The sequence below is a fragment of the Tamandua tetradactyla genome, chromosome 8, assembly GCF_023851605.1.
Source record: "Tamandua tetradactyla isolate mTamTet1 chromosome 8, mTamTet1.pri, whole genome shotgun sequence".
In the NCBI taxonomy this organism is placed as follows: Eukaryota; Metazoa; Chordata; class Mammalia; order Pilosa; family Myrmecophagidae; genus Tamandua; species Tamandua tetradactyla.
The window spans coordinates 83,954,776-84,070,022 of record NC_135334.1 but is presented as its reverse complement, the minus strand read 5'-3'; the positions used below and the strand labels follow the sequence as shown (position 1 = coordinate 84,070,022).

The 115,247-nt window shown below is 38.3% G+C and overlaps 1 protein-coding gene and 3 pseudogenes across 3 annotated transcripts; 1 reads left to right on the top strand and 3 right to left on the bottom strand.

Annotated features, from left to right (window-relative positions):
- Positions 1–2,279: 2,279 nt before the first annotated feature.
- Positions 2,280–14,390, bottom strand: LOC143645229 (dynactin subunit 5 pseudogene; annotated as a pseudogene).
- Positions 14,391–19,945: 5,555 nt separating this feature from the next.
- On the bottom strand, positions 19,946–113,210 carry ZNF143 (zinc finger protein 143). Of its 3 annotated transcripts, none has more exons than XM_077113958.1 (16): positions 113,083–113,210; positions 85,743–85,857; positions 85,329–85,421; positions 84,521–84,604; positions 83,914–83,997; positions 83,375–83,571; positions 75,241–75,315; positions 58,634–58,753; positions 57,292–57,367; positions 56,497–56,622; positions 54,296–54,475; positions 30,351–30,578; positions 28,724–28,872; positions 26,484–26,645; positions 21,738–21,884; positions 19,946–20,938 (listed from the first exon to the last, which is right to left on the bottom strand). In XM_077113958.1, the coding sequence occupies exons 1-16, from the start codon at positions 113,203–113,205 to the stop codon at positions 20,855–20,857; spliced, it is 2,043 nt and encodes a 680-aa protein (XP_076970073.1). In that variant the 5' UTR covers positions 113,206–113,210; the 3' UTR covers positions 19,946–20,854. The 3 variants fall into 3 exon arrangements, with proteins under 3 accessions (XP_076970073.1, XP_076970074.1, XP_076970075.1); XM_077113959.1 differs by having other exon boundaries at positions 83,914–83,994; XM_077113960.1 differs by having other exon boundaries at positions 85,743–85,861; positions 113,083–113,177.
- LOC143643924 (large ribosomal subunit protein eL19 pseudogene) lies at positions 21,978–24,305 on the bottom strand (annotated as a pseudogene).
- LOC143644670 (low molecular weight phosphotyrosine protein phosphatase pseudogene) lies at positions 86,768–87,242 on the top strand (annotated as a pseudogene).
- Positions 113,211–115,247: the final 2,037 nt, after the last annotated feature.

The window sequence follows — 115,247 nt, the reverse complement described above, 5'->3', positions numbered from 1 at the left end:
ATTGAAGGGCAGGGCAGCAAAGGGACATTTATCCCACAATTCATGTCCAAGAACATGGGATAGGAGCTATTGACACTGCTGCCTCCAGTCTTGGTTGACACTAGAACCCTGGCCTGAGCTGCCCTTGGAGGTGGGCAAGTGACTTTCACTGTTGGGGTGGAAAAAGTTGACCTATAGACCTTCCCCCGAGACTCCAGAGTGCCAGGAAGTAGGCCAAATACTGTCAGCAACCTGCTTATCCATTAGGACCAGGCTTTGGATTCTTTAGACCTGACCCCTCTGCTCCATACATGCATGTGTGAGAGAGAGAGGTAGTCCTTGGCACCTTCTAATCACGAAGATTGCAACTCTCATCTCATGACTGAATCTAAGATACTCCCCGAAGTATTTTGTTGGGTCAATAATGGTTATAAACCAAAAGTGGTAGACAGATTGGGCAAGGAGGCAGAACTAGTCTCCCAGGTCTAGTGTGGGCATCTACTTGTCAGACCATACCAGTGACCTGAGGAGTTGGTCAGGGTCCTTTTCTTCCCATCACTTACCCTGTTTCCTCCTCACAGGAAACGACCTCCTGCAAGGTCAGAAGAAAGCCTGTTCTGGTCCAGGCACCCCTGGTTGATTTCTCCCAGGAGTGGGTGGCGAAGCAAGCCTTGTGGCTGTGCATTGTTCCCTGATCTGCCACAGTGCCTCCTGTTGGTTACTGATCGCAGGGTCCTCCATAATGCTTTTTATTCATTAACCAGTTCCTTTTTCTTTTGGGAGGGGGGCGGGCGTGGACATTGAAATACACACAAAGTTTTACTATAGTGACGCCCACCTCTGTAGAAAAAAATGGTCCTTAAGCCCCACTTTCGTGTTGTGCTGTGGTAGCCGAAGTGATGCGATCTCTGGTGTGTTAGTGGGCTCATCATGCTTTTTGTGCCGATTCATGGTTATGTGTATGTAAGCTGTGCTGAAAAGTGGCTACAGGTAAGAATTAAATGAAGGTCTTGTATGATTTACCTGCAACCCCAGCCTTATAAACTGTATTTTGGAACCACTGTCCTGTACTGGAGGCCTATTGTTTTCTTTTTAGTTCCTTTGTCTTATAATTTCTCTGCACCCCCCACCTGCAGGCATGACTCTTTAATGTACAAACACAACAAATCAGATAGCAGGTTTTGAACCAGCAGAGATGATTACATTCCGCTGTATTAGCAAACGCCCTAACCCCATATTAAATCAAGATAGCTCTTGTTAGCATCTAACCTTCAAAGCTCAGCTGTTCTACCCTATTTATAGCAGAATCAGAGAATTAAGCGAAGAAAACCTCCTTCTCAATCTTTCTTCATAAGCTAAGAGGTAGAGTGCTATCAGCCAGAAGGAGGTGATAAGACTGGCACTTTGCAACTTTGTGTCATCCTCGGGGTTCTGTGACTGTGAGATGATTCTAAGAGCTCCACTTGTGTCTACATGAGTGGTGATTGGGACCATGGCAGATATTTTGGTCTGAACTGTGGTTTATGGAGTGTATAGGGTAGGCTGAATGGTTCTAGGTTGGAGAACTAATGCTACATCTTCCTTGAAATAACACATATACTGCCGCCAAAAAATACTTTGAGGTAAGGAGTGGTTACCAGACATGGTGACTCAAATCTGGGAATTTGCAAAAATAGAATCTGGGGTGCTAAAGATCCCTCTTTTAGAATGCTAAGAAGTCTCCCATTAAGCACTCTAGAGATAGCTAAAGTCATTTCGAGAAGAAAAGAAACATTAACCACCCTTCTCTTCAAGTTTTAGTATCCAATAGGAATCAGGGCTCTGAAAATTCACTAACACTTCTTTTTCCCCCCAAGATTATGAACAATTGTAGCAACCAGCCAAATGTCTTAGGAGTGGAGAAGCCAAAAGCGATGCATCTGTGTGCCCACTGTGGGCAGCCGTGTTGTTCTGGGCAGCACACCTCCACGTCCCAAGAGAGTGACCCTGCTCTGCCATTCTGATTCAGGCAGGATCCCTCCCTTCTCAGGACCAAGTGGGTGGAGAGTTCAGAACAGATGATTCTGTTTTCCCAAGATAATGGTATGAAGTGACAGTTAATAGATAAGGTATAAACATCGCATTTGGAGACAACGCCTCCAGATAGTCTAAATTCTTAAATACTTAGAGCCTTTAATGATGGAGAAATTCTAAAGCCTTTTTTTTTAAAGGAGGGTGGAAATGATAAAAAACACAAGAGCTCTTTGGGATGCTGACTGTGGCTCACTTTGCCCCAAGTTCATCTAAGAGCTCAAGTGAATTCAAGACATGAAGCAGAGATACCAGACCTGGGACAGGGACCAAACCTTCTGGGAATAGCTCTTGGTGACACTCATCATCAGCTTGTGGGTAGACTCCAGGAGCTCCCCTGAGCTGAGTTCCAGGCAGCCTGAGAAGATATGGAATGCTAAGTCCACAGTTTCTGGGTAGTATTACCATGTTGTGAAGAATTTTGCAACATCCTTTCAACATACACCACACAACAGTTCACACAGCTCTTGCCAATGTGAACATAAGGACCAATCTGAGTGTGTTGGCGCCACAGTCTTCCTATAATGGCAATGTCTCTAACATGTAAAGGAAAGAATGCAATGCCTTTGCTGAGTTTCTTGAACGGTGGCCTTATGACACTATAACTTCTTAAAAAAAATTTTTATTAATTAAAAAAAATTACAAGAAACACAAACATTCCTAACACATACACTCAACAATTCACAATATCATCACATAGTTGTGTATTCATCATCATGATCATTTCCCAGAACATTTGCATCAATTCAGAAAAAGAAATAAAAAGACAACAGAAAAATAAAAACAGAAAAAAAAATTTTACATACCATACCTCTTACCCCTCCCTTTCATTGATCACTAGCATTTCAAACTAAATTTATTTTAACATTTGTTCCCCCTATTATTTATTTTTATTCCATATGTTCTACTCATTTCTTGACAAGGAAGATAAAAGGAGCATCAGACACAAGGTTTTCACAATCACACAGTCACATTGTGAAAGCTATATCATTATTCAGTCATCATCAAGAAACATGGCTACTGGAACACAGCTCTACATTTCAGGCAGTTCCCTCCAGCCTCTCCATTACATCTTGGTTAACAAGGTGATATCTACTTAATGCATAAGAATAACCTCCAGGACAACCTCTCGACTCTGTTTGGAATCTCTCAGCCATTGACACTTTGCCTCATTTCACTCTTCCCCCTTTTGGTCGAGAAGGTTTTCTCAATCCCTTGATTCTGAATCTCAGCTCATTCTAGGATCTCTGTCCCACGTTGCCAGGAAGGTCCACACCCCTGGGAGTCATGTCCCATGTAGACAGGGGGAGGGTGGTGAGTTTGCTTGCTGTGTTGGCTGGAGAGAGAGGCCACATCTGAGCAACAAAAGAGGTTCTCTTGGGGATGACTTTTAGGCCTAATTTTAAGTAGACTTGACCTATCCCCTGTGGGGTTAAGTTTCATATGAACAAACCCCAAGACTGGGGGCTCAGCCTATAGCTGTGGTTGCCCACACTGCTTGTGAGAATATCAATAATTCAACTTGGGGAAGTTGAGTTTTCCCCCATTCTCACCATTCCCCAAAGGGGACTTTGCAAATATTTTTCCACTCACTGATCAAATCACTCTGGGATTCATCAGGGCATCACCTGGACAAACCAACAAAATCTCATGTCCTATACAAAGTTCCGTGTACTTAAGGTGTTCAACCAACTATCTACATAAGTTATATTAGGAGATGCACTAGTCAAAGTATAAATTTGTACCAAGTAAACATTTTTTTGCTTTAGTCTCACACATAAGTTGACATTTAAAAATATTAATTACCTATCATCTCACACCCACCAGAATGGCCATTATCAACAAAACAGAAAATGACAAGTGCTGGAGAGGATGTGGAGAAAGAGGCACACTTATTCACTGTTGGTGGGAATGTCAAATGGTGCAACCACTGTGGAAGGCAGTTTGGCGGTTCCTCAAAAAGATGCATATAGAATTGCCATATGACCCAGCAATACCATTGCTAAGTATCTACTCAGAGGACTTAAGGGCAAAGACACAAACGGACATTTGCACACCAATGTTTATAGCAGCATTATTTACAATTGCAAGGAGATGGAAACAGCCAAAATGTCCATCAACAGACAAGTGGCTAAACAAACTGTGGTATATACATACGATGGAATATTATGCAGCTTTAAGACAAGATAAACTTATGAAGTATGTAACAACATGGATAGACCTTGAGAACATTATGCTGAGTGAGACTAGCCAAAAACTAAAGGACAAATACTGTATGGTCTCGCTGATATGAACTGCCATTAAGTGAATAAACTTGGAATATTTTGTTGGTAACAGAGACCACCAGGAGATAGAAACAGAGTAAGATATTGGGTAATTGGAGCTGAAGGAATAAAGATTGTGCAACAGGACTGAATATAAAAAACTCAGAAATGGACAGCACAATACTACCTAACTGTAATGTAATTATGTTAAAACACTGAATGAAGCTGCATGTGAGAATGATAGAGGGAGGAGGGCTGGGGACATAAATGAAATCAGAAAGAAAGATAGATGTTAAAGATTGAGATGGTATAATCTAGGAATGCCTAGAGTGTATAATAATAGTGAAATGTACAATGTACAAATTTTAAAAATGTTTTTGCATGAGGAAGAACAAAGGAATGTCATTATTGCAGGGTGCTGAAAATAGATGATAATTAATACTTTAAAATGTCACCTTATGTGTGAGACTAAAGCAAAAAATGTTTATTTGTTACAAAATTTAGATTTTGACTTGAGCATTTCCTAATATAACTCATGTAGATAGTTTGATTGAATGTCATAAGTACTTGGAATCTCAGGTAGGAGATGAGATTTTGTTGGTTTGTCCACAGTGATGCCCTGATCAATCCCAGAGTGATTCAATCAGTGAGTGGAAAATTATTTGCTAAGCCCCCTTCGGGGAATGGTGAGAACAGGGAGAAATGCAACTTCCCCAAGTTGAATTCTTGATATTCTCACAAGCAGTGTGGACAACCAAAGCTGTAGGCTGAGCCCCCAGTCTTGGGGTTTGTTCACATGAAACTTAACCCCACAAAGGATAGGTCAAGTCTACTTAAAATTTAGGCCTAAGAGTCACCCCCAAGAGAGCCTCTTTTGTTGCTCAGATGTGGCCTCTCTCTCCAGTCAACATGACGAGCAGTCTCACCACCCTCCCCCTCCCCACGGGACATGACTCCCAGGGGTGTGGACCTTCCTGGCAACGTGGGACGGGGATCCTGGAATGGGCTGAGACTCAGCATCAAGGGACTGAGAAAAACCCTAGAATGAGCTGAAAATTAACATCTGGGATTGAGAGAAACTTCTCGGCCAAAAGGGGGAAGAGTGAAATGAGCCAAAGTGTCAATGGCTAAGAGATTCCAAACAGAGTCGAGAGGTTATCCTGGAGGTTATTCTTAGGCATTAAGTAGATATCACCTTGTTGTTCAAGATGTAGTGGAGAGGCTGGAGGGAATTGCCTGAAAATGTAGTGCTGTGTTCCAGTAGCCATGTTTCTTGATGATGATTGAACAATGATATAGCTTTCACAGTGAGACTCTGTGAATGTGAAAACCTTATGTCTGATGCTCCTTTTATCTACTATATCAACAGAAGAGTAGAACATATGGAATAAAAATAAATAATAGGGGGAACAAATGTTAAAATAAATTCAGTTTGAAATGCTAGTGGTAAATGAAAGTGAGGGGTAAGGGGTATGGTATGTATAGTCTTTTTTTTTCTCTATTATCAATTTATTTCTTTTTCTGTTGTCTTTTTATTTCTTTTTCTAAATTGATGCAAATGTACTAAGAAATGATGAATATGCAACTATGTGATGATATTAAGAATTACTGATTGTATATGTAGAATGGAATGATATCTCAATGTTTTGTTTGTTAATTTTTTTAATTAATAAAAAAGTTTAAAAAATATTAATTACCATCTATTTTCAGCACACTGCAGTAATAAAATTCTTTTGTTCTTCCTCATGCAAAAACATTTTTAAAATTTGTACATTTAGTCACTATCATTATACACTCTAGGCATTCCTAGATTATACCATCTCAGTCTTTATCATCTATCTTTCTTTGTGATTTCATTTATGCCCCAGCCCTCCTCCCTCTATCATTCTCATATGCAGCTTCATTCAGGGTTTTAGCATAATTGTATTACAGTTAGGTAGTATTGTGCTGTCCATTTCTGAGTTTTTATGTTCAGTCCTGTTGCACAATCTGTATCCCTTCAGCTCTAATTACCCAATATCTTATCCTATTTCTATCTCCTGATGGTCTCTGTTACCAAGGAAACATTCCAAGTTTATTCACTAATGTCAGTTCATATCAGTGAGACCATACAATATTTGTCCTATTGTTTTTGACTAATCACACTCGCATAATGTCCTTAAGGTCCATCCATGTTGTTACATACTTCGTAACTTTATTCTGTCTTACAGATGCATAATATTCCATCTTACATAAATGCCACAGTTTGTTTAGCCAACCGTCTGTTGATGGACATTTTGGCTGCTTCCATCTCTTGGTAATTGTAAATAATGCTGCTATAAACATTGGTGTGTAAATGTCCATTTGTGTCCTTGCCCTCATGTTCTTTGAGTAAAGACAGCATATAGATGGGTCCTGTTTTTTAATCCATTCTGCCAGACTATGTCTTTTGATTGGAGAGTTTAAGCCATTAACATTCAGTGTTATTACTGCATGGGTAGTACTTTCTTCTACTATTTTGCCTTCTGGATTTTATATGTCATATCTAATTTTCCTTCTTTTTACCTTTACTCATAGTCTTCCTTTCTACACTCTTCTCCACACCTCTCTCTTCTGTCTTCGTATCTGTCTCTAGTGCCCCCTTTAGTATTTCTTGCACAACTGGTCTGTTGGTCACAAATTCTCTGTTTTTTTTTGTCTGAAAATGTTTTAATTTCTCCTTCATTTTTTGAAGGACAATTTTGCTGGATATATAATTCTTGGTTGGCAGTTTTTCTTTTTTAGTAATTTAAATATATCATCCCACTGTCCTCTCGCCTCCATGGTTTCTGCTGAGAGATTTGTGCATGGTCTTATTGGGCTTCCCTTGTATGTGACGGATTGCTTTTCTCTTGCTGCTTTCAAGATTCTCTCTTTCTCTTTGACCTCTGACATTCTGATTATTAAATATCTTGGAGTATGTCTATTTGGATCTATTCTCTTTGGGGTATGCTGCACTTCTTGGATCTGTAATTTTAAGTCTTTCATAAGAGTTGGGAAATTTTCAGTGATAATTTCCTCCATTAGTTTTTTTTTATTATTATTAATTAACGGGAAAAAAGAAATTAACCCAACATTTAGAAATCATACCATTCTACATATGCAATCAGTAATTCTTAACATCATCACATAGATGCATGACCATTGTTTCTTAGTACATTTGCATCGGTTTAGAAGAACTAGCAACACAACCGAAAAAGATATAGAATGTTAATATAGAGAAAAAAAATAAAAGTAATAATAGTAAGAACAAAACAAAACAAAACAAAACAAAACAAAAACCTATAGCTCGGATGCAGCTTCATTCAGTGTTTTAACATGATTACTTTACAATTAGGTAGTATTGTGCTGTCCATTTTTGAGTTTTTGTATCTAGTCCTGTTGCACAGTCTGTATCCCTTCAGCTCCAATTACCCATTATCTTACCCTGTTTCTAACTCCTGTTGAACTCTGTTACCAATGACATATTCCAAGTTTGTTCTCGAATGTCGATTCACATCATTGGGACCATACAGTATTTGTCTTTTAGTTTTTGGCCAGACTCACTCAGCATAATGTTCTCTAGGTCCATCCATGTTATTACATGCTTCATAATTTTATCCTGTCTTAAAGTTGCATAATATTCCATCGTATGTATATACCACAGTTTGTTTAGCCACTCGTCTGTTGATGGACATTTTGGCTGTTTCCATCTCTTTGCAATTGTAAATAACGCTGATATAAACATTGGTGTGCAAATGTCTGTTTGAGTTTTTGCCCTTAATTCCTTTGAGTAGATTCCCAGCAATGGTATTGCTGGGTCGTATGGCAATTCTATATTCAGCTTTTTGAGGAACTGCCAAACTGCCTTCCACAGTGGTTGCACCATTTGACATTCTCACCAACAGTGGATAAGTGTGCCTCTTTCACTGCATCCTCTCCAGCACTTGTCATTTTCTGTTTTGTTGATAATGGCCATTCTGGTGAGTGTGAGATGATATCTCATTGTGGTTTTGATTTGCATTTCTCTAATGGCCAGGGACATTGAGCATCTCTTCATGTGCCTTTTGGCCATTTGTAGTTCCTCCTCTGAGAGGTGTCTCTTCAAGTCTTTTTCCCATTTTGTAATTGGGTTGGCTGTCTTTTTGTTGTTGAGTTGAACAATCTCTTTATAAATTCTGGATACTAGACCTTTATCTGATATATCGTTTCCAAATATTGTCTCCCATTGTGTAGGCTGTCTTTCTACTTTCTTGATGAAGTTCTTTGATGCACAAAAGTGTTTAATTTTGAGGAGCTCCCATTTATTTATTTCCTTCTTCAGTGCTCTTGCTTTAGGTTTAAGGTCCATAAAACCACCTCCAATTGTAAGATTCATAAGATATCTCCCTACATTTTCCTCTAACTGTTTTTTGGTGGTAGCCCTAATGTTTAGATCTTTGATCCATTTTGAGTTAACTTTTGTATAGGGTGTGAGATATGGGTCTTCTTTCATTCTTTTGCATATGGATATCCAGTTCTCTAGGCATCATTTATTGAAGAGAATGTTCTGTCCCAGGTGAGTTGGCTTGACTGCCTTATCAAAGATCAAATGTCCATAGATGAGAGTGTCTATATCTGAGCACTCTATTTGATTCCATTGGTCGATATATCTATCTTTATGCCAATACCATGCTGTTTTGACCACTGTGGCTTCATAATATGCCTTAAAGTCAGGCAGCACGAGACCTCCAGCTTCGTTTTTTTTCCTCAAGATGTTTTTAGCAATTCGGGGCACCCTGCCCTTCCAGATAAATTTGCTTATTGGTTTTTCTATTTCTGAAAAATAAGTTGTTGGGAAATGATTGGTATTGCATTGAATCCGTAAATCAATTTAGGTAGGATTGACATCTTAACTATATTTAGTCTTCCAGTCCATGAACACGGTATGCCCTTCCATCTATTTAGGTCTTCTGTGATTTCTTTTAGCAGTTTTTTGTAGTTTTCTTTATATAGGTTTTTTGTCTCTTTAGTTAAATTTATTCCTAGGTATTTTATTCTTTTAGTTGCAATTGTAAATGGGATTCGTTTCTTGATTTCCCCCTCAGCTTGTTCATTGCTAGTGTATAGAAATGCTACAGATTTTTGAATGTTGATCTTGTAACCTGCTACTTTGCTGTACTCATTTATTAGCTCTAGTAGTTTTGTTGTGGATTTTTCCAGGTTTTCGAGTATAGTATCATATCGTCTGCAAACAGTGATAGTTTTACTTCTTCCTTTCCAATTTTGATGCCTTGTATTTCTCTTTCTTGTCTAATTGCTCTGGCTAGAACCTCCAACATGATGTTGAATAATAGTGGTGATAGTGGACATCCTTGTCTTGTTCCTGATCTTAGGGGGAAAGTTTTCAATTTTTCCCCATTGAGGATGATATTAGCTGTGGGTTTTTCATATATTCCCTCCATCATTTTAAGGAAGTTCCCCTGTATTCCTATCCTTTGAAGTGTTTTCAACAGGAAAGGATGTTGAATCTTGTCAAATGCCTTCTCTGCATCAATTGAGATGATCATGTGATTTTTCTGCTTTGATTTGTTGATATGGTGTATTACATTAATTGATTTTCTTATGTTGAACCATCCTTGCATACCTGGGATGAATCTTACTTGGTCATGATGTATAATTCTTTTAATGTGTTGTTGGATACGATTTGCTAGAATTTTATTGAGGATTTTTGCATCTATATTCATTAGAGAGATTGGCCTGTAGTTTTCTTTTTTTGTAATATCTTTGCCTGGTTTTGGTATGAGGGTGATGTTGGCTTCATAGAATGAATTAGGTAGTTTTCCCTCCACTTCGATTTTTTTGAAGAGTTTGAGGAGAGTTGGTACTAATTCTTTCTGGAATGTTTGATAGAATTCACATGTGAAGCCATCTGGTCCTGGACTTTTCTTTTTAGGAAGCTTTTGAATGACTAATTCAATTTCTTTACTTGTGATTGGTTTGTTGAGGTCATCTATGTCTTCTTGAGTCAAAGTTGGTTGTTCATGTCTTTCCAGGAACCCGTCCATTTCCTCTAAATTATTGTATTTATTAGCGTAAAGTTGTTCATAGTATCCTGTTATTACCTCCTTTTTTTCTGTGAGGTCAGTAGTTATGTCTCCTCTTCCATTTCTGATCTTATTTAGTTGCATCCTCTCTCTTCTTCTTTTTGTCAATCTTGCTAAGGGCCCATCAATCTTATTGATTTTCTCATAGAACCAACTTCTGGCCTTATTGATTTTCTCTATTGTTTTCATGTTTTCAATTTCATTTATTTCTGCTCTAATCTTTGTTATTTCTTTCCTTTTGCTTGCTTTGGGATTAGTTTGCTGTTCTTTCTCCAGTTCTTCCAAGTGGATAGTTAATTCCTGCATTTTTGCCTTTTCTTCTTTTCTGATATAGGCATTTAGGGCAATAAATTTCCCTCTTAGCACTGCCTTTGCTGCGTCCCATAAGTTTTGATATGTTGTGTTTTCATTTTCATTCGCCTTGAGGTATTTGCTAATTTCTCTAGCAATTTCTTCTTTGACCCAGTCGTTGTTTAGGAGTGTGTTGTTGAGCCTCCACGTATTTGTGAATTTTCTGGCACTCCGCCTATTATTGATTTCCAACATCATTCCTTTATGATCCGAGAAAGTGTTGTGTATGATTTCAGTCTTTTTAAATTTGTTAAGACTTGCTTTGTGACCCAGCATATGGTCTATCTTTGAGAATGATCCATGAGCACTTGAGAAAAAGGTGTATCCTGCTGTTGTGGGATGTAATGTCCTATAAATGTCTGTTAAGTCTAGCTCATTTATAGTAATATTCAGATTCTCTATTTCTTTGTTGATTCTCTGTCTAGATGTTCTGTCCATTGATGAGAGTGGTGAATTGAAGTCTCCAACTATTATGGTATATGAGTCTATTTCCCTTTTCAGTGTTTGCAGTGTATTCCTCACGTATTTTGGGGCATTCTGGTTCGGTGCGTAAATATTTATGATTGTTATGTCTTCTTGTTTAATTGTTCCTTTTATTAGTATATAGTGTCCTTCTTTGTCTCTTTTAACTCTTTTACATTTGAAGTCTAATTTGTTGGCTATTAGGATAGCCACTCCTGCTCTTTTCTGGTTGTTATTTGCATGAAATATCTATTCCCAACCTTTCACTTTCAACCTATGTTTATCTTTGGGTCTAAGATGTGTTTCCTGTAGACAGCATATAGAAGGATCCTGTTTTTTAATCCATTCTGCCAATCTATGTCTTTTGATTGGGGAATTCAGTCCATTAACATTTAGTGTTATTACTGTTTGGATAATACTTTCCTCTACCATGTTGCCTTTTGTATTATATATATCATATCTGATTTTCCTTCTTTCTACACTCTTCTCCATACCTCTCTCTTCTGTCTTTTCGTATCTGACTCTAGTGCTCCCTTTAGTATTTCTTGCAGAGCTGGTCTCTTGGTCACAAATTCTCTCAGTGACTTTTTGTCTGAGAATATTTTAATTTCTCCCTCATTTTTGAAGGATAATTTTGGTGGATATAGGAGTCTTGGTTGGCAGTTTTTCTCTTTTAGTAATTTAAATATATCATCCCACTGTCTTCTAGCTTCCATGGTTTCTGCTGAGAAATCTACACATAGTCTTATTGGGATCCCTTGTATGTGATGGATTGTTTTTCTCTTGCTGCTTTCAAGATCCTCTCTTTCTCTTTGACCTCTGACATTCTAACTAGTAAGTGTCTTGGAGAACGCCTATTTGGGTCTGATCTCTTTGGGGTGCGCTGCACTTCTTGAATCTGTAATTTTAGGTCTTTCATAAGAGTTGGGAAATTTTCAGTGATAATTTCTTCCATTAGCTTTTCTCCTCCTTTTCCCTTCTCGTCTCCTTTTTGGACACCCACAACACGTATATTTGTGCGGTTCATATTGTCCTTGAGTTCCCTGATACCCTGTTCAAATTTTTCCATTCTTTTCCCGATAGTTTCTGTTTCTGTTTGGAATTCAGATATTCCATCCTCCAAATCACTAATTCTATCTTCTGTCTCTTTAAATCTATCATTGTAGGTATCCATTGTTTTTTCCATCTTTTTCTACTTTATCCTTCACTTCCATAAGTTCTGTGATTTGTTTTTTCAGTTTTTCTATTTCTTCTTTATGTTCAGCCCATGTCTTCTTCATGTCCTCCCTCAATTTATCGATTTCATTTTTGAAGAGGTTTTCCATTTCTGTTCATATATTCAGCATTAGTTGTCTCAGCTCTTGTATCTCATTTGAACAATTGGTTTGTTCCTTTGACTGGGCCATATTCTCAAACTTCTGACCGTGGACCGTTATCATCTGCTGCTGGCGTCTGGGCATTTAGTCAGATTTCCCTAGGTGTCAGACCCAACAAGGTTGTAAGATTTTTCTGTGAAATTATGCAGTTTTGATGTGTGTTATGGGACTTGATCACTTCTCCTTCCTGGGAGGACAAAGTATTGAGATGGCTAACCTTGAGTTCTGTGAGCTCTGCCCGGGAGCGCAGGAATAAACTCTCTCACTCTAAGGTTTTTTGGTCTGCCTCTTCTCTCTTTCGCCTTCTAAACCTTACACTTTTATCACCAGGTGACCCTGCAGTCAATTCGCAGCCTCAAACCCCAACCACCGAAACAGTACGAGAAAGACGCCTTCCCACTGAGGGCGCTCGGGCACGCTACTAAATCTCCAATTCTCCGCCGTAAGTCCTCCATTAGTTTTTCTCCTCCTTTTCCCTTCTCTTCTCCTTCTGGGACACCCACAATATGTATATTCATGAGCTTCATATTATCATTCAATTCCCTGAATCCCTGCTCATATTTTTCCATTTTTTCCCCTATATTTTCTTTTTCTTGCCGGGTTTCAGATGTTCCATCCTCCAGTTCACTAATCCTATTTTCTCTCTCTTGAAATCTACCATTGTAGGTTTCCATTGTTTTTTTCATCTTTTCTACCTTGCCTTTCATTCCCATAAGTTCTGTGATTTGTTTTTTCAGACTTTCCATTTCTTCTTTTTGTTCATTCCTTGCCTTCTTTATATCCTCCCTCAATTCATTGATTTGGTTTTTGATGAGGTTTTCCACATCTGTTCATATATTCTGAATTAATTGTTTCAGCTCCTTTATGTCATTTGAATTGTTAGTTTGTTCCTTTGACTGGGCCACATCTTCAATTTTTCTAGTGTGATTTGTTATTTTTTGCTGTTGTTTAGGCATTTAATTACCTTAATTAGTTTATTCTGGAGATTGCTTTCACTTCTTTTACCTAGGGTTTTCTTGCTGGATGAATTTGTTGTCTATCTGTTCTTTGACATTCAGTTCAGCTTTATCTGGACCTCTAGCTTAAGTTTTGTTTAACAGAGGATAATTTTTCAGTTCTTGTTTTCTTGTTTCTTGCCCTGCTTGTATGGTGCCTTCCCCCCCTCTCCTCCCCCGCCACTTAGGAGGGTCTACTTAGGTATTATAGACCCCAGCCGGATTTTCCCAGACCAAACCGGCCTCCTATCTGGAGGAAAGAGTCTCCTGCATCAGTTTTCCCTGAGGGTGAGACCCAGTAGGTTGAAAGACTTTCCTGTGAAGTCTCTGGACTCTGTTTTTCTTATCCTGCCCAGTATGTGGCACTTGTCTGCCTGCAGGTCCCACCAGCATAAGATTTGTGGTGTTTTTAACTTTGTCAGACTCTCCCTGGGTTCTGGGGGGGCTTACAGCCAGTCCATCTGGTCCAGACTGGGGTATGCTGTGTGTCTGGTCACTGACGTGGCCCCAGGAGCTGTTCAGTACTGTTTCTGGTTATATAGTAGTTGTTCTGGAGGACGAACTAAAATGCGCACATTGTTAAGCCGCCATCTTGACCCGGAACCTGACACTATGATTTTTCACAACACAGCAGCATCCAACTCTTACATTTGCCGGATCCCCTCATGTAGTACAGTCATTCACCACAGTGGATTTGCCATTGAGAACAACATTCTGTCTTCCACACAGCACTGAATATTGATCAGCTTTGTTTGCTGATTCTGTCTCTGTGGACTTGAACATTTTGTAGAGCAGCTTATCCAACTCCATCACCACTGCCACCTCTTTTACCAGCTCCGGCTTCTGTCAAAGTCTGTCTGTCCATCTTATAACTTCTTGTAGGCATCGAGACTTGAAGAATGCCCATGGAATATTCTCATTGAAAGTTCAGTCACCTTTGAACATGAGAATTTAGCTATCATAAGATACATCCCAGTATTATGCTATATTCAAATAAAATCTTCATTCATCTATGTGAAAAGGTGAAAGGAAGTAATGGCCATGCATCTAAATAGCCACTGAGCAAGAAAAACTCAGTATCATGTCAACTGGCAAACATGGGGCTCTATCCAGGAGTGTCATTTAGAAATAGTTGTTCCTCCATTGGACCACATGTATTTTATCCCTCCCTCTCAAATTTTGGAATAATGCTATAAATTCTGGACAATGTGGAAAGTTTACCAACCCTGATACTGTGAAGGTCTGACAATTGCAGTGCCTCTTAGATGTTGGTCCTTCTGGGTTTCAGGATTTATCTGATTTAGGAACCCTCTGGGAATGATTGCTTCCAGGAAAGCAAGTGTAGTGCATGAAACCCTTACAGAGTCTCAGTTCGAGCCCTAGGTGTTCTTAAGAGTCAACAGGAGTGATGTCGGTTGGGGTTTAGTAAACCATGGCAATTAGCACTGTCCAATTGAAGCTTGCATGATCAGCCTCCAGAAGAAACTGGTGACTCTATTTGATCTCTCTTGGCCACTGATGCCTTATTTTATTATACTTCTTTTCCCCCTTTTGGTCCAGAAGGTGTTGGGGTCCCACAGTGCCAGGGCCAGACTCATCCCCAGAAATTATCCCTCTTTGCCTTTTCCATACAAATGGAAGAATTTGTGTGGGGGGCACTAAGACTGGGTCTGCAACCTAGATAAGAACTGTTTCCCCCATCCCTTTCTCAGTCTGGGGTCCCCTGGGGTGGATTGGTGGAGGTGCTCCAGCTGTGGGGAGCTTTTGGATATTTTGTTCCATGTATCATAGGGAAACCCTGCAGAGGTGAGGCAAACTAGGGAAAAGTTCAGGGTTGATATTGGAACTGTACTCCTAATTTCTTTTACCTGAATGCAGAAAAGTGAGTGGGAAAAGTATGTGCCAGACAATTTTCATTTTAACTATCAATGCATTTATCCTGAATTTTGAGCACTTGACTCTCAGCATGGCTTTTTTTTCTTTCATTGTAGCTGTGCCGTGGAACATATTAAAACTCCTGCACTGAGAATTGAGACGTCTCTAAAATCTCAAGCCAGGTGAGCTGGAAGGAACCTCTAGAAGTGACCCGCATAGTTGCTGTGGCCTCCAGGAGTTACAGGGAAGTCAACAGAACTTGAGTTCTGTTGTCCAAAGGAGATCCCTAGAATTAAAGGAAAAACAGATAATAAATTCCCCAACACAAACTACCGCTCTACAGAGAAAAGAGAAAGGCTGATAGAAGAACTTTCACAGAGGGCCAGCTATGTAATCTGTAGGGCACAGTGCAAAATGAAAATGCAGATACCCTTTGTCAAAAAAAAGTAGGAAAAAGTACCGTTAAGGGGTTCAAATAAGCTTCTTTCTTTTTTGCGACTTGTCTCTTGACTTGTCATGGTTTTTTTTTTTTGTTTGTTTGTTTGCTGTATGGCGGGGGGGATCACGTTTTATTCTTTTTCCATGTGAGTGTCCCATTATTGCAGCACCATTTGTTGAATTTTTTGTTTGCTTGCTTGTTTGTTTTTTGGGGAAGTGCATGAGCCGGAAGTCGAACCTGGGTCTCCAGCATGGTAGGCGAGAATTCTACCACTGAACTACCCTAGCACCCCCTCATGATTTTTTTTAATTTGCCTTTCAGTGTCATTCTAAGAAAAGAAAAATAAAAATTTTCAAATTAGTAACATGAATTTCATCATTCGTCTTTAACTTACACAATGCCAATTTTAATGCAAATATCAAAGCATTTAACTTGTGTGTGGAATCACCGAAATCATGCAATTAGAATGTCAAGGCTCATCCCGTGAACTGGCCAGAAGGGGCAAAGACATGTCAGACTCAGGAAGGTTGTAAGAAGGAAGAGAGGATTCCCCCTTAGGGACAGGGCCTGTTGGGAGGGTCCTCCAGGATATGGGATTTATTGCAGGTCCTGGGCACAGGTGCTTTCTTGGGCCTCAGGGCTACTGGGGTCCCCCTTCCGCCACCAGTCCATCGAGGTTGAGCCAGTTTCTTCCCTTCCCACAGACTTGCCACCCCAGCCTACAGCATATGGGCCACCCTCGAGTATCTTTAAATTCAGTGCTGGGCACGTGTTGGATTGGTTTCCAATGGCATTGTCTAGAGAGTTAGACTCTAGATAAATAAACACGGAGGATAAAAATTAGGTAAGAAATTGAAAAGAATACACTCACCTTAAGGTTTATGGAAATATGACACTATCTTTCAGGGTTTATGTTCTTTCCTTTGTTTTTCTTTTATTAAAGGAACTTACAATTTATAGAGAAAATACCACAGCATAGTACCAGTGCACACTGGATACAGATGGGAATTCTCAAGTAATTTGGACTGTAACTACAGAAACTTCAGAAACAGACAGTTCACGTCTAAAAATTTAAAGGGAGGGCGGTGCAATGGTGACTCAGTGGCAGAGTTCTTGCCTGCCATGTCCGAGACCCGGGTTCGATCCCTGGAGACTGCCCATGCAAAATAATAATAATAATAATAACAAATAAAGGGAATGTATGAAGTGTTAAAAAATTGGGGTTTGAGATCCTTCCACAGTGAACAAATGGTTACAATGAGCAGACAGAAACAGTCTTGGTGAATGGAGCTGTGGATATTCAAGAAAGCAGCTAAGGGAAGGAAGAAATAGTGAGGAAATGAATAACTTGTTCATGGCAAATGGACATTAAGAAGTTGTAATAAACATTTTATAGTTACAGATGGGGTGAGGGAGGAAATGAGAGCAATCAATATAAATATTTTACTGAGGAACGATTTTAAATGATACAGATTGTATTTGTGGCAGATGAATATGCTCTTAAAGTCACTATCAAGCTATTATTTTACAGATATGTTTGCATTTTGACATCTCTATTAGTAAAATAAATCTATCTTGCTCAACTCCCCCCTCCCCCGAAACAACTCAGTGCCAAGGACATACTCAGCACCGGGACGGGACGGGCAAGAGGTTTGCGCCTGCCGAGATGCAGCTAAGGCAGCTGTCCACCAGGGGCCCTGTGGTGCTATCAGCCGGGATGGGGAGGTCTGCCACCACGCCCTGCCCCAAGACGCCCCAGGGTGCATAAATCCGACACTGACCTTCCCTGCTCTGGCACCCAGGATCTGGCAAAGGTAGAGTGCAGCAGAATTCGCCCGTTGATGACAAGAAGGGATAGGCCAGATGGGACCTGGACTCTAGGGGGCAGACGAGAGGCAGTGAGAACCTGTCCTGGGGAGTAGCTGGTGGTGGAACTATGCCATAAACTGAGGCTCCAAGCCTCCGTTGCACCCTCCTCTGTCCCACTGAACTTCACTTATAGAACATAAATTCAAAGATAAAAGTATTGAAAATTTCAAGACTGCAGCCACAGTGCATTAACCCCACACGCAGGGCCCTCTGCAACTGCATTGGTTGTACCCCCTGTTCCTCAGGCAAGAGAAAAGAGGGTATTTGGCTACAGCGTGCTTTGAAAGATGCCCTCATCTCCAAAGGAAACCTAAGTATATCAAGTACGTAGATGGGAGGGACTGAGGTAGCCTTTCTTCCTTCCAATCTGCTCCCTTCTCCTTGGCAAGAGACTTCAGCTGTGTCTATTTTCCTTTCGCCCTTCTTCTCTCAATTCACTATTGGGATCTGCCCATAGCTGACCAATCTGCAATCTTATCTGAGTCAGGAAACACTGAATCATAAGCTCCTTGGGTTAGTAAAAGGACTCCAGTCAATCTCTGTGCTCAGTGCACGGTTTCCCCTTAACTTATCTAGCCCCAGAGGTGCCATATGGGAAGGCAGCATGTGACCCTGTCAAGTTTGTCCCCGATGACTTGCAGGGGAGTTGGGCCCTATGGGCAGCTGCCACCTGTAGAAGATTAAGGATGCCAAATCCTTCTCCCATTCCAATCCCCACACCCTTGTGAGGAGCAGACTGTAAGCAATGCACCTTTTTTTTTAGTGGCCCCATGTTGTGCCGGGATAGAGTGGGGTGTTTTCCTTGGACTGAAAGGTTTGTCTTGAGCATTGTCTGGATCATATTGCAGAGGGTGATGCGAGTGGCTCCACTTGCTTAAGTGCTTCAAGTGCCTTTCTGGGACTTTCCCACTGGGAGGGCTCCTTCCTGTCCTGTAGTGTGAAGAGATTCTGAATCCACTAGCTTTACCAGCCCAGGGTTATTGTGCCCAGTGTTAGCACATCAGGTGGGATCTTCTCTTAGGGGAAATAATGCCACTTACACTCCTGAGGCCCCATTTCCAGGCAAGTAGGTAGGGAACAGTACTGCTCTGCTCTGGACTCTAGGTACCAGTAGGAAAACATTTTCTTTTGAGCTGAGGGATAAGTAGGCCCACAAGAACGGCCCAGCTCAGCCCGGCCCAACCCAGCCCCCAAGGGGGGTGGGAGGTAGGGATAAATACCTTGGGATCTGAGCAAAGGCAGATGTAAGGGGCCAATAGCTTGGATTTTGGTCCTGTCAAGCAGAGCAGGCCTGGCAGGGCCCAGGGGGAGGACCCGCCTGCGGGAGGAACTCCCTGTCAGCAACCAGGACCAGGGAGCTAGAGCAGATTCTGCCCTTCTCCCCCACCTCGCCAGCCCCTTTCTAACCCGCAGCCGGCCTCAGCTGGGAGTTTTGTGTGTGTTTAAACTGCTGTCAAGATCAAAAACTAGATCTGTGGGTGACCGAGACCTTTTATGACGTTAGCTATCTATGAAGGGCTTTGAAGGGACAGTAGCCAATCCCTTGTTCAACCCTCAGAGGCTTCACATTTCAAATGACTATGTCATGCCTTTTTAGGAAGACTTCAAAGAGCCGGATCAAAGGTAACATTTGTATTAAATAAAAACCACACAGGACTTTTTCCTCTTTACTGTAAATCTTGAGATGAAAAGCAGCCATAGTTCAGTTCTTCAGGTAAACACAGCATGGTGAACAATAGCACAGGGCGGCTACTGCAGGAGAATGCTTCCATCTCCCCCCGCCCCCCTTTTTGGAGCTTGGTGGACCCTATGCTGAATTGATAATCTCAGCCACAAATTATCATTTGAGGAGGCATCTGTGGTGCAGTGAAAAATCACAGTGGACATGGAGTCAGAGTGTTTGGGTCCTCTCAGTCTTTGCCCTGCCTTTTCATAGCTGTTAACACCTGGGTAAGACACTTAACCTCTCTGGACCCTCAGTTTCCCCATGTACCAAACGGGGACAGTAAATCCCATATAGTTCACAGAACTGTTGTGAGGAAAATGTATGTAAAAGTCTTACTGTGTGCCTGATACACAATACACTCTCAACGTATGTGTTTTGGGTTATAATCAATTACATTTGTATTTTCTGCAATACCTGCCCCCCCCCAACGCCAGTTTAATAAAACAAATATAAAGGTAACATTTTAAAAATTGCTGTATTCAAAATTAATAATAAAACTTTGGGGTAAATAAGCTTTAAAACAAAAGTACATCAGCAAAAATAAATAATTTACACCAACCCACTAACTTAATTTAAGAGTAAAGCCATTTCCCATTACAGCACTGTTATCCCGGGCACCAGCCTATGGTCAAACTTGGACAGTTCATTATTTTAAAAAACATTAACAAAAAACTGAACAATAAGTAAAATCTTTAACAAAACCAAAGCACTGGATTTAACTTTTTAATTTTAAGTAACCAAACCTTGCGATTTTATACATAATCCATTGTAATGCTAATATAATTAGCATTTCAGCTTGAAGAGTTGGTTTTAAAAAGGGATGGGAAACTATAAATGAATTGTTTTCAAACCATGAGATACAAATAAAAATGGGCAAGTATACAGTAGAATAAAAACTGCAGATACTCTACTAACTAGGGGAAATGTTTGAAGGCTTTATATCCTTTATTATCCATGATGGCTTCTGGAATTATGATTGTTTGACGTATAGAACCTTTGACATTTTAGACACAGCCTTTATTTTTTTTTCACAGTAAGTTAAAATCCATCCTAACACTCCATAAGACTTCACTGTCCTGCATGTAGACTCCAGGAGTTTGTGATCTGCTAAAAGAGTAACATGAAAATTTACTGTATCACCCTAATTTCATACTTCCTGTACACAATCAATCAGTTGGGAATCTATTCCAAGAGTTACATACACACAAGTGTCAAGAAGAACATGTTCTCCACCCTTGCATAAAAATGTGTAACAGTGTAACAGGGAATGGAAAACTGGTAATTTTCCTGGGCCTGGGCTGAATGGACCTCTGCTGCCAGAAAACGAAAGGCTCCTTCTGTTTTATTGCTGTATTGTTCTGAGAATTAATCATCCAATCCTGGCGTTTCTCCTTGTTGGATCCTGGATGCTATTCTGATGGCTTCTTCCAGAGATGGCTGTTCTCCAAGCTGAAACAGGAACACACATTAAACACTAACAATTCAAAAGCCACAGTCAACATACTGCCAAAGAAATATTATACACTATATGTAGTGAAATCTCTCTTTGTAGTTTGACACTTGGGTTAAGATATTTCTGCTGATCTAATCACCAAGAGCATAAAACCATATTCCTGTAAGGCAGTGGGGAGTGGATAATGCAGTTTCTTTAGGATTTTTTTTTTTTTTACATGGGCAGGCACCGGGAATCGAACCCGGGTCCTTGGGCGTGGCAGGCAAGCACTCTTACCTGCTGAGCCACCGTGGCCCGCCCTTTCTTTAGGATTTTCATAAACTCTTCATATATGTAAGGGACATTACTCAGTTTGACCAATGGATATAGATATTTGGAAAGCTTCCTGAGCCTTTGGCTTCTATATCAGTAAATAAAAACAATAGGTAGCATTTTCCTGAGTACATTCTAACCTTTTATTCAAATAAACATATGAAAAAAAACAACTCTCCCCAAGGAGAGATAATTTTAAATAGGTAATCTTCTGCACTCAGCATCTAGGATTCTAGATTCTCTGCTTGAATTCAGTGACTCTTCCCAGAGACTGACTCCTTCTAGGGGCCTGACATACCTCACTGTAAAATGGGACTATGCAGTGATTCTCAAAGGACTAATTTTAGAGTCTATGTTTACACTAGGTTTGTCTCCAAGGAGATAATTATACATATACACAACATGTAGAAAGCATGATGTACACCCACTGAGAGATATGAGTGGTGCTGCTATTGATTGAGGACAGTCTGCCCTTGCACTCACCTGTACTGCAATCTGGGTGCCATTGGATGTTGCCACTAAGGTCAGAGGTCTTGTTTCTGTGGTTACTAAGTGATGGCTATGCTGCTGGTGTCCCATTTCTGATGAGGCAGTGTGGAACGCTGCCAAGTCCTGAGCCACAATTGCAACCTTAAGCAAAACAAAAAACAAAAACACATGAAGAATTAAGATTACAATTTAAATAGGTTAAAGTCCATTTAATGTAAGGAACTGTCTTCAAATTAAAAAGGAAAAGCACTTTTCTGACTATAGACTTGTAGAAGCCTAAAGCTGGAAGAAACCTTACATTTTATCTATTTCGGAATTCTCTTTCTTATGTGAGGAAACTGAGCTCAGAGAGAAGGGATTTATCTAACTTTATAAAGTGAGCCAATGGCAAAACATGGTTGAGGACACAGAAGTGGTTCTGCTCTACCAGGCTCCCTTAGCCCGGGGAGACTTGGCTGTACTTAGGTTCTAGTACTCCTCGGTGGCTCCTTGGGCAGCTAAACGTGAACTAAAGCACATCTCAAATGTCTGCTTATTCCTCAGTTTAATCAGTGGTAGATAATATACTATTTTCTCCCGTGTAAACCTGTAGCACTTAAGATTAGATTTCCACTTGATTAGCAAAGCTAAAGGAACTAGTGACATCGACAAACAGCAACATCTCTTACAATCTCATTTCCCATTTTCAGATTCCATAGTCTCCCTGATGCATCTAGATAGAGTGGTTTAAAGTGCTTTTGTGGCTATTAAACCACAAATGCTGCTTCTTCAGTGTAGACAATATAAAAAATGATATCAACTATTTGTGTTATATGATATCTATGATTTTATGCGGTGAAACTCAGAGGAAGGACTGGTTAAAACTAAAATTGCTGTTTTACTTCACCATTAATCCACTAAAAACACTAGATTTTCAAAAATAATAGATATTCAATTTGGATCAATCCTAGTCACGTTTCATAATTTACTAAGAAAAAGAGATTTTGCTCCAGCAATGGCAGAGTAGATTATTTTGGACTAATTCTCCTGCAGATAGCAATTATAAACTCTATCCAAAAATATGAAAAACAACTCTTGAAGCGCTGGAGGGGGATCAAGAGCAGGCAGAAAGTGGAGGGGATTCTTGAAAGATGGAACACACACTGGGTTACATTTATGTTTAAATAGTTTTCCACTGAGGGAACTCCCCAGTCTGAGAAGTAAAGGGCAACTAAGATGTCATAATGGAGTTGAGAATTGCTAGAATGACTGTAAACTGAGAGGGATATCCCAGAGAAGAGAGTATCACAGAGTGGGGGATGTCTGGGTATAAACTCTCATCAAATCCTTAGGACCCCTGAACTTCAAATGGGAGAGGGTGGTAGCAGAAAGCAACAGTTCTCATATGGAGTGCAAGGGCTCTCAAACAGAAAAAATCATCTTGAAAAAGAGGAATAAAGTTGGAGGACTCACATTTCCTGATTTCAAAACTTATTACAAAGCCACAGTAATCAAAACAGTGTGGTACTGACACAGGAAGAGATATATAGACTAATAGAATAGAACTTATAGTTCAGAAATAAACTTTCACATCTCTGCCCAATTGATTTTTTTTTAATTTTTGCCAACAGATAAAGGCTTGTTTTATTGAATGACTGACCTACATAATTGCCAAGGCCACTATGTACAGACAAGAGAAGGAGAGTTTTATTTCTTGGTCTGTTCCTTCTTTGACAGAGTCCTGATAATCTTCTCCTTCTTGGCCTAGAGCCATTCCTCACGCACGTGTGTGCCTCCTGGGTCTTGGACCTGTGGGCCTCAGCCCGGTCAGTTAGAAGCTTCTTGCAGGCCTTGTCTACTCCCAGCTTGTGGAAGTTTTCCATGAGAATCCACCTGTTCTTGAATACATTCTCTCTCACTTTCAGGTGCAGGTTGTGATACATTTGGCAGCTGATCTTTTTAGATTCACGTTATTACGATTAGATTCTCATCCCTGCCCGGGTTATCCTCTCAGGCATTGGAGCACTGGCAGTACCCTTTTGCTTCCCTATGGCCAAATGCCGGCTGTTCTGGAGGTTCAAGGTGTTGTTCCAGCATCAAGCCTGGGAACGGACAGCCACAGGCTTGTGGATGATCAGCCCACTTTGATCAGCTTCCAAATCTGCTGATGGAAATTGGCATTGGCAATTTCATTGGTCTCCCCGGAGTCCAACCAAGCCTTCTCCTTGCCACAGTGGAGGATGCGCGAGGTGAGCCTCTTCTAAAGCCTGAGCGTACTCTGCCTGCTTGCAGTAGTGCCAAAGGAAAGACCCAATTGATTTTTCTTTTTAAAATTTTTACTAGAGATATGGTGGATTCACAGAAAAATCATGCATAAAATACAGGGTTCCCATATACCACCCTATTATTAATACCTTGCTTTAGTGTGGTACATTTGTTACAATTCCCAGTTGATTTTGACAAGAATATAATAAGTTAATGGGGATAACTAGTCTTTTCTTTCTTTTTATTTTTTTATTGAGAAGTATCCACATGTAAAGTCTAACCATATTCTACAATCAATGGCTCATAATCTCACCACATAGTTCTATATATTCTTCACCTTGATCATTTTTAGAATATTTACATCACTCTAGAAAGAAATAAAAAAAAACACCTCATAATTCCCAAACCCCTTATCTCTCCCCCTCATTGACCCACAGTATTTCAATCTATACAATTTTTACCCTTTATCTCCCTTTATTATTTATTTTTTATCCTTATTTTTGTTTTACTCATCTGTGCTTAACCCTGTATAAAATGAGTATCAGACACAAAGTTTTCACAATGACACAGTCACACTGTAAAAGCTTTACTAACTAGTCTTTTTTAAAAACAGAACTGGGAAAGTTGTATATCCATATGTAAAAGAATGAAAGCTGATCCCTACACATCATATACAAAAAATAACTCAAAATGGATCAATGACCTAAATACAAGAGCAAAACCATAAATTTGAGAAAAAAATATAGGGAAATATCTTCAGGACCTTGTATTAGGCAATGGATTCTTTGACTTTATATGAAAGCATGAGCAACAAAAGAAAAAAAACAACCAACAGAATGGAAGAAAACATTTGGAAACCCATATAACTGATTAGGGTTTAATATCCAGAATATATAAAGAACTCCTATAACAAAAAAGACAACCCATTTAAAAACTGCACAAATAACTTGTACAGACCTTTCTCCAAAGAAGTTATACAAATGGCCAAGAAGCATATGAAAAGATACTTGTTATTATTAGCTATTAGAGAAATGCAAATCAAAACTACAATGAGATACCACCTCACACCCATAAGAATGGCTATTATCAAAAACAGAAAATAACAAGTGTTGGTGAGGATGGTGATAGAGCCATTGTGGAAAGCAGTTTGGTAGTTCCTTAAAAAAGTTAAACATAGAACTACCATATGATCTGGCAATTCCATTCTAGGTGTATACTCTGTAGGGTTGAAAGCAGGGACTTGAACAGATATTTGTACATCAATGTTCAAAGCAGTATTATTCACAGTAGCCAAAAATGGAAGCAACCAAGTATCCAACAGATGACTGGATAAACAAAACGTGGCATATACATACAATGGAATTTTATTCACCCATAAAAAGAAATGAAGTTCTGATACATGCTATAACATGGAAGACCTGGAAGATATGTTAAGTAAAATAAGCTAGACACAAAAGGACACATGTTGTATGATCTCACATATATGAAATAACCAGAACATGCAAATTCACAGATACAGAAAGTATATAACAGATTACTGGGGCATGGGTGGTGGGAGGGGGAATGTGGAGTTAATGCTTAATGGGTATATTCTGCTTGGGGATGGAAAAGTTTTGGTAAAGGATGTAAGTGATGATAACACAATATTGTGAATGTAATTAAGGCCTCTGAATTGTGTACTTGAAAGTGGTTAAAATGGGAAATGTTGAGTTGTATATATGTTACTACAATAAAAAGTTAGAAAAAAAGTAAAACACAAAGGAAAGAGGCTTACTCAAACACTACAAGTGAGAAAGTAGATTCACACAACCCTTGGAGGGAAGTTTGGCAATATTTATTGAAATTATAAATGCATTTATCTTTTTTTCACTGTCAATCTTACTCTAGGGGGTTATCATTTTTTTTTTTCCTTTTCATAATAATAACCTCCAGGATAACCTCCGACTCTCTTTAAAATCTCTCAGTCACCTATGGTAGCCCTGACAAACTCTGGGACGTGTTCTGTAACTATTTGTTGAAAAGTGCTTTGAAAACTATTGCTTTTTTCTTTCTTTGCTCTGTATATATGTTATATTATATAATTAAAAGTAAAAAAAAACAAAATCTCTCAGCCACTGAAACTTTGTCTCATTTCTCTCTTTCCCCTTTTGGTCAAGAAGCCTTTCTCAAACAGGGTTTTATCTTGCAGATATACTTACACATATACAAAATCACAAGTGCACAAGGTTATATGTTGTTTGAAACAGCAAAAGATGGTTTAAATAGATTACAGACATCCACACCTTGGAATATGATACAGTCTTAAAAAAGAATGAGGACGTTCTCTATATACTGAAATTTTTTTTTACAGATATGAAAAAACTGAGGCTCAGAAAGCTAAGTAGATTAGAAGTTGCAAAGCTTGAATTCAATCTTAGGTTCTTAACACTGTACATCTATGTCACAGTTTTCATAATGTTGTATGTATTCACTGATATAACAGAAGAAAGGAATTACCTGCTGCCCTTCTGTCCCCTCTGCAGTAACCATGGCAACAGAGTGTGTTCCTGCTGAGGAGATGACGGCATCGTGAGCAGGGACTGTGATGGGCGTGCCGTCCTGCGTCACCATCGTGATGGTATTGCCAATAGCTTGCATGTCCGCTTGAGATATGTTGACCTGTGATATGATGCAATTTACAAATCAGAGAATGTTTCTTGTTATATTTGGCAATCTTTATTATATTTTTTTGTATATAATATAATATAAAAATAAAAGTTTACTCTGTGAGAACAAATAAGCTTTTTATAATGGAATAAAGTATTTTGGATCATCAGAAAAACTGAATATTTCTTTAGTGCATCTCTTTCTCTCCATCTCTACTGCTAATTTAGACCTTTATTTTTCCCTTATCTGAATTTCTGCACTAATCCAATGGCTCTCCAGGTATTCAGTGTAGCTCCTCCCTAACCATCCTCCACTTTACTATCTTTCTTTTTTTTTTTTTTTTTTTTTTTAAAAAGTCTCGTTTTGCTGAACTTTCATGATCAGGCCCCTACCAACTCGTCCAGATTCATCTTTTATTACTTCAAAACCAGCATCTGGCACTCCAGCCACAACTAGTCATGTTCGGTCCCAGAGAGTGTTATATCCTGTTATGTCTTTGTGACTTCACCCTTCCCTCCACTCTCTGCTCGGTGAGCTCATTAAAATCTTGCAAGACCCATCTGAATGGCTAATCTCCATGAGGCCTCCAAGTCTCCTTCAGGATGAAGTAGCCACCTCTTGGTTGCCATAGTATTTTATATACCCGTCAGTTATATACTCCTTGTTATGCGGAATTATTCATTTTAGAAATGTCTCTCTCCTAGTAGACTATGAGATCTCTCTTCCAATCCCCCCCAGCCTTATCCTCCAAACGCCTGGCATAGGGTAGATGTTCAATAAATATCTGTTGGTTTAACTAACTAAATGAATGGAATGAAAATTTAATTCCTGAAGGAAATGGAACAGTTAAATTTAGAGAAAATACAACATTGAGATGGGGGACAATAGTCATTTTGGAGATCACGAAGAGGGAACTGATTCATTCTTTGTGGTAAGAAGAGCCATGAGTGAATGATATAGGGGTGGGTTACAGTTTGATAAATACTGGAGTTATCCAACAATGGAACAGGCTGCCTCTTAACAGAGAATCTGCTTTATGCCTTGGGGATAGCTCAGCAGAAGCTCTTTCCCTGCTACAGTAGAGGAAACTATTCCTGTACAGGGAGGGAGGTTAGATAAAATGAACTCCAGAGGCCCTCTGTCTGTGATGTTCTAATTCAAGAAAACGGCTGATGCTGAATTAAAAGTGTTATTAAATATGTTTAATTTTGCATTCCTGTTAATGGAAAAGGATACCGTGTAGAATTAGTGTTGTTCAAAAGTGAGGCAGATGGGGATGAATGGAATGGCTCAAGTGCTTTTCCAATCCTGAATATGTTCTGCTCCTAGATAATATCAGCATGTTAAGTTATCAAAACAAAGGACACACTAATCATGGATGGTTCAGCGATAAGAAAGGCAGCTGGGAGAGAGTTCTCTGTGAGGATAAAGAAGCACCTCATACCCCATGCGCCCATTTCCACCACGTACTTAGAGAACTCTGGCAAGAGCTTAAAAACGAAATCAAGTCTGAATTATTTTAGGTTAGGAGCATCTAGAACAACACATGACTATCAGAGAAAAACCATTGTATTACAATTTTCTGAGGAAATCAAGATACCTGCTCCACTGACTTAGTGAAGTCTGTTGTGTGAATATTCATGATTTCTGATAGCAGTTACATTTTGGAAATTTTACAGACTTACCCATCACTGACTTCGTATGATCTTTTAATGACGCCATCATATCCTTGCCTCCTTAGCCAAGACTGTGGTTTCTCAATCTCGTCTCCTGGATCTAATCAGCTACCAAATTTCATCTTTTCTCTGAGTTGTGTTTCACATGGACCCATTATTTTTCAAGCCCTCAATCTCATCGTTGTTCTAACCTGTATCACCTTACACTTGAGTTATATCAATAACACCATCTGACTTTTACAGAGTCTCATACATTTCTCTCTACTAACTTCCCTGCCTGAGGTCTCTTTCAGTTTGTGCTGAAGTCCAAACTTTGTGCCTTGATATTCCAGGGTACAAATTTCTCAATTGGGACCTTTCGAGCCTATTTAGAAAAGTATCATTTAACTTCGTTGGCTTTTGGTGGATACTTACATGCTGAGTTCCATCCTGGGATATGAGTGTCACCTGCTGACTCAACCCAGACTGGGTCACTGTAGCTACTTGTGCAGATACAACATCCTCCCCTTCTACACCCGTAACATATGTGATCTGGGGCCCTTTAAGAACATCTTCACTTTGACCTGTTTAAAACAAATTAATCAAATATTTATTTGATCAACCAAACTGTTTAAACAATAGAGGACATTTAAATATTAAAAATAAAACTATACAAACGAAAATCTATGTGCATTATATTCTAAATTATGAAAACAGCTCCCAGTTCCTCCTTCCAATTCCTCCACCTTCACTTTTGCAAAGCCAAACCAAATCAAACCTTCTCACAATCAAATTAAAGTGTTCTAATTTTGGAGGACCTCTTTTGTTCTCCTAGTTGGAGTGAATGTGTCATGCTGTGCATGTGTGTTGGGGCCAGGGAGGGTAAGAGCTACACAGGAAGGCTGACTGGCAAACAACCCTTCCAATAAGACAGGCATGAACTAAGCTTTTGCATTCATTTAAGCAAACATGAAAAGTGATAAGACAATCTTCATAAACATTAACCACAAAACCTGAATGGTTTGTAAATACAACCTGCTGATACGAAAATACTTAGTCTTTTAGTCATCAGTATACAATGATATCATTAGGTAAAGATAATGCAATGGCATATTATCTAGAATAAGGTTAATCATTTAATACGCAACAGAACAGAAACCTCTATCCAGGAATGAGCAAGTAAACAAGTTAAATCTATTACTGCTATACTTGACTACTAGGAAGATTACTGATCCCTCTCTTCTTCCATCACTTTCTACCTTCCGTGAGGCCAGAAAGGGGGTAAATATGTTCTTTCCTCTCCAAAAAAAAGACTTACTATGCTAATCTAAGAGAGCTTCTTAAAAGTCAGACTCTGATGCAAGCACTCATACAACCATGCTTATCAGGATGTAACTTGCATAACAGTCATTACTTGTTTCTTCTTGTTCTTTTCCACGGCTATTTATATACCATTATTCTAATGGGCTACAAAAGCAAGGAGATCATGAGAGAGAAAAGGAACACAAATCATACTATGGAAAAGCAATCTTAGTTTAGTTTTTAAAATAAAATATTTACTATATTGTGCACTATTTTCTAAAATGTAAGAAATTCTGATGATAGGAAAAACTAACATTTAAGGAAGAGAATAAGGAAGTTAAAAAAAGGGAAGATTTTTATAACCAACGTTTGATACCATTAAAAGTCTACTTTCTAACTTTCTGAAAGGATTCAGCAATTATTGTAATATCTAACTATGCACAGTTCCAGGGTTTTGGCTCAAGAATAATATAATCACATAGGGATTTGTTCTTTCCCTTCTTCTTTAACTAGCTTTTTTCACCTAACTGTGAAGGCAGCAAGATGAATGACCAATCAGCTGCAAAGGGCAGCAGGATGAAGACTACACAGCTGAGGCTCTAAGGAAAGGGGCCACCCAAAAGAGGCAAAACACAGTTTCTGAACGCATCAGTCAAACAGAAAGAACATTCTTAATAAAACTGTATCACTTGACAAAATGCTATTATCATAAAGCATGTTCACAACCATTGCTTCCTAAGCACAGAGACAAAGCTCTCACCTGGGGGAGGCTCAAAGAAGGCTTCCTGCTCCTCTTCGATGGGCTCAGTGTCGTTGTGGGCCGTCCGCTTGTGCATGGCCAGCGTGGAGATCTGCTTGTACGTCTTTCCACAATGGTTACAGTTGTACGGTTTGGAGTGGGTGTGAACGACATGGTGTTTATACAAACTAGAATATTCTGTAAACCTTTTGTCACAGCCAGGGACTGTACAAACATATGGCTTTTCCCCTAAATAAAGAACAGCACCAAAAAAACACAAAAAAACAAAAAACAAAGACCCAAATCAACTTTTATATATTTAGGTCATAATCATTTTCTACCTCTCCAGGTAAAAAAAAAAGATACTAATGGCAAAAATAACTAGTTGCCAAATCCCTTCCCATTTTTCTATAAGGCTGTATTCAAGAAAAGACTTCCTAACTAGGTCTTCGAATTGGTGCACAAGGCAGTCTACATCCTGAGTGCAGTCCCTGTGTATCAAAGTTTCCAATTTTCCCTTCATTTCAGGGGATAAAAGAACGATGGAGATGTTGCCCAATTTAACTCTAAGATTTGATGAAACTGTAATTTCCTGTAGCTAGATTATATAGATATCATTAATATTTCACATCGTTAATAACAGTGATGAATGCCAATTATTACTATAACTGGTGAAGCTTACCCTAACGTTTTTTTTTTTTTGGCGTGCGCAGGCTTTGGAAATCAAACCCGGGTCTCCTGCACAGCGGGCAAGAATGCTACCACTGAGCCACCGCTGTATACATATGTATACATGTATACATGTATATACATGTGGGGATGCACATTATGCACCCTAATGGCTTTTAAAGGACAATAAAAAAGGTTTTCTAAAAAGTTTATCAGACATAGCTGGACATTTCCATATATCTGAAACTACTTCTATGTTTTATATTAGCTTCACTTGACTTCTAATGTACAATTAAAAGCAACTGAGGGCAGGGCACTGGTGGCTCAGTGGCAGAATTTTCGCCTGCTATGCTGGAGACTGGGGTTTGATTCCCAGAGCCTGGCCATACAAAAAAAAACCAACTGAGCATCCACTAAAAACAACTAGGTAATACAAAGGGAAATAAAAACTATGATTCTTGTTCCATGAAACAACTTGAGAACAACAGAGACAAAGCATACATTTTTAGAAAATTTTATATAGGAAATTTCAAACATACACAAAAATACACAGACATAACATAATAATCCTACATGTACCAATCACCCAGCTTCACAAATTATGAATTCATAGCCAGTCTTGTTTAATTTATTTACTACATATTTCCTCCCTTTCTCCTATCCTGGAGTATTCTGAAATAGCTCCAGATAGCATTCCATTTCATCTATAAATATTGCAGATTTTTTTAAACAGAATTTAAACAAAATTAACAATAATTACTAAGTATCATAAAATATCTAGACAGTGTTGGGTGGGCCATGGTGGCTCAGCAGGCAGAGTTCTCGTCTACCATGCCAGAAACCCGGGTTCCATTCCCAGTGCCTGCCAAAGCAAAAGAAAAATCTAGACAGTGTTAACATGTGGTGGGGGCACCTAAAACTGAAAGCAAACTGGAACAAATGAATCTAATTGTAGCTTAAATGAACACCATTCCCAGAAAGGATGTATTTGATTAAAGCACTTAGTCTTGGATGAGTTGATGAGGTGGGTAAAGAATTGCAAACAAATCCTCATTGTTTTTAGTAGGTTTGTTTATTGTAGTGGTATGGATGAAGCAATTCCAAACCTATTTTAGATGTAATAAAAGACTTAGGAAATGATTAATTGTGCCAATGCTGTTGGAATCCAGGCTCTCTCTGTGAAAGAAGGGACAGACAAATATGCAAGGGGGGAAGAAAACAGAACCCTGTGGGGGTAGACTGGAATTGGAGGCACTGACGTGAACACGTAATTTCTAAAATGTGTATACATGTATATACATGTGGGGATGCACGTTATGTCTTAGTTTAAATGTACCCTTCCTTGGGTAATTGCATTATCCCCCCTGGCTCCAAAACACAGTAAAACTACCCACAAACAGTAAAATCTTATGCTAATGTAACCCACAGTATACATATATGTAAATAAAGTTATTGGAGACTGCTTCCTGTTCTCTCCCAGTCTCCATTCTCAGAGGAGGGCAGGTCATAGTTCTTATCTTGGTGGATGATTGTGGGGAAGATGTGAGGGCAAGGCGGGGCAGGGAAGTGGTAGGCAATTCCAACTCTGGAAATAGTCCCTTCTGATATTTAGGCTGGACCACACAACTGCCACCAGGTGGCACCAAACCACAGACAAGTCATGAATGGAGTAGGATTGCTTTATTGAACTCCTTGCTGGCTACTTGCACAGGCTAACCAGGGTCATCTGATTAACCTCACAAGACTGCATTTTAACGGCTGAATCTGAGGACATCACTTACAGCATTATGGTGGACATTTACTTGAGGGTCATTAAACAATCTTTTCTTCAAGCCCAAATATACCTCTTAGGTCGGACCAACACAACTACTTATTGAACCTCTCCAATCTTCTCACCCATGACTGCACATAAAAGATCTGGGGAGCTATTGATATACTGATTCCCAGGCATCTCCTTGGTCAGAATCTTTGCAGTGAGGATCTGGGGAACTGTTTTCTTTCTAAAAGGTGAATCCAATGTGCAGCCATATTTGAGAGCACTGCTCTACCACCTAAATGTCCCACAGACATCAGTTGGTCAAAATTAATGTAGGTGTCCCTCTTACGGGAATCTAACTTGGCCCATAAAACAGACTGAATTGCAAACTTTCAGACAATGAGTTTATATTCTATTACTTTAAATGGGAAGAGTAATAATGTTTTCTTAGCAATTTCAAAAACCCCAGCCAATTTCTCCAAATATCATGAAACGGTTCTTAAATGCCTATGTTATAATTCACTGAAGACAAAGCACTTAGAACACAACTAATGATTTAACATTCAGTGAACTCATTAGTGGGTATATGTTGCATGTAATCACAATGATACTCTATAGTATCATACAGGAATTATATTTTCCTTCTACACTGCAAACATGGAGTATAATTTAAAAATGAAATATCTTAAAGATTTAAAATAAGTGCATGTTACAGTAGCAAAATATAATTTTTCATCTAATCTATGGCTTTTTCTAGGCCTCCTAGGCTTTTACACACTTTTCTACTTTCTTAGAAGACACTTTAACGTAATAATGTTGGGAAAGTAATAACAACGTTTAATACAAAATGTAAACATGGGATATGATCATATCAGATATATGATTTTACGGCATTTTATGTTCTCTTACTCATGCTCAACATTATTTCCTTTCATGAAAAAAAATGCACGCACATATAGCCTCATTACAGTAGGTTTTTAATTTGGATTGTACATTTTTACTAAAAATCTTACAAATCATTAAAGCAAAGATAAAAATGGTTAAAAAGTTCAGTGGTGAGACATATCCAGGTATCTGTGTGTGCCAAATTGACACCATTATCTTCCCTTTCCAACATGCTCTTAGCATTATCACCTGTCATCCAAGCTAGAATCTCTCTTCCTTACTCCCATACCTAACTTGGTCACCAACTTCTTTGCCAAAACGTCCTCAAGATCTTTCGTTTGTATTCTTTTCCATCTCATTCACCTTGAATGTTCTAACAGCTGGTAAACAGTCTCCCTGCTTATGGCCTTGCCTCACTTTAACCTTTCTATACTACTGCCTGAGTGATTATTTTTTTTAAAGCAAAATTTGCTTTACATCCTCTTAAAGCTTCCCATCTACCCACAGCAGATCTCAAACATGTGAAGGTACACTTTTCAAATGAAAGGATTTATTTTAGTTCCCTGAAAATATTTTCAAAAATCCCTAGGGTCTGCGGAATGCAACCTGAGAAATAATGACTTAAGCAACTAAAGTACTATTCTGTGAAAATGTCATTTAATTGTGAAGTATCACCACAACAGAAGTTTACCTTATCAGTAATAAAAAGAATATATTCAAAATTTTCTTTTAAAGCTAATGCACAACTTGACTTAGCCTTTCATTCCCCTTTCCACTCCCACCCTTCAAGAATATATCCACAAGGCAGGTGGGCCCTGCCTTGAAGCTGCTGCCCAGAGACTGCTGCCACCACCAACTTCATCCTCGGCTGCACCATGTGGCTGATCTGAGACTGGCAGTCTGCCTTCACCCAGCTAAACCATGTGCTCCTCCAGGGCAGGGACCATGTTTCCCTGCATCTAGCAGTGTTGGCATGTAGTAGGCACTCAAGAAATGTGTGTTGAAATGTTAAAATAAATTTAGTAGATTGAAATGCTTGTGATCAATGAAAGGGAGAGGTAAGGGGTATGGTATGTATGAATTTTTTTCTGTTTTCTTTTTATTTCTTTTTTCTGAATTGACGCAAATGTTCTAAGAATGATCATGATGATGAATATACAACTATGTAATGATATTGTAAGTTACTGATTATATATCAAGAATGGAATGATGATATGGCAAGAATGTTTGTGTTTGTACGTGGTTATGTTTAATAAATAGATACATAATTGGAAGAAAAAAAAAGAAATGTGTGTTGAATGAAAGACTTCTGTGACAAGTAACTGGACTTTATTCTTTCTGACACTTGCTCCTATGACATGCCTCCTTCCAGCTGCCACTTCACCCCTTCAGAGCAGAACTTCTCTAGGGAAGCTGGAAAGGAAACAGGTATGGCCAAGGACATCCTGGGTGAAGCAGGGCTGCACCCTAATGAGTTGAAGAAATTATACGTGCTGGACCCAGAAGTTACTCTGCAGACCACAGAGCTCAAGGAAGAGTACCAAGGACTTTGTGAACAAAACTGCCCAGCTGCTTCTTTCGCAAGCAACAAAAACTTGCAAAAGAAGTGGCAAATGAGAAGACGAAGTCCACCGGTGCTCAAAATTTGCTCAAATCTACAGCAAAGCAGTCAGAAGTTCAACCGTAGCAATTTCATGCCCAATAGCAAGAAAGAAAATGCAGTCAGAAAGATATCGGGTTGAATATGAAGTTTATGTAAAGTAGAAACAGAACAAAATGGATTTTTGACCATTTTTCAGAGATGAACTGAAAATTTTTATTTTTATATCAGGAGGGCAACAAACAAAACCAGTTCTATACCATTCCTGTGACTTGTTGACTAATGATCCAAGTATGTGGTGGGAGATCATGTGTAAGGAGTGCAGCATCTCTGAAGGCAATAATTAAAACTTGGGGGAACTTGTTTTAAATGCAAATACATAGCAGCGCACATGTGCCACCGAGACACTGCTGCTCATTTGCAATCTTAGTCTGAACTAAGCAGTCTGTAAACTTTGATCCCTTTTTTATAAATTAGCTAAGCCTTGGAAGGAAACGCAATAAATTATTTTCAAGTGGGAAAAAAAAAAACCCACATCCAGAGACAGATTGACAGGGAAGATGGAGTAGGGAGCTCCAGGACTCAGTCCTTCCGTCAAAACACATACTAAACATTCAGGAACTGTCTGAAACAACTACTGTGAAATCTCAGAGGTCAGAATAACATTGAATAGCATCCAAAGAAGTGTGGAAGGGAATAAAATTATGGTAAAAAACTGTAAATTGCTCTCTTCACATGGTAGCTATTGGCAACCATCCCTGACATTCAGGGCAGGCTGCTGCAGGATCCAGTCTCTGGCTAGCAGCTAATGTCAGAAAAGCACATAAAATCCTATTCCTGGCCTGTGTACATTCTTTCGCACAGGACCTTTGCTCTCTTGGAAAGTAATTCAAACTTAACTTGCTCTCTCTATGGCGAATTCTTTCATGACCCGCATGGCAGGCTCACCTAACATTTTGATGGCCCATGGGGGGAAACCTCAACTCCTTCACAATCCCAGCTTATCTGCTACTATCGATGAGGAATCCCACATTTGGTCCAAAGCTCATGAACATCTGATGACCTTAACTGGCACCAGCCTGAAGGCCACATCATGGGACATGCTGCAATTCCACATCAGGACCAAGGGAATTGATTACTGAGCACATTGGCAAAAGAATCCTCGACAACACAGGAAGGTTACTCTAAGCCCAGCTGAGTAAGCAGAGTTCTGAGTTGGGAGTAGAACCTTGCTTCAACTGCCAACAACCAAGTCACTGGAGATGTGAATGTGTGTATAGAAAGGAGGCTGCCGCAAGGCTGGGACCATGCTCTGCTTGTCAACAGCATGGGCACTGGAAGAATGAACGTCCGTCTCTCCACAGAGGGACTTGCACTCCCTTTCCAGTCCTGGCTCGACCATCCCTCCCTCAACAACCTCACTGAAGGCTGTTTGATGTGCCCCAGGCACAGCTCCAGCTCTGGTTCTTCACAGAACTCTGTAGAATTTGCTGAGCCTTGGGTAACCTCCATAGCGCTAGCGGGAAACACCACAGCAGCAGGAACTGCGCTAGAACACCCAACCAAGAGAACACAAAGAACTGCCAAGAAGGATGAAAGATGTGGGCGAAGCTCCCTAGTTCCCAACCACCATAACATGCTTCTATTCTTTCCTAACTGCTATAAACACCTACCCAGCAGGTCCCCCAACCTTGAAACATTTTTTCTCTTTTCTTCTTTTGTCTGACGCTCATAAATACCTGCCACCTGCAAACCCAGGGGGCATGTGCATATTCTCTCACACATGGCTCTTTACTCTCTTGGAAAGTAATTAAAACTCTGCTCAACTTGTCAAAAAAACCCACACCCACCTCTTCCTTAAGAACAGGGTGAGCATGGTCAATCACTGATTGGAACACCGGGTTCAGAGTTTCAACCCTGCCCTAACATGGGTGACAGCAGCCATTGTTTCAATACAAAAGTGGTGGACAGTTAAAGACAGAGTGTAGACTGGGCCGAAGGGGACAATTAGCTGAACGGTCGCATCTGCTGGGCAGGCCAGGAAAGCTCGGTTTTGGGGAGCCATCAGAGAAGATTCTGGCCCCTCCCCAGGGCACTTTGTAGCTATCTGCACCCCCTTTCCTGGGTCCCTGACCCCTGTATTGGCTGGGAAGGACTGATTTGAGAAAGTCCTTCCTGGAGTGATCCTCCCAGAATATGCCCTCCAGGGAAAGTGTGACAACCAAAGGAGTATGAAAAAACTACACATACGGACAGTCTGGGACAAAGGCCTGCCAGTTTCAAATACATGGGAGCGGGGGAGGGGGGGTTGTCTCCAGAGAAACAGAGGGGACAACCAGACTCCTATAAATGGGGAACTACAAAACACTAACCAGCAAAAACGTTTAGGACAAGACAGGAGCCCAGACAGACAGGGAAAACTCTGCACACTGCATTCACCTTGGAGAGATTTTCCTGATAGAAAGGTTGAAGCTAAAGAAAATCTCTTATTACCAGCTGGTTACAAAACCAAAAACAGACATCCCAGGGAGCAAATCCCAGAGTTAGCATTTTTAAATATTAAAATATACAGTCAGCAACAAAAGAGTACAAGAGAAACAAGGAAACAGGAAATGATGGCCCATCCAAAGGAAGAGGATAAAAATACGGAAAATGCCGATGTAGACATGAATATGGACATTCCAAACAAAACCTTTAAAAAACGCTCTTAAAAATGCTGATGGAGATGAAAGAAAGTACAAAGAAAGAACTAAAGGATATCAAGAAAACAATGAATGAGCAATATGAGAAACTTATTAAAGAGAAATTTTAAAATGAACCAAACAGAACTCCTGCAGTTGAAGGCCACAACAACTGAAATAAAAAATGACCAGGAGCCTCTCACTCTTGACACCAACTTGGCAGGTAAACCACTGCCCTCCCCCTACATGGGCTATGACTCCCAGGGATATAAATCTCCATGGCAACATGGGACATGACTCCCAAGGATGAGCCTGGACCTGGTATTGTGGGATTGAGAAAGGCTTCTTGACCAAAAAAGGGGAAGAGAAATGAAACAAAATCAAGTTTCAGTGGCTGAGAGATTTCAAATAGAGTTGAGAGGTCATTCTGGAGGTTATTCTTATGCATTATACAGATATCCCTTTTTGGTTTGTAATGGATTAGAACAACTAGAAGGAAATACCTGAAACTGTATTCCAGTAGCCTTGATTCTTGAAGATGAAGTTGTATACACACACACACACATATAGCTTTTACAGTGTGACCATGTGATTGCGAAAACCTTGTGGCTGACATTCCCTTTGACTAGTACATGGATAGATGAGTACAAAAAATACGGATAAAAAATAAATAAATAATGGGGGGTGATAAGGGGCAAAGGATGTTTTAGGTGTTCTTTTCCATTTTTATTTCTTACTTCTATTCTTATATGTATTTTTTTGGAGTAATGAAAATGTTCAAAAATTGATTGTGATGATGAATGCACAACTATATGATGATATGGTGAACCACTGATAGTACACTTTGGATGATTATATGGTATGTGAATATATCTCAATAAAATTGCATTTAAAAAAGCCAATGAGGGAAAATGCATGTAGGCAAAAAAATTCCTCTAATCATTAAAAAAAGAAAAGAAAAGAAAAAAGCCCAGGAAGGTTTCAAGAGCAGATTGGAGCTAGCAGAAGAAACAAACAGTGAACCTGAAGGCACTTGAAATGAGTTAAGCTGAGAAGCAGAAAAAGAAATACTAAAAGGAAAAATAGCCTAAGACAGATATTGAACACCATCAAGCATAACAAGTATGCATTATGGGAATCCCAGAATGAAAAGACAGAGAGAAAGGGGAAGAAGGAATAGACTAGGAATTAAGAAAGAGAACTTCCTAAACTTAGTATCATGGTCAGATTCATGTGTCAACTTGGCCAGGGGGTGGTGAGTGGTTGTCTGGTCAGGCAAGCACTGGCTTGTCTATTGCTCTGAGGACATTTCATGGACTTAAATCATGACCATGTTGGCTGCATCCACAGCTGATTGCACTGAGTCTTTTGCAATGAGTGATGCTTAATCTAATCACCAGAAGGTTTTTAAGGAGGATTCAGAAGAGACAATCACTCTTTCTCCTTCAGCCAACCAGCCTTTCCTGAGAGTTCAGTGAGGACCTTCACTGGAGCTGACAGCTTGTGTCCTGCCCTACAGACCTTGGACTCTGCATCCCCATGGTTATGTGAGACACTTTTATAAATCTTATATCTACAGATATCTCTTGATTCTATTTCTCTAGAGAACCCCAGCTAAGACACTTAGCAAAAGATGTGAATGTGCACATCCAAGAAGCTCAGAGAACACCAAAAGGATAAAAATGAAGAAAAATATTCTCCATCATACATTGACTACATTATCAAATGAAGAGGACAAGGAGAGAGTTCAGAGAGCTGCAAGAGAAAAGCAACATGTTATGTACAAAGGAGACCCAATTAGATTGAGTGCTGATTTCTCATTCGAAACCACTGACGCAAGAAAGGTAGGGTAGGGCGGGCCGCGGTGGCTCAGCGGGCAAGAGTGCTTGCCTGCCATGCCGGAGGACCCCGGTTCGATTCCCGGCCCCAGCCCATGTAAAAAACAAACAAACAAACAAAATATAATAAAATAAGAAAATGTTTAAAGATGTTTCCCTTTCTTCCTCCCTTCCTTCCTTCTATCCTTCCTTCCTTTTCTGTCTTAAAAAAAAAAAAAAAAAAAAAAAAAAAAAAAAAAAAAAAAAAAGAAAGGTAGGGTATGAAATACTTAATATGCTGAAGAAAAATAACTGCTAGCCTAAGAATTTTCTATCTGATGAGACTCTCTTTCAGAAATGAGGGTGGGATTAAAACATTTTCAGATAAACAAAAGCTCAGGAATTTCATTACCATTAGGTGGCTCTAAAAATAATGCTAAACGAAGTTCTTCAAATTGAAAGGAAGAGACATTAGAGAGTGGTTCAAAGCAGCATAAAGAAATAAAGACCTGCAGTAAAGGTAACTGTTTGGGTAATTGCAAATGCCTGTATTATTGCATTGTATTGTTTGGCATATAATTCCACTTCTTACTTCCTACAAAATGCAAATGCATAGGAAGCAATGATAAATCTTAATTTTTGGACATATAATGTACAAAGATATAAATGGTAATAACTCCAAACGAAAAGGAAGGGGGGCAGTGAGGTACAAGATAAGCATATGTACATGCTATTGAAGTTAAGCTGGTATCAAACCAAATATGATTGTTACATATTTAGAATGTTAAATTTTAACCCCATGGTAACCACAACGAAAACAGATGAAAAATATATTCAAACAGATATGAGAAGACACTCAATATGGTTCAACCCAAAAAAGTAAATAAATACACAAGCTGGCTTTAATGGAAGTGAGGGACAAAAAGGGTATTAGACTCACAAAGTTCAAATAGCAAAATGGCAAAAGAAAGTCCTATGTAATCAGTAGTGACTTTACATGTAAATGAATTGAACTCTCCAGTCAAAAGGCAGAAATTGGCAGAATGGATAAAAAAGCATGACCCAGCTATATGCCTTCTTTCAGAGACTCATCTTAAAGTCAAGGTTACAGATAGACTGAAGGTGAAAGATGGAAAAAAATATACCATAGTAACAAAAAGTGCTGGGGCAGCACTACTAATATCAGATAAAACAGACTAAGTAAAAAACAGCTATGAGGGACAAAGATGTTCATTATAAACTGATAGAGGGGACAATTTAACAGGAATATGTGACAATTACAAATTTAGATGCACCTAAAAGAAGAGCCCCAATATCAAACACTGACAGATTTGAAGGGAGAAATTACTAGTTCTACATTACTACTGGGACACTTTAATGTACCACTCTCAATAACAGATAGAACATCTAGTCAGAAGATCAGTAAGGAAGCACAGGCCCTGAACGATACACTAAACCAACTAGCCCTAACAGACATATAGAGAACACTGCACCCAACGAAAACAGAATACACATTCTTCTCAAGGGCACATAGATTGTTCTCGAGGCTAGACCACATGCTGGGTCACAAACAAGTCTGAATAAATTAGAAAACACTGATATCATATAAGGTATATTCTCTTCATTCTTCAGTGGAATGAAGCTAGAAATCAATAACAGAGGGAGAAATAGAAAAGTCGCAAATGTGAGGAAATTGAACAATCAATGGTTAAAGAGGAAATCAGAAGTAAAATTAGGAAATACCTTGAGGTGAATGAAAATGAAAATACAACATACCAAAACTTATGTGATGCAGTGAAGGCAGTGGTGAGAGGGAAATTTATAGCTCTAAATGCTTATACTAAAAAAGGAGAGGGGGCCAAGATGGCGGCTTAGGGGGGCCAAGATGGCGGCTTAGTAAGGTACGCGTGTCTTAGTTCCTCCTCCAGAGCAACTACTAGGTGAACAGAAACAGTGCAGAACAGCTCCCGGGGCCACGGCAGGAAATGGACACACAGCGTACCCCAGTCTGGACTGGCTAGACTGACTGAGAGACTCTGCTGCGGTGAGATCTCCGAGCGGTGCGCGATTCCCCGAGCAGCGGCAGCTGGCGGCCAGAGCACCTCCCTCCCTCCTTCCCGGACCGGCTAAGAGTCTCGGAGAGGCAAGTTTCACAAGCCGTGGCGGCCGGCGCCCCTCTTTTGCGGGCGGCTTCCTGGACCGCCTACGAGTCTCGGATCAGAGGGCTACCCAAGCCGCGGTGGCTGGCAACCGGTGCCCCTCCCCCGCAGGTGGCTTCCTGGTCCGGTGGCGAGTTCCCCAGGCTGCGGCAGCTGGTGACTGGTGCTCCTCCCCCGCGGACGGCTTCCTGGTCTGGTGGCAGGTTCCCCGGGCCGCGGCGGCCGGCGACCGGCACCCCTCCAGGGAGAGGAGGGAATTTCAGACAGTGGCAGGGACTGGGTCCAACCAAACACCAATAGGGGCATTAATAATAGGAGCCACAGGGTCCCCTCGAGCCACGGCAGCTGACACCCCCACCACGCGCGGCCCCCCGGACCAACTGAGAGAATTAGATCCGAAATCCCCTGGCCTTGGAGAACGGTGACTGGGGGATCCCTTCCAAACACGTGAGACAAACGTGTGCCACGAGCGCCACCTACTGGGCAGGATAAGAAAAACAGAACCCAGAGATTTCACAGAAAAATCTTACAACTAGTTGGGTCCGACACCCAGGGAAATCTGACTAAATGCCCAGACGCCAGCAGAAGATAACGGTCCACGCTCAGAAGATTGAAAATAGGGCCCAGTCAAAGGAACAAACCAACAGTTCAAATGAAATACAGGAGCTGAGACAACTAATGCTGAATATACGAACAGAAATGGAAAACCTCTTCAAAAACGAAATCGATAAATTGAGGGAGGACATGAAGAAGACATGGGATGAACAAAAGGAAGAAATAGAAGAACTGAAAAAACAAATCACAGAACTTATGGAAGTGAAGGATAAAGTAGAAAAGATGGAAAAAACAATGGATACCTACAATGATAGATTTAAAGAGACAGAAGATAGAATTAGTGATTTGGAGGATGGAACATCTGAATTCCAAAAAGAAACAGAAACTATCGGGAAAAGAATGGAAAAATTTGAACAGGGTATCAGGGAACTCAAGGACAATATGAACCGCACAAATATACGTGTTGTGGGTGTCCCAGAAGGAGAAGAGAAGGGAAAAGGAGGAGAAAAACTAATGGAAGAAATTATCACTGAAAATTTCCCAACTCTTATGAAAGACCTAAAATTACAGATTCAAGAAGTGCAGCGCAACCCCGGAGAGATTAGACCCAAATAGGCGTTCTCCAAGACACTTACTAGTTAGAATGTCAGAGGTCAAAGAGAAAGAGAGGATCTTGAAAGCAGCAAGAGAAAAACAATCCATCACATACAAGGGAAACACAACAAGACTATGTGTAGATTTCTCAGCAGAAACCATGGAAGCTAGAAGACAGTGGGATGATATATTTAAATTACTAAAAGAGAAAAACTGCCAACCAGGACTTCTATATCCAGCAAAATTGTCCTTCAAAAATGAGGGAGAAATTAAAACATTCTCAGACAAAAAGTCACTGAGAGAATTTGTGACCGAGAGACCAGCTCTATACTAAAGGGAGCACTAGAGTCAGATACAAAAAGACAGAAGAGAGAGGTATGGAGAAGAGTGTAGAAAGAAGGAAAATCAGATATGATATATATAATACAAAAGGCAAAATGGTAGAGGAAAATATTATCCAAACAGTAATAACACTAAATGTTAATGGACTGAATTCCCCAATCAAAAGACATAGATTGGCAGAATGGATTAAAAAACAGGATACTTCTATATGCTGTCTACAGGAAACACATCTTAGACCCAAAGATAAACATAGGTTGAAAGTGAAAGGTTGGGAAAAGATATTTCATGCAAATAACAACCAGAAAAGAGCAGGAGTGGCTATCCTAATAGCCAACAAATTAGACTTCAAATGTAAAACAGTTAAAAGAGACAAAGAAGGACACTATATACTAATAAAAGGAACAATTAAACAAGAAGACATAACAATCATAAATATTTATGCACCGAACCAGAATGCCCCAAAATACGTGAAGAATACACTCCAAACACTGAAAAGGGAAATAGACACATATACCATAATAGTTGGAGACTTCAATTCACCACTCTCATCAATGGACAGAACATCTAGACAGAGGATCAATAAAGAAATAGAGAATCTGAATATTACTATAAATGAGCTAGATTTAATGGACATTTACAGGACATTACATCCCACAACAGCAGGATACACCTTTTTCTCAAGTGCTCATGGATCATTCTCAAAGATAGACCATATGCTGGGTCACAAAGCAAGTCTTAACAAATTTAAAAAGATTGAAATCATACACAACACTTTCTCGGATCATAAAGGAATGAAGTTGGAAATCAATAATAGGCTGAGTGCCAGAAAATTCACAAATACGTGGAGGCTCAACAACACACTCTTAAACAACGAGTGGGTCAAAGAAGAAATTGCAAGAGAAATTAGTAAATACCTCAAGGCAAATGAAAATGAAAACACAACATATCAAAACTTATGGGACGCAGCAAAGGCAGTGCTAAGAGGGAAATTTATTGCCCTAAATGCCTATATCAGAAAAGAAGAAAAGGCAAAAATGCAGGAATTAACTGTCCACTTGGAAGAACTGGAGAAAGAACAGCAAACTAACCCCAAAGCAAGCAAAAGGAAAGAAATAATAAAGATTAGAGCAGAAATAAATGAAATTGAAAACATGAAAACAATAGAGAAAATCAATAAGACCAGAAGTTGGTTCTATGAGAAAATCAATAAGATTGATGGGCCCTTAGCAAGATTGACAAAAAGAAGAAGAGAGAGGATGCAAATAAATAAGATCAGAAATGGAAGAGGAGACATAACTACTGACCTCACAGAAATAAAGGAGGTAATAACAGGATACTATGAACAACTTTACGCTAATAAATACAACAATTTAGATGAAATGGACGGGTTCCTGGAAAGACATGAACAACCAACTTTAAATTCAAGAAGACATAGATGACCTCAACAAACCAATCACAAGTAAAGAAATTGAATTAGTCATTCAAAAGCTTCCTAAAAAGAAAAGTCCAGGACCAGACGGCTTCACATCTGAATTCTATCAAACATTCCAGAAAGAATTAGTACCAACTCTCCTCAAACTCTTCAAAAAAATCTAAGTGGAGGGAAAACTACCTAATTCATTCTATGAAGCCAACATCACCCTCATACCAAAACCAGGCAAAGATATTACAAAAAAAGAAAACTACAGGCCAATCTCTCTAATGAATATAGATGCAAAAATCCTCAACAAAATTCTAGCAAATCGTATCCAACAACACATTAAAAGAATTATACATCATGACCAAGTAGGATTCATCCCAGATATGCAAGGATGGTTCAACATAAGAAAATCAATTAATGTAATACACCATATCAACAAATCAAAGCAGAAAAATCACATGATCATCTCAATTGATGCAGAGAAGGCATTTGACAAGATTCAACATCCTTTCCTGTTGAAAACACTTCAAAAGATAGGAATACAAGGGAACTTCCTTAAAATGATAGAGGGAATATATGAAAAACCCACAGCTAATATCATCCTCAATGGGGAAAAATTGAAAACTTTCCCCCTAAGATCAGGAACAAGACAAGGATGTCCACTATCACCACTATTATTCAACATTGTGTTGGAGGTTCTAGCCAGAGCAATTAGACAAGAAAAAGAAATACAAGGCATCAAAATTGGAAAGGAAGAAGTAAAACTATCACTGTTTGCAGACGATATGATACTGTACGTCGAAAACCCGGAAAAATCCACAACAAAACTACTAGAGCTAATGAATGAGTACAGCAAAGTAGCAGGTTACAAGATCAACATTCAAAAATCTGTAGCATTTCTATACACTAGTAATGAACAAGCTGAGGGGGAAATCAAGAAACGAATCCCATTTACAATTGCAACTAAAAGAATGAAATACCTAGGAATAAATTTAACTAAAGAGACAAAAAACATATATAAAGAAAACTACAAAAAAAGGAGAAAGACTTCAAACAGAGACCTAACTTCAAAACTGTAAAAACCAGAAAAAGAAAAAACTAAGCCCAATGTAAGCAGAAGGAAGTAAAATAACAAAGATCAGAGAGATTAAAAAAAAAAAAAATCAACAAAACCAAAAATTGGTTCTTTGAAAGATCAATAAAAGCAACAAACCTTTAGCTAGACTGACAAAGAAAAAAGGAGAGAATACAAACAATAAAAAACAAAAACGAGAAGTGGGATATTACTATTGAATCTGCTAAAATAAAAAAAGACTATAAGAGGGGAAAATGATCAAAGGTGATGACAGAGTTATACATAGAAGGTAGGGCTTAACAAACGAATATGATTACTGAATCATCATATTGATACTTCATTTAGTCTCCAGTATCCCAGAGCAGCTAGGAGTAAAAATTGTGGAACTGTAGCCCATACCAAACTCTGAAATCTGTTCTACAACTAGTTGTTGCTTGCATGTGCTTTGAAACTTATTGCTTTTTTGTATATATGTTATTTTTCACAAAAAAGAAAAAAAATCGACTGTGATGAAAAAAAAAAATTTTATTCCTTCTAGCCTCCAATGTTCTGGAGCAGCTAGAAGGAAAAAAATCTGAGATGATGGTATGATAGCCCATGAAAAACTCTAGAATTTGTCTTGTAACTACTTATTGAAGAGTGCTTTGAGAACTATTGCTGCTTTCTTTCTTTGCTTTATATATGTTATATAATAAAAAAGGTAAAAAAAAAAAAAAAAAAAAGACTAGAAGAGGATTCTATGAACTACCATTTGCCACCAGATTAGATAACCTAGACGAAATGGACAAATTCTTATTGACACACAAATTACCTGCTTTGACTCACAAAGAAATAGAAGAACTCAACAAACCAATTATTAGCAGAGACTGAATCAGTCATCAAAAACCTCCTGACAACAAAAAAAAAACAACTCAGGACCAGATGGCTTCACGGGAGAATTCTACTGAACATTCCAAGAGGAAAAAACCCAATTAAAAAACGGGCAAAAGACATGAAGACATCTCTCCAAAGAAGATACACAAATGGCTAAAAAGCACATGAATATTTGTTCAACATCATTTACCATCAGGGAAATACAAATCAGAATCACAATGAGACACTATTTAACACTCATTAGAATGAATGGCTGCTATAAAAAAAAATGGAAAATAACAATGTTGGAGAGGACGCAGAGAAGTAGGAACACTCATTCATTGCTGGTGGCAATGAAAAATGGTGCAGCTGCTGTGGAAGTCTGGCGGTTTCTCATAAAGCTAAGTATAGAACTGTCGCATAAACTGGCAATTCCACTGCTGAGTATATACCCAAAAGAATGGAAAGCAGGGACTCAAACAGATATTTTAGCACCAATGTTCATAGTGGTAATATTCACAATCGCAAAAGATGGAAGCAATCCATCAATCAATGAATGGATAAACAAAATGTGGTTTTTACATTCAATGAAATATTCAGCTGTTAAAAGGAATAAAGTCCAGGTGTGCAATGGTGGTTCAGTGGTAGAATTCTCACCTGCCAGGCCAAAGGCCCAGGTTTGATTCCCGGAGCCTGCCCATGCCAAAAAAAAAAAGAAAAAAAAGAATGAAGTCCTGATACTAGTGACATCATGTTGAATGAAATAAACCAGGCACAAAAGAACAAATATTTTATGATCTCACTGCTTTGAAACAATTAGAATAAACAAATTCATAGTCAGAATCTAGAATATAGGTTACCAGAGGCCAGGGTGAGAATAGGGAATGCGAAAGTAAGGCTTAAAATGTACAGTGTTCCTATTCAGAATGATGGAAATGTTTTGGTAATGGACAGTGGTGAGGGTGGCACTACACAGTGAATGCAATCAACAGCAATGAAACCGTATCTGGATATGATTAAAAGAGGAAATGTTAGATTTTAAGTATGGTAACAGAATAAAAATTTTTTAAAAATCCATGGAACAATCTACACAAACACTGAGCCTTAATTTAAACTACGGACCTTCAGTTAGTGGTACAATTATAAAAACATGCTATCATCTATTGTAATAAATGCTTCACACCAACTGTAGGGTGTCGGTGTATGGGAATCCTGTATTTTACACGATTGTTGTGTAAACCCATAACTTCTCTAATTAAAAAAAAAAACACCATTGGCTTCCGGGCCAAGATGGCGGCTTAGCAATGTGCGTGATTTAGTTTGTCCTCCAAAACAACTACTAAATAACCAGAAACAGCACAGAATAGCCACTGGGGCCATGTCAGTGACCGGACACACAGCATACCCCAGTCTGGAACAGCTGGACCAGCTGCAAGCCCCCCCAGAACTGTGACTCCCCCAAGCCGCTGCAGCCGGCGCCCCTCCCCCACAGGCTGCTTCCCAGAGGGGAAAGGAAAGAGACTTTACCAGCAGCAGCGGCTGGGCCCAACCAAACGCCAATTGTGGAATTAATTAACAAATTCTGACTACTAAAAATAGGCCCCCCAGCTCAGGTGAACCTGGGTCAAAGTGGAGGTTGCTCATTTTGGCCCCGGTGCCAAGGGGGCAGGGGTGACGGAAAAAGAAAAAAAAAAAAGAAACAGATTTTTGTGTCTATGTTTGTACAAAGGCTTGACTGCCTTTAGATATAGCAGCAGGGCTTCTCAGGCTGCAACTGCCCCAGGCATAGGCAGAAGTGAGCTCTTTGGGGGCTTGTCTGGAGCCTGTGCCTTCCCCAGGGGAAGGGTGAGGCTCAACTCAGGTGGAATCCCTCCCTTAAGGAACTCAGACACCAGGGCTTGGTATTTTGAAGCCATTAAAACCAGCCTACTCTCCTCTGCCTCCACCACGCCGCCAGCCAAAGTTAAAGGTACCACATCATCTTATGCTGGTGGGATCCGCAAGCAGACAAGCACCACATACTGGGCAGTATAAGAAAAACAGAGCCCAGAGACTTCACAGGAAAGTCTTTCAACCTGCTGGGTCTCACCCTCAGGGAAAACTGACACAAGTGACTTTTCCTCCTGATAGGAAGCCAGTCTGGTCTGGGAAAATCCAGCTGGGGTCTATAATAACTAAGTAGTCCCTCCTAAGGGTGGGGGGGGGGGGATGGGCACCATACAAGCAGGTCAAGAAACAAGAAAACAAGAACTGAAAAATTCTCCTCCGTTAAACAAAACCTAAGCTAGTGGTCCAGAAAAAGCTGAACTGAATGTCAAAGAAGAGATAGACAACAAATTCATCCAGCAAGAAAACCCTAGGTAAAAGAAGTGAAAGCAATCTCCAGAATAAACTAATTAAGATAATTAAATGCCTAAACAACAGCAAAAATAACAAATCACACTAGAAAAATTGAAGATGTGGCCCAGTCAAGGGAACAAACCAACAATTCAAATGAGATACAGGAGCTGAAACAATTAATTCAAGATATACGAACAGACATGGAAAACCTCATCAAAAACCAAATCAATGAATTGAGGGAGGATATAAAGAAGGCAAGGAATGAACAAAAAGAAGGAATCGAAAGTCTTAGAAAAACAAATCACGGAACTTATGGGAATGAAAGGCAAGGTAGAAGAGATGAAAAAAACAATGGAAACCTACAATGGTAGATTTCGACAGACAGAACATAGCATTAGTGAACTGGAGAATGTAACATCTGAAATCCAATAAGAAACAGCAAATATAGGGAAAAAATGGAAAAATATGAGCGGGACTCAGGGAATTGAATGAGAATGTAAAGCACATGAATATACATGTTGTGGGTGTTCCAGAAGGAGAAAAGAAGGGAAAAGGAGGAGAAAAACTAATGGAGGAAATTATCACTGAAAATTTCCCAACTCTTATGAAAGACTTAAAATTACAGATCCAAGAATTGCAGCGTACCCAAAGAGAATAGATCCAAACAGATGTACTCCAAGACACTTACTAATCAGAATGTCAGAGGTCAAAGAGAAAGAGAGGATCTTGAAAGCAGCAAGTGAAAAGCAATACGTCACATATAAGGGAAGCCCAATAAGACTATGCATAGATTTCTCAGCAGAAAACAAGCAGGCGAGAAGACAGTGGGATGATATATTTAAATTATTAAAAGAGAAAAATTGCCAACCAAGAATTCTATATCCAGCAAAATTGTCCTTCAAAAATGAGGGAGAAATTAAAACATTTCCAGACAAAAAATCACTAAGAGAATATGTGACCAAGAGATCAGCTCTGCAAGAATTACTAAAGGGAGCACTAGAGACAGATATGAAAAGACAGAAGAGAGAGGTGTGGAGAAGAGTATAGAAAGGAAGACTATAAGTAAAGGTAAAAAGTAGGAAAATTAGATATGACACATAAAATCCAGAAGGCAAAATGGTAGAAGAAGGTATTACCCGTGCAGTAATAACACTAAATGTTACTGGATTAAACTCCCCAATCCAAAGACGCAGACTGGCAGAACAGATTAAAAAACAGGACCCATCTATATGCTGTCTCTAATCATGAGGGCAAGGACACAAACGGACATTTGCACACCAATGTTTATAGCAGCATTATTTACAATTACCAAGAGAAGGAAACAGCCAAAATGTCCATCAATAGACGGTTGGCTAAACAAACTGTGGCATACACATACAATGGAATATTATGCAACTGTAAGACAGAATAAAGTTATGAAGTATATAACAACATGGATGGACCTTGAGGACATTATGCTGCGTGAGATTAGCCAAAAAGAAAAGCACAAATACTGTATGGTCTCACTGATATGAACTGACATTAGTGAATAAACTTGGAATATTTCCTTGATAACAGAGACCATCAGGAGATAGAAATAGGGTAAGATATTGGGTAATTGGAACAGAAGGGATACAGATGTGCAACAGGGCTATATGTACCTCAGAAATGGACAGCACAATACTACCTATCTGTAATACAATTATGTTAAAACACTGAATGAAGCTGAATGTGAGAATGAGAGAGGGAGGAGGGCTGGGGGCATAAATGAAATCACAAAGAAAGATAGACGATCAAGATTGAGATGGTATAATCTAGGAATGCCTAGAGTGTATAATGATAGTGACTAAATGTACAAATTTAAAAAATATTTTTGCATGAGGAAGAACAAAGGAATGTCATTACTGTAGGGTGCTGAAAACAGATGGTAATTAATATTTTAAAATTTCAACTTATGTGTGAGACTAAAGCAAAAAATGTTTATTTGGTACAAAATTTATATTTTGACTAGTGCATCTCCTAATATAAGTTATGTAGATAGTTGGTTGAACAACATAAGTACATGAAACCTTGGTTAGGACATGAGATTTGTTGGTTTGCCCAGAGTGATGCCCCGATGAATCCCAGAGTGATTTGATCAGTGAGTGGAAAAGTATTTGCAAAGTCCCCTTCGGGGAATGGTGAGAACGGAGGAAAATTTAACTTCCCCAAGTTGAATTCTTGATATTCTTTCAAGCAGTGTGGACAACCAAAACTATAGGCTGAGCCCCCAATCTTGGAGTTTGTTCATATGAAACTTAACCCCACCAAGAATAGGTCAAGCCAACTTAAAATTAGGCCTAAGAGTCATCCCCAAGAGAGCCTCTTGTGTTGCTCAGATGTGGTCTCTCTCTCCAGCCAACAGTACAAGCAAACTCACCACCCTCCCCCTGTCTATGTGGGACATGACTACCAGGGGTGTGGACCTTCCTGACAACGTGGGACAGAAATCCTAGAATAAGCTGAGACTCAGCATCAAGGGATTGAGAAAAACTCTAGAATGAGCTGAGACCCATCATCAAGGGATTGAAAAACCCTTCTCAACCAAAAGGGGGAAGAGTGAAATGAGACAAAATAAAGTGTCAATGGCTGAGAGATTCCAAACAGAGTCGAGAGGTTATCCTGGAGGTTATTCTTACGCATTAAATAGATATCGCCTTGTTAGTCAAGATGTAATGGAGAGGCTGGAGGGAACCGCCTGAAAATGAAGAGCTGTGTTCCAGTAGCCATGTTCTTTTTTTTTTAAGTTTTAATAACATATTTTATTTTTTTTAATTTATTTAATTAAAAAATAAAGAAACAAAATAAAACAACATACATAATCAGTAATTCACAATATCATCACGTAGTTACATATTCAGCATCATGATCATTTCTTAGAACATTTGCATTAATTCAGAAAAAGAAATAAAAAGACAATAGAAAAAGAAATAAAAGAAACACAGGAAAGAAAAAAATAAATAAAAGATTATACCTACCATACCTCTTACCCCTCACTTTCATTGATCACTAGCATTTCAAACTAAATTTATTTTAGCATTTGTTACCCCTATTATTTATTTTTATTCCATATGTTCTACTCCTTTGTTGACAGGGTAGATAAAAGGAGCATCAGACACAAGGTTTTCACAATCACAGAGTCACATTGTGAAAGCTGTATCATTATTCAATCATCCTCAAGAAACATGCCGTAGCCATGTTTCTTGAAGATGAAAGTATAATGATAGAGCTTTCACAGTGTGACTGTGTGATTGTGAAAACCTTGTGTCTGATGCTCCTTTTATGTACCTTGTCAACAGTCAAGTAGAACATATGGAATAAAAATAAATAATAGGGGAAACAAATGTTAAAATAAATTTAGTTTGAAATGCTAGTGAGCAATGAAAGGGAGGGGTAAAGGGTATGGTATGCATAATTCCTTTTTCTGTTTTCATTTTATTTTTCTGTTGTCTTTTTATTTCTTTTTCTGAATTGATGCAAATGTTCTAAGAAATGATCATGATGCTGAATATGTAACTACGTGATGATATTGTGAATTACTGATTATATATATAGAATGGAATGAGCATCTGTTAAGAATGTTTGTGATCCTTTCTTGTAATTTTTTAAATTAATAATAAAAAATTCCTATATTAAAAAAATAATATCATCAAACTGAACATCAAAATTTAAACCTTTATGCTGCAAACAATACCATCAAGAAATTAAAAAGACAATGCAAAAAATGGAAAAAAATATTTGCAAATCATATATCTAATAAAGAACATGTATTCAGAATATATAAATAACTCTTACAGCCCAACAATTAAAAAACATAAAACCAAATTTAAAGGTGGGCAAAGGATTTGAACAGGCATTTCCCCAAAGAAGATATAGAAAAGGTCAATAAGCACATGAAAAAATTCTCATCAGGGAAACACAAATCAACACCACTTAACAATCACTAGTATAACTATAATAACAAAGATAGACAGTAACAACTGTTAGTTAGGGTATGGCAAAATTAGAACCCTAATGTATTTCTGATGTGAATGTAAACTGGTACCGCTGCTTTGAAAAACAGCTTCAAAAAAGGTTGAACATAAAGTTATCATATGACCTAGCAATTCTACCCCTAGGCATATATACCCAAGAGAAATGAAAACATTTATCTACACAAAAACTTGCACATACCTCTTCCTAGCAGCATTATTCATAATAGCCAAAAGGTGGAACTAGGAGTAACAGCTAATAGGTATTCAGTTTCTTTTAAGGGAAATGAAAATATTCTAAAATTGAACTGTGGTGATGATTGTATAACCCTATGAATATACTAAAACCACAACAAATCATACACTTTAAATGAATGAAATGTATGGTATGTCAATTATATTTCAATAATGCTGTTTAAAAAAAGAGAAAGAGAGAAGGGTGCATGGGTAGTTTAGGGGTTAAAATGCCCACATAACATGCAGGAGACCCAGGGTTGATTCCTGGACCATGCGCCTCCCCCCACAAAAAAAGTGAGAGAGAACACATTCATAGACTACCCTTCCCCACTGCCCACAGACCCAGTTTAGAAAACACCCTTAGTATGACAAGCATGACATACAAGGCCTCTCTCTGCCTACCCCTCTGACTTCCCATCATACCTCTGTTTCGTATATGTTCTATGCTGTAGTTACACGGAACTTTCCCCAAATCCCATTCTCCAAATAAGTCACACTTCTCCATACAGTTGTGTTTTTACCAGTGACATTTCCCCTGCCAGGAATATCTTTCCCTCTACCCAGTAAACTTCAAGACTCAAGTCTAAAGTCAAATTCCCCTGCAGAGCCTCCCCTAAATGCTTCCCTTTTCCTGCAGAGATGGATGCTCCCTTCTCTTCTCTCATAGTACCTTGTTAATACAACGGGAGATACTCTGCAGCAATTATATGACTACTATCTCTCTTCCAACCCAACTACCTTTGACTAATGTCTTCTGCCTGTCTCTATATACCTGATGCCTGGCAGGGGAGTGCAGAGTAGATGCAAGTGAGCTAGTGATGTTTGTCAAATACATGAATACATGAAAGCTAAAGTAAACTGTTTTTAAGTTGCTTAATTCTTGTCTACCATGCCAAAAGAAAGGGAGAAAGATTAGTTAAAAAGGTTTCTGGAAGAGGTAACAGTTGAACTAAACTTGAAAGATAAGAAACCAACACTAGAAATTAGAGACTTACCTGTGTGTATCCTCACATGGTTTTTATAATTGGTTGCACTGGCAAATGCCCTCCCACAGCCTGGTTCTGTGCAGTAGTAAGGTCTTTCTCCTGTATGTGTCCTAATATGTACTTTTCTGATATTTGATGTTGTAAAGGACCGACCGCAGCCTTCGAAAGGACATTTAAAGGGCCTTTCTCCTGAAAACACAAAGGGGAATAACTTAATGGTAAGAAAATATACAGAAAAACTGAATTGTCTTATAGTTCAATTCTGCTTGGGATCATGCTCAAACTCTAGTGTTCTTACGTTGTTTCCCTTTCAGGTATTTCTTTTTTTCATTCTATAAATAGCATCTTCCACTCTAAATTTACATGTAGTCAAACCTCAGCATTAATTTAATGAATCTTCAACCCAGATAAGAATAAAAATTAGTTGAGAGCAGCAGAGAAAGAAATATAAAAGGAAAACAGTCAAGAGAAAGGATTAAGTTAGAACAACCCTAGTATTAGTTTCTAAGTGTCCTTTTGAAGGCTACATTTTTGCTTCACTTAACCTCAGAACGCACAAGGCTGTTAAATTGCCAAATAGCAAGTAGTCTGCTTTTCATTCTCATGTGCCCTTTTCTAGAATGGACTCAAATTAAGCAAACAATTTCCTGGGTAGAAAAAAAAATCTCTCATTCTAGATAGATGGATACAAACATTTATCTATAGGTATAGTTTTAAGTTTATTTTTCTTTTGGTCAAATGAAATAATTATTTCCCTATTTGTGGAAACTATTTCACAATATTTATGCCCTCAAGAATTAAATCATCAAAAATGGAGCAGGATTCTTCGATCTTTTCCTTAGTGACAATTTTGTTCAATAAGTCAACCTACAAGAACAAAGAATTTATCTTGGGCAAGTCCCTTCTTTTCTCCAGGTCTTGATACCTTCTGAAGTCTTCCCATAATAAGGAATCAGCAAGTTGTAACAATTTTCATTATATTATATATAATATGTCTCTGACTGTGTAGCACCTTGCTTTTTTTCCTCCACTGAAATTACCTATACTTGTAATAGGAGTCCCAGAAGCTCCTTACTCAATCCAACATTATACCAATGAAAATACTCACAATTTTAGAACTGGAATATGAACAGTGGTTGCTGAATGAGCACTATCAAAGGAATCATAATTCTGATGTTTCTGATAATATAACATTATAAATTTATAATATATAAAACTAATAATAACATGATTATTAGTTTTATATACCTTTTATATTTAAAAAATTGGCTTTATATAGCAAATCCAAATAGAATTTGCAGGAGTTAGAAACATTTGCCTCCAATTAAAAAAAAAAAAAAAAGAAACATCTGCCTCTTGTAAAAATGGATAAAAATAAGTACATATGGAATGGAAGCAGAAACCTACAGCTCTGTTCCTGAATACTGCATAGCAAAGCTAATTTGGGGTCATATTTAAACTAAAGGTTAAACCTCAATGGCTGGAAGAATGCTCTGGGAAATTTGCTAAACTATTTAAGAATATTTAGCAGAAGAACAAAACTCATAGCATTTGGGGCAAAGTTATCACACCATGTTTGAAACATCTGTTCTATAGCTATATTACTTAACAGGTTATAATAATATGATTTATCAACAGTTTCTAAAATTCTTCCAGCTTTCATCCAAAACAAGTAATTACCATTATAATACCAATTTGGTAACAAGCACAGGGAAGGGAGAGGAATTAAGGATAAGCAGCATTTAAGAAAAGGAGACAAAGAAATTTAAAAGGGAGGAGAGAGAATCATAAGGAAGTAACAAGTCCTTTTTTTCTGTGGGGCTTTTTAGGGGTTCAGACACTTTCTTAGCACCAGTTTGATACAGGAAAAGCAATACTACAGAGAAGGAATTTGCTACCTTAGGTTCTGGTCTCAGGTCAGCTCCTAATTAGATGCGTAACGTTTGTTAAATAATCTTACTTCTCAGATAATTCCTGAAAGCTGAGAGGGCTGGTGGTTGAGAGCCATTGTTCCTAACCTTTGGAACATGGACCCCTTTGAGAATCTAACAAAACTATAGATCCTCATTTTGGAGAGAAGCATTCATGCACATCCAGTAAACCTTATGAAATTTCAGAATTATAAGTGAAGCCCCTGACAGCGACTCCCTGAAACTCGCTGTAGGTTAAGAACTCCAGAGCTAGATGGAAAATTCAGTTCACATCAGTACCTGTGTGAGTTCTGATATGTTTCTGTAGATCTCCTGAAGTTTTGAAAGATTTAGTACAATTATCTTCTGAACATCTATATGGCTTTTCTCCTGTATGAGTTCTGACATGACTTTTTAATCCATAACCTTTAAGAAAAATCAAGAAGAAATTTAATTATAACAAATACCCCTCTAAACATGCAAGTTGAGATTAAAATATTGAAATATATAGTAAACAGCAAACATGTAATTCTAGGAAAACAGAATAGAATAACTCTTAAAATGTATGAGTATGGACATCTTAGGATTTGTCACACTGAAAATTTAATAGTTTCATCTCTGTCCAGAAAGGACCATGTGTGTGTGTTTTTGAAGTACCTCAATTTTATTATGTTAGTAATTCATACTTCAAAAGTTTAAAGTGGAATCGAGCTATGGAATGGAGAATGGAGTGGAAGTCAGAGGCTGGGAACCAATCCTGGCCTTGTTGGATGTGTCCCATTGCTGAGTACCAGTTCCCCAGAGTTTTCTAAGGTCTGTCCTACTGTTAAATTCTGTGTCAGCTTTAAATGCTCAACTTTTATGTTTCTTGTCAAAAGAAAGCAGGGCGTGAAAAGCACTGAACGCAGTAGGCAGAAATAGGTCTGAGGAGAAAAATGATAACAGAGAAAGAGGGCTAGAGCAAGAAGACAGGAGTAATAAACTGGTCATGTACTTTTGCTCTTCAAAGGCAAGAAGTCCGAGTTCCTGCCTTGTGCCTTATTACCACTCAACCCATAAGCAGAATCAGGAAACAAAAAGAGTCCATGTTTTTACCTGTTGCAAATGCTTTCCCACAGCCAGGATGCTCACACTGATAAGGCCGGTCCCCTGTATGTGATCGCTCATGGACCTGTTATTAAAACTTAATCATGATTCCATTTCCTTCAGGCATTCCTCAGATAGATGCTTTCAACACAGACCTTTTTTTCCCCCATTGTTGACTTATTTTGCTGTCTGTATGCTTTTTAAAAGCAAAAGAAAACTTTTCTTTTCACAAATACCACAGCTTGATAATCTTCAATATAGGTCTATATGTTATATATTAAGAAATACCCATTTTAAATAAGGACCAAGGACATTTGAGGTTTGAGTTTTTCTAGAATGGTTAAAGGTGTCTATATGAAAAACATACATGATCATAAATGCTAGCAAAGTATAGGAAGAGGCTACATAATATAAGGTGAGGAATGTGGAGACTGCTGTTAGAGCGCCTTCGTTCTGAGGCATGACTTCATTAGTGACAAGTGGCATGGCCAGAGGCACTCAATTTCTAAGCTTCACAGTCCTCCCTGTAAAGTGGAGATGTAACAGTCTCTACCTTAGAGGACTGCTTTGAGAAATGAATAAAAATGACAATGGTCCACATTTATTGAACTATTGCCATATACCAGGAACTCATTAGTACTTTACATGTACAGTAATAATTTATAATCCTCAAAACCACCCAATGAGGGAGGCACATTTATCATCCAATTTTATAGATGAGGAAAATGAGGTACCAGGTTAAATAACCCATGAAGTCATACACTAATAAGTAGGAGATAGACTCTAGGGTCATGACTCCAGATATGCTAAATATATACTTCTTGTAAATTATTCAATAAATATTAGCTATTATTATTATTATTATGAGCCATAGTATGCTCTGATCAGCTGTAATTGAAATAAAAATACTTGGCCCAACTATTTGAAAGACAGGACAAATAGACACTGACTTTTGTCAGATTACACTCTTTTGTCAGAATCACTGTTAAAGTGATTTCACACACATCCGTTATATAATTATATGAATTTCACATCTGAGAAAAATGTATTCTAATATATAAAGTAACAACCACGTGCTGGGTGGTATGCCAAATACTGGGGATACAGGGATGAAGAGAACATAGTCCAAGCCCTCTAAGAGTTGACAATTTTTAAAGTCTGTATAGACTTTTATGTGACTGCGTGTGAATGTGAGCAAATGACTACATCTTGATAAGTGGGAGAAAACAGAACACTTACAATTTTTTGTTATGGAGATTTTACAGTATTGACCGAATGGTACAAACATGTCATGTTAACATTAAATGGCTTACCTAATGTTAATTAGATACGGGTTTTATTTTGTATATACCTTAAGATGATGAGCTGTTGTATATAATTTTCCACATCCATCATATTCACATCGAAATGCCTTCTCTCCACTCTGCTGAGACTTAGCAGTTACTCTTGTTGCATGTCCTTGTAAGACAATCTAGATGAAACCAAAAGCACTATTTAGAATTATTTGAATAAAAAATAAAAGATGTGATTACTACTTTAGAGTGGAAAAATACAAAACTGTAACATGGTTTACAGATGAGGTCCATCACTTGACTAAAATTCTACCATTTCGAGCCAGTTAGGTTAATTGTGTTCCATGGCTGAAGTTAGGGACTCTGGAAGTAGTCAAAAGGACATCCAGGAGCATGTGCACAGCTGGAGCCCACAGATTTATTCCTGTTCTAAAACATCAACCCACATAGCATCTCCATTATACACAGGAACCCCTTGATATACTCAAGATATATTTTAGGGCATGTGTTCTAAAAACAATGTCAAAAACATTTTTTCCACTAGGCAAAATAATTTGCTTTTGTTTATCAGCATCTGCCTAATGGTAAAAGAGGGAGTTAGGTCATCTGAGTCACCTGTAGGAGACACTACAATCCATATGATCCCAGACTATGTTTATATTCAGTAGATCATTTTTCTGGGACTCAAAACCACAAGCATTCAAACAATAGCACTGATTTAAAAGGCTTTTTGATGATAACCACCTATTTTAGAAATTAAGATAACATAAAAATTGAAATACTACTTTCTACTCTATGGGCCATGTGGTGATAGTTTTGCAACATCCTATCCGTGAAGATTGTCAATGGTTCCAAAATGATTCTGCTTGAGGCTTTTTTTTTCCTATGTTATATAGCAGGGTCATAGATTCATTATTTTTCCATGTGAGTTTCCCATTATTGCAGCACCATTTGCTGAATATTTGTTTGCTTGCTTGTTTTTGTTTATTTTTTGGGAAGTGCATGAACCAGGAATCTAACCTGGGTCTCCTGCATGGCAGGCAAGAATTACAACCCCCTGCTAGAGGGTTTTTTAATATTGTAAAAACTTCAAAATAATTAAGCAAAGACCATCATGACTGAAGAGATACTTACTATAGACATTACAAGCTGAAAGAGAAATCTAAAAATAAAAGGCAGAGCAAAATTAAGTAGAAGACCTTGATGGCTCTTTCCCAAAGCAGCTCTTTGGTTTCTGTTAAATAGACATCTCATTTCCATGAGAGATCCTTCTAAGCTCCCACTACTTGCAGATCAGCATGGATTTTTTGGTAAATAAAAATTTCATAAATATATTTTAAATTGTATGATGCTTTCTTCCCTCATTCTTAAATAAATTAATATGCTTTACAGAATCAGTTTCTGGTGTGAGAACTGATAAGCAAAAATTTTTATTTCTGATGCTCAACAATTTAAGTTTGGAAATAATGTCTCTCATTTTTAAGTAAATCCAGATATTTTCAATTTACACAAAACTATGACAATACAATTAATTTATATGACCTTATATGAACTGTTTTCTAAGATAGAAACACTTTATAAGCTACTATTTTAGCCATGCCCATATATTGAAGTGGTCTGCACAAGTGTTATAGACCACAATTCTTTTAATAAAGGTGGGCCTATGTTGATAAAACATTTAAGTAAAAAGCCTGCACAATTCCCAATGGGCTGAAGGGAAATGTTTATAGACTGAGAAGTTTCTATACAAAGAATGATACAATTTCAAATCTTCAATGCCTATGAATCCCATTTGCCAACAACCTCCATGAGGGCTGTTCTTATCATTTCAAACAGAGCAGATTCCAGTAATATTTAGCTTCTATCACTGGGATGGGCACTTGAGTCAAATGTCTTATTTTAAAGCTATTTGTATTGCCTTTTATAATAGTATAAAACCTCCTTAAAGTTAAGGACTATGTTTTACAAGACTTTTTATTTCACAGAGCTAGGCACACACCAAAAATGCCACAAGATTTATAAAAGGACACATTCATATCACCAAAAAAATATGTGAAAAGAATTAAAAGGAAATAAGCTATCTTGGGTATAGAAAAGTTCTATAATTAGATTGTGGTGATGGTTACACAATTCTGTGAATACACTAAAAACCAATGAACTTCACACTTTAAATGTGTAATTTTTTTGGCGTGTGAAATATATTTCAATAAAGCTATAAAAATGTAAATAGAGTACATGGGTGGTTCAGTGGTAGAAAGCTCACCTTTCATGTGGGAGACATGGGTTCAATTCCCAGACCATGCGCCCCCCAAAAAAGTAAATAGAAGATCACTGGAATAAGAAAGTTTCTGTTTATTTCACAAGAACCAGAAGAGCCTCTATGAATCCTTTTAAAAATGAATTACTATTAATTTTTTATTATAATAGTAATGGAAGTAGAATAGAGGAATTTGGATACCATAGCAAAGAATAAATAGAAGTAAAATCAGCTGTAATTTCACAAGAGAAATCTATTGTTAATATCTACTGTAGTGTTTCATAACATGTATGATCTATTCTAAATCTCTAACAAGATCTATTGTTAAATTTAATCCATAGAGAAAACTATGCTAAAATCTTGGTGTGCTTTCATTCAATATTTTATAAATATATAAAAATGTGTATATATTATTGTATAGAGTTTTTATTTTAGCAGAATTGATATTAAGCTTTATAAAATCTCCTAAAGGAAGATTTTAATCGAAAATGAGGCTCCAAATCAAAAGAAAAGAGCTCCTCTTTCTATTTCCTCCTCCTTCTCTCTAAGAGCCTATGGAAGTAGGTGTACTTACCCCTTCCAAGAGCTCACACCTTCAGATCACATCAGACAGTGGCAGAAAATGATCCTGGAGTGGCCCACACCTGAATCTTTTTTGTTGCTATGTTGCTGCCTCCCACACTTTCAATGTATTAAGCTTCAATTCTGGTATGAAATCCACATCAAAGGTTTGGCATCTAATTTAACTGACTAGATTAAACCAAACAATGAAATAATGTTGAATTCCTAATCTGTAACAAGTGATGGGATTTTTTCAGAAAATGTACTTCTTTCTGCTGTCATTTTAGTGTCTATATTGAATACTTCAAGAGCTCCCAGTGGTAACATAAGGGTCAGAAGCTCCAGTCTGGGGAATAGTATTGAGGTCCCTACATGTGTGCCTGTGTGTGTGGAGAAAGAGGTGGTAACAACAAAATTTCTTATTTCTAAGCCAGCTGAAGACACTAGCATTTGGTACGCCTATGAGAATTATTTGCAAGGCCTGTTTCCATTAGGGGTCTATCCAACGGAGACCTAGCTTCAAAATTCAAAGTACAGTAGGCTGAGTACCTGTAGCAACATGCAACCAGCAAAAGGAATCTCTTAAAAAAAATCCACTGAAATAGTAATGCCCTGTAACACACAGTGTTTGGAAAACTCTGTAGGAGCCCAAGGGAGACACAGTTTAAAAAGCCTATTCGGCTTTTATTATAATACACAGAATGTCTGGGGGGTCTGAGATGAGATTTCTTTGTCCCTTATTGGAAATGTTTCCTTATAAAGTCTTTTATCTCCTAAGCTCAGCTAACATTTATTTTCTCAATTCTCAAATGCTCCATTTTGGTCTACTTGGAATCTGCATTATTTTTATTAACTTCTTCTTATCCTATCTCCAACCTAATCTCCTCCCTACCCCACCCCTCTCCTGCCCCACCATCAGACACTCTGAAATGTTTCACAAATGGTTAAATACCCATTTCATCCAATGATGAAAAAGATATGGTCACTACTTTAGAAAGATTCTTATTCTAGTAATATAACGATTGTATTAGTGAAGTATTATTATAGAATGTGGTAAAACTGCTATCACAGGAGTCCATGCAAAGTTCTACGGAGGACAAAATTCAAAAGTGGGGGAGCTGTGAGTTAAGACAAGTTGCTTCATAGGGAAATTTGCAGGCTGAAGAGGGGAGAAGAGGCCATCCAAATAGAAGGAATAGAGTGGCCAAAGATACGGAATTATATCTGGAAGAAATGTAGACCATTAACATGAGAACACTGTGTCTACATTATAGAATGAATAACATGAAAGTGAAAGGAAAGTTTAGGACCACATTTGAGAAGAGCTTTAGATGCCATTCTGAAGATTAAACTATGATACTGACAGCAAAAGGAAGCCATGAAAATGTTAAAGTAAGGGACTGGCCAAGATCGGTCTGTTTTAGAAAGAGAATTCTGGTGATGGCATGAAACAAACAGAAAACACAATAAAGACAAGAAGACCAAAAAAGTATACATAAACACAAACATGCAGGAAAGAAGTTACGAAAATCAGCATAGGATATGAGTATGAAATTGAAAGCAACAGACGATTCTACAGACAATTTAGGGGCAAAAATGGACAGAATCTAAAATTCAAAAACTAAATTTACAGGCTTAAGCTATAATAGATACTTTCAAGGTTATGAGTGTCAAATATACATGGTCTCTGTAACTGAATAATTTGATACATCATCACAGAGGAAGAACTCTCAACAGCTTAGAAGCTAATGACAGTGAAATACTAATCAGCTTCCAAAAGCAAATGCAGATGGAGAAGATGGCGGCTTAGTAAGGCGCATGGGTCCTAGTTCCTCCTCCAGAACAACTACTAAAGAACTAGAAACAGTACAGAACAGCTCCCAGAGCCACGACAGAGACCAGACACACAGCGGACCCCATTCTGGAATGGCCAGACCAGCTAAGAGACTCCGCTGCGGAGTCTCGGACTCCCCGAGAGGCGCGCGCTTCCCCGGGCCGCGGCGGCTGGCGGCCGGAGCCCCTCCCTCCCTCCTTCCCAGGCCGGCTGGGAGCTTTGTATCGGTGGTTCCTCAAGCCGCGGCGGTCGGCGCCCCTCCCTCACGCACGGCTTCCTGGGCCAGCTGGGAGCCTCGGAGGAGCGGCAGTTCCCCAAGCTGCGGTGCTCGGTGACTGGAGCCCCTTCCACACACGCGGCTTCCTGGGCCGGTTGGGAACCTCGGAGCGGCGGTTCTCCAAGCCACGGTGGCCGGCGACCGGAGCCCCTTCCACACACGCGGCTTCCCGGGCCGGCTGGGAACCTCGGAGCGGCGGTTCCCCAAGCTGCGGCAGCCAGTGCCCCTTCCCCACGCGCAGCTTCCCGGGCTGGCTGGGAGCCTCGGAACAGCGGTTCCCCAAGCCGCGGTGGCCAGTGACCACAGCCCCTTCCACACACGCGGCTTTCCGGGCCAGCTGGGAGCCTCAGAACAGCGGTTCCCCAAGCCGCAGCGGCTGGCAACTGTTCCCCACAGGCGACTTCCCGGAGGGAAAGGAAAGAGTCTCCAACAGTAGTAGAGACTGAGCCCAACCTAACACCAATAGTGGCATTAATGAACAACTTCTGACTACTAAAAATAGGCCCTCAGCTCAGGTGAACCTGATCAAGGCGGAAGTCGCCGATTGGGCTAACTGAAAAAGAGGAAAGGGGGCAAAACAGAGCCTTCTGCGGCTGTTTCTATGGAGGCTTCGTTGCCTCTGGGCTCAGCGCTGGGATTACACAGGTTGCAACTGCCCCGAACGCAGAAACAGGCTGCTTTCAGGGCTCTCTACCACCTGAACCTTCCCCACGGGAGGGGTGAAATGCAACTCAGGTGGAATCCCTCTCTCAAGGAATTCAGATCCCAGGACTTCACAATTTGAAGCCATTAAAACCAACCTACAACCTTTCCTCTGTCTCCACCACACACCCAGCAGCGAGAGTCTTCCAAAGTTAAAGGAGCCAAACATCTTTTGCTGGTGGGACCCGCAGAAAGACAAGCACCACCTACTGGGCAGGATAAGAAAAACAGAGCCCAGAGGCTTCACAGGAAAGTCCTACACTCAGGGAAATCTGATTAAATGCACAGATGCCAACAAAAAAACAACAAATCACAGCAGGTAAATTGAAGATATGGCCCAGTCAAAGGAATAAACCAATAGCTCAAATGAGATACAGGAGCTGAGACAACTAATTCTGAATATACGAACAGAAATGGAAAACCTCTTCAAAAACCAAAGCAATAAATTGAGGGAGGACATGAAGAAGACATGGGATGAACAAAAAGAAGAAATGGAAAGTCTGAAAAAACAAATCACAGAACTTATGGAGGTGAAGGATAAAGTAGAAAAGATGGAAAAAACAATGGATACCTACAATGATAGATTTAAAGAGACAGAGGACAGAATTAGTGAACTGGAGGATGGAACATCTGAAATCCAAAAAGAAACAGAAACTATCGGGAAAAGAATGGAAAAATTTGAACAGGGTATCAGGGAACTCAAGGACAATATGAACCGCACAAATATATGTGTTCTGGGTGTCCGAGAAGGAGAAGAGAAGGGAAAAGGAGGAGAAAAACTAATGGAAGAAATTATCACTGAAAATTTCCCAACTCTTATGAAAGACCTAACATTACAGATCCAAGAAGTGCAGCGCACCCCAAAGAGATTAGACCCAAATAGGTGTTCTCCAAGACACTTACTAGTTAGAATGTCAGAGGTCAAAGAGAAAGAGAGGATCTTGAAAGCAGCAAGAGAAAAACAATCCATCACATACAAGGGACACCCAATAAGACTATATGTAGATTTCTCAGCAGAAACCATGGAAGCTAGAAGACAGTGGGATGACATATTTAAATTACTAAAGAGAAAAACTGCCAACCAAGACTTCTATATCCAGCAAAATTGTCCTTCAGAAATGAGGGAGAAATTAAAACATTCTCAGACAAAAAGTCACTGAGAGAATTTGTGACCAAGAGACCAGCTCTGCAAGAAATACTAAAGGGAGCACTAGAGTCAGATACGAAAAGACAGAAGAGAGAGGTATGGAGAAGAGTGTAGAAAGAAGGAAAATCAGATATGATATATATAATACAAAAGGCAAAATGGTAGAGGAAAATATTATCCAAACAGTAATAACACTAAACGTTAATGAACTGAACTCGCCAATCAAAAGACATAGACTGGCAGAATAGATTAAAAAACAGGATCCTTCTATATGCTATCTACAGGAAACACATCTTAGACCCAAAGATAAACATAGGTTGAAAGTGAAAGGTTGGGAAAAGATATTTCATGCAAATAACAACCAGAAAAGAGCAGGAGTGGCTATCCTAATATCCAACAAATTAGACTTCAAATGTAAAACAGTTAAAAGAGACAAAGAAGGACACTATATACTAATAAAAGGAACAATTAAACAAGAAGACATAACAATCATAAATATTTACGTACCAAACCAGAATGCCCCAAAATACGTGAGGAATACACTGCAAACACTGAAAGGGGAAATAGACACATATACCATAATAGTTGGAGACTTCAATTCACCACTCTCATCAATGGACAGAACATCCAGACAGAGGATCAATAAAGAAATAGAGAATCTGTATATTACTATAAATGAGCTTGACTTAACAGACATTTATAGGACATTACATCCCACAACAGCAGGATACACCTTTTTCTCAAGTGCTCATGGATCATTCTCAAAGATAGACCATATGCTGGGTCACAAAGCAAGTCTCAACAAATTTAAAAAGATTGAAATCATACACAACACTTTCTCGGATCATAAAGGAATGAAGTTGGAAATCAATATAGGCGGAGTGCCAGAAAATTCACAAATACGTGGAGGCTCAACAACACACTCTTAAACAACGAGTGGGTCAAAGAAGAAATTGCAAGAGAAATTAGTAAATACCTCAAGGCAAATGAAAATGAAAACACAACATATCAAAACTTATGGGATGCAGCAAAGGCAGTGCTAAGAGGGAAATTTATTGCCCTAAATGCCTATATCAGAAAAGAAGAAAAGGCAAAAATGCAGGAATTAACTGTCCACTTGGAAGAACTGGAGAAAGAACAGCAAACTAATCCCAAAGCAAGCAAAAAGAAAGAAATAACAAAGATTAGAGCAGAAATAAATGAAATTGAAAACATGAAAACAATAGAGAAAATCAATAAGACCAGAAGTTGGTTCTATGAGAAAATCAATAAGATTGATGGGCCCTTAGCAAGACTGACAAAAAGAAGAAGAGAGGGGATGCAAATAAATAAGATCAGAAATGGAAGAGGAGACATAACTACTGACTTCACAGAAATAAAAGAGGTAATAACAGGATACTATGAACAACTTTACACTAATAAATACAACAATTTAGATGAAATGGACGGGTTCCTGGAAAGACATGAACAACCAACTTTGACTCAAGAAGAAATAGATGACCTCAACAAACCAATCACAAGTAAAGAAATTGAATTAGTCATTCAAAAGCTTCCTAAAAAGAAAAGTCCAGGACCAGACGGCTTCACATGTGAATTCTATCAAACATTCCAGAAAGAATTAGTACCAACTCTCCTCAAACTCTTCAAAAAAATCGAAGTGGAGGGAAAACTAACTAATTCATTCTATGAAGCCAACATCACCCTCATACCAAAACCAGGCAAAGATATTACAAAAAAAGAAAACTACAGACCAATCTCTCTAATGAATATAGATGCAAAAATCCTCAATAAAATTCTAGCAAATCATATCTAACAACACATTAAAAGAATTATACATCATGACCAAGTAGGATTCCTCCAAGATATGCAAGGATGGTTCAACATAAGAAAATCAATTAATGTAATACACCATATCAACAAATCAAAGCAGAAAAATCACATGATCATCTCAATTGACGCAGAGAAGGCATTTGACAAGATTCAACATCCTTTCCTGTTGAAAATACTTCAAAGGATAGGAATACAAGGGAACTTCCTTAAAATGAGGGAGGGAATATATGAAAAACCCACAGCTAATATCATCCTCAATGGGGAAAAATTGAAAACTTTCCCCCTAAGATCAGGAACAAGACAAGGATGTCCATTATCACCACTATTATTCAACATCATGTTGGAGGTTCTAGCCAGAGCAATTAGACAAGAAAAAGAAATACAAGGCATCAAAATTGGAAAGGAAGAAGTAAAACTATCACTGTTTGCAGACGATATGATACTCTACATCAAAAACCCGGAAAAATCCACAACAAAACTACTAGAGCTAATAAATGAGTACAGCAAAATAGCAGGTTACAAGATCAACATTCAAAAATCTGTAGCTTTTCTATACACTAGCAATGAACAAGCTGAGGGGGAAATCAAGAAACGAATTCCATTTACAATTGCAACTAAAAGAATAAAATACTTAGGAATAAATTTAACTAAAGAGACAAAAGACCTATACAAAGAAAACTACAAAACACTGTTAAAAGAAATCACAGAAGACCTAAATAGATGGAAGGGCATCCCGTGTCCATGGATTAGAAGACTAAATATAGTTAAGATGTCAATCCTACCTAAATTGATTTACAGATTCAATGCTATACCAATCAAAATCCCAACAACTTATTTTTCAGAAATAGAAAAACCAATAAGCAAATTTATCTGGAAGGGCAGGGTGCCCCGAATTGCTAAAAGTATCTTGAGGAAAAAAAACAAAGCTGGAGGTCTCACGCTGCCGGACTTTAAGGCATATTATGAAGCCACAGTGGTCAAAACAGCATGGTATTGGCATAAAGATAGATATATCGACCAATGGAATCGAATAGAGTGCTCAGATATAGACCCTCTCATCTATGGACATTTGATCTTTGATAAGGCAGTCAAGTCAATTCACCTGGGACAGAACAGTCTCTTCAATAAATGGTGCCTAGAGAACTGGATATCCATATGCAAAAGAATGAAAGAGGACCCGTATCTCACACCCTATACAAAAGTTAACTCAAAATGGATCAAAGATCTAAACATTAGGTCTAAGACCATAAAACAGTTAGAGGAAAATGTAGGGAGATATCTTATGAAACTTACACTTCGAGGCGGTTTTATGGACCTTAAACCTAAAGCAAGAGGACTGAAGAAAGAAAGAAAGAAATGGGAGCTCTTCAAAATTAAACACTTTTGTGCATCAAAGAACTTCATCAAGAAAGTAGAAAGACAGCCTACACAATGGGAGACAATATTTGGAAACGACATATCAGATAAAGGTCTAGTATCCAGAATTTATAAAGAGATTGTTCAACTCAAAACAAAAAGACAGCCAACCCAATTACAAAATGGGAAAAAGACTTGAACAGACACCTCTCAGAAGAGGAAATACAAATGGCCAAAAGGCACATGAAGAGATGCTCAATGTCCCTGGCCATTAGAGAAATGCAAATCAAAACCACAATGAGATATCATCTCACACCCACCAGAATGGCCATTATCAACAAAACAGAAAATGACAAGTGCTGGAGAGGATGCGGAGAAAGAGGCACACTTATCCACTGTTGGTGGGAATGTCAAATGGTGCAACCACTGTGGAAGGCAGTTTGGCGGTTCCTCAAAAAACTGAATATAGAATTGCCATACGACCCAGCAATACCATTGCTAGGTATCTACTCAAAGGACTTAAGGGCAAAGACACAAACGGACATTTGCACACCAATGTTGATAGCAGCATTATTTCAATTGCAAAGAGATGGAAACAGCCAAAATGTCCATCAACAGACGAGTGGCTAAACAAACTGTGGTATATACATATGATGGAATATTATGCAGCTTTAAGACAGAATAAACTTATGAGACATGTAATAACATGGATGGACCTAGAGAACATTATGCTGAGTGAGTCTAGCCAAAAAGTAAAGGACAAATACTGTATGGTCCCACTGATGTGAACCGACATTAGAGAATAAACTTGGAATATGTCATTGGTAACAGAGACCATCAGGAGTTAGAAACAGGGTAAGATAATGGGTAATTGGAGCTGAAGGGATACAGACTGTGCAATAGGACTAGATACAAAAACTCAAAAATGGACAGCACAATACTACCTAATTGTAATGTAATTATGTTAAAACACTGAATGAAGCTGAATCTGAGCTATAGTTTTTGTTTGTTTGTTGGTTTATATATATTTTTTGTATTTTTTATTTTTATTTTTTTCTCTATATTATCATTTTATTTCTTTTTCTGTTGTATTGCTATTTCTTTTTCTAAATCGATGCAAATGTACTAAGAAATGATGTTCATACATCTATGTGATGATATTAAGAATTACTGATTGTATATGTAGAATGGAATGATTTCTAAATGTTGTTAATTTTTTTTAATAGTACAAAAAAAAAAGCAAATGCAGAAAATGATTCATTACTATTTATGCTTAATCCGTGTTCTGAGAATTAAAAGCTAGCTCTCACTCTACCATAAAATCACTGTGTGACCTTGTACAAGTCACACTGGACCTGTCAGTCCATGAACATATTAACTCAGTGTTTTGATTTTTTTAAAAAGCCTTTTTAAAGTCAAACCCTTTTGCCAGATGAAATCTTATACAGCAGTCTACTGCATAAAATAAAGGCATTACTGCTGGTAGCCAGGCAGGTTTGGTTGGCTAAGAGTCCTAAGAAACCCTAGAACCTCAAAAAGCAGAGCTGGAAAACTACTGTACTAACTGGTATCACTAAGTCTCGTCTGGCTTTATCATTCTAGGATTCTAAGAAGGTGAAAATCCAGAGTGGTAAATACAAGACTGGGTCTACAACTTAATTCCAAAGTGAGCTCAGTAATAAAGAAATTAACCATTTACTGAGGACTAGTGTTTATGTTATGCACCGTGGTGGGGGATTTGCATGTGCTGTCTAGTTGATCTCCATGGCTACCCAATGAATCAAATATTTCTATAATTTACCAATGAGGCACAGAGTAGTTAAGGAATATAACTTTTCCATAGAAAAACAGCTGGGAAGTGGAATTTGAATGAGCCTGGCACTAGAGCTCAAGTTAGTAATCCACTGGTCTTTAGGATATGGTGGCTCAGTGTTAACTGGCAAAATTTCTGTAGTCAGAATCAGAGACCTGGTAGGGTTGAAGATAACTTACATTTTACTGCCTGGTTTAGTACTTAAATTTCCACTTACTATCACGGCCTGAGGAGCCTGCCAGAAATGATTTTTTTGTTATTTCATGTGTATACATTTGTATAATATGATATAAATAATTTATATCTTTGGGGAAGGGAAAAATGAAGGCAATTTTAAAATTTTAAATACGTTCTCTCTGAAAACAGGAAATAATCATACACGTGTGGTACCAGAAGACTTTTAAAGAAACTATATGCACATCAGTATTGCCAGAAAGATTTTAAAAAGCAACAGATTTCTAATGATTACTATTGGGAAGCAGGCCCTTCATTTACTTTTTACCAATCTATACTACTGGAATTTTCTAAACATAAACATGATTACCTTTTAAAAAAATGTATACAGTAGTTGTCTGTATAGCAAGATTATGGACCATTTGGGGTTTTCTTCTTTGTACGTCTCTGAATTAAAAAAAAAAAAACTCTACTAAAAATATTATTTAAAAACAACAACAACAAACCAACAACTCAGGGATCTATCCCAAATCTCCTATATCTGAATCTCTAGAGATAAATCTCAGTCTGGGTTGTTTTTTAAAAGCTCTACAGGTTAATCTCATATTTGCCCCTGATTAACAACCAGTAACCTAATATCTTTCTTCTAAAGAAGAAAAAAAGAGACACAAAAGGTTCACTTGCTCAATATCACATTGCTAGAAAAATGTACAGAAAATAAACATAAAATATGATCCACATCCAAACTTTCTATATTAAACAACTTTTGGGGTCACTATCCAACCCATACTCTTAGAAAACTGGCTGCATTAGCCATAGACCCTGGTGACCAGGGAGATGGCACATCTACCATCTGGCCAGTGTTCTACGGCTATGTGATCTAGCTTAATAAGTCAAGCTAAATCCATACATTCTCCTTTCCTGGGCTCGACCTTAGAAATAAAGGCAAATCTTTAGTTGGTCGTGGGTGGTGAATATGAAAAAGCAAGGCTCTGGATGAGCCATGTGGAAATCCAATGAAGATGCAAAGGAAGCCTGTCTGCAGTGAAGGAAGCAGAGGTGCCAAAGAAGAGATGCACTGAAATTCCTTAAGGGGTGGGGTGTGGGGATAGGCGAAGGAAAAGGAGTGAGATCAGTCTGTACGCCTGACTCCTCTGCAAATACTATTCAGCAGTTTCTTGGGTTCCTGTAAACTCTGCTGTATCCTTACAATATATCTCTTTTTTCTCTTGAGCTTAGCTTGACTAGTGTTTCGTGCTTTCCAACTACTAGAGCCCTGATTAAACCACTGCCAAACCAAAGAACTTGTATCTCCAACATAAATAAAATTGGCTTTTTTTTAATTGAAAAAAAAAAAGAAATTAACAACAGAAAAAGATATAGAATGTTAACATAGAGAAAAAAATAAAAATAATAATAATAAAAAATAAAAAAATATATTTATAAAAAAGGAAAAAGAAAAAAAAAGACACAAACAAAGAAACAAAAAAAAACTATAGCTCAGATGCAGCTTCATTCAGTGTTTTAACATAATTACATTACAATTAGGTATTATTGTGCTGTCCATTTTTGAGTTTTTGTATCTAGTCCTGTTGCACAGTCTGTAATTAAAATTGGTTTTGAATGCAGTCAAATCTCGGAAAACCATGAAAAAAGGCCTAAAACATCAACAATGATTAAGATCTGTATAGTGCCTATAACTCTACAAATTATATTCTCATGTATTACCTATACAAATGCAAATCTCATTTGGCTCTCAGAAACCCATAAGATGGGGTTCTTCTCATTTAACAGATGAGAAATCTCAGATCTAGAAAAGTTAAGCAACTTACCCAAAGTCACAAAGCTACTATGTAGCAGAATGGAGACTCAATCTAGATTTTTAAATTACAAATTATGTGTTAATTCAATACCATACTATTTTCTATTTCACTTAAGGGTGGTGTAGCAAGAGGGCAATGACAACAGTCACAGTCTTCCCCCAAAACACACACATACTATTTTCCTTATCTTTCTTACAAATGAACACATAGACATTCTTAAATAGATTATATTAGATCAGGGTATTTTAAATTCAACACTACTGATATTTGAACTGGGTTTTTTTTTTTATTGCAGAGAGAGTTCCAGGGCACCACAGAATGTTAAAGAGCATTCCTGGTTTCTACTCACCAGATGCCTACTCACTAGATGCCAGCAATATTCCCCCATTTGTGACTGTCTCTAGACATTTCCAAATGTTCCTCAGGGGCTATTTCACCCCCACCTGAGAACCACTGCTTTAGCTACCCTGTCCTGTGAAATATGGTTTTCTGTAGGAGATCAGCTCAGTAGGACAATTAGTATGTTTGTATTACAGATGAAAGAAAAAGTTCTAAACTATAAACATTACAGTGAAAAAAAAATCTAGAGCTTGAAAACAAAACTATTTAGGAAAAAAAAAAACAACCTACAGATCTCTTTAAATTTCAGCCAGGAATGGATTTATAACTTCATTTACAATTCCTGCCAGAAGCAGAAGCACAAAAAGAAAAGCTCAGAATGAATGGGCTCTGCAGGTTCTGCTTATTTGCAATGTTTCTTTTGGGATATTTTTGCCTTTTAATACCATGTACTAGGTCCTCAGCCTCAAACATGATACTCAATTGTTTTAGAAGATGGAGGATTCATGAAGTTTTGTTCCAGCACTACTGAAGAGAAACATGAGTCACAAATGCAAGCCATATACACATTAAAATTTTTCTAGTAGCCAAATTTAAAAAGTAAAAAGAAACAGGTGAAATTAATTTTAATAATTCATTTTATTTAACCCAATATGTCCAAAATATACTATCACTTCAAGAGGTCACAATATAAAAAAATCAGTAAGATATTTTACATTCTTTTTTTTTTTTTTTTACTAAGTCTTCAAAATCCAGTGTGTATTTTACACTTACGGCACATCTCAATTCGGACTAGCCACAATTCAAGTGCTCAATAATCGTATGTGGCTAGTGGCTACCGTATTGGACAGCGCAGATCTAGTCTGTAAGGGAAAGGTACAGAGGGCAAAGGAGAAAAACTACAGTCAAAAAAAAGAATCCTATTCAACTGTCTCCTATTTCTTTGTCTACTGACACCAACACCAAACGGTTCTATGTCTGCAGATAAAAAATAATGGGGAATTTTGTGACACTTGTCTTGGCAGTGCAGAATTTCTAGTTATGTTTCTGGGTTCAGAAATTAATTCTTCCAGGTTATGATAATAGTATATTATAATAATATGGGCTCAATGGTAAATTCATTCATATTTTGGTTAGACCCATTGTAGATTAATTCATTAGAAGTATAATTTTAACTGCCTTCCTTTAAAAACATTGTTATTTTAAAACTCCATTGTAGTCACTCTAAGAGAAAAAAATCTTATTAGGCCACTCTAAGCCACTGACTTAAATCTCTTGCATTTATTTACATTGTATTTGCATTTTATAGTTTAACTTAGGTGGATGTGACACAGTACAGTATAAAAAATATTAAAGTCACAGTTTATTCACAAAATATGAAGTAAATACACATTCAAAGACTTGAAAATTTTTGTTCAGAATCAGTTTCAAAGTTGATGTGAATTTCACAGTATGTTCATATTATTGCCACTTCATGGCACCACATTAGCTGGTAAACAGAAATTTTGGCTATTCAGTCATGTTTAGAAGCATCAAACTTAAACCAGAGATTTTGATGATTCCTGATATTTTATTATTTACTATTATTATTAGCAATGGAAAATCTTCTTGGTAACCTCTAATAATATCACTCAGTGTCATTAAGTAGTGATGCTAATGCTTAAGTTAAAAAGTGTGACCTCCAAAGCAATAACTGTAGAAGTTAATATGATGAAACTCTCTGAAGAATGCAAAAAACTGCTATGAGAGAACAGTTAGCAAAATATTAGATAATTTGCTGAGAAAATAAAAAGCGATATTACACCAAGAATTTGTTACAATAATTATATAAGCTCTAAGAATACCACCCCTACCCCCACCAACCCACTTCAATAAGTCTTGAATTAATGCAAGTTTTGAATTTTTGAATTATGAGAGACTTCCAAGAATGTGTCTATGACTTTTTGCTCTGCTGTTTTAGGCTATCAGTTGGGTAAGAAGTGGCCAATGACTGCACCCAGGTGACATCTGAAGCAAAGGCAGCCAATCGGTTGGCTGTTTGCAGCCCAGGAAGCAGCCTGGTACAAAAAGTACAAAAAGCTTTGCCCAGTAGGAACAATGATAAAAAGCTAGGATGGACCTTCCTCTTAGATTTTGAGCAGAAAAATAGGGAAGAAATCAGTTAGAAACACAAGAAACAAAAAGATATATATAGCAAAGTAGCAAGGGGGTGGTTAGTCACCATAAAAGGTGGAGCCCCAGGAAAAAGGGTCCACAAACTACCACAAGTGAGGGTGATCAGAAGTTTACCAAGTTTCCAAAATATTCTTTTTGGAAAACTGCTCCCAGATTTCTGTGATATTCCTATTTCCTTTAGTGTCACTTTGCTTCCATTTAATGTACCCTCATGTGACCTGAGGCAGTTGGAGACAGCTGTTGCCTAATAGACTGTTTTTCTGAATTGGTGGGATTTTCTGGACAGGCAGTGACTTCCCTATTCTTGCTTTCATCCTCAGAAGGGCCTAAAAATCCTCAGGGGAAGGGACTATTATATTAAAAAGTAGCTTTATATACCTGCATTTTTTTCTCTTGCTCATTTTCTCCAATCATTCCAGTACCTGTTACACTTTCAGTGCCATCAATGGATACCTAAAAATAAAGGAATAAGATAAAGCTTAAAAGTTTTACGTTTTGATAATTATTCAGGCAGGTTGATGAGTATATGGGGATTCATTATCATCTATCTTTCTGTATGTCTGAAATATTCCACAATAAAAAGCAACAACAAAACAACCAAAAATCTTTCCAATTATCTGAGATACATGCTTTACTAATCTCTAATTTCTACTTAATTCATAAGCAGTTCCACGTATATTTTATTTTTCTGACATTCATTAATTTCTCCTTTTGTGAGTTATGTTACCCATTCTTTTGCTTAAGACCTTACCCCATTCTCTTACTTTTCATCATCAATATTTCTTTGTACACTTCACTTCTTTTAACAAAAATGCTGATTTTCTCGTTGCTGCTGCCTGATTTTGATTCTGAATTGTAGTTTCTTATAAAGTGGTGTTTTTATTTTCTGGGCTTTTTATTTTTTATTTTTTAATTAGAGAAGTTGTCATTTTACAGAACAATCATGCATAAAATAAAGGACTCCCATACATCTCCCCACCACCCTACCATTGATGTGGAACACTTATTATAATTGATGATAGCACACTTTTATAATTGTACCACTAACTAAAGTCCATGATTTAAATTAGGGCTCAATGTTTGTGTAACATAGTTCCATGGATTTTTTAAAAAGCTTTACTCTGTTATTATACGTAAATCTAACATTTACTCTTTTAGTCATATCCAGATACATATTTCAGTGCTATTGACTGCAGTCACAGTGCAGTACTGCCACCACCACCATCCATTATCAAACCATTTCCATTATTCCAAACAGGAGCCCTGTACATTTTAAGCCTTAACTTCCCATTTTCTATCTTCACCCCATCCCCTGGTAACCTATATTCTAGATTCTGACTCTATGAGTTTGCTTAGCCTAATTGTTTCAAATCAGTGAGATCATATGATATTTGTCCTTTTGTGCCTGGCTTATTTCACTCAATTTGATATCTTCAAGGCTCACCCATGTTGCATAAATCAAGATTTCAATCCTTTTTACAGCTGAATAATATTCCATTGTATGTATATATCACATTTTATTTATCCATTCATTGGTTGACAGACACTTGGGTAGCTTCCGTCTTTTGGCAATTGTGAACAATACCATTATGAATATTGCTAGCAAATATATGAGCCCCTGCTCTCAATTTTTTGACTATATACCTAGTAGTGGGATTGTCAGGTCATACGGTGGCTCTGAACTTAGCTTTCTGAGGAACCACCAAACTGTCTTCCACAGTGGATGCACCATTTTCCATTGCCATCAGCAATGAATAAGTGTTGCTATTTCTCTACATCCTCTCCAAAATTGTTATTTCCCATTTTTTTCAATAGCAGCCATTCATTCTAATGGATGTGAAATGGTATCTTATTGTGTGTGTGTGTGTGTTTTATGGTACATACATACAATGGAGTATTATTCAGCCTTAAGAAGGAATAAAATTCTGAAACATGCTAAAACATGGATAAACCCTAAAGACAGCATGCTGAGCGAAAAAGGGCAAATATTGCATGATCTCACCCACATGAAACAACTAGAACCTGCACATCCAGAGTCAGAAATCAGAATACAGGCCACCAGGGGTAATTTTTGTAATGGTGAAGAGTTAAATTTAAATCATACAGAGCCTCTGCTCAGGATAATGGACAGGTGCCGGCAATGGATGCTGTCAATGGCACCACGAATGCAGTATCACTGACCTGTATACTTGAAAGCAATCAAAACAGGAGATTTTAGGTTGTATTTAGTATTACACAAACATATTTTTAAACCCATAAAATTATACTATATAAAGAGCAAATTTTAATGCAAACTATGGACTATAGTTAATAATCAAGTGACACTGTTCTGTCAATTGTAACAAATGTACCACACTAATACAAATTTTGTTTTTTTTCTCATTGTGGTTTTGATTTGCATTTCCTTAATGGTAATATGTCGAGCAATTTTCATGTGCTTTTTAGCCATTTGTATATCTTCTTTGGGGAGACATCTACTCACATCTTTTGTCTATTTTTAATCAGGGTGGTTTGTCTTTTGTTGTTAAGTTGAAGGATTTCTTTACATGTTCTGGATAATAATCCTTTATTGGGTGCGTGTTTTCCAAATATTGTCTCCCATTTTGTAGGTTGTTGTTTTACTTTCATGATAAAGTCCTCCAAGGAACGAAAGTTTTTAATTTTTAATGAGGTTCAATGTATCTATTTTTTTCTTTTGTTGCTTGTGTGGGTGCAAAGTCTAAAACACCATTGCCTAACATGAGGTCCTGAAGGTGCATCCCTGTGTTTTCTTCTAGGAGTTTCACAGTTCTACCTCTTATAATAAGGTCTTTGATCCATTTTGAGTTGATTTTCGTATATGCTGTAAGGCAAGGGGGCCTCTTTTTGTTTTGCAAATGGAGATCCAATCTTCGCTACTTTGTAGAAAGTCAGTTGGCCATAAATGTGAGGGTTGATTTCTGAGCTCTCAGTTCAATTCTGCTGGTCTATACGTCTGCTCTGTGGCCAGTATCACGCTGTTTCGAGTGCTGCAAATTTGCAATAAGCTTTAAGATTGGGAAATGAGAGTCCTCTAACTTCATTCTTCTTTTTCAAGGTGGCTTTAACTATGAAGGACCCTTTGCCCTTTCATGTAAGTATGATGACTGGCTTTTCCATTTCTACAAAGACGGTTGTTGTAACTTAAATTGAGATTGCATTGAATCCATAAATTGCCTTGGGTCGTATTGATATTTTAACAATATTTAGTCTTCCAATCCATGAACAGAGAGTGTCCCTCCATTTATTTAGGTGTTCTTTGACTTTTTTTTTAGCAATGTTGGGTAGTTTCCTTTGTGTAAGTCCTTTACATCTTTGGTTAGATTTATTCCTAGATATTTGATTCTTTTAATTACTATTGTAAATGGAATTTTCCTTCTTGATTCTTTTGCTGATTGTTCATTATCTGTGTATAGAAACACTACTGATTTTGGGGTGCTGATCTTATATCCCACCACTTTGCCGAATTCATTTATTAGCTCTAGGAGCTTTGTTGTGGGGTTTTCCAGATATTTCGTAAGTAGAATCATATCATCTGCAAATAGGGAAGGTATTATTTTTTTCTTTCCAACTTGTATGGCTTTTATTTATTTTTTTTTTTCTTGCTGAACTGCTCTGGCAAGAAATTCCAGTAGTGTTGAATAACAGTGGTGACAGTGGGAACCCTTGTCTTGTTCCTGATTTTAGAGGGAAAGCTTTTAGTCTTTCACCATTAAGTAGGATGTTAGCTATGGGCTTTTCATATATGCCCTGTCCTAGTTTGAAGCTGTTGTGCACCCCAGAAAAGGCCACATTCTTTTACTCCATTTCTGCGGTTGCAGAATTTGTAGGTGGGACTTTTTGGTTTAGTTATTTCAGTTGAAGTGGGATCTTTCGGCTAGCTTATTTCAATTAAGATGTGACCCACTCCATTCATGGTGGGTCTTAATCCTTTTCTGGAATCCTTTATGAGAGGATAAAAAAGAGATGAAACCAAGAAAAGCTCACAGAGAAAATAGGAGAAGAGTCACAGAGAGGAAGCCACTGGAACCAGAAGCTGAAAGTAATGAAACCAGGAGAGAAGGACCATCAGATGCTGGCCATGTACCTTCCCATGTGACAGAGGTGTCCCACATGCCGGCAGCCTTTCTTCAGAGAAGGCATCATCCTGTCAATGCCTTAATCTGGATATTTTCACGGCGTGGTATATAGTAGTCCAGCAACCTTAGCAAACCAAAACATGCCCTTAATCATGTTGAGGAAGTTTCCTTCTATTTCTAGTGTTCTAAGTGTTTTTATCAAGAAGGGGTGCTATATTTTGTCAAATGCCTTTTCTGCTCCAACTGACAAGACTGTGGTTTCTTCCTTCATTCTGTTAATGTGATAAGTCATATGAATGGATTTTCTTATGATGAACTACCCTGGCATAGCAGGTATAAATCCCACGTGATCACAGTATGCAATTATTTTAATATACTATTGGATTTGGTTAGTATTACCATAAGAGATATTGGTCTGTAGTTTTCTTTCTTGTGGTATCCTTTTTTGGGGGGTGTGGGGGCGTGGGGGGGGGGTGCAGTCCATGGGCTGGGAATCAGACCCGGGTCTTCTGCATGGCAGGTGAGCATTCTACCACTGAATCACCCATGCCTCTTTTTGTGGTATCTTTATCTGGTTTTGGTATGAGTATGATCTTGACCTCACAGAATGAGTTAGGGAGTGTTGTCTCATCTTCAATTTTTTTGAAGAGTTTGAGCAGAAAAGAGTTTAATCTTCTTGGAATGTTTGGCAGAATTCTCCTATGAAGCCATCTGATCCTGGTCTTTCTTTTTTGGGAGGTTTTTGATGACTAATTCAATCTCTTTACTACTACTTGGTTTGTTAAGATTTCCTATTCCTTCTTGAGATTCTAAAAATCTGTCCATTTCAACTAGGTTATCTAATTTATTGGTACCCAGTTGTTGGTAGTAACCTCCTATAAACCTTTTCATTTCCACTTTACATTTCTGATTTTCGTTATTTGCATCTTCTCTCCTTTTTTGTCAGTCTAGCTAGACGTTTACTGATTTTATTGATCTTGCCAAAGAACTAATTTTTGGTTCTGTTGATTCTCTCCTCAGGTTTTTGTTTTTTATCTCCTCTCTGATCTTTGTTATTTCATTTCTTCTGCTTACTTTGGGTTTAGTTTGCTCTTCTTTCTCTAGTTTTTACAGTTTTGAGTTAAATCTCCGATTTGAAGTCTTTAATGTAAGCATTTAGAGCTATAAATTTCCCTCACAGCACTCACTGCCTTGGCTGTATCCCTTAAGTTTTGCTATGTTGTATTTTCATTTTCGTTTTCCTCAAGTCATTTCCTAATTTCACCCTTAATCCACTGGTTGCTTAAGAGTATGTTATTTAATTTCCATATATTTGGGACATTTCCATTTCTCCCTCTGTTATTGATATCTAGCTTCATTCCATTGTGGTCAGAGAATATACATTGTATGATTTCAATTTTTCTAATTTAGTGAGACTTATTTCGTGACCCAATATATGGTCTAGCCTGGAGAATGATCCATGTGCACTCAAGAAGAATGTGTATTCTGTTTTCGTTGGGTACAGTGTTTTATATGTCTGTTCCAGTTTGTTAAGTGTATCATTTAAGTCCTGTACTTCCTTGTTGATCTCTGAATAGATGTTCTATTCATTATTGAGTGTGGTGTGTTAAGTCTCCAAGTACTAATGTAGAACTGTCAATTTCTCCCTTCAAATCTGTCAGTATTTGCTTCATGTATTTTGGGACTCTGTTATTAGATTATATATAAATATATATATATTTATAATTGTTACATCTTCTTGTTGAATTGTCCCCTTTATCAGTATATATGGCCATCTTTCTCCCTTCTACCTGTTTTTTAGTTACCCTTACTAATAATCTTCATTTCTACACTTTCATCCACACCTCTCTCTCTTATCTTTTCTTTCCAGCTTGCAAAACTTCCTTCAGTATTTCTTGTAGGGCAGGTCTCTTGGTAACAAACCTTCTCAACTTCTTTCATTTGTAAATAGTTTAAACTCTTCTTCGTTTTTGAAGAACAGTTATGCCTGATAAAGAATTTTTTAAATTTTAAATATATCACACTACTGCTTTCTTGCCTCCATGATTTCTGATGAGAAATCAGAACCGAAGTCTTATTGGCATCCCTTGCATGTGGTGAATTCTGCTTTCAGAATTCTCTTTATCTTTGGCATCTGTCATTCTGATTAGCATGTGTCTTGGAGCGGGTCTGCTAGGCTTTAATCTGCTTTAAGTTGTGTCTCTTGGATATGTACATTTATTTCTTTAATAAGAGCAGGGAAATTTTCGGCCATTATTTCCTCAAATATTCTTTCTGTTCCTTTTTCTTTCTCTTCTCTTGCTGGGATACCCATGACACATATGTTGGTGTGCTGCATGCTGTCACACAACTCTGATATCCTGCTCAAAATTTTCCCTTCTTTTCTCTGTTATTTTCTGTTCAGTTTCAGATGTTCTGTCTTCCAGTCTCTGATTCTTTTTTCTGCCTCTTCAAATCTGCTCTTGTATGGTCCTAGTGTACCTTTTTTTTTTGGAGGTCCTGCTGGGATACGAACCCCCTAGTGTATTTTTAATCACCTCTATTGTGCTTTTCATCCTCACAAGCTGTTACTCTTTTCTGGCATGCTTTCAAATTCTTCTTGTGCTTGCCCAGTGTCTTCTTATTCTTTATCTCTTTAGCCATAATTTCCTTCATCTCCTGGAATTATTTAGGTTTGTTTGAACATTTTTGGTTAGTTGTTTCAAATTCTTTATCTCCTCTGATTTTTTTTTTTAGCTTGTTCCTTTGACTGGGTCATATCTTCGTAGTTTCTTTGTACAGCTTATCATTTTTTGTTGGTATTTGGGTTTCTGATTATCTTGAGGCATTTATTCTGAAGGTCAGTTTTGTTCTCTTGTCTAGAATTTTGTATTAACTGGGCTTGCATTAAGCTTGCTCTCTGATAGTTGGTTCATCAGTATTTCCCAGCCAAAACACGGCCAGGTAACCTGTGTAGAGGACGCAGACCGGATCCATAGGGCCCTGGGGAGAGGGTCAGGGAAGACTTCAAAGAGCCTTTCTTTCTTTCACCTCCCAGAACTGCACTTTCCCAGCCTACCCATGAGATGGCGCTCTCTTTCGTTTTCCTTGAGAGTGTGCTTCCATGAGCTTCCCAGAAGATGGTGCTATTTGGCAACCTATTCCCCCCATCCCTGCTAGGGCAGTCTATTTTTACTCCTTTGCCAATTCTGCCTCTGACATGAGGGGAAACATGGTGTGGTGGCACCTGACCTAACAGGCTAGAATGGCAGGATCGAATAGTCTAAATTTGCTGGCCAATAGCTGGATTAGTACTGGGCTATGCCCTCCTCTGTAGTTGGGCTGGGGAATACCATGGCCATCCCAGTCTGCAGCAACCCTCTAGGCAGAGGTCAGAGCACCCAAACTACTTGCCTTGAGGGTGGGAATGGATGCTAAGAGCTATGGATGGAATTATTCACAGTCTCTGACTGTGATTTCAGTCTTTTCATCCTACACTCGCCTAAAATACTTCACAGAACTCCCCTGATCTCTGGAGCTCTAGAACACTTGATTTGGACAGTTTCTGCCTGTTCATTCACTGCTTTTGGGAGATGAGTGAGCCCTGCAGTTCCTCCCCTATTCTGCTATTTTTCCAGAAATTGTCCCTCATAACTTTTTATATTAAAAGTCTATTTCATGCAATTACTACAGCCAACCCAGCTGTCTTTTCGTCACTATTTGCATAGTATACATTTTTTTCATCCTTTCATTTTCAACTTGTATTTTTGACTTTAAGGTAAGTCTCTTGCAGATGGCATATAGTTGGGTAATGCTTTTTTATCCATTTCGACAACATCTGCCTTTTGACTGAAGGGTTTAATTCATTTAAATTTAAAGTCATTACTGATAATACAGGCCATTCTTCTGCAATTTTGCTATCTCACCTTTGTAAGTCTTACACCTTTTTTGTGCCTCATTTCTGTAAAAGCCTATTTATTTATGTGTGTGTTTTGTGTTGTACCATATTATGTGCCTTCTCACTTCTACCTGGATATGTTTTTCTTGTGGTTCTTGGAGAAGAGGATTTTTATGTCCCTCTCTGTTACCAGCAGCTACCTAGGGACTGGACCCCAAGGTGTCCTGCTCCAAGAGTGGGGGATGGCGCGAGTGTGGAGAGAGCAATTTAAAGCTCTTTACCATAATTTATCTGTCTCTTCTTTCTCACTCTTCCTTGGATGCTTGCTGTACAGTGTTCTTCTGGTCTCTAGAGTTTCAAAATAGTTGTTCCAGACAGTTGCTATCTATTTAACAGTTGTTCTGGTGGGAGGATTGAGTCCTAGAGTTCCCTGCTCCACCATCTTCCCAGAAGTCTCCAAGTGTTTGTTTGTTTTAATTTCTTTTGATAAATAAAGAAGCTGTTTTGGGGATGTTTTTGACATGGTAAAATACCATACCTTTGCCGCATACTGTTCCAAAGCACTGATAGTGTCAGGGTCAATTGTGGCATCCCCAGTATGCAGACCAGCCACTGTCCCATCAGCCTGAATTGCCAAGATGGTGTCAGACTGTGGGACTTGCACCGCATGGTGGATGTAAGCTGTAGTGCCATCTTCTAGCTGAACAGCCTGTAATGCGCTCTGGTCATAACTATCTGAAGAAATGGAAGAGATTGGTGTTAATATGGTTACATATTTAAAGGAAAAGGAGAATAAACGCTTACTGAATGCTTACTATGAACATTAGACAACACGCTTTACATATGTTATCTCACCCTTATTATACAAATGAGCAAACTGAAACTTGGAGATATAAAAGTTCCTTTCCTTGGGAAACAAGAAATTAAACAAACAAAAACAGTAACAACAGTCAAAATCAGTATACAGAGAAACCAGAATTTGAACTCAGACAGCAGTTCAGCAGCTAAAGGCAGGTTTTTATTTTTCTACATTCCCACTTGTCTTTTATTTTATTTGTATTTCCAAAGCTTCTTTACCTTTGGAGGCATGGTGAATAAATGCTGTAGTTCCATCTTCTAACTGTACTGCTTGACCATCCTCTAGACGCAAACTGTCCCCTGCTCAAGAACAATGCTTACATTTAGATCTCATGTTTTCTAAGCATGTTCTAGTTAACTCACTTAGCAACAACAGATTAAAACACATGATATAGTTAAGTGTCCTTGAACATTTAAATAATTTCAGCAAAGTTGCACTGAGAATGGTGCTTAAAGGTAAAAGAAAAAAGTTAGACTATTTATTTTAGGACATATTTACTAAAGGGTAAGGAGAGTTAGAAGAAAAAAATAAGATGAAAATGTGAGAAATGTAGGATTCAGCTCATATAACAGAAAAATTCACATACGACTATTGTCCACTTACCTCTAGAGTACAATCCAGTAACTTCTTTTCTACTATTTCTAAGACAAAGTCTCAATTAAAGTTAAAACGGTCATTAGCTCTTTTCACTGAAATCTACTGATCTCTCCTTTTAGAAGGACTAGAGATCATGTCCAAGTTCAGACAGTAAGAGGGAGCTGGAGGCAGGAAATAATGAAGTATGAGAATCAGGAGGGTTTCTTCTGCTGTATTTTAAATACTTACTGCTTTTAGGTATGGGTACATGTTGAACATAGGCAGCAGAGCCATCCTCCAACTGAATGACTTGGCCATCTATGAGTTTTCCATCTAAAGCACAAGATTCAAGCCAATAAATTAGAACAAACATAAATTTTAAACTTTATACAATTTCAAAATGATATCAACTATAAAAACATACACTACTTAAGATCATGTTCATCTTGATTCTTCCTCAATGTTCTGAGGCAATTCAATAACACATCCAGTGATCCTATAGAAAGCAGAAAATCCTCCCTCAGCCATCCTTCCTCCCCTCCAATTTTCACTTAGACAAATTCAAGAGGAAGAGTGGCTCGCCATAGCAGGCTACATGAGTAGAACCTCTATATAATTTTCAGAGCCACTTAGGAACAGTGACTGTGACCACAGGGAAGCTCAACTTGGGAAGGTAGACAGGTCAGTGTATGTGAGGCCAGCTGTCATTTTCATTCCTGGAGGCTATAAGACCCTTGTCTATGTACACATGTGCTCAGTAAGCTTCCATAAAAACCAAGGAATTTGAGGACTCAGCTATTTCCTGGAGCAAAGTAGACACTGATTCAATGTTATAAAAGCAAAACCAAGTCTTTATTCTTATGCATATTTTGTAAAAAAAAAAATATATATATATATATTTATATTTAAGTTAAATTGAAATTATTTAAAATTACTATATGCGCTAAAGCCATTTTAGGAGTGTTTGGGAGGGAATACAAGTAATAGTTGTCATATGCCTCAACTCTTGAGATTATGAATCACTGGTTTAACTAATCAGCAGTACGCGGGCACATACCTTTAGAATTGTGTTGTATATAAGCAGTAGAACCATCTGCAAGTGTTACTGCTTGTAAGCTTACACCTTCCATATTTTCTAAATTGTCACCATCTATTAAAAAAATGATAAGATATCCATTATATGTACATTCTGACTAAATTACTTTAAAAAAATGAAAATTAGGTAAAAAGGCAGTGAGCCTAACAAAGTCAAATGGGATTTCTTTTAGTGTTTTTAAAATATATTTCCCCACCCTACTAAATCCAGCCTCCACAGTAAGCCTCCACAAATGCTCACTGAAAGGCTTAGTCTTGTGTCACCTTCAGTTAAATGAAGACTAGGATAGTATACTTAGTATTGTCTGTTTTCATTTTTCCCTAAGATAAATGAAATTTCCAAATCCATATAATCCCTTCAAAGAAGACTACTCACCTGCCACAGTTACTGCTTCTGTCAAGCATAGGGTAACATGTTGAGCCTCCATTCCTCCACCAGGAAATTCTGTCATCCCCTGAGAATCTCGATTTATTTGGGCTAACAACATTTTCTACCTTGGAAAAAAATACAGGCAATTGAGAACAAAGAATGATACATATGAAATAAAACTGTAGTATTTTTATGAGCTATAAGAAATTGCTAAGGAAGCAGTGTTTGAAATAAGCTGAAATTTCACTTAATATGCAAGTAAGAGTATTAACCCAAAGTCCAAGGCATACTTTTCATAATTCAATAGTAAGCTGTTGTGCACAGTGATGAATTCTGCCCATCAGTTTGCATCTTGCCTTAAACCTCCCACCTGCTTCTATTTCCCTCCCCTTGCCTCTCTCTAGAGCACCTCATTTCCCACAAGTGCATCAGCTCCCTACTTCACAGACAATACGGAAGTCATCAGAGAGAAACTCCCTGCCAACAAACCTACCACTTCACTGCATTTCCACACGTTATTTCTTCCTTCTCTCTTACCATATTTGAAGAAAGAGCTTTCCCATAAGGTAAGACTAATTCCTCTAACCTGTTCTTGGATCTCACCTGTCTTTCCTCTTTAGGGAGCTCAAGGATCTCTTTTCTCTCTCTCCCATCAATAACTTACAAACACAAAAATAGAATCAAATAAACAAAACCTCACCTGACTTAGCTAATAGTTTCTCTTTCTTCCTTTTCAGACAGACTTCTTTAGAGTTGTTGCTGAGAATACTTCCTGATTTCCTACTACCATCTGGTTTCTGCTCCCAACCCCATAGGACCTGCTCTAGCTGGTCACTGACTTCCACTTTAATCTAAAATTCAATAGCTATTCCTAGGTATTTACCCAAGAGAAATGAAAACATGGCCACAAAAAGATCTGTACAAGTATACTCATAGCAGTTTTTTTCATAATAGTCTCAAACTGGAAATAACCCAAATGTCCATCATTTAAAAAATGGATAGACTCTGTGCCTGTCTTCGTGCCTGAGGAGATGGCAGTACAGCCACCCAAGTCAGTGCTATTGGTCTGTCTGGGTAAGATTTGTCGGCCACCCACAGTAGGAGCAGTTTTCAGAAAACTTGTAACTGATCAAAATATTTCAGATAATTGGAGGACAGACAATGCTGCAACATCCAATTATAAGATAGGAAACCTTCCTGATTATTGAGGGCAAAATTGCATGAAGCATGATATTCCTATGAATCACACTGCCCAACCAGTTACCAAAAAAAGACTTTGCCACAGTTGGTTATATACTGTGCATGGATGAAAGCAATCTGAGAGATGTGAATAGAAAAGGCAGTGACGTTAAAGAAAACTGCAAAGCAAAAACTGAACTGCTTTGGAGCTATGATCTACAAATTTTAATGACTGAAGAGCCATACTATGGGAATGACTCCAACCTTGAGACTGTGTACCAGCAATGTGTTAGGTACTGCAAAGCATTTCTGGAGAAGTCACAGTAAAGCTGCATCCATTCATTGCCAAAGGCCAACAATGATTAATATCTTAACAGCGACTTCTAGGTTTTTCATTCAGCATGTTAAAAGTGTAATGTTTCACCTGCGCAAGGATGACACGCAAATTCATGAAGCGTTCCATATTTTTTAAGAATGTGTTTCTTTGTCATATATTTTTTTAAATGTAAAAATTAATAAAAAAAATTTTTTAAGTGTAACGTTTCATAGCTCAAGGCTACAACTTTTTTTTTCATGTTTCTTTTCTTAAGAAATAATTGTAGACTGAAAGCAATGTTGGATTTGTAGGAGAATTAATAAAAATATTTGATTCAGACAGTTTATGGGGTACATTAAATGTTTTTAAACAAATTGGACCTTTTATCTTGTCCCAAATACAAAAATAGTGGAACAAACAAAATAGTAGAACCACAAAATATAACGTTTTGTAACAATCATTTTTCAGTATTTAACCTTAAGGTACTATCCAGTGACAGCTGGCTTTCTAATATGATTAACTATGATCTCAATAAATAATTAAAATATCACCCAAGTCAACATCTGAACTCACTGAGATTTTTAAATAATCTCTTTACTAAGCAGATATATACATAATAGGACAAATGTCCTCTATTTATCTATACTGCCTCTCCTTTTACCCAAAGGCCTTTTTTGAGTTCACAATCATGACTGGAAGAATTTTGAGTCACACATACTAAGAGTTCACACTTGTATGTTAAAAGGATAGGAAAGAGAATGATTTATAGTATAAATCTTCGGCATTCTTTTTAAAAATATTTTTATTGAGAAATCTTCACACACATACAACCCACACATGGTGTACAATCAATGGCTCACAATATCATCATAGTTGTGTATTCATCACCATGATCATTTTCAGAACATTTGCATCACTCCAGAAAAAGAAAAAGAAAATATTCATATCTCCCATAACCCTTACCCCTCCCTCTCATTGACCACTAGCATTTCAAACTACCCAATTTTTTTTTACCCTTTATCCCCTCCCTATTTTTTGTTTTTTATTCTTATTTTTTTTACTCATCTGTCCAGACCCTGGATATAAGGAGTATCAGGCACAAGGTTTCACAATCACATGGTATCATTGTAAATGCTCTATCGTTATATGATTATCTTCAAGAACCAAGGCTACTAGAACACAGCTCAACAGTTTCAGGTATTTCCCTCCAGTCATTCTAATACACCATAAACTCAAAAAGGATATCTATATAATGCATATAAATAATCTCTAGGATAACCTCTTGACTCTGTTTGAAATCTCTCAGCCACTGAAACTTTATTTTGTCTCATTTCTCTTTTCCCCCTTTTGGTCAAGAAGCCTTTCTCAATCCCATGATGCTGGGTCATGACTCACCCGGGGAGTTCTGTCCCACTCTGTCCCTGGGAGCCCCACGTAGAGGGGAGCCCAGTGAGTGCACCTGCTGAGTTGGCTTAGAGAGAGGGTTACATCTAGTTTCAAACATATAATACTCATAGGGATTAGAAGAAACGGCTGCCTTTACAAAATGGGATTAGGATTAAAACATGGCTTTTCTAAGGTACATACATCCTTTCAAACCAGTACACCTGCCAATTAGCAATATCTAGCTGAAGCATGCCTAAGAGTAGCTCCCAGAATAGCCTCTTTACTTATTTGAAGTCTCTTAGCCACTGATACCTTATTTTGTTACATTTCTTTTCCCCCTTTTGGTCAGGAAGGTATTGTCGGTCCCATGGTGCCAGACCCAGGCTCATTCCTGGGAGTAAGATCCCATGATGTCAGGGAGACTTTCACCCCTGAACGTCATGTGCCAAGAAGAGGGGAGGTTAATGATTTTCCTTGCAAAGTTGAGCTTAGAGAGAGGGAGAGGCCACATTTAAGCAACAAAACAGGTTTTCTGAAAGTAACTCTTAGGCATAATTGTAGTTAGGCTTAGCTTCTCTGCTACAGAAATAAGTTTCATAACAGCAAGCCTTAAGATCAAGGGCCTGATCTATTAAATTGGGACTCTATAATGTTTGAGAGTTTCCTGAGTTTCTCAAATGGGAAAGTTTAATAGTTTCATACTTTTTCTCCAGTCAAGGGACTTTGACAGTACTCTTAAATAATCTGCCTAACATACCCAGGGATGTATCTGAGTACAATATTAGGCTTTATACAGATTTACAAGCTCTCATTCTCATTCTGGACTCTATGTGTTTGGGTTGTTTAAATGAACTATCCAGGCAGGCTGATTGAGATTGTGCATTACAGAAAATTTAGGTTTCAGACAAAATAAACCTCTCTGCCTTTAGTCTCATACAGTAGGTGAAGCTCTAAAACACAGACAATATCATCCTTTGCCCTATATTCTGATTTACCTGATATACCTGAGTCCCAATCAGATTGGCTTCATTCTCATCTCGAAGTGAAGCCTTGGGTCATGCTTTTTTTTTTAAATCCATTCTGCCAAACTGTGTCTTTTGGTTGGGGGATTTAATCCATTACATTCAATATCATTACTTCAAAGGCAGAACTTACTTCAGCCATTTTATCCTTTGGTTTTTATATGTCAAGCCTTTTTTTTTTTGTCTCTCTTTTTACTCTTTTAGTTACCTTTACCGATAGTCATTTCTTCAACACTATTACTAGCTACTGTGTCCTGTCTTTTCATTCAGCCTACAGAACTCCCTTTAATATTTCTTACGGGGTAGGTCTCAGTTTCTATTTATTTGTGAATATTTTAAACTCCCTCTCATTTTTAAAAATATTTTTATTGAGATATCTTTACACATATACAGTCTATCCAAAGTATACAATCAATGGCTCACAATATCATCACATACTTTTGCACTCATCACCATAATCATATTTAAAACACTTGCATCACTCCGGAAAAAGAAATAAAAAGAAAAAAGTAAAAAACTCATACATCCCATTACCCTTACCCCTCCATCTCACTGACTACTAGTATTTTAATCTGCCCATTTTTTTTAACCTCTTCTCCCCGCCACTATTTATTTATTTATTTGTCCTTACTGTTTTATTCATCTGCCCATACACTGGATAAAGTCTCCCTCATTTTTCAAGGGCAGTTTTGCCTGATAAAGAATTTTTGCCTGGCAGGTTTTCTCTTTCAGTACTTTAAATATATCATAACAACGGCTTCTCGCCTCCATAGTTTCTGATGAGAAATCAGAACTTAGTCTTATTTTGGATCCCTCATATGTGATGAGTCGCCTTTCTCTTACTGCTTTCAGAATGCTTTCTTTATCCTTGGCATTTGACATTCTGATTGGTATGTGTCTAGAAGTAGGTCTATTAGGATTTATTCTGTTAGGAGTATGTTACACTTCTTGGACATGAATATTTATGTCTTTCACAAAAGCTGGGAAAATTTCGGCCACTATTTTATCAAATATTCTTTCTTCCCCTTGCCCTTCTCTTCTCCTTCTGGGACAACCGTGACACATATGCAGGTGTGCTTCATGTTGTCATTTAAATCACTGAGACCTGTTCAATTGTTTTCCATTCTTTTCTCTATCTGTTCTTTTGTCTGTAAGATTTCGATTGTCCTGTCTTCTAGTTCACTGATTCTTTATTCTGCCTGTTCAAATCTGCTGCTGTATGCTTCTAATATATTTTAAATCTCTTCTATTGTGCCTTTCTTCCCCATAATTTCTGTTATGTTTCTTTTAGTACTTTCAAATGCTTTATGTTCACACAATGTCTTCTTAATATCCTTTCACTCCTTAGCCATATTTCCCTCCGTCTCCTTTAAGTGATTTAGGAGATTCATCTAAACATTTTTGACTAGTTGTTAAAAATTCTGTATCTAACGATGATCATGCATCTATGTGATGATGTTAAGAATTACTGATTGCATATGTAGAATGGTATGATTTCTAAATGTTGGGTTAATTTCTTTTTTTCTGTTAATTAATAAAAAAAAATTCTGTATCTCTTCCAACTTTTTAATTTGTTTCGTTGGCAGGGCCATATCTTCCCATTTCTTTGTACGGTTTGTAACTTTTTTCTGATATCTAGGCATCTGCTTATCTTGATGTATTTACCCTGAAGGTCAGTTTCTCCGTTACCTAGGCTTTGTGTTAAGGCTCTTTTGACACATTCTTCCTTATTCTACAGCCCATGTTTAAATGATCAGATTTTTAAACTTTTCTTCATCTGATTCTTGCCCTGGATATGCGGTACAATTTTTAAAATTGCATGTTTTGTGCAGATGTTTCACCTCCAGGTTCTTTCTCCAGGAATCTTGACCTGTTCTGTTCATTTTTGTTTTGCCTCTATAGCTTTTTATACTTCTTTCATTGTCTTTTAGCTGCTTTTGCTTGGAGGGCAAATTCTGGGAAGAGGGTCACTCCAGAAGGGCCTTTCCCAAGTCAGTATTTCCCAGACAAAACAGGATTAGGAATCCATGAAGGGGGCACAAGACCAGCTCCAAAGTGCCCTAGTGAGGGCATCAGGAAGGATGCCAAAAGTCTCTCTGATGGTTCCCCAAGGCTGTGTTTTCTCAGACTGTCAAGGAAATGAAGCCCTTCAGGTAACTGATTCCAGAAGCACTGCATCTTTAAATCTCCACCACCACTAACCCACCCTGGGGTGGGGTTAAAAACAGTAGCTCTGGGGCAAGTTAAAATCTAGCTCAGAGCCAGGACCCAGCAATCCGAATTTGCTAATCAAAAACCATAATCAGTTATCAGCCATGCCCAGCCTGTTCTTGGGGAAGAGGATTTTTCTGTTCCTTTCTGCCAAAAGCAAGCTAGGCAAGGATTGAACCTCAAGGCCACCGGCCACAAGTGGGAGATGGGTGCCAGCTGCCACCACACAAACAGAGCAACTCACTGTTCTCTACTATACTTTACCAGCTTCTTCCTCCTACTCTTTCCTGATACTGTATAGTGTTCTTCTGGCCTCTGGAGGCCCAGGCCAGTTGTTTCAGACAAGTTCCTGCTGGTTTAATAGCTGTTTTGGTGGAAGGAATGAGTCCTGGAGCTCCCTACTCCACAATCTTCCCCAGAAGTTCTCCTTCGAATGTAATTTAAACCAAAACAGCAACCACCATCACAACCTTACCTTACAAACTATAAATCTAAGTACATTCTGTTTGCAAGGTATTGTTCATAAGAATTTCATCACAGGTACATAAAAAAGATAAACCAAAAAATTCAATTTTCTTTGAAGGCTTTCCTCTGGCAAAGGAAAACAAAACTAATACTAAAGGTGATTTTAAACAACAGAGTTTTAACCACAGACATACATTTCCTAGTATATTTTCTTTGATTATTATTTTCCATGGGCTCTTAGCTAAGAATGTTCATTTACAAAACTCTCCAGTTGAATCTGATGTGTGCCCTTAATTAAAAAACACAGATATAAAATATCAACTAAGAATATTTACATAATTTTCTAAGTTTCCAAATTGCCCCACCTAAATTCTTTTTTTATTAATTAAAAAAAATTTTTAAATATGACAAGAAACACAAACATTCTTAACATATGATCATTCCGTTCTACATATATAATCAGTAATTCACAATATCATCACATAGTTGCATATTCATCATCATGATTTCTTAGAACATTTGCATCAATTCAGAAAAAGAAATAAAAAGACAACAGAAAAAGAAATTAAACAAAAACAGAGAAAAAAAATTATACATACCATGTCCCTTATCCCTCCCTTTCATTGATCACTAGCATTTCAAACCAAATTTATTTTAACATTTGTTCCCCCTATTATTTATTTTTATTCCATATGTTCTACTCGTCTGTTGACAAGGTAGATAAAAGGAGCATCAGACACAAGGTTTTCACAATGATGTGTGCCCTTAATTAAAAAACACAGATATAAAACATCAACTAAGAATATTTACATAATTTCTTAAGTTTCCAAACTGTCCCACCTAAATTCTGCAGATGATTCTTAATCCTCTCAGCCATAAAGAGAAAGGAAATTGTAGGAAATAAAAAAAAAAAGAGAGAGAGAGAAAGGACAACTGTTGTAGGAAAAGGAAAAACTCCAGTCTCCATCAGGTCTCTCATCTTCTTGAAATCACAAATACACTCTACCCAACAGGTGGGTAGGTCTCCTAGGAGATCTTGTGACTGATTTCAATTATGTCAAAATACATCCTCTTTCTCTCTGAATAAACACGATACATTCCATATACACAACACTGTTTGCTAATTCATCTTTTCAATCTAACTGCTCTACCATCTGAACTTGCCCATTTCTGTCAAACTCAGGCATCCAGAATTAAAACATCTTGATCATCCTTAATTAAACTCTCATTCTTATATTCACAATGATGGAGTAATCAACTCCATGGCATCTTAAAAATAAAATCCCAGGATAAGTTTATTGGATAAAAAAATTAGCATTTTTATGGCTTTTATAGTTTGCTGCCAAAATTATTTTGTAAAAGGGTTGTGCCAATTTCATTGCCAACAGTAATGTAATGATATCCTAGATTTGCTACTCTTTACTTATATCGGTTATTACACTAGAAGCCCTGTCTGATATCAAGAACAAGTGGATGGTTTATAAAAAAGAAGATTGGGCAGGCCACGGTGGCTCAGCAGGCAAGAATGCTTGCCTGCTGTGCCAGAGGACCCGGGTTTGATTCCTGGTGCCTGCCCATGTAAAAAAAAAAGAAGAAGAAGAAGATTAAAAAAAGGAATAATAAAAATGACATATACCTTAAATACTGCATTTTAATTTAAATCTATAAACATATGTTCATACACCAATTTTTGATATTAGGCCAAAGACTTTTCTCTAAATATGGATCTGTGGATTGAGGTTCAGCGTGGACTTTTAAAAAACTCATTAGCAGGATCCATTCCAGTTTGGTTACTTTAAAGAAGAGCAAGAACTTAAGGTACCTGTAAAAGAATTTTAGGATAGAATCTTTCTCGATTTGAACATTTTCCCCCTCTAATCTCATATGGTTTACTGCTTACGGACAAAATCCAATTATTATTATTATTTTTAAACTTTTTTATTGTGAAATATAATATATATACAAAAAGGCAATACATTTCAAAGTACATTTTAACAAGTAATGAGAGAACAGATTTTAAAGTTTGGTATAGGTTACAGTTCCATGATTTTTCATTTTTTCTTCTAGCCAAAGTCTAATTCTTTAAACTGATATTTGAGTTACTCTCCAATCTGGCCCCTAACTACTTTCTAATTTCATCTCCTGTTATTCTCCTTTACTACAGTTGAATTATTCTTCTCAGTCCTGGATAATTATCCAGCAAACACTTATATACATAAATATGCCAGACAGTATGCATGTTATTAGGGATACAGAGAGGTGAAAAATAAAAAGACGTTTTTGTTTTTAAGAAACTCATTCTACAGTGGAAGACAAGTGAAAACAGGTAATTAAAACAAAATATAGGTGAAAAACAGAAAGGCTAACCTCAGAACTACTATATGACCCAGTAATACCCAGTCCTAAGTATATATTCAAAGGAACTGAAAACAGTGACTGAAACAGATACTTGTATGCCAATGTTCATAGTAGCATATTCCCAATAGCCAAATTGGGAAAAAAATCCCAAGCATCCATCAACATATGAAAGGATAAATAAAATGTGGTATAATCATAGTGGAATATTATTCAGCCATAAAAAAAAATGAAGCCCAATATGGATAAACCTTAAAAACAATTATGCTAAGTGAAATAAGACACAAAAGGACAAATGTATGATTCCACTTATATGAAATATCTAGAATAGCAATTCATAGAGACAGAAAGTAGATCAGAAGTCACCATGGGCTGGGGAGAATAGGGAAGTGGAGAGTTATTGCTTAATGGGTGCAGCAGAGCTTCTGGCTGGAATGATGAAAAAGTTTTAGGAATAGATAGTGGTAACACTGTGAATTTACTTAGTGCCATTGAGTTGGCATTAAAATGACTACAGTGGTAAATTTTATGTCATGTGCATTTTACCACAATTTAAAAAAATAGATAATATTAAAAAAAAAAAACCACAATGTGAAAAAGACACTAATAAAACTGCAAAGTTCAATGGAACAATTTTTATAATACCAAAATATAGTCAGTGATCTAAAAGTATAGTATTAAGGAAAGATGAAATAAGTTATAGGACATCCATAAATGGAATATGGAATATACAAATTTTAAAAAGAATAAGTTGATCTACATGAAATGCTGTGAAATGCGTAAGTGGGAAAAAGCAAGTTGCATAACAGTATATACTCAATCATGCTTTTAAAATGTATGCAGGGTGGGTCACGGTGGCTCAGCAGGCAGAGTTCTTGCCATGCTGGAGACTAGGGTTTGATTCCGGGTGCCCACCTGTGCAAAAAAAAAAAAAAAGTATGTAAATATCTGCATGTGCTTGAATACACATTTAAAATTTCAGAAAGAATATCCAAGTGATTATCTACCAGGAATGGGGCTACGAAACGGGCAGAGTAGGAAAGGAATTTCTATCGTTTACATTCTATAAATTAAAATTTGTTTTTACCATGTAATATTTTATGGCTTTAAATTTTAAAAAGGTGGCTGCAAAGCAAGCATTAATAGAGTAAGGAGAACCTAACTTTGCCTAAAGGATACAAAGAAGGTGACATGAATGTGGGCCTCAAAAGATAAGTAAACATTTCCTAGGGACCAAAGAGCAGGAAGAATACAAGAGCCTTTAATCCAACAATTACTGACTCCTTCCTAGCGCCTCTTCCTCACTACCAGATCTCAGTTATCATCTGAATCCAATGGCATGTTATATGGCTTATAGTCCAGGCCTCTTTGAATTGCTAATCATAATTTCATCATCATGGCTTTCATCTATAGAGGTTTTATAATTTGCTGTAGTGTTATGCATTTGAGTTATTGTTAAGCTCCTGGAAAACTTTACTTGCTGAGCTTCAGTTCCACTTTTGAAAAAATGGGGGAAAATCTACTTGATAGGACTGTTATATATATATATATATATTTTTTTTTTGGCTTTTCAAAAGGGGAATTTAATAAGTTGCTTGTTTACAGTTCTAAGGCTGAGAAAATGTCCCAATTAAAACAAGTCTATAGAAATGTCTAATCAAAGGCATCCAGGGAAAGATACCTTGGTTCAAGAAGGCCGATGAAGTTCAAGGTTTCTCACTCAAGTGAGAAGGCACATGGCGAACACAGTCAGGGCTTCTCTCTTGGCTGGACAGGCACATGGCGAATACGGTGTCATCTGCTAGCTTGGTCTCCTGGCTTCCTGTTTCATGAAGCTCCCCGGGAGGCGTTTTCCTTCTTCATCTCCAAAGGTCACTGGCTGGTGGACTCTCTGCTTCATGGTGCTGCAGCATTCTCTGCTCTCTCTCTGAGTCTCTCTGAATCTCTAAAATGTTTCCTCTTTTATAGGACTTCAGAAACTAATCAAGACCCACTCAAATGGGTGGAGACATGTCATCCCCTAATCCAGTTTAACAACCATTCTTTTTTTTTTTAATATTAAAATATTATTAATACTAAGTGATATTAATATTAAAAAGCATGATTATATGTTTTCAAAATTACAATTGTAATAACAGCAACTTCAAACTGAACAAATAATTCTACTGATATCAATAAGTACCAATATTGATACTTGCTCTAGGTAATAAAAAACCAAGCATGATAAAAACCTTAGATGATGCTTAAAGATGTTATTATTACAGCTTGATGGTTTTAAAATGTATGTTGCTTATACAAGATCTCAGAGACAGGTAGAAACAAATTTATGAAACAAAATCAGATGAGTTGAACCAGTTTAAGTGTGTGCCTGTGTTTGTGTGTTTCCCCCCACTAAAACATTCTGTCAAATCAAATAGCATGTAATATCATTCTTATATATTTTTTATTTATCCTGGCTTATCCTTACTCTCATTGTTATCATATACTCTTTGCCTCTTTATTATCACTAATATCAGTTGTTTTACTGGTCTCATGTAGGAGCGTAACCATCATCAGTGTCTTCATCCATTCTGACTTTCTATGCCTAAATTATATTAGATTTTATTTCAAATACCCTCCAATTTTATTTTTTTTCCATTCTTATTGCCATCATCATGTTGTAGGTATTACACCATCTAATTACTGATTTATTGAAATAATTCCATTTCTGGTTATATTTTCTCTAGTTTCTCCTCCTTCCAATTCCTCTTTGGATAATTACAGCCAATTATTGCTGGAAGACTGCTGTCACCCTGTCATTATATTGATTAAGACTGTATTGTGCTCTTCGCTGCCTTAATACTCACAAAATATGTGCCAAAACCATTTATCTAAACTCTCTATCTGAATTATATCTCAAGCAATGATGTTTGATCCAGTCAAGGATTTTATCACAGACCCTGAACATATTTCTCACACCTCACTGTGTATTGCTAAGTCTTGTCTTTCTTTCTTTTTTTTTTATTAATTAACGGAAAAAAAGAAATTAACCCAACATTTAGAAATCATACCATTCTACATATGCAATTAGTAATTCTTAACATCATCACATAGATGCATGATCATCGTTTCTTAGTACATTTGCATCAGTTTAGAAGAACTAGCAACACAACAGAAAAAGATATAGAATGTTAATAAAGAGAAAAAAAATAAAAGTAATAATAATAGTAAAAAAAAAAAAAAGGAAAACCCTATAGCTCAGATGCAGCTTCATTCAGTGTTTTAACATGATTACTTTACAATTAGGTATTATTGTGCTGTCCATTTTTGAGTTTTTGTATCTAGTCCTGTTGCACAGTCTGTATCCCTTCAGCTCCAATTACCCATTATCTTACCCTGTTTCTAACTCCTGTTGGACTCTGTTACCAATGACATATTCCAAGTTTATTCTCGAATGTCGGTTCACATCAGTGGGACCATACAGTATTTGTTCTTTAGTTTTTGGCTAGACTCACTCAGCATAATGTTCTCTAGGTCCACCCATGTTATTACATGCTTCATAAGTTTATTCTGTCTTAAAGCTGCATAATATTCCATCGTATGTATATACCACAGTTTGTTTAGCCACTCGTCTGTTGTTGGACATTTTGGCTGTTTCCATCTCTTTGCAATTGTAAATAACGCTGATATAAACATTGGTGTGCAAATGTCGGTTTGTGTCTTTGCCCTTAAGTCCTTTGAGTAGATACCTAGCAATGGTATTGCTGGGTCGTATGGCAATTCTATATTCAGCTTTTTGAGGAAACGCCAAACTGCCTTCCACAGTGGTTGCACCATTTGACATTCCCACCAACAGTGGATAAGTGTGCCTCTTTCTCCGCATCCTCTCCAGCACTTGTCATTTTCTGTTTTGTTGATAATGGCCATTCTGGTGGGTGTGAGATGATATCTCATTGTGGTTTTGATTTGCATTTCTCTAATGGCCAGGGACATTGAGCATCTCTTCATGTGCCTTTTGGCCATTTGTATTTCCTCTTCTGAGAGGTGTCTGTTCAAGACTTTTTCCCACTTTGTAATTGGGTTGGCTGTCTTTTTGTTGTTGTTGAGTTGAACAATCTCTTTATAAATTCTGGGTACTAGACCTTTATCTGATATGTCATTTCCAAATATTGTCTCCCATTGTGTAGGCTGTCTTTCTACTTTCTTGATGAAGTTCTTTGATGCACAAAAGTGTTTAATTTTGAGGAGCTCCCATTTATTTATTTCCTTCTTCAGTGCTCTTGCTTTAGGTTTAAGGTCCATAAAACCGCCTCCAATTGTAAGATTCATAAGATATCTCCCTACATTTTCCTCTAACTGTTTTATGGTCTTAGACCTAATGTTTAGATCTTTGATCCATTTTGAGTTAACTTTTGTGTAGGGTGTGAGAGATGGGTCTTCTTTCATTCTTTTGCATATGGATATCCAGTTCTCTAGGCACCATTTATTGAAGAGACTGTTCTGTCCCAGGTGAGTTGGCTTGACTGCCTTATCAAAGATCAAATGTCCATAGATGAGAGGGTCTATATCTGAGCACTCTATTCGATTCCATTGGTCGATATATCTATCTTTATGCCAATACCATGCTGTTTTGACCACTGTGGCTTCATAATATGCCTTAAAGTCAGGCAGCGCGAGACCTCCAGCTTTGTTTTTTTTCCTCAAGATGCTTTTAGCAATTCGGGGCACCCTGCCCTTCCAGATAAATTTGCTTATTGGTTTTTCTATTTCTGAAAAATAAGTTGTTGGGATTTTGATTGGTATTGCATTGAATCTGTAAATCAATTTAGGTAGGATTGACATCTTAACTATATTTAGTCTTCCAATGCATGAACACGGTATGCACTTCCATCTATTTAGGTCTTCTGTGATTTCTTTTAGCAGTTTTTTGTAGTTTTCTTTATATAGGTTTTTTGTCTCTTTAGTTAAATTTATTCCTAGGTATTTTATTCTTTTAGTTGCAATTGTAAATGGGATTCGTTCTTGATTTCCCCCTCAGCTTGTTCATTACTAGTGTATAGAAATGCTACAGATTTTTGAATGTTGATCTTGTAACCTGCTACTTTGCTGTACTCATTTATTAGCTCTAGTAGTTTTGTTGTGGATTTTTCCGGATTTTCGACGTATAGTATCATATCGTCTGCAAACAGTGATAGTTTTACTTCTTCCTTTCCAATTTTGATGCCTTGTATTTCTTTTTCTTGTCTAATTGCTCTGGCTAGAACCTCCAACACAATGTTGAACAATAGTGGTGATAGTGGACATCCTTGTCTTGTTCCTGATCTTAGGAGGAAAGTTTTCAATTTTTCCCCATTGAGGATGATATTAGCTGTGGGTTTTTCATATATTCCCTCTATCATTTTAAGGAAGTTCCCTTGTATTCCTATCTTTTGAAGTGTTTTCAACAGGAAAGATGTTGAATTTTGTCAAATGCCTTCTCTGCATCAATTGAGATGATCATGTGATTTTTCTGCTTTGATTTGTTGATATGGTGTATTACATTAATTGATTTTCTTATGTTGAACCATCCTTGCATACCTGGGATGAATCTTACTTGGTTGATGTATAATTCTTTTAATGTGTTGTTGGATACGATTTGCTAGAATTTTATTGAGGATTTTTGCATCTATATTCATTAGAGAGATTGGTCTGTAGTTTTCTTTTTTTGTAATATCTTTGCCTGGTTTTGGTATGAGGGTGATGTTGGCTTCATAGAATGAATTAGGTAGTTTTCCCTCCACTTCGATTTTTTTTAAGAGTTTGTGGAGAGTTGGAACTAATTCTTTCTGGAATGTTTGATAGAATTCACATGTGAAGCCGTCTGGTCCTGGACTTTTCTTTTTAGGAAGCTTTTGAATGACTAATTCAATTTCTTTACTTGTGATTGGTTTGTTGAGGTCATCTATTTCTTCTTGAGTCAAAGTTGGTTGTTCATGTCTTTCCAGGAACCCGTCCATTTCATCTAAATGGTTGTATTTATTAGTGTAAAGTTGTTCATAGTATCCTGTTATTACCTCCTTTATTTCTGTGAGGTCAGTGGTTATGTCTCCTCTTCCATTTCTGATCTTATTTATTTGCATCCTCTCTCTTCTTCTTTTTGTCAATCTTGCTAAGGGCCCATCAATCTTATTGATTTTCTCATAGAATCAACTTCTGGTCTTATTGATTTTCTCTATTGTTTTCATGTTTTCAATTTCATTTATTTCTGCTCTAATCTTTGTTATTTCTTTCCTTTTGCTTGCTTTGGGATTAGTTTGCTGTTCTTTCTCCAGTTCTTCCAAGTGGACAGTTAATTCCTGCATTTTTGCCTTTTCTTCTTTTCTGATATAGGCATTTAGGGCAATAAATTTCCCTCTTAGCACTGCCTTTGCTGTGTCCCATAAGTTTTGATATGTTGTGTTTTCATTTTCATTCACCTCGAGGTATTTACTAATTTCTCTTGCAATTTCTTCTTTGACCCACTCGTTGTTTAAGAGTGTGTTGTTGAGCCTCCACGTATTTGTGAATTTTCTGGCACTCCGCCTATATTGATTTCCAACTTCATTCCTTTATGATCCGAGAAAGTGTTGTGTATGATTTCAATCTTTTTAAATTTGTTAAGACTTGCTTTGTGACCCAGCATATGGTCTATCTTTGAGAATGATCCATGAGCACTTGAGAAAAAGGTGTATCCTGCTGTTGTGGGATGTAATGTCCTATAAATGTCTGTTAAGTCAAGCTCATTTATAGTAATATACAGATTCTCTATTTCTTTATTGATCCTCTGTCTAGATGTTCTGTCCATTGATGAGAGTGGTGAATTGAAGTCTCCAACTATTATGGTATATGAGTCTATTTCCCCTTTCAGTGTTTGCAGTGTATTCCTCACGTATTTTGGGGCATTCTGGTTTGGTGCGTAAATATTTATGATTGTTATGTCTTCTTGTTTAATTGTTCCTTTTATTAGTATATAGTGTCCTTCTTTGTCTCTTTTAACTGTTTTACATTTGAAGTCTAATTTGTTGGATATTAGTATAGCCACTCCTGCTCTTTTCTGGTTGTTATTTGCATGAAATATCTTTTCCCAACCTTTCACTTTCAACCTATGTTTATCTTTGGGTCTAAGATGTGTTTCCTGTAGACAGCATATAGAAGGATCCTGTTTTTTAATCCATTCTGCCAGTCTATGTCTTTTGATTGGGGAATTCAGTCCATTAACATTTAGTGTTATTACTGTTTGGATAATATTTTCCTCTACCATTTTGCCTTTTGTATTATGTACATCATATCTGATTTTCCTTCTTTCTACACTCTTCTCCATACCTCTCTCTTCTGTCTTTTTGTATCTGACTCTAGTGCTCCCTTTAGTATTTCTTGCAGAGCTGGTCTCTTGGTCACAAATTCTCTCAGTGACTTTTTGTCTGAGAATGTTTTAATTTCTCCCTCATTTTTGAAGGACAATTTTGCTGGATATAGAAGTCTTGGTTGGCAGTTTTTCTCTTTTAGTAATTTAAATATATCATCCCACTGTCTTCTAACTTCCATGTTTCTGTTGAGAAATCTACACATAGTCTTATTGGGTTTCCCTTGTATGTGATGGATTGTTTTTCTCTTGCTGCTTTCAAGATCCTCTCTTTCTCTTTGACCTCTGACATTCTAACTAGTAAGTGTCTTCGAGAACGCCTATTTGGGTCTAATCTCTTTGGGGTGCGCTGCACTTCTTGGATTTGTAATTTTAGGTCTTTCATAAGAGTTGGGAAATTTTCAGTGATAATTTCTTCCATTAGTTTTTCTCCTCCTCTTCCCTTCTCTTCTCCTTCTGGGACACCCACAACACGTATATTTGTGCGGTTCATATTGTCCTTGAGTTCCCTGATACCCTGTTCAAATTTTTCCATTCTTTTCCCGATAGTTTCTGTTTCTTTTTGGAATTCAGATGTTCCATCCTCCAAATCACTAATTCTATCTTCTGTCTCTTTAAATCTATCATTGTAGGTATCCATTGTTTTTTCCATCTTTTCTACTTTATCCTTCACCTCCATAAGCTCTGTGATTTGTTTTTTCTATTTCTTCTTTTTGTTCACCCATGTCTTCTTCATGTCCTCCCTCAATTTATCGATTTCGTTTTTGAAGAGGTTTTCCATTTCTGTTCGTATATTCAGCATTAGTTGTCTCAGCTCCTGTATCTCATTTGAACTATTGGTTTGTTCCTTTGACTGGGCCATATTTTCAATTTTCTGAGTGTGATCCGTTATCTTCTGCTGGCGCCTGGGCATTTAGTCAGATTTCCCTGGGTGTTGGACCCCACAGGTTGAAAGATATTTCTGAGAAATCTCTGGGTTCTGTTTTTCTTATCCTTCCCAGTAGGTGGCACTCGTGGCACACGTTTGTCTGCGTGTCCCACCAGTAAAAGGTGCTGTGGGTCTTTTAACTTTGGAAAACTCTCGCCATGGGGGAGGTTCGCCAGCCGAAGTGCCTTGGAAGAGTGCCAGCCGGCCTGGGGGTCCAAACACGGGGAGGGTCGCCGGCCGCCGCAGCCCGGGAGAGCGCCCGTCCGAATTTCCTAGTCGGCTCGGGGCACCAAGCGTGGCGGGAGGGCGCCAGCCGCCGCAACCCGGGAGAGTGCACCATTCCCAGCCGGACCAGGGAGTCACGTGTTTGGAAGGCACCCCTGTCACCGTTCTCTGCGGCCTGGGGATTTCCGATCCAATTCTTTCAGTTGGTCCGAGGGGCCGCGCGTGGTGGGGGCGCCAGCCGCCGCGGCTTGAGGGGACCGCCTGCCCAATTCTGCCAGCTGGCCCGGGAAGGAGGAAGGGAGGGACTCCGGCTGCTTGCCGTCCCGCCCAGGAAAGCCCGTGCCCTCGGCGATCTCAGCGGAGCGGGTTCTCTCAGCCAGTCAGCCGTTCCAGGATGGGGTACGCTGTCTTTTTGATCTCTGTCGTGGCTCCGGGAGCTGTTCTGTATCGTTTCTACTCCCCTAGTAGCTGTTCTGGAGGAGGAACTAAGATCCGTGCGTCTTACTAAGCCGCCATCTTCTCCGGAAGTCCCCCAACAACCATTCTTAACTAAATCACATCAACCAGGGAGATGATCTCATTACAGTTTCAAATATACAGTATTGAATAGGGATTATTCTACCTTTAAGAAATGAGATTTATATTAAAACATGGCTTTTCTTAGGGGGCATACTTCCTTTCAAACCAGAACATTCCACCCTCTGGCCCCTAAAAAAGACATGTTTTCAACATATACAAAATACATTAATTTCATAACAACATCAGAAATCCTTAAACCTGTCAGTAGCAATACAATGAAGTACAAAATTAGAGACAGTATAAAATCTCATCAAGTCAGTTACAGACATGATCTGTCCTAAGGCAAAATTTTCTCCATTTGCTCTGGACCTTTGAAAACTCATAGCAAGTTATTCGCTGCCAACATATAAAGGAGGAACATTCATAGGATACATAGACACATTTCCATAGGGAGGAAGGAACACAGGGGTCACCGGACCTATACAGTTTCGAAAACCCGCAGGGCAAAGTCCATTAGATTTCAAAGTCTGAGACTCATTTATCCTCAAGGCTTTAGAAAGTGGCAGTCTCACCCTTTCCAAATCCCTATGCCTGCCTCTCTCTGAATGCAACCTTGGGGGATATTTGGGAGACCACCTTTCTCTCGGCTCCACCCTCTCCAAGCATTGGGGCCACACCCACACTCTCTACCATCTCCGGGGCACACGCTCAGCCACTGCATGTGGTGGCAGCCAGGCTCTCCCCCAACCCCAAGAAACGTGCTTCACCCTCTCCAAGGCCTGAGGTGGCATGACTCTTCCACTGCAATGAGGTGGAAGGCCCATTCTCTGCCTTTGGGGCAAACTCACCCTCTCCACAGGCTTGGGTGGGTCCACTCTCCTGGCCCGAGGCTTCCTGACTTCAGACCTCAGCCTCCACGGTTTTGCCTCTGAAGTTATTTTTCCTCCAATGTGTCCCTTCTCTGAACCCCTCAGTCCAGACTGGCAGCGGCTCTGTTTATACAGGTCCCACAGCACTCTCGTTGGCTTTCTATGCAGTAGTGTTGAATCATGCCCATCAGACATAAGGAGTTCCCACAAATCTTTCCTGGATAACGCCATGTCCAATCCTGACTTTCTCTGAAATGGCTGGCTGGTTCCACATTTGGTTAAATCCACACCATACTCTGTAGTCTCCATTTCTGTAGGCCCAGAATTTTACGGGACCTCAATTTCTGGTTTCTTTTTACTCAAGAGTTCAGTTTTCAGCTTATCTCTTTCCTGTCGCATTTCACTATAAGCTGCAAGGAGAAACCAGACTGCACTTTCGACATTTAATTTGGAGATCTCTTCTGCTAAATATCCAAGTTCATGGCTTTTAAAATCTGCCTTCCAGCCAATACCATTAGTCAGCTTTGCCAGATTATCTGCCATTTTAAAACAAGGATCACCTTCCTTCCAGTTTTCAATAACACGTGCCTCATTTCTTTCTAAGGCCTCATCAGAGGTATCTTTAGAGTCCACATTTCTACCAACAGTCTCTCCAAAGCATTCTAGGCCTTCTCTATCAAGCTTCTCACAACTCTTCCAAAATCTTCCCTTTATCCATTTAAAAAGCCGTTCCAACACGTTTGGTATTTGCAAACTGCAGCAGCAGCACCCCACTCTTCAGTACCAAAATCTGTTCTAGTTTGCTAGCTGCCAGAATGCAATATACCAGAAATGGAATGGCTTTTCAAAAGGGGAATTTAATAAGTTGCTTGTTTACAGTTCTAAGGCTGAGAAAATGTCCCAATTAAAACAAGTCTATAGAAATGTCTAATCAAAGGCATCCAGGGAAAGATACCTTGGTTCAAGAAGGCCGATGAAGTTCAGGGTTTCTCTCTCAAGTGAGAAGGCACATGACACAGTCAGGGCTTCTCTCTCGGCTGGACAGGCACATGGCGAATACGGTGTCATCTGCTAGCGTGGTCTCCTGGCTTCCTGTTTCATGAAGCTCCCTGGGAGGCGTTTTCTTTCTTCATCTCCAAAGGTCGCTGGCTGGTGGACTCTCTGCTTCATGGTGCTACAGCATTCTCTGCTCTCTCTGAGTCTCCGTTATATTTTTTTAATTTCCCATGTTGCCAGGGAGATTTACACCCCTGGGAGTCATGTCCCACATGGGGGTAGGGGGGTCGGGCAGTGAGTTCATCTGCTGAGGTGGCTTAGAGCAGAGGCCACATCTGAGCAACAAAATCGGTACTCTTGGCGTGACTTTTAGGCATAATTTTAAGTAAGCTTACCCTATGCTTTGCAGGAATAAGTTTCATAGGGGTGAACCCCAAGATTGAGGGCTTGATCTGGTTGTCTTTACTGCTTGTGAGAATATCAGAAATTCTCCAAGTGGGGAAGTTGAATATTTTCTCCTTTCTCCCCAGCCTCCAGAGGGACTTTGCAAATACTTCTTTATTCACTGCCCAAATAACTCTGGGATATATCAGGGCATCACACCAACATGGACAAACCAATAAAATCTTACACCCTATTCAAGATTCCATGTACCCAAAATTCATATTTTGACTAGTACATTCCTAATATAACTTATATAGACAGCTTAATTGAACACCATAAGTACATGGAATTTTGAGTAGGATATGAGATTTTGTTGGTTCTGGACTACTGCATTCCTAATACAACTTATGGAGGCAGCTTAATTGAACACCATAAGTACATGGAACTTTGAGTAGGACATGAGATTTTGTTGGTTTGTTCAGAGTGATGCCCCGATAAATCCCAGAGTGATTTGAACAGTGAATAAAAAAGTATTTCCAAAGTCCCCTTCGGGGAATGGTGAGAAAGGGAGAAAATTCAACTTCCCCAAGTTGAGTTCTTGATATTCTCACAAGCAGTGTGGACAACCAAAGCTATAGGCTGAGCCCCCAATTTTGGGTTTGTTCATATGAAACTTAACCCCAGTAAGGATAGGTCAAGCCTACTTAAAATTAGGCCTAAAAGTCACCCCCAAGAGAACCTCTTTTGTTGCTCAGATGTGGCCTCTCTCTCCAGCCAACACAAGAAGCAAACTCACACCCTCTACTTGTCTACGTGGGACATAACTCCCAGGGGTGTGGACCTTCCTGGCAATGTAGGACAGAAATCCAAGAATGAGCTGAGACTCAGCATCAAGGGATTGTGAAAAACCCTAGAATGAGCTGAGACTCAGCATTAGGGGATTGAGAAAACCTTCTGGACCAAAAGGGGGAAGAGTGAAATGAGACAAAATAAAGTGTCAATGGCTAAGAGATTCCAAACAGAGTCGAGAGGTTATTCTGGAGGTTATTCTTATGCATTAAATAGATATCACCTATCACTACATCACTCAAGATGTAATGGAGAGGCTGGAGGGGAACTGCCTGAAAATGTAGAGCTATGTTCCAGTAGCCATGTTTCTTGAAGATGATTGTATAATGATACAGCTATCACAATGTGACTGTGTGATTGTGAAAACCTTGTGTCTGATGCTCCTTTTATCCACCTTATCAACAGACGAGTAAAACATATGGAATAAAGATGAGTAATGGGGGAACAAATGTTAAAATAAATTTAGACTGAAATGCTGGTGATTGGTGAGAGGGAGGGGTGGGGGTATTTTTCTGTTTTCATTTTATTTCTTTTTCTGAATTGAGGCAAATGTTCCAAGAAATGACCATGATGATGAATATGCAACTAGGTGATGATATTGTGAACTATTGATTATGTATGTAGAACGGAATGATCAAAAGTTACAAATGTTTGCATTTGGTGTTTTTTTTTTTTGGTATTTTTTTAAAAATTAAAAAAAAAGATTCCATGTACCCATGGTGTTCAACTAAACTGACCATACAAGTTAAATTAGGAAAAGTGCTACCTAAAATATACATTTACACCAAATAAAGATCTCTCCCTTTGGTTTCACATAGAAGTTGAAGCTCTAAAATATGGACGATATCAACCTTTACCCAGTATTCTAATCTACCTTAGTCCTTTCCAGATCAGCTTCCTTCATATCTCTCTAGTTGAAGTCTGATACCTTTTCCAACTTTTTAAACAGTTCCCATATCGGGTACTCCTAACTTTCATAGCTTCAGAGCTCTAACGCTGAGTCTCAGGTGTCACATAAATACTCGAAGTTTCTGGGAATGACCAGGTTATATACAAACAGCTCAGTATCTCAGAATTTAGAAATAACAGTTACACCTCCTGAATCTATGTGACTGCTATAAGAGTTTATAATCTAAGACCCTTTATAATAGGCTCCAACCTGATAACCCATGCTCTCAACTTCAGTTCACAGAGTTTTTATATTATAGTTAATCCATATGAGTGAGACATGATATTTGTCTTTTTGTTTCTGCCATTTCATTCAACAAACAGTCCCTAAGGTTCATTCACCTAGTTACAGGCCTTAAAACTTCATTCCTTCTTGCTGCCGCTCAGTAGTCCACAGTATGTATACAATTGGAATGGAAGTTCCCACTTCCATTCTTTAGTCTATGTATACACCACACAGTTTCCCCTTCCATTCTTTAGTCATTGTACCTTTAGGAGGTCTTCAGTTGTTGTACCTTCAGGCCTCCTCCATCCACTGTGAATCTTGAACACTGCCACCATAAATGCCAGTGTGCAAATGCCCATTCGAGTTCCCACATTCAGTTCCTCTATGTACGTACCAAACACCTACTAGACAGGACTGCTTTGCAGGATTAAACAAAATAATCTATGGAAAGCCTATAGAACTCGGGAAGTACTAAAACATGTCAGTTTTCTTTTTACATATGAGAAAAGTGAGGCTTATAAAACGTTGTTTTGGGATGAAAGACTTCTGACTTCTGAAATCTTTCCTCTAGCCACTCTTCAAAATCTATATCCAGTCTGCTCAATTAGATTATAAACCTTTACTCTAGGGTAGGTACTGGATCTTAGTGTCTTTAGACTTTTTTTATTAGAGAAGCCATAAGTTTACAGAAAGATCATGCATAATATACAGAGCTCCCATACACTCGCCCTTATTTTTAGCATTTTGCATTAGGGTGGTACCTTTGTTACAACTGATGAAAGAATATTATTATAAGTATACTATTAATTATATTTCAGAGTTTACATTACTGTTCATTGTTTGTATTGTACAATCCTATGTGTGTCTTTAGATTTTTGAAACCTATGACTATGTATATTCAATAAATATCTAACAGGTTTAACATAACTCATGTTGGCAGTGTGCTTTACAATTGTCCTCCCTCCTCCATTACATACAACCAGCTATGCTGACCTTTTAGTTCTCAGATCACAGACCTAAAACTTCTTGCTTTAGGGCTTTTGCAATATATATAGTGTTCTTTTTGCTGGAAACCCTATTTCTCATTCTTCCTGAGAGTCAGGTACCTCCAACTATCTAAAATAGGTCCTGTCTCATTCTACCAACACCCTGTTATTCTCTATCCAAGTATTCTCTATCTTCTTCAGGGCCCCTGTCTGTCCTGATCACCTCTGAATTTCCAATGCCTACAAGAGTGTCTAGCACATAATAAATGCTTATTAAATATTTGAACAAATGAATACAAACTAAGTAGTTTGGACAAAATCATGGCTAACCACCTGAGGCTACATTAAAGATTATGTCTTCTTTTATACCAATGCTTTTTTCATAGTGTCTCATTTTTTGCAACATGCTGCTATATGTGTGAATACATAGTGTATAAGGTGTCATTAATCTAAATGACTCCAGTTCTTGTGACCATCATCTCCATATTATATAAATCTCTATTTTTATACAGGGCTAAATGCATTCATAATCTTTAAACTTAAAGATGTGTATGTAAATAACACAATAACATGCATATTAATACATTTCATGCACGGTACTCAAAATATTGTATCTTTTTTGGACTTTTTTTTCAATTAACATCACAATAAAAAATATAGGGCGGGCCGCGGTGGCTCAGCGGGCAAAGTGCTTGCCTGCCATGCCGGAGGACCTCGGTTCGATTCCCGGCCCCAGCCCATGTAAAAAACAAACAAACAAACAAAATACAATAAAACAAGAAGATGTTTCCCTTTCTTCCTCCCTTCCATCCTTCCTTCCTTCTCTCTGTCTTTCCTTCCCTTCCTCCCTCTCTCTTAAAAAAAAAAAAAAAAAAAAAAAAAAAATATATATATATATACCTTTCTAGGAGCCACAGACATCTTTTTTATTAAGAGTTAAAGAGGTGGGTACTTGATAGGCTTGTTGAATATCTCAACTGTTCAAGTCCCAGCTTCGCCGTGTAATAGCTAGACAAGTAACTCTAAAATTCAGTTGATTTATCTGCAAAATAGGGATAACCTAGTACTTCGCTCAGGTTTATCCTGAGCATTCAACAAATCACTTAACTAAATGCCTAGCCAGAGTTAAGTGCTGAGGAAATGGGGGTGGTATTTTAAATAGAAAAAATGTAGTCTGGAGTTAAATGCCTGTGTCTACATATCAATGGATAATTATTCCACAACATGCAGAGTTCCCATTGCAGCATAGTTGCTTTTTAAAAACATACATATAACTCAAAATTTCCCATTTAACTATTTTCAAGTATACAGTTCTGGGGTACTAATTATATTCCCAATATCGTGCTACATCACCAATATCCATTACCCCAACGCAACATAGTTTTATGATGGGATTAGATTTATGAGAAAGAGTGGAGAAATGCACATCCTCTTTTTAGAATATTGTTTCTTTGCTTTTTTCTATGCGGGAGAGGGAGATTTCTGAATCTAAATCCACTGAAAAACAAAATCATCTGGATAGACATCACAAAAAACTTTAAACATCATCTCACAAAGGCCCTCCCTTAAAATGTAAATTCTGAATAGGAGTGACTACACACAACCCAAGTGTTTCAAATATTACTGTCTTGAAATAATGACAGGAGCTCAAAGACTCAAAACTAGATAAAAATTAAAAAACACACACACAAACTGGATAAAAAAACCTCAAAAGTTAGTAATGGTAGACATATCAGGACTCAGAAAAATTCTCCTCAAATGATCATAAACTGCATATACATTATAAAAGTTAATAACAGCTAAAGTAATAGTAGAAGCACAATTGCCCATTCAGGTAGGTCATCATGAAGAACATGATTAACCCTTATTTCACAGCAGTATCCCAATATGCAGAATGCTATAAACATTTTGTGAATCATATATCTGATAAGGTCTTGTATCTAGAATACACAGAACTCTTAAAATTAAATAATAAAACGACAATATAATTTTTAAATGGGCAAAGGACCTGAATAGATATTTCTACAAAGAAAATATATAAAGATCAACAAGCACAAGAAAAAATTCCCAACATCATTAGCCATTAGGGAAATACAAATCAAAGTCACAGGAGATCCCACTTTGCAACCACCAAGATGGCTATGATCAAAAAGACTGACAATAATAAGTATTGGCAAGGATGTGGAGAAATTAGAACCCTCATACATTGCTGCTGGGAATGTAAAATGATGCAGCCATTTTGGAAAACAGTTTGACAGCTCCTCAAAAAATTGAACAGTTTTCATATGTCCCAGCAATACTGTTCCTAGGTATATATCCAAGAGAAATGAAAACATATTCACATAAAAACTAGTACACCAATGTTCACAGCAATATTCATAACAGCCACAAAGTGGAAGCAAACCACATAACCATCAACAAAAAGATAAATAAAATGTGATATATCCTACAATACAATATTTAGCAATAAAAAGCAATACTGCTGAGTGCTACAACATGGATGAACCTTAAAAACATTATGCTTCTAAGAGAAAGGAGCCAGACATATAAAGTCATATATTATTTCATTTATATGAAATGTGCAGAATAGGCAAATCCAGAGACAGAAAGTAGGTTAGTGGTTACCTAGGACTACAGTGGGGGCATTGAGCTGAAATGTGGAATAATTGCTTATGGTTATGGGGCTTCTTTGGGGGTGGGTGATAAAAACATTCTTTAATTGTGGTGATTACTGCACAACTCTGAATTGGAAGGGAGTTCAAATTTTACTTGAGCCCAGTGATCCTGAAAATAGGCTGCTTCAGTATAAAATATTCTCAGATATATTATCTGATCATGCCAACTTTTCATCCCACTTCCCTACGCCTGTTTTTCCCACTTTAAAAGGGAAAGCCCTTTCGCCTAACTCTAGAGATGCTTGCAGACCTTGTTTATATAAGGTCAGAGTGTTCTCTTTATTGCAATACTCCCCTCTGTCTACTGCAATAGCACCTTTACTCCTTTGCAAAAACTCTTTTAAATAAAGTTCCAAATCCGGACTTGTTTTTAATAGGCATGTGAATTATTATTACCCATAGTAGGCATGTTATCGGAGATTCTGAGTGCTCTTTGTATTACATATTCTCTTTTTAAACAGTTATCAATGAATTGAAAACTACACAGCCAGCAAGAAGAAATATTAAATATTGCAAAAGCTTTATTGTTAACTACAGCCAGGCACATGTATCTTCTAAAATTCTGGACAAAGCAGACACTACAACCTTGAACGTACAATTTCTCACCATATCCCTACTTGATCACACCAATTGCTTAAACACTCAAAAGCAAAGGCTGAGGCTGATTTTAAACAAATAGTGCGTTTAGCGATGGTATGTCTTTTCCTATTCTTTTGGCCTAACTTCATGAGTGTGGGAAAAAATGTTAGAAAAGTAAAACGGGAGGGAATTAAACTTGATGTGTATCCCACAACAAAATGTTAGAAAGCAACTATGGGGATTCATTCACTCTCTAGCAAAAATCGGTAAAGGACGATAAAACTGCCAATTTCTAATACTCGAAAAAGGGCACATCAGGAAAACGAGAAATCTGCAAGATCGGGGTGGGAGGAAATTTCGGGTGCGCTCTGCATGCGGGGTGCCCGGCGGGCCCTTGGCCAGCCTTGCCGCGGGCGTCCCAGCTGAGGCCTGGTGCGGACCGTGGACCCGGCATCCCCGCCTGGTGAGCTTCGCCTCAGCGGCCGCCTGGCGCTCAACACTTGCTCCGCGCGGAGGTCAAGCCGAGAAGCACCACCCGGCTTCACCCTCCCCTCCTATCCACCCTCCCTTCGGCGGTCCCCTGAGGGAAACAGGCGGGACTCAAAGCACAGAGACGTGGGGGGAGGGGGGCTGCGTCCTCAACTAGAAAAGCTCCGCCGCCCCAGAGTGGCGGCCCGGGGTTATTAATAAACTCCGCTTCTGCCCAGCCGCCTCCACAGCCGCCCGCAGTGGGATCGACAGGGCCTGGGGCAGAGGCCGAACAGCTGGGGCCGGAGTCCTGGCCCAAGTGGGCCCGCGCCGCCGCGCTGAGGGCGGCGGCCGGGCGGAGAATAATGCACACTGGGTAAAAACACATTTATATACGAACCTCCGAGAAAATTTTCCAACAATTCCTTCGTCCGACCACCATGCACCAGGACAGGAAACAGCCGTCCGGCCCCCAGGCCCCGCAACCCGCATAGAGCGTCTGAGGCCCACCCCCAGGCTCCATTGGGCTGTCATTATGTCCTTCACCAGACATCTCCTGCTTGCCATTGGTTCAAATTCAGCCGTCGCAAGAGGTGAACGGCTTGGCCACGCCCCCTGCCGGAGACGTTAGCACCGCCTAGCTTTTCTGCTAGCGCCTGAGTGGGTCTCTGAAAGTGCGGAGTCAAACCTCCTATGTCTGGATGGTTGGCAGAGCCGCTCATCCCAGACGGACACCGCCTCACCAGCTAGTGAATTATGCCGATTCACGGGCCCCAGAGGGAGGCGCCATTTTGTAGTTAGGGAGGGAGGCTGATCTGTGAATACCCGGGAGGGAGAAGGGGTGACAGCAGCCATTTTCCCCATAGGGGCGAGGAGGCGGCTTCGGTCTTCTGGGTGGGCTTGCGGGAGTGCGATCTGAAGACTGGATGGGTGTTGCCTAGCGATTGCCGTGTGCCGTCCCGTTTGGAGGGAGGATTAGGACAGGATGGGAGGTCTAATCGCTCCCTGGATGCTTTCGGAGCCGTCTGAGGCCTTTGGTCTTAGCCGAAGGGTCTGCTTTCTTGGGAGCAGCTGTGTGGGGGTCGTTGACTACCAAGTCCGGCCGCTCTTCTCCAGAAGCCCCGGCGGGCCTTGGTGCCGGGGTGGTAGTCTTGGATTCTGCGGGGAACATTGCGGTTGTTTCCGTTTAGTTTCGGCTCAAATTTTGAAGTGGCCTGAATTGCTTTCTCCGCGTTCTTTAACCCTTGGAAGCTCTCCCTTTTTGTATGTCGCGAATTAAAGGAAAGTATAAAAGGTTGGGAGAATTTTGAATCGGGCACCCTTAATCCATTAAGAATGGGTAAAAATGTATTATGAAGTTTGGGCAATGCTTCTTTTCCCGAATCATTGGAAATACTAGTCATTCTCAGGAGGAATCAGTAAATATTCATATCTTTTGACAATCAGGGTGAGTAAAGGTGAGATAAGATGTGTACACCCAAGATTTGTGAAGTTGGACATTCAAGGTGTAGAATATGAAGAGAAAGAGGAGGGTGGCTGGCCGTAGCAGATTTATGTCCTTATAAGAACAAGAGACTTCAGGAGAGAGTGGATTGATTTAGTGACTTGCATTTCAGGGTTATTATGGAATGTCCAAGGGGAAAACCTTAAAAGGACTTAGATAGCTAGTCTCTGAGAATAATTACAGTATTTTGATTGACATTGCAACGCTGGCTCTTTTTGAGTGGGTGACGGGCTAGAGATTGCTGATGCTAACCAAAGTTGAGTTTCATATTTGGTGACCAAACGCCATTTGAAGAAAAATAGTTCTTTATTTGAACTTCGTTTGAACATTGTACATTCTTAGTTTTTTTTTTTCAAAGTAGCTCTGGTTCTTTTTAGGCCCCTGTAAAAATGAAAATTGTGACATAAAATTGAATTCGATTTGAAACTTGTAGATTTAGCTCCATTTATAAGTCTCCTATCCAATGGGTAGATTCCCTTTGCCAGAGAAGCAAAGAGCTGAGATGTAAAACAAGATGATTTTATATATACCTTTCTGTATCTTCCAGATGTTGTACCTATACTTTATAATCAGAAATGGTATTAAAAGGATCAAAATATTTTTATGCAATTTGGCCATTACTAACTCATGCTTTTTTATTCATTAAAATACTGTAATGCAATATGCAGTTCTCAAAAGGAATTTAAAAATCACCTTGTAATTGTAGATTGCAGTTACAGTACATTTTTGTATCCCCAGAACCTCAGAGACAAACTGGCATGTACTGGATGGTTGTGAATGGGATGCTGTAATTTAGCTGATACAGGGAGATACCTTCATTCTGATTTTGTCAAAGATGATAGAACCTTGGGTTAGTTAATTGTTGGTTAACTATGGACTTCAAATGCACATAATATTCAGGGTCATCCATAATCTTCAGATATTCCTCCAAATCACCACCCCTTCCTGAATTTACATCTTATTAAATCAATGGCTTGAAAATAATTTCACTGTCAATCTATCCTAGTTCAGGCTCTTATGTACAGCTGGGCCATTTTCCCAGCTTCCTAATTAGACTAATT

Bases quoted from the DNA above. Each gene is read 5' to 3' on its own strand.
- ZNF143 (XM_077113958.1), bottom strand. From the start codon at position 113,205: ATGGAGCCTGGGGGTGGGCCTCAGACGCTCTATGCGGGTTGCGGGGCC. The intron at 84,605-85,328 runs GTATGTGCCCGC...CTTGTGCTTTAG, and splicing joins TATACAACACAATTCTAAAG to ATGGAAAACTCATAGATGGC. The intron at 75,316-83,374 runs GTATGGTATTTT...CTTTATTTTTAG, and splicing joins TGGAACAGTATGCGGCAAAG to GTATCCATTGATGGCACTGA.